Raw genomic sequence first — 110,898 nt, forward strand, 5'->3', positions numbered from 1 at the left:
ATGGCCCATGGCTTTCTTTGTTATGCTCGCCTCATAAAAGGGAAAAATGCCAGCGACACTCGCGTTATGTACACGCAGCAGCAGCAGCAGCAGCAGCAGTCCTTTCACTCCGTTGGGAGTGGCTTATGTACTGCCGTGAGCCACGGCATCGACGCTAGACGATGGTCTGTGGGCCCAGAAGGGAGGGAAAGCCGTTGCTCACTGGTTGACGAACCGAACCGTGCTAGGATTATTCACCTAAACGTGACTACTGCTGGCGCTAGTTACTCTGTGTCAGTGGTCGCCAGTCAATTTAATGTGAAGTGGTTTGTGGTGCAGATATAAGTACAGCCATTGCTCCGTATGCTATGCGAGAGACTTCAACCAGGCTTCCAACCATGCTATTCGTGGGTAGAACCGTTTACAAACGCCACTTCATGCCGTCCTTTATATCTAATCGGTATTGCTCCTTTTTCTCCTGTCGCAGTCCAAAGGTATGTTATCTTTTACTCGTACACCCAGACACAACACATCGTGCGAGATGTTCCGAGTTGCTAGTGACAGCTCCAACGAGACACGCTTCGCTTAGCTAAACCATTCTATCCGGAGGGGCAGCATCTGCCCGTCTGCTGCCCTGAGTCACTCACAAAACGTTCTTTGTGCATTTTTGTTGTTGTTGTTTTAGCTTGTCGGTATGATGAGTAGTAGATGCTTCGGTTCTTACTCATTCTTATCGATGCTGTACACCGAAGCGCTCTATCCGCGGCTCTCCAGCACTGCAGACGCGTTGGTGTGAGTGCCTCAGACACATGGCACATCTTGCCCGCTCGCATTTGTAGCCCCGGACTTTCTCCATCGGTTTGACTGCAGACACATGGTTTTTGGCGTGGGCCGCTCGGGATGGATGTATATAGGAGCTACTACATATACCATTCTGGCAGGTTCGTTTAAAATGAACTTTAACCTCGCGCTTCTTCTACTGGTCGTTCTTGAGAACGTTTAGCTACCGTGCCGCGTTGGCGATAAAGAGTAAAAAGCCTTTTTTATTTCTCAATTTCGTTCGCCCCTTTGCAGGCGCCGAAAGGTTGTTGAAGACGTCTGCGACACACCTCTAACGCCCAGGATGTGGAATTTATACTTGAAAACTAACAGTTTGTTGGTTACTTTTCCCCCAAAATTTTGCTCTTGCACGGTTTTGGCTCAATTAGATGTTAACGCACATGTTTTTTTTGTTGTAATCGTGTACTTTTGCCTATTACGTGCCAAAACATTGCTGCCACCTCATTGCTACCATAGGCATTAAACAAAATCCGCTTTCTTCTTCGAATGGCGAGCGGCCTGCTTCCCTTGCAGCTGATGCTGTCCCATAACTTATCGCACAATGGAGGGCAAACAAGGAACAAACCCTCCACGGGGTCCCTCCTCCTCGTTTATCGTAGGGAGAACCTTCCTATTCTCCTTGCACCTCCCCCGGGAGAGATGCATTCCCAAGTGCAATCTAATAAACAACACGGCGATGCTATTGAGATGTTCGCTTTTTGGGCACATTGTCTACTTTCTTTCAAACAAAGCAAGCAGGCAAAGTACGCAAGGGAACGCAAAGGAAAGGCGGAAAATCCATCTTCATCGGGCCGAACGCAAACCCCCGGAACGGTACCCGGTGACTCTTAAATTATCCGGTAATGGTGCTGCAGCTTGCAAATGCAATGAATGGGGGAAATGAAAAAGGAATTGCAGCAGCAACAACAACAGCAACAACAGCAAAAAGTGTGAACTGAAATTCATTAAAAACTGCTGACTTTATTACATTCCCATTTCGGTGAGCCTAGCCGGCAGATAGCGGCAGCGTGATTGACATTGTCATCGAGTGCTGCCAGAGGGATGTGCGTAACAATGCGCCGACCCGACATGACGGGAAGCTGGGATGTGCTTTTGAGTGGCACATGAATTGTTGGTTAGAACCCAGGCAGGGGGAGAGAAACAAGCGATTGCAGCAGGGGTAGGTGCAAACGGTACGGCACTACGGCAAACAAAAAGATAAATGTCCTGTGTGTTTGCGCGTCAGGGAAGTCGGGCACGGGTAGGAGCAAAATTTAATAAACTTTTTTATGAACCGCAGTAGGGGTTTGTTTGTAGGGAGAAGGATCACTTGTAGAACTCACCGGTAGAACTAGAGTAAAAAAAATTTAGCTATGTATTCATGATGGAATTGTACCAAAGGCTGTAACTCCAGAAATCCTTGTACAAAAAGTGTGTTTGTTTATCAGTAACTCATCTGTCCATCAAATCATGGGTTTCACAAAGGTTGGGTTTCTAGAACATTAGTTAATGAATTACAAACTACAGCATTTTATAACTACATGTTTCTTCGCCTTTCGCCTTAGTCTTATCAGTTTTACTTGTTCTATGAATAAGTTTGTAGAAATGTTAAAGTCGTACAGATCAATCATTTTGTTTAACTCTCTGATCATTGTGCTAAATCACGATTACCAAATGAAGTCCTTTCTTATGCTTTTGGACCTGGCTGGAATAGTAGGAAATCTTATATTTGAAGAGAAGAATTGGTGATTTGTGAACTTTTCATCACTTCTGCTAAAAACAAGTACATGACATTTTCTATTAGAATTCAGCAAGAATTTCCAAACCGAGCAGCATACATCATGCCTGGCCATGACGTCCCATCATATGTTACTTGTATCCTGCCATCGGGGGAATTCTGATAGCGTAGCTGTTTATTTTTCGCTGAATGCCCTTAATACTATCTACCATAGAGCTTGTGTAGGTGACCCAAGCCAATATAGCTGTGATAATCTAATGCAGATCGCACTAAACTACAGTATAAAACCTTTATACAAACAGGAGCAGTAGAATCTGCTGTTGCCGCCAACAAAAAAAATGATTTCCTTTAGTCGGTTCTATATGCTCATGAGACGTCAGGCGCTCATTTGACAATACACTGATATCTTGAACTCAAGATATAGTTGTTGTCTTCTCCAACGCCTGAAGGATATTACCTGAATTTGCTGGAAAAATAGCTGTTGCATACTCTGTTCACAGCAACAAACGTCACCAACAAGATGAATAGCACTTGTTGAAGTTCCGTGAAATCAGCGGATCCTTGAATAGGCATGATTTTTTAATGTCATCTTTGTACCTAAATCAGGTACTATGTATCTGGAGGCACAAACATTAGGTTGTTAATATACAGGAGGAAACGTAGAGGATCCAGATTACTTTTTTGCGGAACTCCTGATAACCTTGTGATGAATTGTGATGATATATTTGTCACAGATACCTAGTACCTTCAATTTGTAAGATAAGATTTAAAGATATTTTTGAAAGATATGGCGTAGTGATACGGCCAAATAGGCCGTACATACGAGAAATAATTAAAAAAAGCGAAGTACGCACTGGTTAGCGATTCAAATCGTTCGAAGTAATGAATAGCTGGCAAATACAGCTGGAAGTGTTTGTCAGCTGTCGTTCTAGAGGACAAAAGGAGACACAATAGAACACAAACTGCCATAACTTCTTTTTTCCGTAATTTAATTTAAAATAGGAAATGGAATATAGTCTACGCTCAAGCAAGAATTAAATCACAAAAGAAAATCTCATCCAGTTGCGTATGCTCAGTCTTGTTGCATTAGGTATTTGTTTGAATGTTGAACGTTTTCCACCCACAGGAGAATCTGAAATTATCAAAATCAGAAAGAAAGAGTTAAAAAATGAGTAAAAAACTGTCTTGCTCATTTCAGCAAGGTAGGAATTTTCCTCATTAAGGTCAGCCGGAAGCAGCACCGCCACGAGCAGCATTATTTAGAAGTAACAAAATAAACGATTTATTTATATCTGCCCTCAAAAGTAGATAAACATTGTATTATTATTTTTTCATCCTTTTGGTAACACCGGTAGCATTGAGTTCAGGGCTGTAATACGCAAAACTACGACGCGCAAACTTCCTGCCAGATAAGACCCTACAAGGCCAATTCCGAGGGCACCGTTTGAATTCGGCCAACTCAAAGCAAACCGCCAAGCAAATTACGCTTCGTGTTGTCCCTTGTCGCCCATTTGTTGCTCAATCTAACCGCCCCACCGTGGTCGATGCACCGTACCGATCGGTTTCGGGTGCGTTCGGACATCTTGCCCGGCTTTTTTATTGCCGCTCCGGCTAGACGAATTCCAAAGCGTGCCGGAAAACGGTCCAAGACGACCCGTCTCGCTTCCCACCCAGGCAGCTAACCCCAGCAGCCCACAGTGATCAATCAACGCACCACGCGCACACACTGCACATGGATCTTTGCTCGGGCTCGGGCCGTTTCTACGCGGGCACGTCCGCGCTGTCAACCCACCAAACCGTGCTGGTCTATTTCGGGCGGCCAAAAATAGTCGCCGACTGCCGGCAGATGTCTTTCGACAGGCGACTGATGATTTGGCGGACCCCGATCGGGCGTGCGTGTGTGGAGGCGAGTGGGGGGGAGCGAACCCCAGAAAGCAGCGACGCAGTTTGCCAATAAACAGGGAAGGGGTCTGGGGGTGGTGTGAAGGAAAGGGATAACAGTAGACAACACACACACACACACAGTGTCGGTGTGTGAAGCGTATGCGTGCGCAACGTCACTCCGTCATCCCGCTCGCACGACGTTTGGGGCCAAAAACCTTTGCATGTCCGGTCGTGCCTTTTTCCGGGATGAGTGTGCGCTGAGTTACCTGACAGGGAAGCCGATTTGATGGACGATTTGAAAGCATCGCGAGCTGTGACGGTGCGTCGTCTTGGAGCACCAATGTTTTTTTTTTTCGTCTAAATAAGGGATTTTGAAGTCGTCTAATATGTACTTAAAATAAAGGTATAACCTGAGGTACTTCTGGTTATCGATGATGAGTGCAGCGCTCTTTTCCCGTACAATGATGAATGTGTGTTTTGTGTTGAAAGCAATCTTTTGAAAACATTCTCTTGGAGGAAGTAGTTCAGGGCTATCCTGGCGGGCTGACAGCTTTACAAAGTTCGCCCTGCAACTCTAATCAACCAATTTGTTCGGTTCGGCTAGGTTGTAAGAACAAAGGGCCCCTGCTAGAAGCGGCCTCACTGCTCGATGAAGTTTCCTGCTTGACAGCTTTGTACAATAACAAAAGCCTGCCCTCGATTGCTGTGGCCGGGTTTAGCGCTCCTGCCGAGCCTGGGGAGAAGTTCCGGGGAATGGAATGGAGGCGGAGATGTAAATACCAAAACACTGTCTTATAGCTTTGTCAGCGATAGCAGGCCGGAGTAGATTCGCACATCAAAGGGTTAATGGATGTGCGTGACAGGGGGAGAAGGATAGTAGAGCAAGTCTAGCCGGCAGCGGGCACGCTCAACCCATCGGAAGAGGGATGAGGGGGGTTCAGTTGCCCCGAGCAATGGCTGCTGTTGATAGATGTTGCTTCCGCTTGTTCGGTTCAATCGGTTTTTGGCTGCGATGACAAGACAATGAACCGAAGATGCCGAATCGCGCCTGCTTTGGCACTTTTACCAAATTTCTGCTCCGTGTCGAGGTGAGTGACAACTCCACATGAGTGACCGGTTGGAAAAAGGGAAGAAAGGGGGGTGGATGCGTAAGAGAAGCAACGCGTATACTGTGGAAGCTGCAGACGGCTGTGTCTACTTGAGGGTTGGGCAAGCGTAAAAGGCGTCCCGAGAGCCGCGAGCGACCTGCGGCGTTGCGCTCCCCATTTCCCACACGATGTCCCTTTCCCTGGGGGCCAATTCGCGTCTTTAACTTTCACACATTGTTCTTCTGGGGGGAGCGGGGCGGGGGGCAGACTGTTCCGGGAAATTGCCGGCGTGAGCTCACACACACACACGCACACACACAGACATATCTTCTCCTGTGATCGGCATTTAGGGCATTTCAGTTTCAGAACCCGGACACTCCCGGGTTCTCTCGCTCGGTCGCGCGCGCTCGCCCGCAGGGTGGTGGAGTCCGGAACGGCTGCGTGTCGTGCGACAGGCGACTAATTTTAGCACCATCGGGCCACAGGGCCGGGTGAAGGAGGAATGCACGAGCTCACCGATACACGTACACACCTACTGCTCACAGATCTCTGCTGACACATTCTTATTCTTCACGCCCGCGTACACCGTCTTTTCTGTTTAGAAATGTCCACGCTTGGGCACACCTACGAGGGGGGAGAAGGGAGGGGGGGGGAGGGTCGACCGGACGACTTTCCATCGCCCGACCAGTCGACCCGACCGTTCACGTGGGTTTGGGATGGGGCGGTGATGGACATTTTGTTGCAGACGGCCAGCGACCTATCCGTTTGGCCCGTGCAAAGCCAAAACAAATAGACAAAAAAAAAAAAAAGGAAAAAGGAAAAGAGGACAAACGCTGTTTGACGAGCGAAAATGACAGTCGTCTGATCGCCGGCGGTGTGGGTTATTGCTCCCAACAGGCGCAACAGACACACCAAAAACAAAAAAAAAAAGGTGAACAGATTAATAGGTTATGTTTGACGGTGCAGGATACGGCTGCAGGGTAAAAAAGCAAAAGCAGAAAGGCAACAGAAAACAAATGCGAAAAGCAAAGCCGCCCTACTCCCCTCTCCCGTATTCAGATTGAAAACCAGTGACTCAATGTTTGTGACAGCTTGCGCTTTACTTAAAGTGATGCTGCGACGCAACGTGATGCTAGATTCGCGTGTGTGTGCGCGCTAAAAGCAGCTGCTATTGCAACGCCCGGGTCTGCTGAAAATGTTGCCCTTTTTGCCATTCTGCTAGGACTCGTTTCGTTTCGGATGAATTAATTAGCTTGAAGCGGCTGGCCTAAGATAGCTGGTCAGCAGCTGGTGTGAAACTTATCAGTTTCAATAGATCAAAAGGACCTTATCTGAAGTATCTGTAGGCTTGAGTAGTGTGTACTTTTACGTAACTTAGCAAGTAAGGACATTGATACTATTCTAGACTATACTATTCACTCTTGTTGCGTGCACAGTACTTTTACGTCCTCGACAATGCTTATTCTTGACAAGCAAGGCAGCATGATCATCGTATGACTAATGATTTTAATGACCGTAGTTATTGAAAACAATAATACTATAGCACTGGACCTTACTTGAATTTAACGTTGCAGCGTGGTCACCTCCAACAGATGCGACTAGACAACTCCCCCTGATTCATCCAATTGAATGATCATTTTGTATGCTCCAGACTAGTTATGTGCGTTCCGGAGCATTAGGTTCGATCCATTTTTTATACAGAATGATCGGAACTAGATTAATACTCTTGTAATCTAGTAGGTTCGTTCGGAGTGGTAGGTCCGATCGGAACGGTAGCTTCAGTTGGAACAGCAGGTTCGGCCGGAACGGTAGGTTCAGCCGGAACGGTAGGTTCGTTCGGAACGGTAGGTTCGATCGGAACAGAATGCTCGATCGGAACAGTAGGTTCGGATCGGAACGATAGTTTCTGACGAAACGGAAAGGTTGGTCAGATCGGTAGGTTCAGTAGGAACGGTTAGGTCGGTACGGTAGTTTTGGTTGGAATTGTAGGTTCAGTTGGAACGGTAGGTTCGGTTGGAATGGAAGATTTCGGTTGGAACGGTAGGTTCAGTTGGAACGATACGTTCGGTCGCAACGGTCAGTTCAGTCAGATCGGTAGATTCGGTCGGAGTGGTAGTTTCGATCGGAACGGTAGCTTCAGTTCGAACAGCAGGTTCGGCCGGAACGGTAGGTTTAGCCGGAACGGTAGGTTCGATCGGAACGGTAGGTTTGATCGGAACAGAAAGCTCGATCAGAATGGTAGGTTCGATCGGAACGGTGAGTTTGGTTGTAGCAAAAGGTTCGGCCGGAACGGTAGGTTTGATCGGAACAGAAAGCTCGATCGGAATGGTAGGTTCGATCGGAACGGTGAGTTTGGTTGTAGCAAAAGGTTCGACCGGAACGGTAGGTTCTGGTGAAACGGAAAGGTCAGTCATATCGGTAGGTTCGGTCGGTACGATAGTTTTGGTTGAAACGGAAGGTGCCGTGGGAATTGCTGGTTCGTTCGGAACGGTAGGTTCGATCGGAACAGAATGCTCAATCGGAACAGTAGGTTCGGATCGGAACGATAGTTTCTGACGAAACGGAAAGGTTAGTCAGATCGGTAGGTTCAGTTGGAACGGTTAGGTCGGTACGGTAGTTTTGGTTGGAATTGTAGGTTCAGTTGGAACGGTAGGTTCGGATGGAATGGAAGATTTCGGTTGGAACGGTAGGTTCAGTTGGAACGATACGTTCGGTCGCAACGGTCAATTCAGTCAGATCGGTAGATTCGGTCGGAGTGGTAGTTTCGATCGGAATAGAAAGCTTGATCGGAACGGTAGGTTCTGTCGGAACGTCAGTCAGATCGGTAGGTTCGGTCGGTACGATAGGTTCGGTTGGAACAGAAAGGTTCGGTTGGAACGACAGGTGTGGTCGGAACGGTAGGTTCAGTTGGAACGGTAGGTTCGATTGAAACGGCTGGTTCTGTCGGAACGAAAGGTTCAGTCAGATCGGTCGGCTCGGTCGGTCCGGATGGTTGGTTGGAACGGTAAGTTCGGATGGAATGGAATGTTTCGGTTGGAACGGTAGGTTCAGTTGGAACGATAAAATCGGTCGCAACGATCGGTTCGGTCGGAACGGATTGGGTCCGAATGGATAGAACCAATATTTCTAATGATAAAATAATTCCCCTGGTTTGGAGCCTTGTCCTTGAGAGTTCCAAATTTTTGTGAAGTTTTCTGCTAATAATTGATCAAGCACGGATTTACAGACGAGCGCATGCATTTTACCAAATGTACTCCGTTTTCAAGAGCTATAATCAAAGTCACTGTTTAAATGTGTATTTGTTTGTTCGAATAAATAGCTGAAAAAGATACATTTTTTCAACCATCTTTTAAAGGTACGATGACGCGACACTATTCATTTGGAGCCACCGAATAGATGCGAAATCTCTTTTGATAATTTGCGCTGCGCGGGTCACTCGTTCACTCAGTCCAAAGATCGGAGCGAATCATGCAACTCCCACCCAGGTCGCTTCCCGTCTACGGCACGTACCAGCGGCGAAGGGATGCTGCCAGATATTACGCCACGGCTATCTGCCTGCACCGTGCCCAGATTAGAGGAACAATTTGCACTTGTATGCTGCGTGTTGCGCTTCATTGCCCCGTATCGCACATCGCACTGGACCCGTGCCGTTATCAAAACGTTGGCCCCCAGGCTGTGCCACCGTGCTGTGGAAGAATGTTGCTGAACGGAATGGGAAAGAAGGAAGCGAATGGCAAAAAAGAGCATTGACGCTCTTTTTTTTTTCTTCTTCAAACCAAGTTCGTTAATCACTTCCGTCGCGGTTTCGCGGTACCGCTCACTCATCATGGTTTAGCGCGTTGCCAAGGGGTGGACCGCTCGCCCGACCACCACGGCAATAATGTTTGACCCAATTTGCCCAGCGTCGCACAACGTCGGAGCGCAAAGCCGGGCAGCCGTCGACAAAAAAAACCCGACAACTCCGCGGAAGAATTGATCCAGGGTGTGTGCGTGTGTGTGTGTGACGTAAACATAGCGATGAGGAAAAGACTCGAAGACGCGCGATAACGTCCTGGGCGCGTTCGGGCGGCAACGGCAAGGAGAGCGGTCCGATGCTAGCAGCTAATCAATTGCTCTTTATTGTCGACGTTGGATCGCTGGTGCACCCCTAATGTCTCATCGCGCCCGGGCCCGAATTCAATCAGGAACAGAGCGTTACGGAACGAACGAGCAACAAAAAAAAAGAAGAGCCAAGATTTTCTCAGCTATTTCCGGGCCCTGCTGCCGATGGTAGCTTTAAAAGCAAGGGAAGAAAAAAATAGCCAATAGTGTAACGAAATCTCGCCGTGCCCGGTGTGGTAGCCGTCGCATCCGCCTTGGAGGCAGTAGCATCGTACGCGCCTACGGGACGCGTAGAATTACGATGGAAGATTTACCTACGAGCAATAAAAATAAAATCATCTTGAAGGTAGACCACGGTGCCTAATTGAATTCAGCTCGACGAGCGCGAAGGGCGCCGCAATGGGAGGGAGGAAAATGTAAAAATAGTCAAAAATATGGCCAAAAGAAGAATGAGAAACGGAACGGAGGCTGCAGCGTTCGGTTGGCCTCGCGCTACCATTTGCTCGGGGCAGCTGATCGCTTGCACTAGAAGGCAGATGGAAAGTGTGAAGCCTAAGCCTGCGCTAGGAATCGATTTCAATAAAGCGGAATGCCTCCGCAGCCGGAGGACAATCGAGCAGGGTATGAACAGATCTAGAGAGGCTGCGGATCTTGGGAATGCCGCCGACAGCTCGGAATCAAAAGACATTGGTGTATTTATAACTATTTTCGGGTAGATAGTAGCGTTTAGTGTGGCGTTGGAAGCTTAGGCTGTAAATCTTAATCGGGCGGTAATGCATTGCCATCAAGACAGTTTTGGTGCCCTTCGTAGCATTTGCATCACGTACAACTTTACGATCGCGGTGCGCTAGAGCATCTTGTCTACAATTATTGGAGCTGGCCTTCGAAAACCAAACGCACACCGTAGATAGGTTTGTTTTAAATGTTCAGGACAAGGCTAAGAAATTCTACTTCAAAGTTGCATCACTTCTCGCCAGCGCACTGCCAAATACATCATCGCGTAGGTTAAATTTTAGCAACAAATAAAGCAACAACAACAAAAGGAATGAAAAAGTGACACAACTCGTTTATTTTCTGCCTCTTCTCAATCTAATCTCGCTCTAAATGTTGCGTTCGCGCGGTGGCGCCACTCGGCCACACTAATCTATCACGCCGGTGCCCCCTGAATGGTTTGGGTTTTTTTCTCTGTATGCTTGCTTGCTTGTGTGTGTGTGTGTGTGTGTGTGTGTGAGTATGTGTGTGTGTGTGCTCCCTTTCTGACGCTCCTTTCTGACCCTTTCCATCGATAGCTCGCTCGCTTATGTGGTGCGCAATTTTTTTGTTCGCCCTGCCAACCCAAAAAATGATGGGAAGCATGGGTAGGTATCGCGAAACCGCAATACACTCCGCTCGGGATGGGGGGTATTTTGGGGGCCAACTTCCGCCTGTGCCGTTTGGTTTGATAAGAGAGAGAGAGAAAAAAAAACCTTCGCTATATATTGGTCGCCAGCTTCTGGTGTGTGCGCTAGGAGCCACACCGCGATGCTCCCTGTGTACGGCTGATAAAATATGAATGGCTTGTCGTGACGCAACGGCACAGCGTTTACGCCTCACGTTCGGTACAATCGTACCTTATCCCTCCCCCTTCCCCTGTACTCAGGCCATGTCAGCTCTATCCGCGGACCGCAGAAACCGCATCCGCAGGGCACTGCGAACCCCCAAGGTCAGCAGTAGTAATGCGCGCCGATGCACTCCTTTACGGGCACGACAAGCTGGAGCAGGCGCCCGGAGCAGCGCCTGGTAAAAGCTGCGCAATTCTAGGCGCCAAGAGCCCGCGTGCACACTTGCTCCAGTGCACAATATATGTCGCAAGACCGCTGGCCTTGCTGGTTGCTGATAAATTTTCGACTACCTGCCGAAGGCCTACATGCGGAAGCCGAGCGGTGATGTAACGACGGCTAGCCATTAGCACGGACCCGCTGCTAACTTTGGCAGATTATCACGCCACTCCCAATTGATCTGTTGTATCGGGAGTTCATTTGCGTGGTTGCAGCTGTGGTTCAGCTACAATTTAGTGATGGGTTATGTTGACAAAAATCTGTACTCGACTCCGATCCGATAACTTCAGAGCCGACTCTGGGAGGTAGGTCCGCCTAGCATTATTCAGAGTCGTTCGGAGTCACCTGGAGTCGTCCGGTGTTGGAGTCGACTCCAGTTGACTCCGACCGACTACGACCGACTCAGAATTATTCTGACTCTGGACGATTCTGGCCGACTCCGGCCAACTCCAGACAACTCCAGACAACTTCAGACGACTTCGGACAACTCCAGACGACTGCGGACAACTCCAGATGACTCCGGACGACTCCGACCAAGACTACGACTCAGAAGACTACTACTCCGAACGACTCCGACTCTGGGGGGAACTAGTGATTCCCATTTTGCCAAAGTCCAGAGAGCACATCACAAGCTATAATCATCTCCAAATAATCGAACGGCCCGAACGAAGATATCGGCTACTACTTCTAGCTACTTACTACGCATTCTAGCCCAATTGCCTGATATCGAATACATCTAGCGCCACTGTGAAGGTCACTGTTCGCTTCATCTCACTGTGAGCCGCTTTGGATAAGCATCTCCCGCTGCTGCTGCTGCTACTGCTGCTGCGACATCCGTGGGAATTTCTGCGATAATGTACGCTAAACGAAGCGTTTCCGACAAACCGACCCTCCCACCCTCCGCCAACACAATCGAGCGATATTTCCGCTCTCCAGCCAAGGTTACACACGCCAGCCGACACTGGCTAAAGGGTGTGCCGAGCGAACGGACGGAGGACGGAGCCGGAGCCACTGAATGAAATTCCCCCGAAAAGTGGGTTGATTGAAGATCGTGGCCAACGCAGCCCGCGTATGTAAAGCAGCGTGTGGGGTAGCGACAGAGAGAAGGAAAGAAGAAGAAGAAGAAAAAAACAAATCATAAAGAACTCACGATTAGCGCGAACGAACTCTCGGCACAAGAGGCTGGCAGTAAAGGGTCGCGCTCGCTAGCTCTCAGCATCTAGCGCGCGGGTGACCTTGGGAAGCGTATACAGCTTCTTCTAGTGGTGGGGGCGTCAACTGCTCCAAAAAACAGCCGATGCTACTCGCATGATAATCACGATTATTTTAATAACGGTTGTGCGTACCGTTTTAGGGGCAGAGTGGCTTTGCTATAGTACCTTACTGACCGGTTTTCTGGCATCTCGCACGATTTTCAAGGTTGCGCTATTTCAATCCTGTCAATCTGGAACTTCCAGCCTCGACGCACCTTCATAATCTACAGCAAAATCCTTGGAGCATCAGCAAGTCATTCAGTGAGCTTTTAACGCGACAAGGCAAGGTTTGCGCAACACACCGAGTGTTACTGATGGAATTAAGTTGTTATCGATGATGTCCCTGGTCCCTTCAGCAGCGATGATCGTTCGTATCTAACACCCAAGATCAGTAACGAATTTCGTAGGAACTCTAGGGTAGAGAATGCAGCCGGCCTCAAGATAATCCACTGCAAGCAATTAATGAAACATTACTAAGGCTAATTTAAGTAGTAGTTTTGATCGTAAAGAACATTTCCCTCGACCGTTAGCATGCTGCGTTTTATGTGATAAATAATCGGCATGTTAGGGCATCCTCTGTCAACACGAGCAACCTGATCATCGTTAGGCTTCGGTTGGGCCGTTTGCTTGGCTCACCTGAGGGACATAATTTTCCGTCCGATACCACTCTATCTCCAGTATCTCCAACCGTAGCTGGCAGGGTGTTAGTTTTCCAGTAGTTTGATGCAGCCTAATACGCCTTTACACGCGGTAGCTAATGTGCATTGTCGGGCAATAAACACTCTTAAATTATACGTGTAATCGTCTAATCGGTTTTTGCTTCCCTCCCTTCATTTCAACGGCAGGGAACGATCCAACGACCAAACCCCGGGCCCGGCTTCCGAGGGTTCTGCCAAAGGACACTTGCACTTGCCAGCAGGGTCGCTGGCGAGCAAGTAGAAAGCACCAAGAAACAATGGCCCAGCGATACCAGAAAAAAACACCCCTACTTTTTCTGGTGCTGGGCAAAGTGATCGTACCATAAATTGTTTGCACCGAGCGATCCGATCCGATGGGGGATCGCCGGTATTATCAAGTGACTTGATTTGGGCAGGAACTAATTGCCGGGCCGGGCGCACAATAGATTTATGTTACATGGGTAGCCGTATCTCCAGTGTCGTTTGATGCCGTGCGAGGCCAGTTGATACAGTACCGACGAGAAGGAACCCGGCAGGGGGGCATCTGGCGCGCTCTATGCTGGTTGGGAAGGATGTAGCCGTTGCCGTCTGTGCCGTCATGCTCTCGCTTCTTAGTTTAGGAGGGTCGCCGCAGCGTTCTAGCCGGTTCGGTTCCGGGCCAGGGTTCACTGGATAGTACAATTGCGGGATGTACGATCTATCGCAACCGACCATATGATTCATAGGCGTGGTTCCGGTTGTCGTTAGAACGCGGCCTATCGTTCCGCATCTCTACCTATCGGCATGAAGTTACTGTCTTCAACATGTTCGGAGTATTTTTGTTTTCTTGGCAGGGGTGGTGCTTAGGCATGGCGTAGAAATTTATTACTATTTAATTTAGCGAACAGCCAATTGCCTTGTTGCTAATAGTACCGACCGCTTTCACAAGGCCCGGCCGCGCGCGGGACAGGTTCTCCAGATGCGAAAAAAAACAGGCACCAAAGGTACACAGCCATAAAGTAAGCGAACAAACGTAAAAGAGTCGTTCAGAGCGCACTGGCCAAATTAAACAGGTATAAATTTACGCATGTAGCAACGACTTGGAAATGAATTAAGCAGTCCATCCTGCTGATTATAGGAAATTAATAAAGCAACAATGATTCTCGACCGAATATTATTTCCCTCGCACCCATCTCTATCAAGCGTTCGATTAGTTCCGCTCCGGCTGCTTTTGGGCCGAAAACGGAAGAAAAGTAAAATGAAAAGCACTGAACCTGCTTAGGAAAGAGAAGGAGGAAAAAAACGAGTCCAAAGGTATAAGTAAATAAATGAATCGATAAATAAAAAGAGAATAACAACAGCACACAAAAAAAGGTAAAGGCTGCACTAGTTGTGGTTGTACAAGTGTGCCGGTAGGTGTCATACTGCGACTCGCAATCCAATGACGAGTGTCTGATGTGTTCGGTCGACAACTGTTCAAACTGTTGCCTTTTTTCCCCTCAGCTCAGTGCCTCCCAGTGCGTGGAGTTGTGTATGGTGCACACTGTTGGTGGTGTGTGGTTGTGTGTGTTTTTTGTAGGGTCTATGCGTGTGCTTCACATTTCTTGTGCCGCCAATACCTTCAACCGGCACTGCAGGGTCATTGGAGGGAAAAATATGACACATGAACGTTCATAACTTAATAGGATGGCCTCTTCCGAGGACCCACATTAAGACAGCTTCTGCCGCAACAGTAGCAAATGCGGGACTAATTAGTCCCAATGCGTGTCCGAACAGCCACGCACCGGTAGCGGGACAGAAGGGCTCGCTCGCTGTTAGGATCTTGAAACGGAAAGTCACTATCCGTGGGTCAATGTCTACGGTGAGGCACTACTGTGCCTGCTGATGTGTTGCGACAGAATCGAAAGTATCTGCGCGCCACACGGGACGGGGGATTGCTGGTTCTTTGCATGGGGAGTTTTGCTACGCTGGCACGTCTGCGTAGTGCCACCGCACCTTGGAGACATCTTGGGACTTGGGCGTCTTGGGATGCGCTCTATTAATAGTTGCCCATACAGGGCATCGTTAATCAAAACCCCAGCGTAGGTTGGGGTTTCTGTGCGGCATTTCCCCCACGAAGTCTTGCAAGGGGGACGGAGGGAGGGGGTTGTTTACCAACGGGATGACAGAAAAGACGCCAAACACCAGGTTTGACCAGTATCAATTTGATACAGTGGGGGGATGGTGCAGGTGCGCCAGCGAATCGATCTCGGGACAGGTGTGTCTGCCACATGCTGCACGCCCCAATACTGACTGATTGATTCTTTCGGCGGAGGGGTGTGAAGGTAAGCGTTACCTAGAGCATAAGAGGCTAAAATTGATTATCATCGCATGGGTGCGTTCGCAAAAAAGATTAGAACGATTTATGATCCAATTGATTTCGCTACGACGCACACACACACCCCTTTCATATGAAATTGTGGGTCTGTGAATGTTTCGTTGTCGTGTTGTTATGCTTGGGGACGCAGTAAGATCAGTAGCACGTGTCAAGCTCGTAAAATGTAGCGGTCAAATATGTCTTCATCAAATCCAACCCTTTGCTTCTTCTTGTGCAGTTGATAATTTGATCTGATCTTTGCCTTCTGCTTCTTCTCGAAGTCTGTACTTCAAACCTTCGCCACAAATGGGCTTGGCTAGCTCGATGACTTAGTTTACCCATAGTTACCCACAGTGAGTCCTGCATTTGAAGAGGGCTTGGTCAATATGAAACAAGAACCGATTACGAGCATGTTGTTAAGTGGTACGAGTTGACGACTGTATCATAACACCGGATCATCGATCTTGTATAGACTAACCTAATTTACTTCACCATGGGCTCAAATGCGCAACTTTTCTAAACTACCAAAATCGGTTCCCTCACAACCGGATCTGAATACGCGGATGCTTTCAAGCGAATTTTAGGTTCCGTCATCTTCGACGGTCGGAAAATCTTCGACCTGTGCCGAGGCGATTTCGCGAAAGAGTGAACGGAACAGCCCTAAGCTGCCAGCCTGAACGGAAAACGCTGGTCCGTCGGGCGTAACCTGCCGGCTGCCAATTTAAACTACGGCGAATCAAACTGCGTCAAGGTTCATAAATTTCCCGGTGTGCCTAAACCGGTGGCCAGCGCGATGCCACACTAATCCGGAACGGCCAGCGAACGTGCAGCGAAACGTGTGTAGCCACCGCTGCTAATTGAAACTAATACTATCTCAGCTTTTACGGCTGTTCTTCTGTGTGTTTTGCTTTATTTTATTCGCGCCCGTGGCGGCCCCTCCTCCCCGCCAGTGCTGCCGAGATCACTAATTTGGAAACCTATTCGGGCAGAGCGATGGTTTACGTTTTCCCCCATCAACGGTGCCGTTGCGCTATAATCTTTATCGGTAGATGGGGCCAAAAATTAACAAATACACATAAAAGTAATTGTTTCCGTCGTCCGTAGTACGCTAATGGTTTGTGGCCATCGTTTGAATTACTTTGAAACCGATCCGTCAAATCTAGATAATGTACTGTCGTTACCGCTGGCCAACCGGAAACCGTCCGCGGTTCTTGGCAACTCGATGCCGACTTCAGCCCGTCAGCTCCAGCGCCAATGGGAAACGGCATGGCAAAAGTTGCCTTAACTCCGTAACAAATCGAAAGAGCAGAACAAGTATATAATATCAGCAAACCACAACAACAACAACAACAAACATTGGTATAGAACGACGAGCGATCATTTGCGGGACAAAACAAGCTTCTTCAGTTTCTGCTTCATCCCGATCTCGTAACGGACCCATGGCAGCGACTCGCCTATGGTCTATGGCAATCATCTGGGCTAAAAAAAAAAGATCTTTCAAAATGTTTGTCATCCGGGAGTTTTTTGATGTCAACGTCTTATTTCTTTCGTTCGCATTTCTGGCGTCTGCTGCCGTTCCTTCGCCCTTGCGCAAACACATGGACTGAGCTAATCATGTACAGCACGTACATTTCCCAGGGGAAGCGGATTATTTCTAGCATACACTGAATCAATTTTTTACAGCCCGCTTATGCACACCCATGTTCTTTTGCACATTATGCGTTTATTTGTCGTTACAAACGGAGTTAATGCTATCGGTGCAGTCGATCGATATGCATACCAAAGAATTGAAGAAATAGATAACAGGCCTTATCATGCAACGGTTCTTTCTTAAGCTATGTTTTACGCACGCATTCGCCTGAACAGACGCCTCTTCTAGCCTAAACCAACATCGAACCCCGATAAACTACCCAAAGCCGTACCCAAAGATTCTCTGTTTCCTATTTTTCTTCTTCTTCTTCCTCTTCTTCTTCTTCTTCTTACCTCTCACTTTCTACCGAGTCTACTTTAACGAAACTGCTTTCGTCTGACGGGAGCGTGTGAGCAAAGGATCTGCATAGGAGGTCGTGGCGCTGACCACCCTTAGGAAACGCGCAGCTATGGGTTAAGGTTTATTTTTAAAATCTAATTTCTCTTCTCCGCTGTGTTCTTCTGTGCCGTTCCCATAACGCATAGCATGGCAGCGAAGCGAAGCAGGAGAGGAAGCAAATGAGTAGCAAAACGAAAAAAAAACGAAGCGTGAGCAAAGCGTTGCAGATAAGATCGAGCGATAGGGCTCGGCCTAGGCACCAGTCCAACGCTGGAGAGAGATCGATCCCGCAAACGTTGTTTAGGCTGGACGAGGAAGAACGGATCGCGTAGGTTCAGCTTGTACGGGTGCCGCCTGTACAAACCGTAATTGTTCCGATCGGTCTCGCCGAGAGCTGTAGCGAATCTTTTTCCGAATGCATTCTGTTTGGGGGGGGGGGGGGGGGGGGGGTTTGGGGTGGTTGGGACAGGTATAGTTAGCTCCGGTCTAATGTTATTGTTGTGTGGCTGTTCCTTAAGCCGATCGTTGTTTTGAAACATAAATGACGATTAGCGGCAAAACGTCTCTAATTGGGCTCGCTGCTGAAAGGTATCACCACACACAGCGAGAGGGCCCAGGATCAGCGTCGGATCCGATCGCGATCCGAGGTGCGATCGTGTTGCGCGACAATGGTAGTAAATGCAGCAGGCTCGTTTACGGTCGGTCAGCGAGCGCGTCAAGCTTGCCCCTGCTAAATGGGCACTTAACCAGCCGCTAAACAGGCGAGCGTTGCGAATTGCTGGGGCGCAGGTAGCGGAAGATGGTGGGTAATTGTAAGCGTAGCGAGGTGAATGAGGTGAAAATGAAAATAATACGTCAAATGCACAGCGGAACGGATGAAGCTAAAAGGAAGTGGAGTGATTTCGTCCTCCACTTCGTCTCCCCCGGGTGGGGCGAATCTCTGACCACACTGACCTACCGGACTGCTGCCGTCATGAGGATATTTCCATTACCTTTCAACTACTGGCGCAGTGTCGCTCACTAATGTACAATAGGTCATAGCTCGCGTAGCACGGAACACGGATTCATAAAGATAATTGCATAATTGTATCTCGTCACTCTGCACGCACTGACCTATTCCGGCCAACGGGCACGAAAAGTGAGCCCTTTCCGTTTGCTGCATGCTTCGGTTGAGCGATGACTTAGCGCCCCCCCGTACTCATTCGTAGGGAGGGCAAACACAAATAAATAAATTCACTTCATCCGATTCAACGCCCCTGCCCGCTATCGGAATGAAGAAATTAAAAACCCATGTTTTGTTAATGTGTTTTCGCAGCGCAGTTAGCGCAGCTTCGGAGGGTCCACGCGTTCGTCCGTTGCGCCGGCTGGGGCGTACCCAGTGGGCCCAATTATCCTGGTATTCTACCGGCATCCATTACCTTATGGCACCTTCCAACCTGTTGAAACGGTCATTTATAATCCGAACTTCCGGGATGGCGCCCCATCCGTCCGGATACGGAAATTAAGCACCGTGCGCATTCGGTTGGCTGGCCGGGATCGTCACCTGTTGCTGTGGACCCTTGTGTGGCGAAACGATCTATTAATGAACAATTTAGAACCATTAGAGGCCAATCGGAGGAGATTTATTGCTGGCTCGCACGGTCATGCGCTGCAGCTGTCGTCACACTGCATTGATCTAGGGCTGGGAAGGAAAAAGTGTATGGCTAGCGGAAGCACTGTTATCAATGCTAAAACATCAGGAAAACTATTCGGGATACCGTGCGCATTCGTCTATAAATCTCAATGCATTGCGTTGCGTTTGATCTATTGCTTCATTTACACTTATCCGGGCAGGCTCCTGTGGCAGGGTCGGACACAGTTGTTAGGTGTTTGCCGGCTTCAACTTCAACCTTCCTGGCCACTACAACTGCATCCTACAATTACCTCAAGCATATAGAATTAAACAAAAAAAAAAGATGATTTACTACCTTCGGATATGATAAAAGCTGTCGTTTAGCCGTTAAATATAAATGAGGCGAAAGCACTTGCCGTAACGTTGACCTGGCGATTCCCGGAGGACCGCTGTGCAAGACCTATTGTAAATCTTCCACCACTAGCCAGCAAAGGGCTTGCCTTCCAGGATTCGTCCCAGGATAAGCACTAAATCTTCGTTATGCACACAGGGCCATATGCATGTGTGTGTGTGTGTGCGATTGCAAGGAGCAGCTGTATTTGGAGCGTTATCTGTCAGCCTGCAATCACCTTTACGGGTGTGCAATGCGGCACCAAGGCATCAAGAAGAAGAGGATGAGAGGCCCTCGGGAGAAAAAGCAATCTTTGCGACCCTGATGAAGAGGTAAAAGGACCCCGAAATTGACAAAAAAAGAAAAAAAAAGGTCGCATGACAGCTGCGTGATGGATGTGTTTGCTGCGTTTCCTTTTTGCTGCTCGTTGTTGCTTGATATGTAGCCTCGCTGCTGATACCATCCTCGAATTTCAACCGGCCCCTGTGCGTACCTGTATTTGTGTGCCCCATAATTACCCGTAAATTATCCTTACACACACCCTACCTGCTGCATCGGTGCGGGGCTTTTTGGCCGATAATCTTTTGGGCGTGTGAGTGCGTGTGTGATCGTATTATTATTTCTTGCTAGCTTATCCCTGTTAGACAACAGAGCAACACGCATAAGCTGGGAGCAAATTCTGAGCAATGAAGATAGCAAATAAAAAAACGCATCTTTTTTGCAACAGCTTACGGTGTCGGCCCGCCCGGAGGCCGGACGAGTGTAATTTATCGATTACTTTACAAAGAGAACGATCCGTACCGCCCATGCTATTGCGCTCGTGTTTTTTTAAACTTCAAACTAACCTGTCTCCAATGTCGCTGCGATATATGTGACGCGGGAACCGATGTGACGCAAAACGGATGCACAGCCTAGCAGAGCGTATACCAAATGCATGCGCGCCAGGGATAGCAAATTTGCCCGCTTATGGTTAGTACGCACCGGCAAGGCGTGGCGTGGCGAATTTCGAGCACTGTGCCGGTGCGCTTTTTGTTCCGACAAAATGTTTCCATCCCAACAACGGCAACTTTGTGCAGCCGAAGCATTACGCTGCACGCATCATTACGCGGTTGCGTGCAGCAGCACCTTGGGATCGTATTTTTGGATCGCCGATGGGTGGCTAAACACGACAGTGAATGGCACGGTTGCGATGAGCCAGAACGCCACCGTCTCTAGGCCCTAAGTCGCTGCGCTGTAAGAAAATCACGAACGGCGGCTGCTTGGGCCAAAGCCACCACCAAAGAAGCTAGAGCGAACACTGAGCCGAGCTAGTTGTTTATGCGTGCCGTGCGTGCAGGATTTAACGCAACGACTATCTCGCAGATCGCGCCGCACTCACTAGCGGCCAAAACTGAGTGGTATTTTGGAAAACGTAATAAAATCCTGCTAGAATTACCTCTCCCAACAGGGATAGTGCGTTGGAGACTAAAATAAAGCCGCTCCATTTGTCTCGCCATTGTCAGTGTTCAAGCAGTAGACACTTTTGTTTTTGGTATGAGCCTGGAGCAACCCTTCGCCTGGGTAGCTCTAGCCTTTTGGAGACATTTCTTTGGTGAAAAACTATCAGCCGATGCAGTGCCGAGAAATTCTATCTACGCCTGCATATCCACCACCGCTGCCCGCTCCATTGCTGGCACTCTTTCGAGCGCGCATTAGGTGAAGTCTTTTGCCATCTTTGCCATCATGGTGCTGTGTTTGCCTTCTCCAACTGCAGCAGGGCCCCTACTGTATTTATAGCGATGGGCTCCCGCAACTGCACTATCGCGCTATTTTCGGAACGTAAAACAACCATTCCAATTCCGGTCAACCGGTGCGCGGTGCTAGTCTAAGCGTTTATTGTTGCAGACGTCTGTACAGCTGTATCTAATTTGGTTTGGCATTTCTTCGAAAGTGGGGGAATAATGCTTTCTGCCTGCATGTTCAGACCTGGCTGTAATGCTTTGATAACAGAGAGCGGGTAAGAAAAAAGGTCCATCACGACTATATTGAAGTCTTCGATGTTGAACATGCATCGGCACAAGTGTATGTATACTCCTGAAAACATCATCAAACTTCAACATATCAACACATACTTACACACCGAACACAGAACAGATTGAAAAATTACCCCCTCCACCTTGCCCCCGCAATATAATTAAGCAATAAAACGATTCGAGCATCGAGATTTAATGATACCTATAAACGTGAGCTATCCCGGCACAGAATATGTGACAGAACCAGTACCGGGGGAATGCACGCTTCCAGCCCGAAAGGGGGAAGACGACCCCGAGTGGGAAATAAACACGATCATCGAACGGACAAACCGAGCGACACAATCCTAGTGTTTGTGGCACCGGAATGCAGTTGTGTTTTGCATAACCGGGCCCACAGCTCCTATTTGCCATACTCAGCCCCAGCACGTGCAAGAGCGCAAGGGGTAGAAGAAGCGGGCCTAGGCTTAGATTACAGCAATAAGATATTTTGAGACGCAATCTCAGTGGGATTTACCAGCTCGAAGCGCGTGCAGTGTGGGGTTTCCGGAACTTGGTGTGGACTACGCGCTCTTCGTCAGAATCATTGGAGATATGTTCGATTGAGTCTTGTTCAAATTCAAACTTGTCCATTGTTACCTTAGAATCTAGTGCTTTGGAGTTCCCAAAAAATAGGAACGATGACATTTATGTGATGAACCGAATTAATGTTGCTGGCCCGAAGCAGTAACAAAGCATGACACAAAAGTAACGTCTAGTAGCAAAAACGTAAACTGATGCTGACTGACCCAACCTGTCGCACCGAATGCGATGCGAATGAATGGAGAAGTGTCATTTCCGCGAAGTAATACTCTGTAACTAAAACAACAACAAAACATCAACCATTCCGTTGCAGCAGATTCAACAACTATAGCACCGAGTACGTTCAAAATTAAATGCCTATTCCACGGATTCTTACACACGCTGGGACATCACTTTTCAAATGAGAACACACGAGCTTGAGGGAAGCCTTCTGCTTGCTAACCTTCGGCACATTCCACATTCTGCCTGAACTGCTGATGCGGCAGCCCGTTCGCCCAGGAACTGGACCTCGAATTCCACGCTACTGCCCGAGATGGATTCGGAGGTGCAAATCAAATTTCACCAATCAAGCACCAAAAACAACAACAACAACAAAAAAAACCCCAACGGTTATGGTTTGTTTTTCACGCTCTGTCCGTGGACAGAGGGGACCTGGCCTATGTACACCAGTGCGGGTATTTATCTATAGTGCAAACCCAAAAAAAAAACACGAAAAACATAAAGCGTACAGAGCAGAAGTTGCAACAGTAGCAGTAAGAGTGGAACGCGTCCCGCCAATATCTGCGAAACGGTGCAGTTAAGATGCATCGAGCTTTCGAGCATGCAAGGTGCATTATTACATTTGCTGCAGTTCGGGAAACTTGCAGTGAGCCGATGGGTGTGCAGAGGGTGCAGAGAGTGGGTTCGCGTAAGCATAATAATGCATGTGCACGCTGTCGGTGCTGAACCGATCGCGAGGTGCTGCTGCTTCGGACACGTGAGAAAAAAAAAAAGAACGGTCGACTCAACTTGTGCCGCTGGTCACACAAAACCCAAGGGCAAGCGTTGGCATGAACTTGAGACTTGCGCCATAAAAGTTTGAACGATGGCACTGGAACAGGGTGTAGCTAAGGAGGGAAGAATAAGTATATTGACCCTTTAGTTATTATATTACATTCTATAGTTTGAAGCAACAACTTCAATCTTTAGCAGATTAGTCCAACTCCGGGTCTACAGCGCAAATTTCGCGTTTGCGGAAATCCCATGCAAAACTTCTCGTTAAACAAAAAATAACAACAATCAGATACAACTTTTGAAGAGGCGTTTTTGCATATTAAAGTCGGTTGAGAAAGGCCAGTTTGGGCATCTGTTGTATTCTGCGTGCTGAACAAAGCATACAGACGAGTGCTTAAATGATCAAGACATTATGATTTCCGATTTTCTGGATTTTATGGAACATAGATTTTAACTCATTGCTGGTACTTGATTAAAACAACAAGAATGATTAATAACACTTCAGATTGCTTGTGGTTCAGGTTGCTGAGAAAACCAATAAATTGAGTAAAAAGTGAGAAAAGTAACAGAAAAATTAACCGGTCTAGTGACATTAGCGGAAGAATTTGGTGGAGTTAAAACCTAGGTTACCGAGGGTGATAGTATTTTCTTCCGTTTAATAAGCATATAGAAATGTTTCCAAAGACAGTCGCAGCTCGTTTAGTGCTGTTGATTTATTTATTGGTGCATAAGTTCTTACTTGTTTCGTTTTGTTAATTTGATAGTGAACTTGCTTTGTTAAAAACCAGTAACTGGCATGTTTCTTTTCTTCAGAATCTGAAGTAATAAAAAGAGATTTGACAAGGAACGTTTACTCTTCTGCGGTAAAACCGGGTTTTTTCTTGTAATTTTTAATATAGAATGTCGCATCCCCTCTTAGTGAGACATTGTAAATGTAACTATAAAGAGTTTTACTTTTGTTTTCAAAATACTTTTGTACTTTGCAGAATAGTTCATAAACTCTTTTTTTATTTTTTTATTCAATGTCATGTAAGAAGGAGAGTATTGTATAATATATTGTAATTGTTAAAAAATGGATTTACACTACTAGTCTAGGAGGTAACCCAAGTAACATATATGAACAATACAAAAAAAGGTGTATGATATGTTTTACACAAGAAATAAAAAAACCCCTTTGCTAACAAAAAAATGGAACCCATTGTATGGCTTTCTGTGAACCTACCGATCGGCTCATAGTTCACGCTCGATCCCGTTCTAGTGCGATTTTGATAAATGGTTTTATTTCACTCAATTATGGCATTTCACACACTGCGGCACCGACACGAGTGCGCGACGTAAAAGTAGGTTAATTTCAACCGCCAAAGTGAAGCGAGAAGCTGAAGGGAAGGGCCCGCGTGTGACAGCAGCGAGACGCATAACGACGCACAACGAAGGCATACGGCGGCGGCAGTGGCGGTGGCGGCGGCGGCTGCACTTGCGTTTCGCTGGCAGGTGTTTCGGTAGGTTGCTGCCGCTCCGTTCCTTATCTCACGCAGTTGGGTCATGCAGGAAGGCCACAGTGTGCACGCACAGATGCTCCAAAAGGCGACCCATAACTCTTTGCTCTTGCAAATAGCATCTCCTTCGGCAGGGACGTACCACCAGCAATGCTTTGCATCAGGCTCGGGCTGGGCAGCTTGCATGTTGCGGTACGTGTATTGCAGGACGTTGCGTGTGTTTGTGAGTGCATCCACAACGGAAGGAAGTAACTGCACACACGCACGCCTTTCCTTCACCTTCATCAATCGTGCGGGGATGATGTGGCGTTGTGCATGACCTGCTCGGCGGCGGATGTACCGCTCATCATGCAATTTCACTCCCTTGACCGATGCCGATTATGCCGTTCCATTTCTCACCGGCACACAGGCCCGACCGCCCAACCGGCGGGCAGGAGGTGTATGCTGAAGTGTTCAGCTTTATATTTGATAATAATTGCATTTAATAGAATTATAAATGCGCACAGGAATAGGAAACAGGTACAGGGTACACGGCCGAAAGAGATAAACTGCATGGGCAGCCAACTAACACAACAACGGAAAGAAGAGAAGGACAGACGTGCCTTTTATTTATATGTAAAAAAAATGAATAACGTTTTCATTTACCTCTGCCTGCCTCATGTCATCATTACATGCCCTAATGCGCGCAGATAAAAAGTAATGGTAGTAATGATAGCATGAACCGAGGATCAAATTGAAGCAACAACTCAAATGTACCGTGCATTGATGCACTGAGCTTGGCGAAAAAAAATAGAAAAAGAGCTTACAAATCTTTACAATGCACAAAGTATCTACAGGCGACCCTCGACACACGACCAACTCGAGTTACGACCATTCGCTGATATGACGATTTTGATGTTGACGGTTACAGTTATCATGCTGGTCTCATTGAAACATGTTTATCGTGCTTCATTTCTAATAAATTTTAAATTCGTTTTAAGTGTATTCTGTTTTATTACTTTTTCGCTTGTTCTTAGGTCGAATTTTATTGACGAATTGATTTTTTTGCAAACTGTTATGTTCTAAAACAGTGATGTCAAACTCGTTTTGGGTCGTGGGCCGGATTAGGGTTAAACATTTCTTCCCGCGGGACGCAATTGAGTTCTGTTGGGTGGAGGTGAGTTCGGTGATGAATAAAACTCTACCTTTTTATACTAAAATAATTCACTAACATATTTTAAGTTTTTTGTCCATGTTTTGCTTTCTCCATCACCCACTACACTTTATAGTGCTTTCGATCGGCGAAAATCATTAAGAAACAGATTCTTTGACCTAGCATCGTATTTACATTTTTTTCGTAGTCTCCCATAAAACTATTTTTGACAAATACTCCACCATCTTTAATTGTCTAGAAATAAGGTATATGGAAGTACAATTACATTACGTAAAGCAGTTTACATTTACTCTTACTTAACTTTAGTGGCGGTTGCCCTAACTCCAATTTTTTATCGTTCTTCTGCAATGCTCCAGCTATATGCTAACTTTGAGGCTACCTGGACAATTCTTTAAACCTCGTATATCGCCTCAACATATCGAACGAAGAACAAATGCTACATTTTGACAACGCTATCGACTAATAACTAATAACTCATGATTTGAGCAGTACATCGGCAAATACTCGCTAGCGATTTCCAAGCCATTTCCCTTAAGAAAACGAAACTACCAACCTCCAGTCGGCCTCGTACAATTCACGCCCGTTTGAAGTGCTTGGTTTTTCAAGATTTTTAAAGATATCGGCCTGAATTTGAAGGTGAAGGTGAAGAAAGTGGTATTCCGATAAATTGTTTCCGAATTTTCTAGAAAGCCTCAAAGTCAGAAAAAAGGCTCAAAGGGTTAAAATACGGAAAAAAATGAGTCCCACTTTGGGGAGCCGCCAACTACCAAGAACTAAAACACATGTCACATGCCATCTTCGCGGACACCATCCCGAAAACAGACGCTATGAGTTACTTACTTAACATTTCGTTTATCGAACTATTGAAACTAAATGTTGAAATCATCTTCCTCAGTGGATAAAAATTAGTACATCAATTTTTCCTGTTTCGTAAGCTAAAATCTACTTCAGTTTCATTCAAATAACTGCCAAAGTTCTGCGCGGGCCGTATGTTTGACATCTCTGTTTTAAATTATTTAAAAAAAGCAGTGCCCAATATGGGCTATTCTTTTTTTTTTGTTGATAAAAAAATTATGTTTTTAACATTCGGAGCATTCAACAAGAAGGATGATTGCTAAAAATATGCTTTAACGCATTTTTTTTAAAGACCAAAACCTCGTTTTATTCGTCTTCCTAGGATATTAAAAAAAAATCCACAGCACAATGCGTAGCGTCGTGCGCATTAAACGATATTTTATTTCCGGCAATATTAACGATATTGCGATATTAAATACGACATACAACTATTTAAATTTGCACTTTAAACCTTTTTATATGTTCCAAATACAGTCGTATGTCTTTCTTCCTGTATTGTGCTCAAATATTAAAACTGTCTAAAATGATATTTACTTAGTTTCTTCTTCTTCTTTTTGGCTCAACAACCGTTGTCGGTCAAGGCCTGCCTGTACCACACTTGTGGGCTTGGCTTTCAGTGACTTACAGATTACCCCCCATAGCAGGATAGTCAGTCCTACGTATGGCGGCACGGTCTAATTGGGGCTTGAACCCATGACGGGCCGTATGACGACTTAATAACATAGTCGTACGAGTTGACGGCTGTACCACAAGACCGGCTTTTTACTTAGTTTACATAGTTCTTATTTTCTTCTCACATTACATTTTCATTTCCTCTGCCGATACTTCCTTTGGACGTTGACCAAAGCGTCTACCGATTGTCGCCTGTGTTTCCAAACATCTACACTTGAGCAGCCTAGTTGTCTAAAGGAAGACGTGCCGCAAGTAATACGATTTCCATTACCTTGCCATTTTCAAAGGTTACGTGGTACAAATAAGCTAAGTAATGGGCAAGACTACAGGCACGGTGTATATCTGAGACTGAATCCGCAAAACAGTAAGAGTTGAATATATGCTCAAGGAAATAACGACAAAACATCTACCTGCCATAAAGGGTCAGGCCACAAAAATGTAAAAAAAAAACTTGGGGAGCATCGCTTCAACTGACGGAAACAACCTGGAGTCCAAGGAGTTGGAACAGATCTTGGAACAATCCTTGGACGCGAGCCTTATACCATCCGAGCAGAGGATGCAAACACTGCTACGGGCAAGCATTAGTGGGATATTGGAGCCGAGCTGATACGCCGGACATCCTGCTCAGTCGCACAATTTGCTCTGTGCGAGAATCTATATAGAGCAGTGGTCGGCAATGTACGGCTCTTTGCTACCTAGATGGCGGCAGATTATCGCTTGTAAAATAAAAAAAAAATGTTACTAGATTTATTTGACTCTTCGCGAAGTTTGCCGACCACTGGAGTGGCGTTAGTGCCTGGCGTATATTCGTTGCAATCGGAAATAATATTTACAGCGGCCTTCGCATGTCAATCTGAATTTCTTACGTCGTCATTTGTGAGTAAAAAAGGATAGGATTTTTAAAAGCTTTCAACAAACTACAGTGAAACCAATAAAAAACATTACTAAATGAACAAGAGCCTTCCATTGTCGTGTGGACACAAATTTACGTAATTAAGGGAGGTGAAGAATGCATGTAATTTCCCACGTTTTTTTTTTACTATCCCAAGGTAAAATAATGTATAAAAATCATACATATATAATTACAAAATTTGTAAATAACTCCCCACTGCTGTTCAAACATTGCTGAGTATTATTTCGAAGCTAATTCCATTTTCGCCACTCTGTGGAGTTGATTTGATTGATCGCTTTCAAACAGCGGTGACACTTCCTAAAGCCTGGTGGCATTCGCATTCCACTACCCGAAAGGGGGCGATAATGGTGCGGTATGATTTATCGGAAGCAAATCTGATCGCTCCATCTTCCGTGGCACCGGCCAGCAGATGCGTAATTTATTGGTAAACGCTGAGGTGTGGACGTGCCCGCGACCATCGTGGGTTATTTATCGTACGGCGGGAACTTCCCAGCGGGAGTCCCATCCCGTACAGTACTCACCACTCGCGATGTCGTAATCGTAGTCGGCACAGCAGGCGTTGCCGGACGCACCCGCAAGGAGGAAGGCGCGATAAAACGGTAAAGCGGGCGCCTGATACAACCAATTCGAATGCATCAACCACTGCGGGAGCACGGGGGCTGGGATGGGGTCGAGCAGGCAACAGTAAAAAAAAGCGAACAAAAACCGTCACGGCTCTCAGCAAATCGATCCTAACGGCCTGACGCCAGTGCCGTTCCCGATCGCACCTACAAGCCCGTGCAGCCGAGGGTCCACTCGCATCGTCCAGGGACACCAACATCCTGCTTTATGATAGCCACTTTCGTGAGTGCTGGCGTTATCAGTGGTTGGATTCTGATTACGTAAGTGAACGGTTGCTGCTGCTGTTGCTGCTGCCGGGCCCAAGTCGCCCAAGTTTGTTGCAGTGACCCCCCGTAACCTGCACGCCCTTACTTGATACCTTGCCGTGGCATTCCCGGCATCGCTGATTGTGAGTTTTTTTCAATGAAATTTTGCACAAAACGCAAAGCGATGACGCGAAACGTACGCAAACGCCCCGGGGACATGTGGCTTATCACACGAGCCGGCTGCCGATTTCTTGGCCTTCACAGCCGTTTGATCACTCACACTTCATCACACACACACATAGAGGCACATACATAGATAGATGAATGTAAACATTCGCGCCCGTTCCCGTCGCTCCCAGTTTCCAAGCCGTTGGAATTGGGCGTTGACAGATTAAACATGACTGACGCTTTCCAAACCCAGGAAGCGCACCGTAAATGGGAATTAAGACGTGGAAGTGCGAGGTACGGAAGCGTTGGCAGATAGGTGCCGAAGATGAAGTATTGCATAAGCCAATTTGGACGTTCCTGGCGGTACTCGTGGTGGCTGCGAGTTCCATGATCGCAGCGATTGCGGACGTTGAAGGTTTACAATTACACCGCTACCGATTGGGCTAAATATAGATTACTCCTTGGGTGGAGGTGAATAGGACGTTTGGAAGTTGTAGATAACCTAACAGATATGAAATATGAATCAACTAAATTCGTTCACAGTCTTCTTCCTGATTTCATTTGGCGTCTTTTGAGGTCTGAGAAGCGATACCCGACGCGCAATATAGAAACGAGGCGCCAGGGGCTTCAAGGATTTGCTACCCCAGCTGTGATGGATACTCGAGATTGAAGGTAGATCGCTGATACTGTTTGGAACCGTCCCCTGGTCGATTGGAGCTTCATGATTAGTAGAATCAGTAGCGATATTTGAAAAATGAGCAAACTTACTAAGCAAAATGATCAAAGCCTACCAAAATTGTAACTGAATCGGGTCAATGAGATTAGTGAACTCCAACCTGTGGTCCGTGGCGTTAACAAAAGTGGTCCACGAAAGAATTGATTTTTTTTAAAGAAAAGCTTATTACATTATACATCGTGAAGTTTTCATTGCCCGCAATCAAGATTAAATTTTTAACAGGCATATCTAGAATAAGATTTCCACATATTTTTGATCAAAAACTTTGAAATAGGTCCACAAAAAATGCCCTCAATATATGTGGGTTGCGGCAAATGTATTTTCAAAGCCAAGTGGTCCGTGATCCCAAAAAGGTTGGAGAGCATCAAATTAGATGACTCAAACGTTGGAGAGCAAGTGTCTAGAATGCTGATTTCCTAGTAACGTTTAAAAGGCATTAAAAAAAAGACTTCATTCGGCTGTGGTCCGTGAAAGTAGAAAGTAGAAAGAAAACCAAGAGAGATAAATTCTTGTGACTTCTACAACCTTGCGAACTACCATTTCGTCAGTTATCCGGAATTTTCGCCATAACGGACAAAAACTTGCGTGTTGGCATGTTTTTAAGATCTACCATGGATTGTTTTGAATATCTTCTTCAGTTTTCGCAACAGCATTTTTAGAGTAGAGCTTTTGCATCATGTTGGTCCAGGAAATGTCGATGGAACGCAACTGGGAGATGTTGGACCGGTTCGCGGACCAGGGTGTCATATCGAAATTCCGCCCAAATTGATTCGCCTAAAATGATCGCATTGAGTGTTGGCGTCATTGCTTGCCGCTGCGAAGCCAGTGGACGCGATTTCTGTTTCCTGCTATTTGTTCTTGTTCCCTAGGTAATTTCATTTCATTTCATTTCATTTGTTAAATTCAATATCCGCCATCAAGGCTAAATAACGCAGACTTAAAACTAATTAATAACTAACAAACAAACAATATAATTATTGAAACACTAAACCGAACTAAACTAAGCCTGACCTAGACAAAAATAAAAGAAAAGAAACACATCTACAGCACAGAGACAATCATACTAAGCAGAAGAATTGAAGAAATTAGAAGAAAGAAAAGGGTTACGGAAAGACTTAAGAGAGCAGCCGAAATCAAAGTAGTAAAAGTAATCAATAGTAAAAGTGTTTAAACAACCTGAAACAGGATAGAAGAGGGTAATTGTAAGTAATATTTCACTGTTGCATCGATCTCCCGGTCAGGCAACCTTCATTGCCTTCATTTTCAGCATCATTTGGAGCTTCTTGTCGCTCAGGGTCATCGGCAATTCGGAACAGGGCTTTCTTTCAATGCCCTGATTGTTGTTGAAATAGTGCCAAGATGTTGAAGATGCCGGAACAGGCTTATACGACATCCACAAACGCTTCTGAATGAAGTTGCTTCACTTTTTTGGCCATCACGGTTAGAGTTCGACTCATAGAGATGTTAAATTGTGTCTGCTGACTCATGGGATACTATTATTGAAAGTGCGTATAGGTTAGGAAAAACCCACGAAAAATCGACAATTGGTGTTCATGTTTTGTTAAATACCAACGTTGTGATGCGTGCTGGACAACTATATTTGTTCCTCGTTTAATATCTTTAACGGAATGAATTTGCATGACGTGACTCAAAAACCCGTTTCACTCAACGTTTCTCTTTTTCATAATAAAATGTATCAAAAATGTAAATGTAGTTGCACTTAATCTGACATTACGCTTGCTAAAAAGGGAACATTTTGTCATATATCAATAAGATGGGCTCATCGTGCGAAAAAGCATCCACAGAGGTACTTGTTATGACCGGCGCCACTTTTCAATACAGTGGTTCGATTGAAAGCATAATAGAATCGTCACCGTTCCCATAATTGGCGTCAAACTTCCCAAGAACTACATCGGAGTGGCCTGATATCTTATCGCGGCTGCCGGGAGGGATTGTGTGCAGATGCAGATGAAACCGGCTCAGGCGTTGAGCAGTTTCTCACCGGATCGTATGCGCGGACCGAGCATAGCACTTATCGTGCGCCCTCGACGTGCGTACCTTCTTCTCTGCCGGCTCTTTTATCGGGCTGTGCTGATCGGTCCCGAACTGCCACCAACCAGCGCACTGGGGCGGCCCGTTTCAACAGGACGCGTAATGCTTGGTCAATAAAGCTAATCTACCCCGGTCAACGTGACAGCAGTAGGGTAGCATAAGACGAGGGGTTACGGGGCGGCTAGTTTTATGAGACTAGTTTATTATTAGAAACAAGGAAGAAGGGGGGGGGGGGGGGTGCACATAACGGCGAGCAAAGGTGGGGAGGCTTCAGGTGACTTCAACTTTAAAAACATTCCAAACACCACTGCGACGCCGCGGTACACGGCCGCGTGTGCACGATATGGACGATCGATGCCTATGATTTATTGGGTCCGGGGGCCGCACGGAACTTTTATCGCTCGCGTAAACTATTCTGTCCAGCATGAATGGGGTGGCTAGAATCAAATATTAATAACTACAAGCACAAAAAAAAACCCGTAATTTAATAGCCCGATAACCCCTCGCCAAGGGGTGCTCGTTCTTCACCTTACGAAAGGGGATCATTGCCTCGTCTCCAATATGTTTGATTAGATACGGGCCTTTTCCCATGTGATTTTCAATTTTTCCAATGTTTGTACAGCGTGATAGTTTCCTGTTTCCTGCAAGAGGGGGAGAGGTCGTAGATCGTCACACGCCGAGAACAAGAAGCAATTAGCTTCGATAAACCACGGTCTCTAATTTTCCCTGACAGCTTTGACAGTTTTGTGCCTGCAAACACTGCTGCGCTGACCGTGCTTAGCGCACCGACCGGGGAAACCGATCGGCCCAGGGCCCCGCTTGCTGGGAAGGAAAGCGGTGCCAACCCGACCCGAGGAGCTGTGTGGCGGTGTCGAAACACTCAAGAAGGTTGGCAACTGGTCAACCCTCCCGGTAGCGCTCCAGCTTACCGGAAGTTAGGTCGCATAATTCATCCTAACGAAGGGTGCGCACCCGGCTCCTATTAAACGGTATTGAATGGGACTGTTACTTCGTCTCCGGACACCTCCTTGCTGCGCTTCCTAGGGCACCGCATTGTCGCTCGCTTTGACGCACGGAGGATCAACACTGCTCGGCAGGGACCGATGCTGATTGTTTCCATTTATTGTTGCTGCTTTCTTCTAGCTCAGCTTCAACCAGGCTGACCTTCGAGAGGGTCTGCTGCTGGGGATAGCTTCCTGTTCGCTGCAGCATACGTGCTTTGTGGTCGTGGCACAATACCGTTGGCAAACATCTGGGTTTTTTTTTGTTTTGTTTCGTTTCTTTCGGGTCTAAGGGTACCCTTGTCTAAGAAACCGCAATCGCAGGATATACAGACCGGGCCGGACGAATGCGTAATTGAAGGTTTGTAAGAATGTTGCCATAATTCCATATAATTCCATGATACTGTATCGTGTTTGATCATTTCATAGCCGGCAGATTTAATCCTGATAGTACGCACTTTTTCCCAGAGATAAAAAGTACTTAGAGCTGCGCTGCATAGCGCTTGCGTGAGCTCGCCTTTTGTTGAACATGTAAACAAGCAATCAAACTCAATCTTTTTGGATCTAACAATCGAGTAACGCAGGTGGTTCAGCTTAACTAACGATTGTTTTATACCTTGTTGTGTGGCATGACCACATCTCATCTCATGAAATTTTGTAAATTTAGATCGTTAATTATAATAATTAATGTTGTTCCAATTACAATAATATCCATTCTTGTATGGGTTACTTCCGCTGGTAATGGCCTTAGCTATATGTGACTAATTAGTTCATCCATTTAGTAATGCTGCTACAGTCAGCCAAGCGTTTGGGACACTACGTTTGTAGGCAAGGTGGGCTTGTTCCAAGGCCATGCATGGAACGGTTGTATGAGAAGTCCGTATATGTATTCTGAGCGTCCATTGCATACGGCTGTAAATGAGTATTTTCAACATAATATATGTATGGCCAGCTACGACAGTGAACCTTTTGCCTCTAGCCTTCGACTACACGCCCTCGAACCGGCATCCACTCTTACTGGAACCATCAATTGGAAAGTTCAACAATTCTTGAAACATCCCATCCTTAGTAAACGCTTAAAATAGATTAAAACGACAGTTTTATTGCCATTAGCACAGAGGCCGGCTTGAAGGCAACACCTAGCCACAATTCCTGAGAGCGTTACAATTCCCACGGGGACGAGTGATCCTGCCGTTGTTGGAGTGAATCCTACCGGAACCGGGGCGGAACAAACATTCCCAATTGCGTGACCAATTCATTCGCGTTTCTGACAGGACAGAAAATCTATCTGAATGTTCATAAATAATCCACGAGCAGGAGAGGACAAACGCTGCCGGGAGTAATAATAATTAAGTGGTTCCGTTTTTTTCACAGTTGTTGTAAGCTCCATCACAACTAGGTTTGGTAGTTAATGAGTGGCATTGAGCTTAATTGATTTAAAATACAGCTGAACTGCGCATCAAGCATTTGTTTCAAAATGTTGTGTGAATGATGATCAGGGAAGGACTCGTACAAGATATTCACCAACAGGTAGCAACGTAGGGCTTTCCGTTCGATTCTTAACATTAAATTTGGTATGATGCCGACCTCTACACAGCGACAAACAGTAAGCAGCTAACAGTAAATAACAAAGAATAATGAGTGAGAAAAACACTTGCTTGCCATGAATTGATACATTTTTAAGGCAGTGCGTGAATGCAGCGTGGAGAAAGAACATATCACAAAGAATGAGATACCATTGATACATACAAAAAAAAAAAACTGTCTCAACTGGAACAGATCATATTACGAAAAGGGAAAAGTGTCGCAAGATCACCACAACGACGGCTTAACGAGGCACGCATGAAGTTACACGCACGGAAACTGAGTGCTGAGATGCAAGAAGGGCACGCACGACATTTTTCTCGAGTATCAACACACAAAAAAGTACAGCTTTTTCCACACAACTGTCCATACGAGCAGTATCGTGGGAGCATAACCACTTCTGCGGTGCGGTTGCCGACAGAGAAAAAAGAAGATAAAAATTGAGAGCCAAAGACAGGGTAAGAAAACTGTAGACGGCGGAGATGGAACGAAGTTATCCAGGAGATCTGAGAATGTCTTGTAATCGAGGGAAGAAAAAGGAACGCAAAGAAGAGACGGAAAGTTGGCAAAGTCTCTTGGAAAGTGACAAAAACAACAGGGAAAAACACACACACACGCACACAAATTGAGCTGAATTTATGCAGCCCAAAGTGTTGAAATCGATCGTGAGAAAACGCATGAAAAAAAAACACTATATCACGCATGAGCAATATGTGGGACAGGAGCAGGATGGATGAAGGCGTAGGACGCAGCCATCTAAGCAGGAGATATGTGGCAACTTTTTGGTTGAGATGCGTTAGACGTTACGCGTTTGAAAAGGACTAACATCCCGATGTATAGCATCCAGCAAGCCAGATGTTTCTCTTAGACACGTTCGAGAATGCTAAAATCTTCATATTTTCACACAACCCTTCGGGACGTGATGTTAAAAAAAACGATTGAATGAATTGGGTACTCGGTCCGATTACGTATATCCTTTAACAAGATTACTTTAATTCTATCTTGTGAACAATGTCAGACGTATCTGTACCCACCTTTGAATTCTATTCGTGTTTGTATCGCTTTAGAATTTGTAAAAATTTCAAGATCTGATAGATTGCGATTGAGAATAAATCTGACAATTACCTGACTTTAGCAGCAATTCGATCTTGAAAGCATCGGTTTAGATCTATGTTCTATTTATCTTTGCTGAATATGGAACTATGCAACTATGTATCAGGATTCAAAACGCATCATGGTGATTCTAGGACAGATCGTACTTCAGTTTTCTAAAGATCCTTGCAGGCTACGGACGCAAAGTACAATCACATCGAACGGTGATAAGGAAGACGCCTTGGGTAGCCACTTGAGTATTGACACGTTTTAAACCTGGTGGAGTTCCTGTGGTTTCTTCATCTAACAGCAATTTAGAGACCGTTGAAGTGCACCACTTGATGTCGATGGGCTTGTGGCGTTTCATGAGGCAAACAATAATTAACAACGGAGTGTAAATATTTGAGCTGAGTAAACGATTCCTTCGCCACATTCTCGCCAGACGCAACCCGTCCCTGCACACGTAGCCCCTGCACCTTGGGTGGCGGATGTGCACGTGTGCGTTGTACACCGGTATTCTCCATTCACTGGCTTCCTTTGCCGAGCATTTCGCTAAACTGTAGCCATGTCGAGAAGGGCGCACAGTATCGTTAGGGCGCTTCCGGAATAATCAGAAGAAGGACTGGCGCGGATGCTGTCGTGAACGCTACCGCACAGCATTTAGGCTCAGTTTATTTCTCTTCTCCTCTTTCCATAATCGTTCACCGTGCGCTAGATCCAGATCGCTACCGTCGCTGCTAGGGAGCCTGTGAGATACATCCCCTAGGGATATGTCTGGGCGTTTTTTTGTCGCTGTTGCTATCTATTGTGTAGTTCACAAAAAGGGCTGTAAATTGCCTTAGGTAAAACCATATTAGATTTTAAACGAAAGAAAGAAACGACATTGATAAAATGCGCTAAAGGCAAGCGCCGCGTGAAATGCAGGAAGCAAATTTTACAATTCTATGGCATTAGGCATACCGATCACGTTAGCTTCTTCATGAATAAGGATATTCCGAATTAAAAAAAAAAACCATGATGTGCATGTATGATTATCGTAGCATTGTACCAATGATGTACACTGGTGAAGGTATTCGCCCAGTTACTGGATCAGTCCCTCGTTTGTGCTGCAAATGGGTCGTAAAATGCATGCTTAGGATTTATTGGTGGCGGTGATTTTAAAAGGATCACGCTGTGCTGACAAAAAAAGTCATTAAGACGCCTGAATTAGAAATCTTCTCGCTTTCTCCTCAATCATACGCGCACACACACATACATGTGCATCGTAGTAGGGATGTTTTTTTGTTCTCGTGCCTAGGGTAATTTTAGAAAATGATGCCTCACAAAACTGATAAAAGAACACATCAATGGGTTATGTTTTTTAGGATTTCTATTACTACTTTTGTTCGGCTATTATGTCCCCTCCTTAGGGCGCAAAGAATTGTCATTAGTTCTCGCGTCGATGAAGTAATAGGGGGTAGTTAGAAAAGTAAGACAAGATCAATTTTTGATGCCTCTTAATTATGGTTCATTAATTCATGGATCTCCAGTAGGGCCGTAATTCAACCTATCGAAACCTATCGAAATCTTTTCGGAGTTAGAATCAGAATCAAGTCCGACCGTGTCACCCCCTTGCACGGAGTTGAAGTCGATACGCAGGTTCAGTAGGTGCTAGAGCGCAGACTTACTGGAGCAAGTGTGTGTGTGAGATTATTTCTCAAGCCGACCCCTGCTCATTATTTGCCGACCCCTGCTCTTTAATGATGATTGTACATTTAAGTTTAGTGTTTAAAAAATCGCAATCGCCGTTCTAGTTCTAGCAATTCATAACTTAAATGTTAAATCAAAGGGGAAGCTTTCAAAGCAATGCTATCCACTGGCAGGCAATCCACCAACAGATAGTGTCACAAGCTTTGTTTTGCTATTGAAAATAGCTCTTTTTTGCTCAGTCATTTATCGTCTGCTAAACGGAAACTTTTAGGATTCATTTTAGGCTGAGAAATTAGCTCAATTGGACCTCGCTTGGGAGCCGTTTAGTGCATTTATGGCGCTTGAGTGGGTTTGCAATGAAAGCCCCGAAATTGCATTTTGTCCAATCGCGAAACATTTGAAATTACTGACATCTGGTGGTCACGCTCGAAAACTGGCAAACATAACGATCAGCCCTCTACGTTAGCGTTACGCATATACATACTTCTTTTTTATCTCGAACCCAAGAAGCATTTTTGCTGAACGAATGTTTAAACCGTCCTAAATACAGGTATTCCCCGATATATGCCATATTCGATATATGCGATTTCACTATACGCTATTTTATAAATTTGACAGTTTTTTTTAAGCAAATAGTGCTAATTTCATCCATCGACTGTCGATATTCCTCGAAATCCCTTTTGTTCGAATTATAAAAACCATTTAAAAGGTATAAAATTGTAATCTTCAGTTGAAATCAGATCAAATAACTAAATTGGTAGCTAAAACCGACCACTTGAAGCAAATCTGTACAATTTGCTCAAAGAACTGTCAAATTTTGAAAACCGTGTATCTCGGAGACTTCTTGTATTGATATTCAAGATCGGGTAGTTTGCAGAATGTTTGTAAATGTGTATGTAATGGATATCAGCAAGAAATGTAAAAAAAAACATCAATTTTTTCTTTATGACATCCTTTAACTGTAAAAATCAAAATCGTCATATCTGCAAATCGTCGTACCTCGAGGGGATCATAACTTGGGGGACGCCTGTAACAGGAATACTAAAGTTTAATTTGTGTTAAATTGCTGTGGTGCACTGCCGAAGCGTAGTACAGTATTTCCCCGAGTTATGCGAATAATGCGTTCTGGAGACATTCGTATAACTCGAATTTTCGCGTAAGTCGAATATCACGATTTACAGCCAAAATATACTTGAGTAATAATGATTTTTGATTGAATTTAACACATTTATGCAATTTATTACTTATTCAATGCGATTCGTGTGAAAAATTCGGTTATTTCTGTCTGTTTAGTGATTTCAATTTTTTAAAAGGATTGAAAATTATTTTTCATTAGACAATTGGCGAAGAAAATGGTACTGATTTGACATCTGAATTGTCAAAAATAAAAATTTGTGTAACTCGAATATTACAATGCGTTAAAATGCGTTACATTTCATCTATCATTTTTCGTTATGATCATCATTTGTTCAATGGCAATATTTCTGGATTTTCCTGTTTATTTCAAAAACTGTGCACATATTCATTCACAAACATTGAAAATTAAGTTGCGATTATTTTGTATCCGTTTTGGTGTGCAAACAAGTACAAAAATTTTCATGCAACAGATAAACATGAAACAAATCGATTTGTTTCTCTTGCTGCAAAAATGTTCCCGCAACATGAGTTTGACAGTTTGTCCAGTACGATTTGGCAACAAATGTTGTGGCAACATTTTCATAGACCCGGGCCTAAGTCGTGATTATCTATCAATTTCATTCAGAGCTCATCCACGACGATTAAATGAGGCGTTGGCCCAAAATGCTGCTTGGGTTTGAGATAAACAAGCGTTACGCGTAACGATAACGTAACGTAACGAGGGCTGAGCCTTCCTAGTCAGACAAATCGGACTTAATTTACCCCTATCTTACCGCTAAATTACCGGTAATTTAAGAGTAATGTAACGGTAAATTAGCAATCGTTAATTTACCCATTCGAGCAGTTTGGCGGCCGCGAATTTCCGGTCCTTGTATTTTCGGCCTAACAGTTTTGAACACATTTAAAACAATACTCTTTTTGTTCTTATTTATATCTTTTCACTGACAACAAACGACAACACTTCGTACCGCTAAATTGCTCTTAAATTACTGTTACGGCCAAGCTACACGTACCGGACGACATCGGACGATGCCATAAATCCGTTAATGCCAACTGTCAAATCCCATACAAAATCGGCCCGCTGTGATCCGACACGGCCCGGCCCGACGCGAATCTCTTGTCTGCGGTCCTACGTTTTATGGCATCGTCCGATGTCGTCCGGTACGTGTAGCTTGGCCGTTATGAGGTTTCTTTACTGACCATTTTAATCACCGGACGAGCTCACAAACTGCTCGAATTGGCTTGTCGTGACGGTTACGCACAGGAGCGAACAGTGTGAATGGGCCCTATGTTGACTTTGTGTGTCAGTTTGTTCCGCATCTAACGTCATCTCTGTTCACATAGGCAACAACACACACCGCTTGCAATATCGCTCAAACAAAGGTATAAATAGTAAGGTTCGAGTTGTACGCTCACGCAGCCTATTAAAGGTGAATTTAAAAACAGTTTCCACAGCCTCAAGCCGTACCCCGTCCGATGGACGAATGAGAAGCAATCAGCCATGCCACACATCGAGCTACGACCGGACCAGAAGCTGCTGAAACCGAACTTCGACGGGTACAAGCTGTCCCTCGAACCGGTGCCGGTGCTCTCGACCGAGTTTTCGCCCACCAGTCACCCGCACCGTGTTAAAACGAACGATTGCTCCTACTACCATGCCCGACTGTTTGGCATGCAGAATCACCTGGTGCGTGATCCATGGGCGCCGGGCCAGTGCTACTACCTCGATTCGATCGGGCTGCTGCAGCGGGTGTGCTATGACAGTGCGCAGGGCCGGATGCTGCCGATCGCGGCCGTCTACAAGCTCCCAACGGTATCATCGAACGGCAGCAATGGGGAGGAGGACGTCGCTGCGCGCTACAACTGTTCGCTGCTGTTCCCATCCGAGCACCACTGCCTGCTGTCGGACGGATGCGGTACCGTGCGCGTGCTGGAAACCGGAGACCGCAACACCGGTCGCGAATGGAAAGCACAAAGCACACTCCGACCGGTGGAGCATAATCTCGCGCAAGGCGTCCTACCCGGCGGTGGCGTCCTGCTCGATGGGCGATACGTCGTACGCGACGGCAAACGCTTGCTGCACTTTCTGACGCTCCAGCTCGACGGGCAGCCGGAGGCAAAATCCAAATGCCTGCTGCACTGGCATACGCTCGAACAGCAGCAGTCGGGCCCGCCCGCCTGGACACTGTGTGCCTCCCGGACGCTGGCGAGCAACGGCTATCCGAGATTTTGCGCGCTCGACTATCACGCGGCCGCCGTGCTGGTCGCTTCCGACCAGCCCTACCGCTTCGTGTACGATTCGGAGCGCCCGGTCGTGGGCCCGGAACCGAAGCCGACGAAAAGCGAATCGGTGGAACCTCCCGCGGCCTGGGAGCAGTTTCCCTTCCGCTGGACGCAAACGCCGGACGAGGTGAACGTGACGTTCGACAAGCACAAGGACGTGCAGTATCGGGTGGTGTGCGAACCGTCTTCCGGCCCGAACGAACCCTCGCTGCTGCAGGTGTTCGCTAACGACACCGTCGTGATCGATGGCGCACAGCTGTTTGCTGCGATCGACCACGACAGCACGACCTGGTCCATGGATCCGAAGCTGTTCGACATCGCAATGCGCAAGCAACAGCCCGGCGTAATGTGGCCGTTCCTGTTCCCGGGCGCCCCGGACGAAGCCGTGCCGGAGGCGGGGGATACTAGCAGGCCACCGCCCGACGTAGATTTACCGCCCGCCCCCAACCTAAGTGCACCGCTGGAACCGTGCGATTTCGAGAGCGGCCAGGACACTTACTACACGCTCGAGCGGCTGTCCGCGGCCGACCACACGGTCACGCATACCGCTTCGCTCGGCCACGGGCCGCCACTGTTCGCGGTGACGTTGCGTGCCGGGCTGCCGGCCACCTTCGCGACCCGCCACGACGTCGATGCCTGCCTGTGGCAGCTGCAGCCGGTACCGCTCGGGGCGGAGGACTGCCGCCTGCAGCACGAGGGCACACTGCACGCGTTCGGCTACGTGCAGGCGTCGAAGCGCCAGCAGAAGTATCTTGGCTGTGCGCCGGATTTGGGGTACGGGGTGGTGTGCGAGTCCCACCGGGGTGTCTATCTGTACAAGGGGAGCTACGGTGCGAGCGGGGCCGGTTTGCGCAACCGCACCGGGGCGCAGGTAACGATCGGGCAGCATCAGTTCGTAAGCCTGAAGGACGTCGGGGAGGTTTTGGGCATTGCCTGCGAAAACGACGTGCTGATACTGCTAGCGGAGAAGGCAATCTTGGCGTTGCAACTGACCGTGGAGTAAAGAGGGCGGGGGGGGGGGGGGAGGTGTATTCCAAAGCCTTGCTTTTATTTAGCCTCAGAACGCTAGGAAACACGCCCATTCGGAAAAGAACAGCATTATTGTATCATCCTTCTGTAGCCTTTCTGCGCGATCTTCCCACTTCGCGATTGTTCTGTACATTTCCAAATCAGCTTACCTAACCCACTATTTCTGCAATGAAAAATTAAAAGATTTTATTAAAAAAAAACCTGTGACTGTAATTTAGTTAAGGTAAATAAACAAACACAATGAAACCTGCATCAGAACGACGCCTTTAAGAATGATAGGGATAAGGTAGAAGATCATCGAATACCCGAACATTCACGTTAATGTGGAATGGTATGTCATCTTCAGGTCGCTTTTAGGCCTTGCGTGAAAGTAATGGGGAAATTTTGTTTTTAACATATTGAAATAATAAATTAAATGCATGTCCTTGTGAATCTGCGCTTTGTTCACGGTGGAAAATAGAATGGTCAGCGGAAAATCACATGGAAAAGCATTTAATTCATTATTTCATAATGTGTTAGTTGTTGGGGAATTGAATGTCCTTACTTTTGGTGTACGATAAGCCATATTCTGTTAATTGTTTACGGAAATATAGCAGAAAATACCAAAATTTCACGTTCAAGTTCTCTGCAACTGTAATCCGGGCTTAAGGTATCATTAAACGACCATGTGAAAGTGGAGGTGAGATATTGGTTTTGCATTATTATCACTTTACAAATTCTACTAGATTTCCTACGCTGCATATGCACTACCAGGTATGGTTTGTCGACTGGAGCTGGAACTGTATCGAGGTACAAGTATCGTACCAAATCGGAATCTGGAACAGTTCCAGGTACTGTTCCAGAAAATTACTGCAATCGGGAGCTATTTCTGGTCCGGTATGAGTTCACGAGCGTTTCCATGACCAATACGGATTTGAGAATCAGCCCCAGGACCGTTATGGGTTCATGATAGGTGCAAGGACCGATATGGATTCAGTATCAGTACCCAGACCGGAATGGGTTCAGTATTTGTTCCAGGACCGGTATGAGTTCATTCTCAGTTTTAGGACTGGTTAGGGTTCATGATCGATCATCTCAGTTCTAGGACCGGTATGAGTTCATGATCGATTCAAGGACCGGTACAGGTTCAGCATCAATTCCTGGATCGGTATCGGTTCATGATAGGTTCAAGGACCGGTATGGGTTCAGAATCAGTTCCAGAACCGTTATGAGTTTATCATCGGTTCCAGGACCGGTATAGGTTCATTGTTAGTCACAGGACCGGTATGGGTTCATTATATAACCCAGAACCAGTGTAGGTTTTGTATGAGCCCCAATACCGGTATGGGTTCATGATCATTTCCTGAAGCAAGTTTGGTAATGGTCTCTCAAGTGGTTGTCATCAGCTACTGATTTTAATTGGGTTTTAAAGCTCATAATCTCGGCGCACACTTCTGAATACAAGAGATCCTTGAAATTTCAATTTAACTAATATCTTAAAAATGACGGATCATATAAAAGGCCTTTAGATGGCAAAAGAAAGGACATTCTTGCTGTTGTTCGATTATTTACACAGATTTTTGTGAAATATTACATTGACCAGATGTCTTCATCACTCTCCGCTGCAATTGTGATTTCGCCGTGAAAACATCATGAACATTTTACACCAGATAAATAAATGTAAATTGCAATAAGGTTTCTGTATAACTTTAGTATAAATAGTTGAGGTATTAAATGTAAAATAGCAAAGAAAAAATAATGCAAAAAAAACTACAATTTTTACCACAAACAGAAGCATGCGAATAGATCCAGTAACAGTGATGGGGACGCTTTGTTTTTAGATTGAAAATATTTATAATTTCAAAAAAAAAATAACGTACAAACTAATGTGCATTAGAGTATGACTGACTTAATTACATACACCCACCGCCTACTTTCATCATGTCGCAGTGGAACTAACCAAGACTGCGTTTAGAGCTGCGTTTGGGCTGCGCGGGCGAGATCGTGCTTGGGCTTAGAACAAGTGTGCCACCTCCTTGCAGGCGGACTGCAGGTCCGGATACCGATACTGGAACCCGTACTCCAGCACACGCTGCGGTACCACCTTCGCGCCGTTCGTCAGCAGCACCGCCCGCTCCGCGGCGAACACGAGATTCAGCGCGAACAGCGGCATGGGAAAGAAGGCGGGCCGGACCAGGGCGGCCGCGAACGCCTTGGTAAAGTCCGCATTGGTGGCCAGCTCCGGGGCGACCCCGTTCAGCACCCCGCTTACCTCAGGCCGCTCGATCGCGAACCGTATCAGCCCGCACAGGTCGTCCGCGTGTATCCAGGGCAGATCGTGCTTGCCGTCGCCGACCGGACCGCCGAGCCCGAACCAGAACGGCAGTATCAGCGACTGGATCATGCCGCCCTCCCGTCCAAGCACGACGCCGCTTCGTACGCGCACCACGCGGCAGATCGAGTTGTCCGACAGCGTGGCGGCCCGCTCCCACTCGATGCACAGCCGGGACATGAAGTCGTAGTCGGACACCTTGGACAGCTCGGTGTGCTTCTGGCTGCCCGGCGCGTAATGGCTGACGCCGGAGATGTTGACGAACACGGCCGGCTTGACCGTGGCGCGCTCGATCGCCCGCGCGCAGGCCGCCGTCGTGTTGATGCGCGAGTTCCACACGTTCTGCTTGAAGCCGGGCGTCCACCGGCGGGTGGGATCGAGCACATTCTGGCCGGCCAGGTTCACGACGGCCGTCGTACCGCTCGGCAGGCCCTCCTTCTCCAGCTCGTGCCAGCTGATGTGCTTCGGGCCCGGCATGCGCGAAATCGTCGTCACCTCGTGACCTTCAGCGAGCAGCGTCTTTACCAGCCGGCGGCCGATGAAGCCGGTGCCGCCACCTAGAAAAAAAAGGGGAGGGGATCGTCGTTGAACTTAGCATTTGAGCGAGTGCGTTTGTGTGTGTGTGTGTGTGTGTGTGTGTGTGTGTGTGTGTGTGTGTGTGTGTGTGTGTGTGTGTGTGTGTGTGTGTGTGTGTGTGTGAGTACGTGTGTGTGAGTGTGATTTACCACAGCAAGTGGTTTCGTATTGTGTTAAAAGTGTAGCAATGTTACGCAACAGGAAATTCGGTATCGACGGCCAAATCTTCCGTCTGCGTCCCGTACTCCAGCAAACTTCGTGCGAACCTTACCAATTACAACGTGTGACATGGTCGTATGTTTACAGGAATATCCTGACTGCTGGTTCAGAAGGAACTTTTCCGAGCGTTGAACTTAATTGCCATAAAAGGTTTTCAGCGCACTGCTGTGGTTGCTCGTGGCCGTTGATTGTGTATTCCAATCTGGGACTCACTGTTTTTTGTATCTTGGCTCTTAGTGTACTTTCGCCCAATTCTTTCTAACAGGTGTCTGTGGAAAGAAAATGCTGTTCGTGTGCCACGGCAAATGTTTTCCCACCGTCACATAACGAGTTTGCAACTGCGAGCGCAAATTGCCGGGAAGAAAAATAAACAAATGTATGCTCATATCTGTCAAATATGTTTATGACAGCTACTTCTGCTTCTTTTGCCATAAACCCCCGTACAACGAAAGAGGCCCCGCGGAACATTTGCGCTGAGCAGCGCAAGCCAGTCGAGCGGTTATAGCAGCAGAAAAGTACTCGATTCGAAGAGTTTGTTACATTCATTGAAATTGCTTTCGTGATGATATTTTTATACTAGATTTTAGATGAAATCGATCCATCCTTTATGTTAATTAACTCATGTTGCACAGTTTTAACTGTTTGTCACACTAATTTTAAGAGCATTTTAGCAGTACGAAGCGTTGTTTGTTGTTCCTTCGAATATTAGAAAACCCAAGTGCCACAAATGCACTAAACGACCACTAAACAGGGTCTAAACGGCTCAAGCTCTCAACCTATAAGGAATATAAAAAGTCTTATAATTCACACACAACATCAGTTAGTATTTAAGCAATCGTATCGTCGTTCTAGTTCTTGCAATACATAACTTCAATGCGAAACTTTACAACAGTACATAGGGAAAAGCTCTCAAAGCTAGCAGCTCTTCTACTGGCTAGCTATCCCACCAACAGATGGCGCCGTCAGATTTTTTTTCCCTTTTTTAAATGCATCAGTCGATTATTGTCTGTTAAACGAAGTCTTTTTAAATTCCTATCGGAATGAGTTTTGCTATTGTTTTTTCCCAATTTGCACCGGTCTGGATGAGATCATTAAAAACAGTAAATGTATGATTTGAGCAAAATGCCATTTTCACATCTTTGTGTTTTTTTTTTAAAAAATAGTTAAGGGTCGTAACATATTTTTAAAGACACTTCGAAAAATAGCTTTTTTGTTTTGTAATAAGTAATGCATTTAAAAATCATCCAAATATTTAAATACAATATTTTGAGAGGGTTTTGCAGAAATTCTTTTTTCAATGATTTTTAAAAGTGCAATTCATATCACAGTTTTAAGAATATTTTTATGAGAGGCTAATCGTAAATGGTTTTAACCCGGTCTCGTGGTACAGTCGGCAACTCGAACGACTTAACAACATGGCCGCAATGCGTTCAAGCCCCGAATGGACCGTGACGCCGTAGGTAGGACTGACTATCCTACTAATGGGAGGTTCCATAAGTCACTGAAAGCTAAGCCCACAAGTAGTGGTACAGGCAGGCGAAGGCAACCGATAACGGTTGTTGTGCCTAAGAAAAAGAATCGTAGATGCTTATGGCGGCAATTTTTTTAAAATAAAACAAACACGTTAATTACTTCTCAGGTATTGCGGGATCCCCATTGTACCGCTATAAAAATCCTTTTGCCTGTGCTTATAAAAAAAAAAAAAACCGATGCGTGTGCAGTGCTAGAATGGCCATTTTTTAATTCCTTTTTTTATTTGCACTATGCGGTTGTTTGCAAGTCGTTTTTATTTTTTTAATTATTTTTAGGAAAATTGCGGATACTGAGACAGAGCGTGGAATTCAATTCATATCGCTTGTTTTCACTATAAGGATAATATTGTATATCTATTTAAAACTAACTTTGTACATAGCACTAGGTCCTAATTGGACCAATCAATAAAATAATTACATGTTTGCTTCAGCATTCTCACGAGATTTGCAAATAATGCGAATGGCAAGCCATTATTTAATTCTTAATTACTGAATTCCTACCTTCTTAATTATTTTCATAATTCAAGTTCTTACTTAATTCAAGTTGATAAAATTTGTTCGTACATATAGGGTTAGTGTTGTATTAACAAAGTTTATTTAATTAAATCAATTATATCAATCAATTTACAGGCAGTGCAAGTTATACGTTATCAGTGTGGCAGCATAAGTACGTATTGAGAAACATCGTACACATATAAAAAAATGAACACAAACGTTTACAAAGTATTGCCAAACAAAAATAATTAAATAAATATAGTTCAACAAGCAGCATGAGGCACTGCTCAAGTGTTAAGCATAAGTCGGTGACTCGAGCATTAATGCCGAATTTGCAAAATCTTCCTTGCGAGCGCGGGGCTGTCGTGAAGTGGGTTACCGTTTCAAAGATCCCTTCGGCACGCGTAGTTCTGCATCCACCAGTTGATCCACCACGTGCCTTTCATGATATTTTACGCCAGCGTGTAGCATTGGAAAGAAATGTGAGTGCGCGGGCAACACAAATTTTGATTCAACAGCAAAAACGTTGTGCGCTTGCTACATCAGGAGATCGTTTTACTGTAAACCAAGCGACATACGATTTCCCTTTCTCTTGAGTGTGGATCGTGTGGGTGCAAGACCGTGGATCCCAGTGTACCTTAAACATTCAATATCTAGATTACGGCGCGCCACGTTGTTCCATGTTTCAGTGTCTAACAAAAAGGAAATTATCATTTTTCAACATGTGGATCATATTTTTGGTTATATTTTTTTGTTCTATAAAAGAGGAGCCGTACATTGTTTCGTTCAACTAGGATCATTGTGTCCAAATGAATGTACCAACTGAATGTGGTAACGAAGGCTACACTGGCAGCGTTTACAGGTGCTCATGGCAGAAAACAATGACCGTAAGTATCTTTGTGTGTTTAATTTTAAGGATAGTTAATCCTCAGTGCTCGTGTGTCAGTGTGTGGTTGGAAGTGGGCACTTGAACTCACCCAGAACCCAGGAAGTCCAAGTGTAGATCTGTAAGAAAGACACATGTGTTTTGTCAGATAAAAATAATTGATTGTTTTAAATCGTTGTGATAAAATTTTGCATTTTTTTATACTAGGACTTCTTATGTCTGGCTTCAAATAAAGTGTCCTGTGCGTTGGATGAGGTTAGTACAGCCATTACTTAAACTGCTACGCATTGATTGGAACTTGTCTCGATTGTCATCCTGAGTAGCTGAATCATGAATGGACTATTCTTATAACTTTTATGTTATTCCTACGAGGTAGCTGAATTGTGAATGGATGATTCTTATAAGTTTTATATTATTCCTAAGAGGTAAGCTAAATGTACAATTTCTAATTGAACACTGTAATTAATAAAGTCTTGTTTCGTTTAGTTTATTTGCTTCTCATTTCAAAAATGGTTGCTGTAAGTGTGTTAAAGCATTTGCTAATAATGCTGAACATCAAGATTGAAGGAACATTGAAGACAAAAGGTAAATATATCCTCGTTTAAAATAAAATTTTAAAAACGCATCTGTACATAATCTTTGATTTTTTTCATTCTAGGATTCTATATTGTGCTTTTGCATTAAAAATGATTAACTGTCGTTTCGTGATTCCGTCAGTATCCTGTATTTGTGGTGAATATGCTTTGGTGCTTGTTATTGTTTTTTCAGACTTCATTTTCCCAGATTACACAAATGAGGTTAACTCTTTGTCCTGGATATCCTGCCATCCATCGGATTTATAGCTAAAAGTTTGCTTTGCAATGACTTAGTATTTAACAGTATAAGCAGACGTCAGCGGGATGAGACTTATTGTTTAGAAAACTGAACAGGCTAGCATCACCGAATAGCACTTTTTCGTTTGCTAGGTCAATCATCACCTAGTTCTCAACGCGAAATCTTTTATTTATTAGATTTACTTGTTTAATGTCCGGCGAGTTAAAGCCGTTTCGCTAAAGTTACGTTTTTTTGTGGCAACCAAAATTGTCATAGGTCATCCCTGTTCCTGTTCGTATGGTGGCAAAATGTGGGAACCATTTGATTAAGTCGCGGACACATACATATCAAAATTAGGCCTGTCTAGACGGTTTGGAACGTTCGTCACACCTCCTTCCTTTGAAAGATTATTGTTTAATTTTGAAAATTTGACTTCAGATATCATTCCTTGTTTTGGAAATGTACACTTATATGCATGCGTATTCAAATGCATTCAGCGTTGAAATCGAATGGAAAAGTTGAAATGACGTATAGTCATGTAGGTTATTTGGTATAGTGTTACAGCAAAAACAGTAAAATGACAGCCACTCATTCCAATCGTTGCTTCGCTCGTTTCCGACATTTCTAAAGCATCAATTTTTTGGGGGTTTACCACCCTGAATCTTCGTCAAAAAAATATTCTGTTCTTTCTTAATTTTGTGCCATACGCATTCTTTTCTGATTTTCTTATACATGTTATACTATCCAATGGATCCTCCTGTCGGTATGTTGTGCTTTGTCTAGTATGTCGTTCATCGTCTTTTCGTTGGTAATCGTTTGTGGTTTAGTATACATTAGATGATTGCTAGCAAATTTGCTTTAAGTCGTTTGGGTGCACCTCTTTAAATATCTCGTCTGTTTCAGAGACTGCTAGCTGGGTAATGGTTTTCATTGCGAGCTTCTTTTCTATGTTTTTGATGAATTGCACAATGGCAGATTTTTCCTTCCTTCGTTGGAAATCCTATACTAATTAAGGCTCCTGTTATCCCATATATGTTTTCAGTTGGACGTCTCTTACTGATATAAGAGCACCTTGCACTTTTTTTGTTTCAGATGTTTGCTATCAACTCAATAGTGTTTTCATTCCTTTTTACCGATGTTTCTAGCTTTACTTCGTCGTATGCTAAGACGAGGAACATCCTGAGTTGATCAGACTCTAACACGTTTCCTAAAACATTATCGGAACTTCATACGTTTCAATTTGGTTTCATCTAAGGTGATCTTGATGCGCGATACAGCGTCTGCTACAACATTCTGTTTCCCTTTTACAAATTCGACTATAAAATAGAACTCTTCCAAATCTAATCTCCTTCTCGTCAGTTTTGATGACGGATTTTTCAAACGGAACAGAAAGACTATTGGTCTATGGTCCCTTTTGACGGTAAACTTTTAACCGTGCTTGAAATGCATTATCGCCCTATGTATTTCGGCTAGTTCCTTTTCTATAGTAGCCTTATTCACTTCCCGTTTTGTGAAGGTTCTACTCGCGAAGCATAGCGGCATATCTATACCGCCGTGTTCCTGTGCTAAAACTGCTCCGCACGCTACAGTTGAAGCATCTGTGGTTAGTATAAATGGTTTACTGAAGTCTGGATATTGTAAAACCTGTGGACTAATCATTGTGTTTTTACACACGAATACTTCTCGACACTCTTGTGTCGATTCAAATTTTGTATTTCTTTAATAGACTGTTACTAGCGGTTTTGCTTTCAAAGCAAAGTTTGGGAAGAACTTTCTGTAATAATTGCAGAATGCTACGTACCTTCTCACGTCGTCTGCGTTTTGAGGTATTGGGTATTAGTTATACTGTCACATTTCGAATCATCCGGAAGGATGCCTTTGTCGGTTATCTTGTGCCCAAGATAAGTAACTTCCTTTTCGAAAAAGCAACTTTTTTCTGGGTTTAGTTTGAGATTGTAGTGTCTCAGTCTGTCAAAAACCTTTTTCTAATTTTTTTAGAAGGTAGTTTTCTGAAGTTCCTACAACTACAATATCGTCGACGAATACAAAAGCGCATACCGGCATAAGGTCTGTCATGGCTATGCTCATCATTCGCTGAAAACTGTTTGGTAAAATGTTCAAAACCTGTATATTTTTTACACGATTCTTCCAGTGGTATTTGGTGAAATCCTGACATAGGATATAATATGCTAAAACATTTAGCTCGTCCTAGCTTATCTAATATGGAGTCTATTATAGACAGCGGAAATTTATCTGGGAGCAGTTTTTTCTTAAGCTGTCTAAAATCGACTACTAATCTCCAAGTTTGATTTCAGCACATGTATTGTGTATGTTGCCCGTATTGGCTTATAGAGGGCTGATCCACCTGCGGGTTCTGGGTCTCCATTTGAGTGTGAAGCGACCCTTTTTGTTTATCAAGACATATGTGGTATATTAAAATTAACTAAAAAAAACTCTCACCCAATGGCAAGGGCAACCTTCTACATGGGTCTTCTGGGGGTCCGCAAAGTGGACCGGGAACCTAGAACAACTCACGCACACGCACTTGCCCACCACATGCACTTTCACAATCACTTTTTTCTTTTTTCTCAGTATCTCTAATTAGCACTATCCCACCGCTGTCACCAATTGTAGCGGGTGACAATTCTTTCGAACACAGGAACTTTTATGTCGAAGAAAAGTGAACACGGAAAGTTAAGCGAAGTATGGTCTCGATCGAACCCTCGATCGCGCTTTTATGCTGTGCTAATTAGTTGTGACACGGACGAGGGGAGTGTGGCAGGTTCTGGTTCGGGTTATGCCATGAGGTGTACATCGTCGTCAGCAGATTTGGTTGGTGAAGGTTCATCAGGATGGTCAGGTTACACTTATGCAACGGACGGGTAGAACAACGGAACTTTACTTTGCGCGACGGGTCGGGTTTCCAGGCGGCGTTTAAACACCGCGGGAGTATTAACCGTTTTAAGGTGCAAACTTGTACTTGAGGTTGAAGAAGGGGTATTGCTGATCGGTCAACCAACTGTACAGCTGATAACCAAGTGGTACGCAGCAGCTCCAGTATTTCCCCTTTCTCCTCCACGACGTCTGCTTCCATTGGGATGTACGGCCCGATGTATTCTCCGTCGTTGTTGAAGTTCTTCAATCCATGCCACGTGTTCATATTGTTCTTTCGGTTGTAGTGATACTGACGGCGATGATGGCGGCTGGAAGTGTCTGCTTTCTTTATCTGTCTTCAGGCTATTGTGGTGGGTAGGTGGTAGGTTCTTGTCTTCCGGGGTTTTCTATCATCTAGGCTCTTCCTGTGGCTTGTAGCTGGCGTCTGGTACACATTCGTTCGGCACTTGATACTTTATACGCGCTTGTCACTTCACTATTCACGTGTTCATCACTTGCACCTTTGTATTGGGTTAGGAGATTGCTACGATCACCATGTAATGTGATGAGCGTACATACGGTACATACCGTACATCGATCAACGTCGCGGTAGGTCAGTGTTGCGCTGACATGTATCGAGGTAGAATAATACTTTGTTCGAAGCGGACTTTTCAACACTTGATCGTCCAGGCGATCATAGAAACCTATAAGAGGTTTCCCTTACTGGAAACGTTGGTGTTTAGAAGCCTTACCTTGGGTAGGGGGACATAACTAAACTCTTGAAATACGTTGGAAGGCAAATGCTTCACCTTACTTCTGAATTCCTTAATATTTGTGCCTTATATTAACATGATTTAATCTATTACTGCTCTAGCTACTGTATTGACTTCTTTGTTAGGAATTGCTATGACTGTTACATGTTTTGCTAAGTTACATTTAAGTGTTACTGCATATCGATTATTGTTGTTTGTTTTTTTTGAACGGTCCTACTACTTCAAATGGAGTGTCAATTGATACTACTTCAAATGGAGTGTAGGGTGTGTCTGTTTTAACAAAAGGCTCTACTGTTTTTGTATGATGTTTGTTAAGCTTGCATGTTGAACATTTGTCCAAAAAGTCTTTGATTGTCTTTTTCAATTATTAGTTCTTCCTCCGTGAGGATTTTTGGTTTCTTTTTGGGTGCCTCCGGCAAGCACATCTCTTAGTTTTTTAGTTTTAGTTTTTTTAATAGTGCTTCTAGTGTGTCAAACACAGAGGCAACTAGGTTGAGGTCGTAATCGATATTCGAGATCAGCTCGAAACCCAACCGAGGGCCGATTACTCCCTCAAGGTGCCGCTGTGTATTCCTTCAGCAGTTCGTAGAGGATCACCACCCCGACGTTCACCAGGTTTCTCAGGGTTTCGTTGGTTCCTCGGATATTCTCACATACGTCCTCGTGAGTGGAAAGGTAAAGCAGCTTTGCTACGAACTCCTTCTCTGGTGTTTGGCTTGTCGATTGCTCGACGGTGTCTCTCCCCTCCCAGGTTGTCCGTCTAGCTTCGATAGCTGCCAGGTCTTCAGCCTCCGCTGGTCCGTCAAAGTCTGTGTTATCCTCGTCGTTGATCCAACCGTCGCTCGGGTACACTTGGATTGTCACAACGTTCGTGCCTTTCTTTAGGTACATCAGACTGGTGGCTTCTGATGGCCTAATGATCGTTAATCTTTATATACACTTGCATTCCCACTGATCTTTTAGTTTGTGTTATCTTGTTGCACACTTGTTTACACTCACTTTTTCGGTAAGATTCAGCGTTCTGATGACCTGTTTTTTTGTATATTATTTTCGAAACCTCGGCTTAGTTGCAAAAAGCACTGTCAAAATAATGAATTGTTTCCGTTTATCGACGTTCTGCGATTGCTCAAGCTTGTTGAATTTTTCTGTTTAATTTCCAACAGTTGGCATATATTTTCCAACACCTAAACTATCAGGAGGTTAGACAGATTAGGAAAACAACATAAAAAAGAACATCAACTAGGGGAAGTACAAACAGAGGTCATGTAGTGTATGTGGAAACGCGTTAGATAAGGATATGTATTTGTAAGAGTATTGGCGTCACTATTTGTTGTTCAATAAAATCAGACTACAATTACAACAAACAAATAAAAAAAACACAGCTATGACATACCCATTTCTGATTTATCTTTATTTATCCGGCGCTACAATCGCTCTTTGAATGTCCGATATCGCTCACAGTCTCGCGCCATCGAAGCACGGTGAGTTTATTACGCTGCTGAACAGTGATATCACAAGACTGCAACAGTTCGTACAGATCTTCGATTTGGGTGGCTTCTTCATTGTCCTTACATCCACATACGGAGCTAAAAAGCATCCTTCCGGGCATCTTCCTCTCGAACACAGCTAAGTTCGTTCGTCAGATTTGGACAGTGTCCATGCCGCAGTGGCGTATGTGAGTACTGATGCTGTGCAGGTACGACGTTTGAAGTGAAAGTACAAGGAGCATACAATACACCGTGTTAAGCCGAAATAAACAATGTTCAGCGGAGTTTGAACATTATTCAACTATAAGTAAACATTAGACGTCTAACTGAAATACTGATGCCTTTCTGAGCATTGTTCAATCGCAACTAAACATTTGGTTTCCTCAATATTAACGTACGTTTATATTACTCGGGTTCGTGTCTTCGATGATCATTTTGTTGCAATAAATTTTTTTCTGAACTTCATTTTATTTGGTTTTCAACTAATTTAAAAATCAATTATTAGTTTTGGATAAATCGGGAGAAATTATTGACCAATAAATTCAAACTATTTTTACAAATGAAGTCACAAACAAAATTCTAAACTCCATACTCCAGAAAACGGATAAAGTTAGGGGTATCACTTGTTTAGTTACGATTGAACGAAGTTCAGAAAAGCATCAGTATTTCAGTTAGACGTCAAATGTTTACTTATAGTTGAACAATGTTCAGCAGCAGCTTATGATTGTTTATTTGGGCAGAAATTGTTGTAAATAAATGATGTAAATGCATGAATTTACTCAATTTCATTTAGTAGTTTGGATTAAACTTACGCAGACATACGAGACACGCCGATGTCTTGGAAAGTATTTAATCGCGTAACTCTGGAAACAGCTTGTGCTTGATAGATAACAAGTGTGCAAGATAACAAGTACCTGTTTGTCAATTATTGTGCAATTGCTTTGGCTTAAAATAAAGCGTAAAATAAAACAACGTGAACACGACTGCTCTTGATGGTTTCAAAACAGTAAATGATGTTTATTTCTACAATATGTTCTTACAAACTAACAATTTTAACAGTTTCTGTACTTGTCCTTCATGTTGACCGTACTTGCACCTAAAGCTAATATTGGCTGGTATTATTGAAACCGTCCGTAGCGGCGGCGTACGTCCCGACACTCATTTACACTCATTGGTGTTCATCTTGTTGTCATAGGTTGCTCATTTTTGAATCTCGGATCCGTGCATTTATATTATTTTTTCGCTCTGTTTTGAAACGTGAATCTATTTTCGTACATCGTAAACCCTGTTTCTCATTGTAGTTTGTTTATTTTCTTTACGCTACCAATTTAAAATATTTTTAAAATATGATTTATAATTCAAAACTGTCCCTCCTGAATAAAAATAACTACTTTAAATTTATTTATAAGTTTAGCTGTTGTTGTTTTTTTGTCTCATTAGTGATTTTTTTTTTCAAAAATGCTATATTGGTTGGCCATTTTAGTTGAGTCAGTTTAAAATTGTTTCAATTTGTGATTGATGTCCTCTTTATTAACGCTCAAAATAGTAATATAGAATTTTCGTTTTGTTAGTCGGGTCTTTACGAGGCCAAGGCCAAGGCCAAGGAAAAAATGTTATCTATCCAAAGGTAGGTATGCATGGACTAAACCAATTAAACTATCTAAGTTCGGCATTTTATGAAGTGTCGTAGGAAAGCAGGCATATGGCATATGAACCGCACGACTCAACAGCATGCACATCATATGGATCATGCCCCGTTTGCAAGGATTGACCATCTTGCTGCGTGAAAGTAAATAAGCCTCCAAAGCCTGTACAGGCCAGCATGCAAGAAGAATAAGAAGAAGAAGAATAAGCAGCAGCAGCAGCAGCAGCAGCAGAAGAAGAAGAAGAAGAAGAAGAAGAAGAAGAAGAAGAAGAAGAAGAAGAAGAAGAAGAAGAAGAAGAAGAAGAAGAAGAAGAAAAGGAAGAAAAAGATGATGATGATAATGATGATAATGATGATTGACCAGTTATTAGTCACATAGGCGGCTCGATGGTCGAATGAGGGCCCGTGGTCGTCTGATTTCCCGAAGACAATTGGGCCCTACGAAAAAAAGCTACTCACCCCCCCCCCTCCCCTCACGTCCTATTCATCATAAAAAATGTTCAATTTTTAACGTCACAATATACGACCTACAAGGCCATTGTAATGATAAAAAGAATAGTGGTACTTAATAAAAAAAATCTACCGCCTACATTCGTTCTTGCTAATAATGAACGATCAGGGTGGGTAGCGAACCACGTACCTTTGCTGCGTCTTCCTTTACACCACCAATTCCCATTTGTTTTAGCGCAGCTTGTTTGTGACGGTATATTGTTAACAGGCTCCTAGATTGTTTCCATGGTTACCCACTGTATTACTGGTTGGTTACCATGGCAACCATATGAAGGACAGATTTCCGTAGCATCAATCACGGATCAGATTTTGCATCTCTTGGCATTTGCTATCAAAACACAGAAGGAAGAAAACGCTTTTCATTGAACAATGTGTGATTTTAATCCTGTCAAAAAATGGCTGTAAGTATTATTGTACAACAAATTATTTGTAAATCAACTAACTATTACACATTGTAAAACCTTCTAGGACAAACGTAAAACAACAACCAAGCAGCAGTTTGAACGACTTGTTGCTTTAATAGAGTGAAATACTGACGTGGTCAAGGATTTGTCAAAGGGGAGCGCAATATTTTGGGAATTAGTGTCAAAGGAATTGAATTCATTAGGATGGAAGAAGGTAATTTATGTATGTTTTGCATGTGACTCGAAAACGAATTAGTCTTAAATTCAATTACAGGTCTGGTCTGATTACAGGTCATCATTAAAAACAGCTTTTAACCATCAAGAATATCGAGCGACAGGAGGGGGGCCTTGCAATCTGCATACTTGTTCTGCCTTAGAGCAGCATGTTATAGATTTTCTAGACATGCCTATGTGCACCACAGGGACGCAAGGTCCTGTGATGGGTGTTTCATCATCATCAACATCATCATCATTGTCAACATCATCATCATCAACAACAACAACAACAACAACAATAACAACAGAGAATGAAGAACGACCTGTTCTATCAAGTGGTAGCTTTTTGCCGCCACTAATTGATGATATGCTATCTGGTGAAAACAGCGTAGCAAATGAAGAGCACCAAGACGATCAAGAGCTAGATTCCTTCCCAAATCCTGCGAGAAAGAAAACACTGCCGCAATTGAAATTGCTAGAGATTGCAAAATATAATCAAATGCAGCAGAAAATTTTTGATCTCAAAATGAAGAAACTAGAGGTTAGAAAAGAAGAACTGGCTCTTCAAAACGAAAAGCTTAGTTTTAAAAGAGAAATCGCGAGTAAGAAGTTAGCTTTTAATCCAACAGCTGTTGGACCAAAAACGCGAAGTAGCAAATAAGAAATTAGAGCTTATGATGAAAATAGCTAATAAGAAATTAAAATTAAAATCTGCAAAAGTGAACAAGCAGATAGAAATAAGTTATGAACGACTGGCCATTTTAAAAAATAAACCCAATTAGGTAAAACCAAAAATATTGCAGTGTTAATGTAAATACATCTTTTTTAATTTACAAAAGGAATGCTGAGAATGAAAATGAAACTCCTTTACTGTTGGAACGTCGCCCCAAAGGTATCCAACTACCTGTCATAAACGGGACATTTACAACAAGCGTAGGCGTGAAACGATCAAGGCACGAAGCGTAACCGAAGAAAAGGGTTTCAAAAGGCCGCAAGACAGGAACGAGCCCCTTTTCTAAACCAACCGCGGAAAACCGACAATTTTTTTGGCGCGTGTAATAAATCGTTTTGGCAAGAAATTTAATCCGCCTTGGTTTTAGTTCCCAACATTTACGATACATGAAACATATGAAAACATTAGAGTATTTATGCTGGGATTAATGTTTTTTTTTTTATTATATCGTTTTTAATTTAATCATTTATAAATAAACACATTTCATCAAGATTCTGCTGCCAACCAATGTTGTTTTCTATACATATGTTGTGTAGTGCACAACATATGTTTATAACATTTGTGCACTTTTTTGGCGAATAATTGAGACGCTCATCTGTTCCAAGCAGGCATCTAAATTTGGATTTCAGTATTCCTATTGTTCTCTCAACGATGTTTCGTCCTCTGGCATGAAATATATTAAAAATAGAAAATAGAATAGAGTGTGCCTGAATCTGGGTTACGATTGGGTGTTATAAGTCATGGTTCGGAAGGATACCCTGCATCTCCTATGATGAAAAATAAACAAATTATCGCCAGTAAAACAAATGTTTGGTGTACATATGTACACACCCAACAACTTGTCAGTTATTCCAGAAGTTATTATGTAGATCTCTAAAATGTTTGCGAATGGGACTAATACTCCAAGTAAAAGCGTCATGATGAGATCCTGCAAATCTAGCGTCCGCAGCTCTGATGCGATATTTGTGATCACAAACCTGTTTAAATAGCAAAAAAATATAATAATTATAATATATACAATGCCCTATATTTGTATGCACACTTACAATCATAGCATTGAGGCTGTAATATTGTTTTCTATTGATATAGCAAAGGGGGCGATATTTGGGTTTTACTATCCTTATGTGGGCCCCATCTACACACATCACCACGTCTGATATTCCCGACCTTTCAAAGAAATATTGTTTTGCCTCCATTCTTTCAGATTCTGTCATATTCAATTGTATCCAATCGCCCAATAGTGTGATATGAGGTGGTATCAAATCTCGCAGTGTTTGAAAACGTTGTTTGTGGCTACGTGGAAGTCTTGTCCAGTTCCGTGCTGATATCTACCCTCTGCAAAGAAAATCAAACAAGCAGCAAATAAACGAAAAAATTGGTTTTGTAACCCTGGAACATTGAAGAAACCTACAAATAAACGAAGAAATTAAAATTTTAATCAAACACAATTTTATTTTACTTACGCTGTTGTCTGATAGTTTAAAAGGATCTGCTTTTTTCCGTAAAACTCTACGTTTGTTACGCAAATCTTTTTTCCTGTATTTCGTCGTCATCGGAAAACATAATGAAACACATTTTAAGTGTAAAGGCGAAATGATTATAACACACGCACGTAATGTTTGAAGTTTCAACTGCATGACAATTTTATTACCGATTCTGAAAACTGATCAACGGTATCTTTGATCGTAGTTATGACGACAAAGCACTGAACTACGCATGCTAACAGGTGTCGTTACGCACTGTCATTTGACTGTTATTTTTTTTATTGACATTATTTCTACATTATAAACTAATTATTCTAACAGTCTATGTACCTGTCCTACCTATCTATGGAAATGCACCTAAAGCGTCGGAACGCATTTGCTGTTGGCTATCGTTCTTTTTTGGCAACTATTTGACATTATGCTCATGTGTATCTGCATTTGCCAACTCTCGATTCTTTCCAATATATGGATATTCATTGGTGTTTAGTTATTTGAACTGATTTCGTACCTAGGGCGTGCGGGTGTAGCCCGCATTATAATTTGACATTCTTGCGCATTTGGTTGCGCTTGCACCACGAACGCTATATGTATTGCACCAGGTTGTGCGCGTATGCAGAATATGTTATGATTATTTCGTTTTTCGCTTCTTAAAGAGGTTATCATTTATTTTGGATAGCGATAATGGTCCTAAACGAGATGGTGTTTCGGCTGTACTGAATTGTTTGATTAATTTTCCTGTTGCAAAATTTGCTCATCTGCACTTTGCTACACATATGAACCTTCAATATGTTACGTATGCTTGCACAGCGTTTCCTTGGTGCTAGGTTTTATTACTTTGAGTACAGATAAAAATGACTATGTTGATTTTTCAAGAGAATCTACGGAAATTGTATTTAATATAATTTATCAAACTAAAGTGTCGCATTCGCCAAATATTGTAAAAAAAAAGAATAGAACCGCTCATAACGAGTTTTTTTTTCTTTTTGCATTACGAGCAATATAATTTGTGTCTATGGCACATATTCGGTGTCGATGTGAAATCAAGATCACGTGCGGTTTGCATTGAGCATTGCTTTAATTTTGATTTTCGCTCAGGCAAATAAAATGTTTCGGTGTAAATGTGTAGGTCTTACTTTGTTGCCTTTGATGATAGAAATGTCGGAACCTGAATCTACAAATAGGTTGCATATTGAATCTGCTAGCCCTAATCTTGTCTTTATAAAATTTGATTTTTGCACATTTATTGTGTATGTTGCCCGTATTGGCTTGTGGAGGGCTGGTCCACCTGTGGGTTCTGGGTCTCCACCTGAGTGCAATGCACTGCTCTTTGTGGCTCGCGTTGCCCTAAAAAATTTGGGCTGGCGGATTGCCTATTTTGAGTATTATACCCTGTTCCCTGTGTAGACTGTCTATTTTGGGCATTCCCTTGTCTCCCGGTTTGTGTCTGTTGTGCCCTCCAATTGTTATTTGAGCGTTGTTCATTGCTTCTTGGATTATTGGGCTGTCGTTGGTTGGAACTATTATATCTGTTGTCCTGACCATTCTGCCATTTATTCGTCTTTCTCTCCTGTGAGTTTTGACTTAGTTTGTCGATGATATCAATTGCTTTGATAGCAGCTTCTAGACTGGGGATTGTACCTGACAAAACTAGCCCTTGATGTAGTTCCTTTTTTAGTCCTTTTCCAAAAGCTGTCATGGCGATTTTTTTGGTTTTTTCAGAAGTTTTGAAAAAACCCTTTAGTTTTGATTCAACAGCTTGCACTATTATGCGATGATGTTGTTCATCAACTGATTCTTTTAGCATTTCTAATGCAGCTAGCATTGCCCTGGCTTCGTCATCTCTACCGCTGAATGTTGGTATGGCATTGGTTGCCGTATTGATGATTTTTTAATAGATCCATGTTGGGTAGGTTATTTGTGTCTACGCTTGTATTTGTTTTTATTGCTCCGTGAGTAATGGGAAGGAATTGCTTTTGTCTTTTGTATGCAGCTAAAAGTGATATGATTATGTGAGTTGTGGTCTTTAATGTTAGTTTCTTATTTGTTTTCAAAGTCTCGTTTAAATCGTCTGAGTTGTTAGTTGTCTCTTTGTTAATTCTTTCGATTATGTTAGTGATTAAATTTTGAATGATATTATTGTAAAATTTAATTTCTGTCTCGTCGTATTTGTCGTAGTTTGTCCCTACTTCTTTCCTAAATACGGAGTATATTTCGTCCACCTGTAGTCTGTATGTGGTTAGAGCACACTGCCTTACTCTTCCCTGATTTTGCTGCAATGTTTTGTTGATTAATTCTAATCTTCTTACAATACCCTTCAGTTTAGTCATGTAAAATGAATTATATATTAATCAGTTAAAAAAAAATATTACTATCATATATATACAGTGAACCCTCTCTTATTTGAGAGGCGATGGGACTGTCGAATAAGAGGGGTTTTCAAATTACAGAGGTGGAAAGTGAATGAAAGGTCCATCCAAACAAGAAAGAGACAGAACATTTAGTATGCAGCCTTAACTGTTGCTATAGGAAACTGCGAACACGATTGCCAATTTGAGCATACATCATTAAATAACCATGGCAACACCATACACAAATAAGAGGGACACAGATTTCAGAGGTTTTCCAAATTAGAGGAACAAAAATGTACTGGAAATCAAGGGACTGTGCAAAATGTTCAAATAAGAGAGGTTTTTCAAATTGGAGAGGTGTCAAATAAGAGAGGGTTCACTGTATATTTTTTTCAAGGTGAAAAAACCTTTGAAGTAAAAAATCTTTTCTTTCTTTCCAAATCACTTTTAGACGTATATGTTATATATATATATATAAAGTTTTTAAAAGCATTATGTTTATATATTAAATATATATAAAGTAATAAAGTTTTTTTTATGAAACGTGAAGCCTTGCACTTATAATTGGCGCAGCCGTCCGGAGTGATTTAAGTGAGTGTAATTGTGTCAAAAGTGGAAAAGTAAGAGACTGGAAAAACTCTAACTAAAGTGATCCCGCAAGTGATAAAAGTTATCCAACGCATCCGGAGCAACACAGGAAGACAACATCGATCGAAGCTGTATTCCGCCGAGGAGTTGAGGATCCCCCACGCAGTTACCCACCTGGAAGGAAAACCAGCATCGTTAAATCACGAACCCGCGACACGACAGCAAGAAAAAAAAAATCGTAAGTAATTCTTTTATTTTCATAAAAAGTGCAACAGTGTTTCAGTGGAAACCAGTGCTTGAAAAACCAGTTTTACTCGCGTCCTTAGGAAATACTACCAGATAGGTTTCTTAGGTAGAAAGTGACTTACTACCAGATAGGAGTAGCTTTTTCTCATCGTGGGAGTACTACCAGATAGGGCCCGTGATACAAAGAAAAGAAAGAGATCAACCCAGTGTCGTACACAACGAAAAATTCGTACATGAAAGCAACTGAAAGGTTCGATTCTCACAGAGATCTTTCAACCTCCGATAATCTTGAAACAGAAGGAGACAAAATGGAAGAGATCGCAACACAATTGGTCGAGATGATGCGAGCCATCACTTCTCTCCAGAACCAAAACACAGCGCTAAGCGCAAGTACCTCATCAAGTAATGCAGGTAATAATAGGGCATTTGACGATTATTTTCGCATTCCTGACCCTATAAAATCATTGCCAACTTTTGAGGGCAATCGGAAACAACTAGCATCATGGTTATCAACCGCCGATAACACACTAGCTTTGTTTAAAGACCTAGTACCTGCAGCAGTGTACCAAATGTACGTTACTGCAGTAACAAACAAAATTTGTGGGAAAGCAAAAGACATCCTATGTCTTTCAGGAAGTCCACAAAATTTCGACGAAATTAAAGAAATTTTCATTTCTTCGTTAGGTGACCGACAAGAATTGTCCACCTATAAATGCCAAATGTGGCAAAATAAAATGACCGATGGGATGAGTATTCACAAATATTACCACCAAACTAAAGAAATTGTGCAAAATATTAAAACCCTTGCAAAACAAAACGAACAATACCGCACAAATTGGGTTGCAATCAATGCATTCATTGATGAAGACGCACTTGCTGCATTCATCGCTGGACTTAGAGGAAATTACTTTGGGCACGCCCAAGCCGCTCGACCTAAAGACATTGAGGATGCGTATGCATTCCTTTGTAAGTTCAAAGCGACAGAACAAAATGCAGGCAGCCTTACCAAAAATGCTCAAACCCCATCCAATAAACCACCTTTTAAGAATAAATTCAACCAAAATGAAAGTACCAGTTATAATAAACCAACTAAAGCCATTTCAGAAAAGAAATTTTCAATCAAAAACTCAGATAAACCTGAACCAATGGATGTAGATGCTTCAATGCGCAGTAAATACGCACAAAATAAAAAGCAATTCCACAACAACGAGGTTGAAACGGAACAAGAGTCCAATGACAGTGACAGTGATGATGAAACTGATCATTTTAACGAAGTAAATTTTCGCCTAGCAGGAAGTCTGAAAAACAATACTTAAATTCCAAAAAGAAATACAACTATCTCCCATATTTACGCACTAAACAAGGTCTCAATCTATTGATCGATTCCGGCGCAAATAAGAATCTTATCCAACCAGGTGTTTTAAAAACAAAAAAGGAAATCAAACAGATCGAAATCACTAACATAGTGGGAAAACAAATTATAGATACCTGCGGAAAAACAAACCTTTTATACAAGGAAATTCCCTCACAAAAATATTACGAATTAAAATTCCACAATTTTTTCGATGGATTGATTGGCTCACAATTTTTAGCAGAAAATGAAGCTATTCTCAATTACCGAAAACAAACACTTGAAATTTCAAAAGTAATTATGCCATTTGAAAAATATTTCCCTAACGAGAAAAACTATAACCATGTAGTAACTCTCCCAACCAATACGGACGGAGAATGGATTGTTTACGAACCGACTAAACTTTGTAAAAAAATTACAGTTCAGCCAGGCGTATACTCAGCCAAAAATAAAAAAAACTACAATTTTACTACAGACAAATAGACCAAAACCCCCTAATATACAACATAAAGCGTTAGAAATTACAGTAAATCATTTCGAAACTGTTACTCCTTTACCCATGAAACCCGAATCAAAAATTACAAGCGAAATGCTGAGCGAGATAATTCGTACATCTCATCTTTCAACTTTGGAAAAAGACCATCTTTTTAGAACAATTATTAAAAATCAGAACGTTCTATTAAAAGCAGGAGAAAAACTTTCAGCTACACCAGATGTTAAACACAAAATAACTACCACTAATGATGCACCAGTTTTTACAAAATCATATCGATATCCACACGCATTTAAAAATGACGTAGAGGAACAGATTAATGAACTACTACGAAATGGTATCATAACCCATTCGACAAGCCCCTATTCCTCGCCAATATGGGTAGTCCCCAAAAAGGTTGATGCCTCGGGAAAGAGAAAAATAAGAGTAGTAATCGACTACCGCAAGTTGAATGAAAAGACCATTGACGAAAAATTCCCCATCCCACAAATTGAAGAAATACTGGACAGTTTGGGTAAATCAGTTTATTTTACAACACTTGACCTCAAATCAGGATTCCACCAAATCGAGATGGATTCTAACGATAAAGGGAAGACAGCGTTTTCTACAGCACAAGGCCACTTTGAGTTCAATCGAATGCCTTTTGGGTTGAAAAACGCCCCAGCTGCTTTTCAACGCGCTATGAACAGTGTGCTAACAGGACTGATAGGAAATATTTGTTTCGTGTACCTCGATGACATTATAATCATCGGTAAAAACTTGGAAAACCACGTAGAAAATCTAAACACAGTTTTAGAAAGGCTTTCAAAATTTAACCTCAAAATTCAACTAGATAAGTGCGAATTCCTTAGAAAAGAAACAGAATTTTTAGGACATGTTATTACTCAGGAAGGTATAAAACCGAATCCAGATAAAATCACCAAAATCCTAGAATGGAAACTGCCATCAACACAGAAAGAAATCAAACAATTCTTAGGTTTATCAGGCTACTATCGCAGATTCATCAAAGACTATTCAAAATTAACAAAACCTCTTTCAAAATGCCTAAAAAAGGATACTAAGATAAACACGCAAGATGAAGAGTATAAAACATCTTTCAATAGTCTAAAACAAATTATCGCTTCGGATCAGATATTAGCATACCCTGATTTCGAAAGATCGTTCATTCTAACAACCGATGCAAGCAACTACGCTCTTGGCGCAGTTTTATCGCAAATCCAAGAAGGAAAAGAGCGACCAATTGCATTCGGAAGTAGAACATTAAACGAAGCCGAATCCAGATACTCCACTACAGAAAAAGAAGCCTTAGCGATTATTTGGTCTGTCCAAAAGTATAAATCTTATTTGTATGGTCATAAATTCACACTCGTTACTGACCATAAACCTCTTACATTCATCAAAACATCCACTAAAAACTCAAAAATTCTTCGCTGGCGCCTAGAACTCGAGAATTTCGATTTCGACATCCAATACAAGGAAGGAAAGGCCAACGTAGTAGCAGACGCGCTAAGCAGGAAAACGGAAATTCTTACAAATACCAATATTAACCAAGATTCTTCCATTTCAGGCACTCCTAAGAACAATGTTTCCAATACAATTGACGTCAACTTCGAAGAATCATCATCTATTTCAGAATCCCTTCAGCATAATAACCCCTCACCGAACAATACTAACTCTGATTCACAAACCATGCATTCAGCTGATACATCCGACGATTATTTTATCCATTTCTCCGAGAGACCAATCAATTACTACAGAAATCAGATAATTTTCCGAAAATCCCATACAACAACTGAAATTACGGAAACACCTTTTAACAACTATAAAAGAGCAATTATTTGCAGAAATGATTTTGACGAATTAACAATACTAGATTCTCTAAAAAATTTCCACAATAACAAACAAACCGCGATTATGGAACCGGATGAATAAACTATTTCACTCATTCAATCCGTTTATCGACAATACTTCAACCAACATGGACATTTTGTTCTTACACACTTACAAGTAGAAGACGTTAGTAACGAACAACGCCAAGACATCATCATAGCGAAAGAACACGAACGCGCCCATAGAGGTATTCACGAAGTTCATAATCAACTAACAAGATGCTATTTCTTTCCACACATGATGACGAAAATTAAAAAACTAATTAATCTTTGCAAGATCTGTAACGTACACAAGTATGAACGCAAACCGTATAACATCAAAATCACACCCCGACCTATTGAAACAACCCCTTTCAGTCGCGTTCACATCGACATCTTTGAAATCGACAAACACAACTACTTAACGTTCGTATGTGCTTTTTCAAAATTTTTACAAACCATAGAAATTCCGTCCAGGAACTTGACAGACATAAGAAAAGCTCTTGCTCATTTTATTACAACGTTTGGCGCACCGAGAAAAATTATTTGCGATCACGAAACCACATTTAGAAGTCTTCAACTTCAATAATTTTTAGCCAATTTAGGAACAGAATTAGAATTTTCTTCATCCTCCGAAACCAATGGACAGGTAGAGCGAACACACAGTACAATTATAGAATTGTTCAACACCAATAAACACAAGTTCAGAGATTTAAGCTCTCCGGAGATCATAAAAGTAGTGACAGCACTATACAACGAAACAGTTCACTCCTCAACAGGATTCACGCCCAACGAAATTATTTTTAACAGAACTAGCAATCGGAATCCAGAACAAATAATTCAAACCACTAGAAACATTTACGAAAAAGTATCCCAAAAGCTCCACAATGCAAGTAGAAACATGCAGAAATATAACGATGAAAAAGAAACACCACCGGAAATAGAGACAGGTAAACAGATATTTGTAAAGAAAGGCGTTAGGAAAAAATTAGACCCGCGATTCAACGAAAAAACTTGTCTTAATGCGAATGATAAAACAGTTACAATGGCAAGAAATATCAAGAGGAACAAAAACAAGTTAAGGAGAATCAAGTCCCAGTAATACGTTCTTTCCGTTTTCTTTATCTTTCCCAGGCTTGGAGATCGAAAATGCAATACTTTCCGATAACATTCATGCTAATCCTGCTTACACAACTCTCGCAAAGTAAAGAATTAGAAATCATAGATTTGAACAGGCAACCGATATTTTTTCTTAAAACCAGAACTTGTAGATTACAAACAGGAAGCATAAAATTCATACATCCTATAAACATGTTAACCCTTGAAAATGCTATTAACACCATTACACACTTTTCGTACGAAAACATTAATAACGAACTTAAAGGAATTGTCAGACTAAAAGTAAAATTATTGTACTCAAACTTCCAACAATTAAAACCTAAACATAGAACAGCTAGAAGTCTAGAAATCTTAGGAACAGCTTGGAAATGGATAGGAGGAAGTCCTGACGCCGACGACCTCAGAATCATCAACACCACAATGAACGAGCTAACCGAGAACAACAACAAACAGTACCGAATCAACAAACAGTTCGATCACAGGCTACGAACCCTCACTGACACCATAAATCAATTGACAAAAGAACGAGAACAAGTAATGCTGAATGAACTAGACACCATTAAAACCATAATGAACATCGATATCATCAACCATGTTTTAGAAGAAATTCAAGAAGCAATCAGTTGGACTAAAGTATCAGTAGTTAGCAACAAGATTCTATCATCACCAGAGATAAACTCCATCAAAACCATACTAGAAGACCAAGGAGTAAAAGTCGAATTACCAGATGAAGCGTTAAAGCTAGTACAACCAATTATCGCGATCAACTCGAATTCGATACTCTACATACTGAAGATCCCTCAGCTAGCTGATGAAGAAGCAACAATGCTTGAAGTATTTCCTCTCAGTATCGATAACAGAATCATAGTAGAGACTCCGACGCACCTTATAAAAACACGGAACAAAGTGTTCAAACCAGCCAAACCTGATGAATACATCCAAAACCAATACAGGGAGTACATCGATAAATGCACATCCAATCTCATCCTAGGGAGAAAAAGCGATTGTTCTACTGCAAGAAAGAACAACACGACGATAAAGCTAATATCCGATGGACTTATCATTGTCGACAACACAAAAGGAGCAGCCCTGAGTTCAAGCTGTGGACCCGATGATAAACTCGTCTCCGGAAATCTGCATACGCTTCAACGATTGCGAGGTAACGATAATGAATCAAACATTTTCTTCTAAGACTATCTCCAGCACAGTAGAGCCATATTGGGGAGCAGTATCCATCACCGAAGTCAGATGGCAACACCAAATCGAGATGGATTCTAACGATAAAGGGAAGACAGCGTTTTCTACAGCACAAGGCCACTTTGAGTTCAATCGAATGCCTTTTGGGTTGAAAAACGCCCCAGCTGCTTTTCAACGCGCTATGAACAGTGTGCTAACAGGACTGATAGGAAATATTTGTTTCGTGTACCTCGATGACATTATAATCATCGGTAAAAACTTGGAAAACCACATAGAAAATCTAAACACAGTTTTAGAAAGGCTTTCAAAATTTAACCTCAAAATTCAACTAGATAAGTGCGAATTCCTTAGAAAAGAAACAGAATTTTTAGGACATGTTATTACTCAGGAAGGTATAAAACCGAATCCAGATAAAATCACCAAAATCCTAGAATGGAAACTGCCATCAACACAGAAAGAAATCAAACAATTCTTAGGTTTATCAGGCTACTATCGCAGATTCATCAAAGACTATTCAAAATTAACAAAACCTCTTTCAAAATGCCTAAAAAAGGATACTAAGATAAACACGCAAGATGAAGAAAACATCTTTCAATAGTCTAAAACAAATTATCGCTTCGGATCAGATATTAGCATACCCTGATTTCGAAAGACCGTTCATTCGAACAACCGATGCAAGCAACTACGCTCTTGGCGCAGTTTTATCGCAAATCCAAGAAGGAAAAGAGCGACCAATTGCATTCGGAAGTAGAACATTAAACGAAGCCGAATCCAGATACTCGACTACAGAAAAAGAAGCCTTAGCGATTATTTGGTCTGTCCAAAAGTATAAATCTTATTTGTATGGTCATAAATTCACACTCGTTACTGACCATAAACCTCTTACATTCATCAAAACATCCATTAAAAACTCAAAAATTCTTCGCTGGCGCCTAGAACTCGAGAATTTCGATTTCGACATCCAATACAAGGAAGGAAAGGCCAACGTAGTAGCAGACGCGCTAAGCAGGAAAACGGAAATTCTTACAAATACCAATATTAACCAAGATTCTTCCATTTCAGGCACTCCTAAGAACAATGTTTCCAATACAATTGACGTCAACTTCGAAGAATCATCATCTATTTCAGAATCCCTTCAGCATAATAACCCCTCACCGAACAATACTAACTCTGATTCACAAACCATGCATTCAGCTGATACATCCGACGATTATTTTATCCATTTCTCCGAGAGACCAATCAATTACTACAGAAATCAGATAGTTTTCCGAAAATCCCATATAACAACTGACATTACGGAAACCCCTTTTAACAACTATAAAAGAGCAATTATTTGCAGAAATGATTTTGACGAATTAACAATACTAGATTCTCTAAAAAATTTCCACAATAACAAACAAACGATTATGGCGCCGGATGAATCAACTATTTCACTCATTCAATCCGTTTATCGACAATACTTCAACCAACATGGACATTTTGTTCTTACACACTTACAAGTAGAAGACGTTAGTAACGAACAACGCCAAGACATCATCATAGCTAAAGAACACGAACGCGCCCATAGAGGTATTCACGAAGTTCATAATCAACTAACAAGATGCTATTTCTTTCCACACATGATGACAAAAATTAAAAAAACTAATTAATCTTTGCAAGATCTGTAACGTACACAAGTATGAACGCAAACCGTATAACATCAAAATCACACCCCGACCTATTGAAACAACCCCGTTCAGTCGCGTTCACATCGACATCTTTGGAATCGACAAACACAACTACTTAACGTTCGTATGTGCTTTTTCAAAATTTTTACAAACCATAGAAATTCCGTCCAGGAACTTGACAGACATAAGAAAAGCTCTTGCTCATTTTATTACAACGTTTGGCGCACCGAGAAAAATTATTTGCGATCACGAAACCACATTTAGAAGTCTTCAACTTCAATCATTTTTAGCCAATTTAGGAACCGAATTAGAATTTTCTTCATCCTCCGAAACCAATGGACAGGTAGAGCGAACACACAGTACAATTATAGAATTGTTCAACACCAATAAACACAAGTTCAGAGATTTAAGCTCTCCGGAGATCATAAAAGTAGTGACAGCACTATACAACGAAACAGTTCACTCCTCAACAGGATTCACGCCCAACGAAATCATTTTTAACAGAACTAGCAATCGGAATCCAGAACAAATAATTCAAAACCACTAGAAACATTTACGAAAAAGTATCCCAAAAGCTCCACAATGCAAGTAGAAACATGCAGAAATATAACGATGAAAAAGAAACACCACCGGAAATAGAGACAGGTAAACAGATATTTGTAAAGAAAGGCGTTAGGAAAAAATTAGACCCGCGATTCAACGAAAAAACTTGTCTTAATGCGAATGATAAAACAGTTACAATGGCAAGAAATATCAAGAGGAACAAAAACAAGTTAAGGAGAATCAAGTCCCAGTAATACGTTCTTTCCGTTTTTTTTTTATCTTTCCCAGGCTTGGAGATCGAAAATGCAATACTTTCCGATAACATTCATGCTAATCCTGCTTACACAACTCTCGCAAAGTAAAGAATTAGAAATCATAGATTTGAACAGGCAACCGATATTTTTTCTTAAAACCAGAACTTGTAGATTACAAACAGGAAGCATAAAATTCATACATCCTATAAACATGTTAACCCTTGAAAATGCTATTAACACCATTACACACTTTTCGTACGAAAACATTAATAACGAACTTAAAGAAATTGTCAGACTAAAAGTAAAATTATTGTACTCAAACTTCCAACAATTAAAACCTAAACATAGAACAGCTAGAAGTCTAGAAATCTTAGGAACAGCTTGGAAATGGATAGGAGGAAGTCCTGACGCCGACGACCTCAGAATCATCAACACCACAATGAACGAGCTAACCGAGAACAACAACAAACAGTACCGAATCAACAAACAGTTCGATCACAGGCTACGAACCCTCACTGACACCATAAATCAATTGACAAAAGAACGAGAACAAGTAATGCTGAATGAACTAGAAACCATTAAAACCATTATGAACATCGATATCATCAACCATGTTTTAGAAGAAATTCAAGAAGCAATCAGTTGGACTAAAGTATCAGTAGTTAGCAACAGGATTCTATCATCACCAGAGATAAACTCCATCAAAACCATACTAGAAGACCAAGGAGTAAAAGTCGAATTACCAGATGAAGCGTTAAAGCTAGTACAACCAATTATCGCGATCAACTCGAATTCGATACTCTACATACTGAAGATCCCTCAGCTAGCTGATGAAGAAGCAACAATGCTTGAAGTATTTCCTCTCAGTATCGATAACAGAATCATAGTAGAGACTCCGACGCACCTTATAAAAACACGGAACAAAGTGTTCAAACCAGCCAAACCTGATGAATACATCCAAAACCAATACAGGGAGTACATCGATAAATGCACATCCAATCTCATCCTAGGGAGAAAAAGCGATTGTTCTACTGCAAGAAAGAACAACACGACGATAAAGCTAATATCCGATGGACTTATCATTGTCGACAACGCAAAAGGAGCAGCCCTGAGTTCAAGCTGTGGACCCGATGATAAACTCGTCTCCGGAAATCTGCATACGCTTCAACGATTGCGAGGTAACGATAATGAATCAAACATTTTCTTCTAAGACTATCTCCAGCACAGTAGAGCCATATTGGGGAGCAGTATCCATCACCGAAGTCAGATGGCAACACCATAAACCGACGATAAGGCAAGACGCATTCGAGAACATTGGAACGATGCAGCATTCTTATCTCCAGCAGTTCAACAGCGCATGGAATTGGAGCCTACTTGGAGGAGTATTGGTCTCAACAATCTTCACGTTATCCCTGGCGATCTTCGTTTTCACGTTCTACAAACGATCAATACGGACCATCGCAGACGTTCTACCGAAAATAGCGGACGCATGAGGACACGCTCTTCTTCACCCTCCCGAGGAGTTACGTAGACCAAATAGCTGAGTCCACGTAATAAGAAGCCAACACGTGGACACGCGCGCCGAGCAACGACCGCATCACCGGAACACGCGCGCATAGCAACATGACGCGCATAGCAACGGGAACCGGCACGTGGACACGCGCATACCGGATATGCAGAGTCAGCAGCTATAGGGTAGAATCGAAGGCTAGGTGCATTGTAGAATTTAAGAAATAAGTTAGTTGTAATTTGGATCAGCTCAGTGTAAGAAGCGCTTGCGCTTAAGCAATAGTTTTTTTTTATGAAACGTGAAGCCTTGCACTTATAATTATATATATATATATATATATTATATATATATATATATTATATATATTATAATATATATATATATATATATTATATGTATATATATATATATATATATATATATATATATATATATATATATATATATATATATATATATATATATATATATATATATTTTTTTTTTTTTTTTTTAAGGTGAAAAATCTTCAAAGTGGAAAAATATTTTCTTTCAAATTTGCTTTCAGAAGAAGAATATTATTTTTTTTTCAACGCATAATGTTATTTTATTTTCCTAATCCTCATAAAGATCCAGAAAATCATTGAGTTGCCTTATCTCTTGGATTAATTCCTCTTCCTTGAGGACTACAGCTTTAGATTTCGGCTTCCGAGGTAAGCACATTCTGCTTTGCGTCTTAGATGCGCTTCCAGTCTATCAAACACCGTTTTTCTCCAGGCGTGCTGGTAAGACTTACCGCAAGCTACTAGGTTGAGATCGTAGTCGACGTCTGAAATGAGTTTATTTATTTATTTATTTATTACGATACAAATATCTGCCTCAGAGGGCTACATATAGGGAAACTTACTGACTAAAACTTAAAATTAAAGATAACAAACAAATACTTAAATCTAACTAGACAAACATATACTAGACAGCAAGCAATTTGTAACACAGCCAACACACGTAAAATGAAAGAATTAGGATGGGGAAACAAAAAGGGAGTCAAAGAACTGAAAGAAGAGGGGGCGAAGGGATTGAGGGGGAATATGAAAATCAAACACACCAGAGGCACTGTTGAAGCGATGGAGGGATCGAAAAAATGGATCATTGGTGCCATACAGCGTTCTTCTCGACGGGATTTGAAGGAAATCGCGGCGTCGAAGAAAGCGAGCAGGCGCGTACAGCGGTATTCTGTTAAGAAGTGAAGGACAATCAATCTCGTTCCGAAGCAAACCACTGATAAGCAAAGCTTGAGAAGCAGAGCGACGATCATGCAGTGTCATCAATCCAAGCATACGGCATCGGACTTCATAAGGGGGAAGAGAAGCACCCGATTGCCCTAAAAGACGCCTAATCGCAATACGGGTAAATCTGCGTTGAACACTTTCAACCCTTTCAATCCATACCGAGCTGACTGGGCAAGACGTCGTAGACGTAGACGGCTTCGTGTGTTGGCCGGTAGGGCTGCTTCGCCTCGAACTCCTCCTCTGGGGTTGGGTTTGTGGTTTGCTCCACGGAGTCGATGGTCGAACTACGGAACTTTACTTGCGCGATGGATCGGATTCCAGGCGGCGTTAAACGCTGCGGGAGTATTTACCGATTAAGGTGCAAACTTGCACTTCTTCCGTAGAAGGGGTATTGCTGATCGGTCAACCGACTGAACAGCTGATAACCAAACGTGGTTACCAATTGGGCAGAGCCTTCGGCGGCTTCTGCTAATGGGGAGAAACACTAAACACGAATGATCTACGTGTCGGAAACTAGTGAACTGTCTCACTGTTTCGAATAAGCTTTATTTATAACGCATTCTTAAACAGTGATGACACAATGTCTTTTTACACTTATTTTATGTTTACGACTAATATTGACCTACTTTCATTATGTGGTTGCTAACCTTCCTGTTTTGAGGTTTGTTCATCAAAATATAAAGTCAGTGTCCGGTTGTTTGTTTGTCGCTTGGTGTTATTGTTGCGCAATCGTTTTGCAGCCGTTCTGAGTTGCGAGGCGCGTTTCATGTTACCGTCGCGTTATGTTTTTATAAGTTGTCGGTTCGCGCTTCCTGTCCTACGGTTTGTGTGTGCTAAGCATTTATTGCATGGTAGGTTTTCTGTCTCACCTGATTTGATTGCTGGTCAATTTGAATGTGTTTTTAGTTGGATGGTTTCGGTTAGCAACGATTATGTTGAGGTGGCTTTTTGAGTTGGTTCAACTCTTAATGTTATGTGATCCGGTTTTTGGTTAGTAACGATTGTATAACTGCTTAGGTGGCTCTATAGGTTGGTTGAACTGTTAGCAGTAAATCTGCTACACAAGTGTTGAAACGCGTAACGGAAAAACGCTACGAAGCTCCACAGCCGTAGCGTGAGTGAAAGAAAGCCATCTGACGACACACTCAAATCGGAGAACAGTCCCACGAAGGGTAAATCGTCAAATAACTATTACCTCGAAAATAGTTAAAAACGACTCCAAAGAAAACAGCTAGTGCAGATATTAGCTGATCTAAGCCGATTTACGATACTAATCGAGCATCGAACACCGCATCAAGAGATAGCGGAAGGACAAAAAGTCCTACAAAAGTGCAATCCGCACGACTCATGACTCACGACGAGAACGCAAATTCATCGCTGCAAGCAAGATTAAGATCATCGCAGATTCATTCGAAATAACTACGAGCCCGCTGCAAATTTCGCCTGGAGTAGGAAGCTCCTATAACAACATCTTACAAGGGAACGCGTCCGCTGAATCACCGAAAGTTATTACAACAAAACAGGTATTCAAGTAAGCAAACTTGAATCCAGGTGAGTCGTTCCAATTATTAATCAATTAAAACTTACGAAATATTGCAACTCGGAAATCATTTGATTTGTCCAAAATGTCGAAATATTTCGTTTCTAATCCAAACGGCCGCTGCCGCCTGTGTACGGAACAGGATGGAGACGTGCGGCATATAATCGCTTGCACTGATTGCGAAAGACAATTCCATCTCGCTTGTGCAAAGTTGGATAAAAAACCTACGGATGTATGGTTCTGTATCCAATGCACTGAGATTAGGAAAGAAAAACTTAATCTGCATTCTATTCGTCAAAAAAGTGCTAGCACCTCGGTTGACGCAAAGGAAGATTTGTTGGAAGTTGCCTTAGGCCAACTAGCCCTGAGTCAGGCAAATTCGAACAAACAAATGCAGGAACTGATGCAGGTTGTAGCGAATCTAATGGCCCAAAAGGAATCGTCTCATACTGAGACAATCTTAAGACGCCAGTCTTTAATGCCGCTACCTAAATTTGGAGGAAGTCCAAAGGAATGGGCATTTTTTAAGAAAACGTTTGACGATACGAGCGAAGAGGGTAAATTCACCAATTTGGAAAATTTAAGCCCTTTGAGACAATCCTTGTACGGCGCCGCGTTGGATAATGTACGGCAACGGATAATGGAATCGGAAAATGTCAAGAAAATCATGAAAAGCTTAGAAACGGCTTATGGTAGACCATCTTTGGTTTACTCAGAATTATTGGCAGAATTGCACAAATTAAAAAAGGACTCGAAAACAATCGTGTCGGACATGGTAAAGGCACTAAACGATCTCGTGCTGGCAGCAAGGCTCATGAATATGCCTAGATACGTAGAGGACCATAGGTTAGTTATCGAGCTAACCGCGAAACTTTCTTACAACATCAAGATGGATCGCATGAAGTATTTAAATCAAGCAAAATCCGAGATAGACGTGCTGACTATAACTGACTTGACTGAATGGTTTAAGCCATATGCTATCGAGCAGGAAACGATGAACACGATGCACGCACAAGAGCATTCCGATAGAGGGAATCTTCACGTTCACAATTCGGGAAAAATGCAAAAAACATTTTCTCCTAGAACGAGCGAAACCCTTGAGCGAAAGGGATCGCCTAATCCCGTACCACAAACGAGTGGACGTAAGGAACAGCCAAACAGGTTTAACAATAAACGTTGCCTAGTTTGCAATAAGGGACACGAGACAATAAAATGTTACGCTTTAGTTAACAAAGAGCCATCTGAAAGAATTAGAATAGCTCAAAACAAACGATTATGCATTGGCTGTTTAAAATCAAACAATCATACAATTGACGTTTGTAGATCCGTACAAGTATGTGGAATAAATGGTTGCACAAACAAGCACCATAAAATGTTTCATGTATCGCAAGAGTCTCAAAATGAGTCTACACCAAATAAAAATAACACAGTTCTGCATGTAAACCAAAAAGGCAAAAAGGGAAAAAAAGAAGATTCAAAACACAACAGTATCTGCTTCGACGCTTTTTCAAGTCCTACCGGTAATTCTAATTAACCAACATAGGAAAATTAAAACATACGCCTTTTTGGACCCAGGTTCGTCAGTAACACTGTTAGAAGAAGACGTTGCACGTCAGTTCGAACTAACAGGTCCTAACAAACCACTTGAAATGACTTAGACGCAAGGAACTTCATCTTTCCAAGAATCCAGTCGAGAAGTGAATTTGAGGATTAAAGGAACAACCAAAAAAGGGTTTAATGTAAAAAATGCAAGAACAATTAAAAATTTGCAATTGCCGCATCATTCATTAAATTATGAAGATTTGTGTGCAAAGCATCCGCATCTTAGAAATCTGCCGATTCAAAGCCATGAAAGGATCCGTCCTACAATAATGATTGTTCTGAATAATAGCCATTTGTTAATGGGGCTTGAAAGCAAAAGTCATAAAATCGACGAACCAATTGCAACGAAAACAAAATTAGGTTGGGTACTCTACGGACAAACAAATAATAAAGAAGACAATCATTGTTCCTTATTAACAGCATTAAAACGTCTTGACGACGATACTTTATACAAAATGATGGAATCGTGTTTTGGTCGATTAGAAAGAAATAATCAAAGTACAAAAACATCCAGCATTAAAAGGAATATACCTTCCGAGGAAAAAACCATAGTGTACGTAGGGCATCACAAAGAGAATATCATACAAAAGGTTAAAGAAAAGTCTGTCCTCAATGTACACGCTAAAGTACATCGTAAGACGAAGGCAAACGAAAACAAACAAACAACCGAACTCCCTATAATTCATGAAAATGAAGTACCAATGACGTCCGTTACCACTGAGCCAATCTCAAAACGAGGGCCGGAGCCTACGAATGTAGAAAATTTTTGTCAAGGAAACACTTTAAAATTTACGAAATCAAATTCCTTTACAATCATGATACTAACGTTTTTGTTTCTTACAGCTCAAGCACTTGGGAATTCAACAAAGGGATTAAAGGCTTATGACTGTGCTAATAACGAAGTAAATAGTTATGTACACATGCGCTACGCGCTATGATACAGGTGCTGAGTAAGAAAACGGTCGCAAGCGAGCCATCGATGTTACTCAACGCGCGGAGTCAGGTTCCAACGGGAACTCCACTGGAAGCAGGTTCCCACGATCAGGTGTGGTGTCGTATGTTCAGACGGACCGAGGCAACATGATCATCATAAACGTGGACGACAACGTGACCGGCAAACCTGGCAGCACCGAAAACACCAGCCTAGCTAAATACCACCGAATCCAGAAGTTAGCTTTAGTCTTAGTTTAGCAGTTCGCAAATAAAGATCCCCAGTAATATTTTTTTAAAACTTACTCCGGGCTATCGTAAACATAATTAAATATTACCAATTACTCCCTTATGGACGTAGCATCTGGTATCATACCAATGAAAGACATAACTACAAAAAATATTATCAATGCATTGTCATTATTAACGAATCAATTAAATATTGTAGCGTATTCTCGCACACACCAGATTACGAAAACGGCTATGCGTACATAGTAAAAGAATTCAAAACTGTAAAATTCTTAATCGATTAATGTAAAAGTTAGGGAATTGCGTCGCAATCACATGACCAGAGGGAAAGCGCTCATCGTTGGCAGCATCAAGGGTTCAGCATGCAGCGGCGAAACTTATCAACTCCGAGCTTCGACTGAGAAGATGAGCTAGTATACTACGAATACGAAATCGGGTTATACGATTACGTAATTACAGCGACCATCATGCGATCAGCTTGCACCACGCAGCGGCTCGTCTGTGCACATACGATGGGTTAGCGCTTGGCGCTTGGCAGACTACGGCTACTTCATTTGGAAATCAGCTTACAACGACAATGTAAGCGAAAATCCTTTGGATCATCTAAACAAAAATCAATTGTATTTCGAACACTCTATGGCGCATAAGAGAAACCTAAATCTCTTCACATAATCTCTTGTCGAGGTTATTTTAACGACACTGCACAATGTGTATGCAACGGTAACCAATTCCGGCTACACGGCAGTACACAAAGTATAATAATTGCCATTCTTGTATATTAATCCATATACGAAAGCACACGATTGCTAAAATTGCCATTGAAATGCTACGCCAGTTCTGTATTCATGGCTTAAAATAACAGAATGCTGCAATTCAAATAAACAAACAAATCACCTACAAAAATAACATCGACATTTGAGCGCCTTATAAACGATAATCGACATTTGAGTCAGAGTTCCGTTCGAAATCCGCTGCAATAAGTGGCACTTGACTTGCTCAAAAATCGAGCCATCGAAGTCACAGAAAACAACTCAACATACAATAAGAGATCCTCCTTTGAAGCGTTGAATAACGAATCAACTAGCATCCAAATGATCCACGTAGTCGTACCATCGAAACACAACTGAGTCGTACAACGAGATGACAACGCGTCCAGTTTCAGCTTCGCACCAGCTTCACTCCAGCGCATTTCCCCTCAACTCCCAAAATGATTGCAATTTAATTAGGCAAATAATTAACACTATTACAATTTCATCTATTTCTTCATTGCCTTTAAATTCAATCTTATAATTTTATTAAAGTCGCTTTCATACGGTAAAACTAGTAGTTTTACGAGGGCCGGAATGTTGCAAACGCGACACCTTTATTTTCTGAATTTCATTTTCACCAGACGATTACATTTTCAAACATAACCGATCGTATTTTCAAATTTAAAATGAGCAAACCGCTCAAAACGCTTTTTAACCTTTTCAAGTGCCCTGGCGACGTGCATCGGCGCGATAAACAGCATAAGTCTAGGAATATGTCACGCATCCAGTAGGGCCATCTGATTTTTGTGATTTGCATTTTTTAGCAGTCAATTATTTCAATTCATTTCGAACCTATAACGGTTAACTTACTATTACAGCATGCACGTGTGTCAAGCTAGACCAATTCCGAGAAGCGTAGAAAAATTCTACATCCATTTTTCTCACGGCCATAAAATTGTTAAACCTAAAGCACGTAAATGCGTTAATAACATTAACCAGATCATGAATTCGAAAGCAATAAGTTCAAGTATTTGTCAATGATGCGATACATTCGGAACATGCACCACCGAATTCAAGTGTTAGGTACAGTTACGCCAAAAAGGGAAAACCACAACGCCTGCAATCAATGCAACAATTTGTTCTCACCAGAGAAAGCAATAAAAAAAGGGATCACATTTCCTTCAGGATAATGCTTGACATAAAACAGAACCAGAAAAGGCTAGCGACACAAACATATGCGTAAAAGGAAGATAAAATAACCTTCCCACAATAGAAGAATAGTATATAAGAATTCATTTTGAGTCTCAATAAACACTTGCTATTTAGATCTAAAAGAGAAAAGATCTGTGTGTCAGTGTCGGAAGTTCTTTTTTTCCTTGTCTTCAAAAGGTGGTACTGCCAGCGCGTTGGCAACGGACTCGATCTATCGTCTGATCGAGCCAAAAAAGGTTTTGTAAACGCCTCGAAGTTTTACAGTCACCGTCATCGAGAACACATAGCAACGTACAAGCGCGGTGACGAAGACACCCATTTGAAACCTTCTTGTGCAATACATTAAAACTGCAGCATAAGCACGCAGCGACAAAAACACCTCACATCCTCCCAGACACACCTCACGGAAACCAGAAGTTCATTAGCACAGAGCAGATTCGTTCGGGCTGCCAAGAGAGGACGTTACACTTCCTAAAAATCTTCGCCTACCCAAATTAGTTCGCGTTTCCAGTAAGAGGACCCCCTTTCTGGGTTTCTATGATCGCCTGGACGATCAACCGCCGGGTTTCGATCAAACGCCGTCGCGTATGTTCGATCACATTACATGGCGACGGTGACAATAATCTGCAATCGACGAGCTATCTGATATTAAGTAAAATGAAGTTAAATGTGAGACGTACAACGGTAAAAGCGCAAGTGACATGCTAAACGCGCCGGAAGTCATCTGAGCAGTGCCCGTAGACACATGAACGAAAAATGTAAAATGTGCATTTATTTTACGGAGAATAAATCAGTGTGTACGATTACGTAGCCACGGCGGACATCGAAAACGACCAGGTAACGCTGCGTAACGGGATCATCTGTAAATACACGACGAGTTGGTGTTTGGATGCGGAATACGGCTACCTTACGTGGAGTGTCGACTTGTCGAGACAATGCGAGCGCAACGACTTTGAAATCATCTACGAAGGTACGGTAAACAAAACCTTTGACAACAGTAATAATTCCAAATCACGGGCTAATGCGGTATACACACTAATATCAAAAGAAAACATGTTTTCGATAAGAGCTCTGGATGCTACACAAATATGCTGTTTCAACAGCTACATAACCGACCACCCGAAGATGTTTATCCTCGAACTGAATGGGTATCAATCACCATTCAAACGCAGGGCTGTCGATGGAAGAAATCTCGACTTGTTTACATATTTCAACTCGAAAATCACGCTAGTAGAAAACTATCTCGGCCAAAAGTTGAACGACGTGTACACTACAGTAATGACCGAAATGTGCAAACTAGATAAAGCGCTTTTAGAGACCAAATTAACACTTGCTCGTTTGAACCCAAGCGAAGCGAAAGCGCAGCAGAAGTACTACGAAAGCATACATATGAAAGCAAGGAAGATTGCTATCAAGAAATTCCAGTAAAGTACAACAATCGCTCTATGTTTATGGCCCCAGTTACACGAATGCTACAACTAAGAGGCACGCAAATAGATTGCACGCCATTGCTACCAGCAAAATTTACCCTAGGTGGAAGATGGTATACAACTGATCATCGCCTGCGAGAAACTACCGCACCACAACAACTTACAATCTTGAACTGAACGTCTCTCCCGAACTCACCGTTCCGCGGCTTCAAAGAAAAAAATAAATCGAATTCTACCAAAACGTAGTTCGCAAAGCGTGTTGCGTATCTCTTTAAAAAATTAGGGACCACTTTTGTGGCGCCCCTAAAGTACTGTTACAACAGTAACGTGAAAATAAATCGTGCGCCCACAATGAAGTGCATTTAAAACAAAAACGTGAACAAACTGGAGTTCATTTTAATTTTTTCTATCGTGCAGCAATCCGAAAAACTAAATACATAAAACACAGTCACAGTCGCTTACGACGCAATGCGGATGCGCGTGCGCTGAACAAGCAGAATGGACACACCGTGTGACGCAGACAAATTAGTTAATAAATAAAACCAGTTCTCAACTAACAGCCAAACCAATCGGTAGACCTTTTTGAAAAACACGCACTCCATCGGAAAACTGTAACTTGCATTCGTGGTAAAATGTGTACTAATTGTGGTATAGACAACAACCAACAACAGTACCCAGAATTGCCGCTTTACGCCGCAATGTATCATTCATGGTTGCAACAAACAAAGACCTAAACATTGTTTGTTGTTAAGATCTGATTTGTTGAATGTGTTATAAATGTGTTGCAATAGTGCGATTTGGCTTTCCAAAGTGTGTTACCATGTGTGTAACCAGCTGATAGTGTGGTTTATAATAAGATCTGTATAGTAGACATGCTACAAAAGGAACAATCTCTATTATCAAATTATACCAGTCGTTTTGAATAATGGCTGCAAAACAGTTAAAAACGTTCGCATTTATTGATCCAGGCTCCTCATCTAGTCTTATTCTAGAAAACGCCAGAAACGAACTTAGAACTCAGAAATAGTAAGAAATAGAACGGTTCTCGTTACAATAGAAGGAACTAACAAGAAGAAGTTTAATATGAAAGGTTGTATATCTTCCGAAGTGTGAAGGAACTCGATCTCACCGTGCGAAGTTTAAACGCCTTACAATTGAAGAAACAATTTAAACATCTGAAAGACATTTACGTCTCTAGTTATATCAATGCAAAACCATCTGAACTCTTAGGACTACCTTCTTTATTTGCCGAACCGAACCGAACCAATTGCTCACGAAACCAGACTTGGTAAGGGTAGTGTTCGGCGGTTCCAACTCCCTGAGAAGCTCAGAAAGCTAATGAATGAGCACGATTCACCATAGCAGGATGTAACCATAACTAGGGAGCACCAGCTTCGCTACTTCGTTAGAACAGGGTAAATCAATGTAATTGTTTTGTAACAAAACAAACAGGTAAAAGGATCGCGGTAAAAAAAACTTCATGCGAAACAAAGAATAAGGCGAGGGAACATTTACATCCTCGGTCCTCGCGGAAAAGAAAGTAGGCAAGCGATCCAGGCAAAGATAGCGAAAAGCGTACCCCGGAAAATCGGGTTTACCTAGAAAGTAAAATAGATTATAAGACATTTTTTCATTGTCAATAAACGACTTACAATCTTGAACTGAACGAGAACAGTCGCGTCCGCGTTTCTTTTCCTTTCACTAGATCAAACACGTCTTTGTTAAAAACACGTCTTGGTGTAGAATTCACTCCTGTGATTTATAGCGACAGACAATAAATTCGAGATCAATCAAAAAAAGCTTACAACTTCAACGTGTTCGGTTTGTTGTTGGATATCACAAATGTATATACGGTTTATTTACCGCATCGAGAATTAGGGCATCGATATGCGGATCATTGCATATGAATATCAATATTGTGGACCAACCCATCACAGCAAGCGTTGACAACAAGAATTGAAAATAAACAGACGGGCACTTGGTTCCCTGCAAACGAGTTTCTAGTCCACCTCTTTCAAGTAAAACGAAGGAAAAATCTTGCGCAAGCAGCTACTCCCAAAGATTTCAAGGCAGCATACGCTTTCGCATGTAAGTTTAGATGTTCTGAAAATGTCGTTAATGTGACGAACCGATGACAATTTCGATTCCCACAACAAAATGCAACTTTGGCAAAACGGCTTCGGGTATCTCACCTGATGTGAAACTAATGAAACTAATAAATAGAACACATCGTGTCCGGAAGTAGGACAGTGATGAATGAAGAAACAAACTAAAAGGTTATGTTCAGTGTTGACTATCCATAATATCACAAAGGTGTTTCTAAGATATTACATGGCGACCGTGACAGTGTGTCCGCGTGAACGTGACTTCGTCAGACATTGAAACCCGAGTGCACCGAGGTTACATGGTTATTACATGGTTATTATTATTACGCAAAGTGAATTAAATGTGCATAATGAGTGACTCTATCGAGGCAGATCTAGTGAAAAGTATCAATTGGGTACTTTATATCGTACAGAATAGAATTGATAATTCCCAGATCGAAGAGTATATTAAAGAAGAGCTCCATGATACGGCGATTTCAATTCTAATAGGCTCAATGGAAAATAACTTGGCACTAGAAGAAGTGCAACACCATTTAGTGCGAGCTCACTTACTGTGGTCAAGTGTTGTTAAATTGATCAAAGGTAACGCAAATAACATGTCAATGGAATAATAATAATAATAATTATATTTAAAAAAAACGAAAACAAAAAACCAAACAGCAATATAGATACCAATCGATCATAAGTGTGTGAACAAAACGACATGTAAAAAGTTAGTTTATGAAAATGGCGCACCCAGAAATGGAGGACCATATTAACGAACTACTGGTAAGAATCAGTGAAATAAGTGACGCGAGTGAAAAAGAGCGGTGGCAACGGTATTTATCAGATTTTAATATAGAAGAAGCTAATATGGACATCATCCAAGAAATAAGTATGGCAATAAACTTTTACATCGATGTAGAAACACTGTGATGAAATCAAAAACAGTGATTGTGTCAGAAAACGATTCCTTGACGTTAAAAATGTGTCGGTCTTACAACAGGCACACCGCCGTAACAGGTGATGCCCAAGATAACGTAATAAACACCCTTGAAAAACACAGCCTTGATCACGAAGAGCATGATTGGAAGCTCTGGTTAATACTTGCACTCGTTGTCGTCAAGCTTATAATAATACTCTGGAAAGAGTACAAGGCAGCAATGAGAAGGCAAGCAATCCGTGCAGTGAATCAAAGAGCAAGCACGCAAAACATTTAAAGATCAAAAACGAAAAAATTGGTTTGATGAAAAGTGACTATCATTACAGTGATAAGTGACAAATATGCTGAAACAATTCCCGACTGCAACGGAAGTTATGGAACCATGCCCGACTGCAATGTAAGTTATAAAACCATTCCCGACTGCAACGGAAGTCTAAGAAGCATTCCTGACTACATCGAAGTATAACAAAAGTACTGTTAGTGCAATATTTTGTTTATAAAATGTATATAAATATAAAAATACCTCAATATATAATTATGTTACAGAATGTTGCACAAGCTGAATATAATCTGATACTCTTGGAATATTAACAGCCAACATAGTACACTGTGGGGAAAGCAGCCAACGGGAGCAACTCTTAGAGGACCACCTCTTGCCTTGCAGTCGTAGGAGTTTGGTTTAGATAAATAAAAGTGTAATATAGTGTAGTAAAAGTGTAAAAGTGTAGTGTAATTAAAATAAAACAATGTGATTGTGTTTTAATTATTAATTTTAAACCAATCCACAATTATATAGTAATATCCACGTGCGGTGTCGTATTGATGGACCGTCCGGTATGCAGACGACACCATACAGACGAGACGAAAATGATCACATCAGGTGGTTGGCAACGTGACCGGCAGCCGTAGAACATCTAACAGCACCGAGACATCAATCTAGCAAATGAGTTTTAGTCCAGCCTTTCAAAAATAAAGATCCCAAGTTTAGTTTACCTTTTTTTAAACTAACTCAAACTTAACTAACTTAAACTTACTCAAGGCAATCACACACATTTAATTTAATTTAATAGAAACAAATTAATAAGTAGTAATACTAAAATGAGTGACAAATGTACTCAGCTCAATTGTCATCAATGCTAGGTGCAGTAGTGTGTGTCGTTATGTCGTTATCAGTGAAGTGGTTGTTTGTGAGTGGAAATTTCCATGGCGTGATGTTTGTTATCAGTTCAAGTGTTTATTGTTTACAGGGTTTCACACTTTATCTCAAGACCGCGGGACCCCTTCCCGAATCTGTCTTAGCCAAAGTCAAGACTGCGGTATGATGCTTGAAAACGTTGATGATACCTGAATTCATCGGATGCAATGCTGAATCTGCGGCACATTTCTCGAAACACACTGGTCCGCGCCGAGGACATGCGGTCGAATATTTTTTTACACGGATAACCTTTGTGTACATCAGTCTATTAGAAACACTCAATTATCCTTTTCGTTTTTTACCAAAAAAAGACAATTTAATAAAATGAGTGAATGCATATTTGTTTAATTAAAATATTTACAAGTGTTAAGAAAATAGTTTGAACTGTTTAAATAATCTTTTTTGGTAAAAACACGAAAAAATAATTAACTGTTTTCAATACACTGATGTACACAAAGGTTATCCGTGTAAAAAAATATTTGACCGCATGTCCTCGGCGCGGACCAGTGTGTTTCGAGAAATGTGCCGCAGATTCAGCATTGCATCCGATGAATTCAGGTATCATCAACGTTTTCAGGTATCATCAACGATTTCAAGCATCATACCGCAATCTTGGCTTTGGCTAAGACAGATTCGGGAAGGGGTCCCGCGGTCTTGAGATAAAGTGTGAAACCCTGTATTGGTACGTGATCGAAGTAATCGCACAGCAAACGGTATATAAAGTAGCACGGGAGCTGTATAAATTAATGCGAATCATGGAAGGGTCTCAGTATCATAACGAAAGTTCTAACGACGACGTCGTGGAGCACAGTGAAGAGATTGTGATTAGTGACAAAGTGTTACGTTTGCTTCTTCAAATATGGATTTGGCTAGGGAAGAATCTGGAGATGATGAGCGGCTGGACAGCCCACGAGGATTCGGAAGCGGAGACTTCGGAACCAGCGACCTTGACGACGATGACATCGAAGTATCCGGCGATTCCGGAGAACCTGAGGGAACATTGGAAGATAGTCAACATGATAGTGTCCGAGATGAGTTTCCGGGAGAGCGTAACCATTTCAAAAGAGGACTTGAACTCCTTGCTAGTAGACCTGATTGCAAATACCGGTATTACCATGCCGGTATTTTCAAGTTTACCGACGTTAATGGACCTAAAGAACTACTTGCACTCCTCAAAAAGGCGAATCGAGACATACGTCTCTTGTATGTCTGGCTCGACAGAAACCACCTGCATGTCGTCCACGACTGCGCATATTCCAACAGTTCGTGCAGGTGTTTCAGCCTTAAACCTACTGAAAGAAAGTCTCGGCGTCGTCAATTCAGAGAGTCAGCTCAAAATGAAAAAGAATTGTCATCATCCGAAATTAGGGAAGAAATAGAATTATGTAAAAAATAAAAATAGAAAGATAGAAGAAAGGAGAAATAAAAAAGATACACTGCCTAACAAACTAGAGCAGTCTAAATCAATTTATAAAAATATAACTGACAAATTGGCAATTTATGAGCATGCGATTTCAAGCGAAGAAATAAGATTTTTCCTTAACTGCTCAAGGAATATTTTTGGAGAAATCTACACACTCATAGCAACAAAATTAGAACTAGCTCATCAACACAAAATTAGTTTGCCAGTTATTGTATATGCATTAAAATTCACACGAAAATTGAAGGAGAAAATTAATACCGCGAAGATGGTCAATGTAGACATTAAATTAGGAACAACCCTCATACCGATGTATGACGGATCCCCAGAAACACTGCATTCTTTCATCGACGCAACAGAACTATTTAATTCTATCACTAACGGTTAGGTACGGGTACGGTTAGGCAAATAGTAAATAATAACCAACACCTCTCCGAAATCATAACAACGCTCAAGCAACATTGCGTATCCACGGTCACGACTGGCCACTTTATTTCAAACCTTAAATCACTACAATCGAAAGGGAACGTATTCGAACTTTGCGACAATCGTGAGAACGGACCGATGCAACCAGCAACCAGCGGTCTAGTTAGAACATTAGCTTGATAGGTTTAGGCAGTCGAAGTTTAGAATCAGTCAGATATAGTTCAGTTTTTAGCATTAGTCAGGAGTAATCCTGTTGGTATAGATAAAAATCTTTTTTTTTATGACCAACCGGTCAAGATAAAGATTAACTGGTGTAATTCAACCCTCAGCAATTCCATACTCTTCACCAATTTGGATTGTACCAAACCAAATTAGACGCTTCTGATAAAAAGAAAATCAGAATCATTATCGATTATCGCAAATTTAACGAAAAAAACTGTAAATTTCCAGTTGATAGCCGATAAGGCGGATTAGAGATGGAATTAGAAACACTGCTGAAGGAGTTGCAAGTGCTTGAACTTCGTCAGAAAATCGCTATGCGGAAGACTTCTAACAGCGCCACCTCGGCACGTGTCAGAATAAAATAACCAGAACCCAACCATCGAGCAAGAGGCCTCAAAAAGGCGAATCGAGACATACGTCTCTTGTATGTCTGGCTCGACAGAAACCACCTGCATGTCGTCCACGACTGCGCATATTCCAACAGTTCGTGCAGGTGTTTCAGCCTTAAACCTACTGGAAGAAAGTCTCGGCGTCGTCAATTCAGAGAGTCAGCTCAAAATGAAAAAGAATTGTCATCATCCGAAATTAGGGAAGAAATAGAATTATGTAAAAAATAAAAATAGAAAGATAGAAGAAAGGAGAAATAAAAAAGATACACTGCCTAACAAACTAGAGCAGTCTAAATCAATTTATAAAAATATAACTGACAAATTGGCAATTTATGAGCATGCGATTTCAAGCGAAGAAATAAGATTTTTCCTTAACTGCTCAAGGAATATTTTTGGAGAAATCTACACACTCATAGCAACAAAATTAGAACTAGCTCATCAACACAAAATTAGTTTGCCAGTTATTGTATATGCATTAAAATTCACACGAAAATTGAAGGAGAAAATTAATACCGCGAAGATGGTCAATGTAGACATTAAATTAGGAACAACCCTCATACCGATGTATGACGGATCCCCAGAAACACTGCATTCTTTCATCGACGCAACAGAACTATTTAATTCTATCACTAACGGTTAGGTACGGGTACGGTTAGGCAAATAGTAAATAATAACCAACACCTCTCCGAAATCATAACAACGCTCAAGCAACATTGCGTATCCACGGTCACGACTGGCCACTTTATTTCAAACCTTAAATCACTACAATCGAAAGGGAACGTATTCGAACTTTGCGACAATCGTGAGAACGGACCGATGCAACCAGCAACCAGCGGTCTAGTTAGAACATTAGCTTGATAGGTTTAGGCAGTCGAAGTTTAGAATCAGTCAGATATAGTTCAGTTTTTAGCATTAGTCAGGAGTAATCCTGTTGGTATAGATAAAAATCTTTTTTTTTATGACCAACCGGTCAAGATAAAGATTAACTGGTGTAATTCAACCCTCAGCAATTCCATACTCTTCACCAATTTGGATTGTACCAAACCAAATTAGACGCTTCTGATAAAAAGAAAATCAGAATCATTATCGATTATCGCAAATTTAACGAAAAAACTGTAAATTTCCAGTTGATAGCCGATAAGGCGGATTAGAGATGGAATTAGAAACACTGCTGAAGGAGTTGCAAGTGCTTGAACTTCGTCAGAAAATCGCTATGCGGAAGACTTCTAACAGCGCCACCTCGGCACGTGTCAGAATAAAATAACCAGAACCCAACCATCGAGCAAGAGGCCTCAAAAAGGCGAATCGAGACATACGTCTCTTGTATGTCTGGCTCGACAGAAACCACCTGCATGTCGTCCACGACTGCGCATATTCCAACAGTTCGTGCAGGTGTTTCAGCCTTAAACCTACTGGAAGAAAGTCTCGGCGTCGTCAATTCAGAGAGTCAGCTCAAAATGAAAAAGAATTGTCATCATCCGAAATTAGGGAAGAAATAGAATTATGTAAAAAATAAAAATAGAAAGATAGAAGAAAGGAGAAATAAAAAAGATACACTGCCTAACAAACTAGAGCAGTCTAAATCAATTTATAAAAATATAACTGACAAATTGGCAATTTATGAGCATGCGATTTCAAGCGAAGAAATAAGATTTTTCCTTAACTGCTCAAGGAATATTTTTGGAGAAATCTACACACTCATAGCAACAAAATTAGAACTAGCTCATCAACACAAAATTAGTTTGCCAGTTATTGTATATGCATTAAAATTCACACGAAAATTGAAGGAGAAAATTAATACCGCGAAGATGGTCAATGTAGACATTAAATTAGGAACAACCCTCATACCGATGTATGACGGATCCCCAGAAACACTGCATTCTTTCATCGACGCAACAGAACTATTTAATTCTATCACTAACGGTTAGGTACGGGTACGGTTAGGCAAATAGTAAATAATAACCAACACCTCTCCGAAATCATAACAACGCTCAAGCAACATTGCGTATCCACGGTCACGACTGGCCACTTTATTTCAAACCTTAAATCACTACAATCGAAAGGGAACGTATTCGAACTTTGCGACAATCGTGAGAACGGACCGATGCAACCAGCAACCAGCGGTCTAGTTAGAACATTAGCTTGATAGGTTTAGGCAGTCGAAGTTTAGAATCAGTCAGATATAGTTCAGTTTTTAGCATTAGTCAGGAGTAATCCTGTTGGTATAGATAAAAATCTTTTTTTTTTATGACCAACCGGTCAAGATAAAGATTAACTGGTGTAATTCAACCCTCAGCAATTCCATACTCTTCACCAATTTGGATTGTACCAAACCAAATTAGACGCTTCTGATAAAAAGAAAATCAGAATCATTATCGATTATCGCAAATTTAACGAAAAAACTGTAAATTTCCAGTTGATAGCCGATAAGGCGGATTAGAGATGGAATTAGAAACACTGCTGAAGGAGTTGCAAGTGCTTGAACTTCGTCAGAAAATCGCTATGCGGAAGACTTCTAACAGCGCCACCTCGGCACGTGTCAGAATAAAATAACCAGAACCCAACCATCGAGCAAGAGCTAAGCACAGCGATGAGCGAGTTCAAGAAAGCTAGAATGCTTCCGCGGTAGGCGTATGCCAATTTTCAGATACTCAGCACTCGTTAATAGTCATATTGCAACAGTAAACCAAGAACAATGTGCAATACCTCACAATAAATTGCGACAGTAAACCAAAAGCAGAAAAAGCATATAAAAACTGGGGTACCCATTATTTTCAACATGCAACAATCCGAAAAAATATGTATGAAATAATAAAAAATAATAATAATCATAATAAACTGATGACATCGCTGAAATTTACATCAAGCACTAAGTATGTACCAAACACCGATAGAACACCAAGTACCGGTATAGATTCAGCGTAGCATCATCATCAGCAGCAACAAAATGCACGCCGCATATCCCATTAAGGTATTGTAGGTATTGACCACGGAGGATAAAGGATGCGCTCCTAAGAGCTATAACATCCCCTCCCCCTAGACCCCTCGCGGAGCACGGGGAAAGGGGCAGGAAGAGGGTTGGGGAATATGTAAATATTGTAAATTTACTGAAATAAACTAACCCGCTTGTTAAAAAAAGCAGGACCCCAGTAGTTAGAAGTAATAAAAAGGAACCCCTGCCGTAGCTGCCCAACTTTCCCCCGCTGAGAAGGTCATCGATGGAAATCAGCTCAACATTACTTTTACTTCTTTCATTATGTTACCTCAACGGACAAAATATATCTATAGACAAGGTAAACCATCCGATAATAGGAATTGATGCGGGGCCTGCAATAATTAAAAATTATAGTTATCATTATGTTCGTCATTTAAATATCACCGCCTACAAAGATTATATTCAGACAATAAGGTACAATTTCGATAAAATATAGCCCCATGTCAGTTTACACCGATAATTAAAAATCAATCAGATCATTTGAATACCCTCCTTAGAAAGCTCTCTCCAGTCAATCGATTTAAACGTTGGGATTCCGTCGGTACTGTTTGGAAGTATATAGCAGGGAAACCAGCTGCTAATGACTTAAGAATAATAAACAGCACTTTAAACGACAGTTTAAAAACAAAATCAAGGAGTTAGCTTTTAGCCAAGGTCATAGAGCAATCATCATCCGTAGAAACCCATTCAATTACTATATAGATAAGTGCACAGGTGCTAAGTAAGCAAACGGTCCCAAGCGAGCCGTTGATGTCGCTCCACGCGCGGAGTCAGGTTCCAACGGGAACTCCACTGGAAGCGGGAGTTAAGAGTTAGTCTTTGTCCAGCAGTTCAGAAATAAAGATTCCCAGTTTTTTTTTAAACTTACTCCGGACTGTCGTATACATAATTATTTATATCGTTAATAGTCATATTGCAACAGTAAACCAAGAACAATGTGCAATATCCCACAATAAATTGCGACAGGAAACCAAAAGCATAAAGAGCATATAAAAACTGGTGTACCCATTATTTTTAACATGCAACAATCCGAAAAAATATGAATTTAATAATATAATATAAAATAATTAAAAAAATAATAATAATAATGATATCGTTGAAATTTACATCAAGCACGTGAACAAATTGCTCAATTACAGCAAAACGTGTTCAACCTGGAACAGCGAGGAGAGCATTTATAACATGGAAGAAGAGGAGTACCACGCTAGGCGTGGATTTGTCCCGGATTTGCCATAAAATGGGTTATTTTATGGTTTGATACAATATAGATGCGGTTCTGAGCTTGGGTGGGTCATTTCAAAGCTGGAATGCAAAAATTGTGGCTTATTTTGCAATAGAAATGAAATGATAGAAGGATGTGAAAGTAGCATCATAACATTCAGTAGCATATGCCAACAACACCTCGGTATCTTATCCCATTGCCACCAAGACAATGTCAACCCATAAATAGACCTCAAATGATGCTAAACCAACAAAACCAATTTGCTCAACCTAGACCTTTCCCTCAACAAAATATGCAAAATTATAACCGCCCAGCAGAACAAATGTTATAGGCTCTGCGCATTAACAACATTAAGGGATAATACTAAGGAAATATACGACGGAATACAAGAACTTTTACGAAAGTACGAATCGTCTATTAAAGATGAAATATTAACAACGCTAGTTAAAAAGAGTAGACACCTTTTGTGCTTTTGTGCTCCCGAATAATCTCTCGCAAAACCAGTTTTCGTTTTATCGCGCACGTTTCTCTGCCTCTTCTTCGATTATGTCGGGGGAGGGGGGGAAACACGCGAAACGTGGAAGAAACAATTATAGTGATAGTGAATCGGACTCGGGCATGTCGAAGCGCTCCGTGCGGCGGGTATGCCCGACTGCCGATAACGATGCATTAGCACAAAGGTTGTCTAATGAAAACGATAGCATCAACGATACCAGCTCCTCCAACACCATGGAACAGGAGGAAATTTCCCAGGAATTTACCACAGTAAATCGAAAGACAGGCTCCGCTCGTCAGTTGTGTACTCGAAAAACATCCGCCGGTCCGCCGGCTAACTCACCCGCAGCACCTGCCACACCGCTGGCAGGTCGAAAAGTAAATCCGACTTCGGAGTTGAATTTCAAGCCGCCACCAATTGTGGTTAAAACAATACCTGTTGCTGAACTTCGACCGGAGTTACAGTCACGAGGATTCACGCCCCAATTCCAACTCAGCGGCATTGGCACTATCCATTGTCACTCGCTCCAGGGCTGAATATGATGGCGTAGTAAAATACATGCATGAGCAAAAAGCGGAATTCTTTAGCCATGATGCGAAACAAGACCGCCCGTTCAAGGCTGTGCTGCGCGGACTCCCAGAAATGGATATCTCCGAAAAAGTGGAGGAACTTCGGGGACGCTACCAACTCGAAGTTTTGAAGGGCTTGAAAATTAAACAGCGCATCGATACAATACACTCCAGATTATATCTAGTACACTTCAAACGTGGGACTTGCTCCCTGAAAAAGCTAGAGGCGGCCCGAACCATACAGCAAGTCATCATACGGTGGGAGGCATATCGTGGTGGTAAGAAGGGTCCAACGCAATGCCATCGATGCCAAGACTTCGGCCATGGTACGCGCCACTGCAACATCCAACCACGTTGCGCTCGTTGTGCGGGTCAACACATTACAGACGCCTGTCCAACCAAGGACCAAAATGAGGCGATGAAATGCTCGAACTGCTCGGGTCCTCATGGCGGTGATGATCCAACCTCCCCTCCGAGCAAAATATTTAGAAGTTAGGCAACAGGCCTCACGTCGACAGGCAAAACAGCAACATCTGCCGAACCCGGTAACATCGTCAGATCCCTCCGAGGCCGTTAACAACAGCTCCACCGTTGATGCGTCCCCCCTTCCCCTCTTTTCACCAGATTCCATAGATTCAGCCATTCAAATCCCACTCGCCAGACTTTTGGAAAATGGCGAAAATTCTAAAAGACAAACCCCGGCCGATTCCTCCATTAAAGAGCAACCTACCAGCGCTAGTAGTCATTACGCCCATCGAAAAGTCCAATGCACTTGCTAATCAATTTGCTGAGGCATATTGCCTTGGTCTTACAATGACTAGCCCTCACGATGTGGAAGTGTCAACGACCAACAGCACGGTTGACAATGCACTTCCAACTCTACCACCCGAAGAACGCTGCACCGTCGCGGAGGTTGAAAGTACCATCAAATATCTTCAAAACATGATGGCCCCAGGCTTTGATGGAATCTTCAATATTTGCATAAAATATCTGCAAAATTGGGCTATGACTCTGCTTGTTGCGATTTTTAATTGCTGTCTCTCACTCAACATCTTCCCGCAAGCCTGGAAGAGCTCTAAGGTGATCCCAATCCTGAAGCCCGGAAAGGATCCCACCCTTCCATCCAGCTATCGATAACCGATAACCGATAACCTTGCTAAGTGCCTTCAGCAAATTATTCGAAAAAAAAAGATATTGTAGACTAAGTGTTGCGGTAGCAACGGGTAGGTTTGAGGCGATTTTTAAATTGCAACGGCTGAGTTGAGGAGATTTAAATTGCAACGCAATATTTCATTTGCAACGGCTAAGCATGGGTAAAAATTCGAAGCTATTGTAACTTATCGTATGAGAACGAGATCGCTGGCCTAAATAAACATACAATTTGGGAACGGCCCGTTTCTTGAGCTCATCGATAAGCATAAGCCACTCGAACAACGTGTAGGGTAATAAAAATATTTTAGAGCTGGTGCATCCGGTAGGCAGACAGAAATTAGGAGAAAAATGCATGAAGGACGAAAAACATGCATATGTGCATGTAACGAATTCTTTCAGTTATCTACCCAAAACGAGGAGGTCATAAAATTTCAAGTTAGTTTAGGATCAATCTAGAATGCGTGGAATTGAAGTATAAACAAAACACCATACGAAAACATAAAGCACACTGGCACCAATACAATTAAACAACGTGTACGGACACGTTTAACACCATCAAAAATGTTAGTATATAACAACCAATTTTGTCAAATAAACGTCAGATCTAATTTAGAAACTGAACGGAAAACGTCTCGATTTTTTTTTGAACGTCTTGACCTTTCCTAGGTTTTTGCTTTAGGTCTCATCCGGGTCCCTCTGCCCCCATCCGAAAAGTTATTGAATGAATTGTGCCACTTTCGAAGCATAGGTTCCCACGAACCGCGAACACTAGCCGAAAGTTTAATGTACAATTTATTATGGTAACTCCTTTCGGGCAGAAACCCATCTTTTATATACATTTGTTTTCGGTAGGAACTTAGGACACTGAAGGCCTTTCCTTCGCGTGGCCTGACCCGAGTTCCGCCGTCAACACTAAGAAATTCGGTTAACGATCTACAAATTATTCCGGCAGAACAGTTTGGATTTCGGCCCGGGCACTCTACAACACACCAACTGATACGACTGCAAAACACCATCCAGCAAAACAAAAGAGTGGAAGCAACCTTGAACCGGCTGCTTTGCTCTATCATTCAAAAAAGCTTACATTTCAACGAGTTCGGTTTGTTGTTGGATATCACAAATGTATATACGGTTTATTTACCACATGGCGTCCGTGACAGTGGGACAAAAAAGTGATAAAGTAAACTGCCAGTGTTGGGAGGATCAATCCCTAGTGACACTTAGTTTTAGTGAGTCACCGCAAAACGCATTGCAGACCCAAGATCGGACCAATATTATCGATGGGTAAAAAGCAGTCGAAAGTGTTACAAAATTCGGGTGATCCGCAGGTGCAAATCCTGAACCAAATGTACCTGCGGGCATACCCCAGGGCAGCGTTCTGGGCCCACTTCTGTATCTGCTGTTCACGGCGGACCTTCCTGCTCTTCCTAGCGGTGCCCAGTTGTTTTTGTTTGCAGACGACACGGCGATCGCTACTAACGGCAGAACACCAGCAGAACTCAGACGCGGCGCTCAGCGCTGCTTAGACATACTACAAGGCTATGCTGCTGATTGGAGAATTGTCGTGATTGTCCCACATCGGCTAAGGCACCAGCTACTAAACCCTATTGGCTACCAGCTGACTACGGGAGGAACAACAATCCCCTGGTTGTCAAGGGTAGTGTCTGGGTCTAATCATGGATAACAAGCTGCTATACCATCACCATACCCGAGAGCTGGCAACTCGGATCAATGTCCTGCTTAAAAAATGGTATCCCCAGGTGAATCGCGGCTCTCGCCTTTGCTACAAGAACAAGATTGCGATCTATAAACAAATAGTTCTTCCCATGGCAACTTACAGTATCTTGGTTTGGAAAAGTAGCGCCCCAACCAACATCCGCAGGGTTCAAATAGGGTTGAACCGATTTTTGCGACTAATTGCGAATGCCCCCTACTGGACCAGGTTAGATAGATAGATCCCATAGATTTTTGGTTCGTTCCCATAATTTATTGGTATCGTCCAATTGGATATCAATAAAATTGGACCAAAAAATTCAGGGAAACGACCAACATCGTGGGAACGCACCAAAAAAAATATGGGAACCCAACAAAAATTGATGGGAACCAACCAATAAATCGTGGGAAACCCTGTATGTCCAATAAAAACGATCGTGCTTTAAAAGTAATGCGCGATACGCTCAAAAAAACGATACGAGATCGGGTTATTATGGAAAACTAATATTCCAACCCTTCCTAACAGTTACGGACAAGCTCTACGACGATTAAAAAGTCAAGAAGCATAAATGAAGAAAAACGATGCACTTAAAGCATGGTATGATAATGAAAAAAAAATCCTACATTCAAAAAAGCTATGCTCGGAAAGCAACTCCGAAAGACCCTCTTGAATTAAACGAAAATATTTATTATATACCACACTTTTCGGTAGTAAACTACAATAAACCTCATCCAAAACCAAGATTGGTTTGCGATGCAGCAACAATGAATGAAGGAATCTCCTTAAATTCACCCCTTGGAATTCGCAGATACAGAACCTGCTTAAAACAATAATTTTTAGCTTCTATTATTCGCTATTATTAACATCATTATGTTGATGACTATTTGGATAGGTTCAAAAATGTAGAAACGGCTTCTAAAACAATAGCAGCGGTTTGCAGGTTTGCGGTTTGGTTACACTGCTATTGTAACTCTGCCATTTTTTTTTTCTACGAAACTTTGTCACCAACTCTCGCACACTCGAACACAGCATATCTCGGAGAATAGACTATCAAATGATGCCTATTTGCAAATTACAGATAAAGAACAATCATACCATAAGAAAGACTATACGGCTACTTCGTAGAAGAAGAAAATATAAACAGTCACTTTGTTGGACAAGATGCACCGCCAGTTAGCACCCAGACTGCCAGCCAGACGAATCCAGCATGCATTGCAGAGCATCGGATGACACTGGAATGCAGTGCGCAGACAACACGGCGTGCGGAGCATCGGATGACACCGGACTGCAGCGTACGGAACGAGACACCAGGGCATGCGTGGTACCAACGTGACCGAGCTGCCGTGAGAACCAAAACGATCGCACGATCGCAGTCGCCTTTCGGCATCTTTAGCAATTCAGCAATTAGATAGAATTAGGCATGCTCAGGCTTAGTTAGACACAAAACAGCCAGGACAAGGAATCCGCGTAACAGACGTGTGTCGAATTTTACGTTTTCAGCTAAAATACATTCGATTGCTCTTTATATTTGGTTTGAAATCAGTACTATTATACACTTTATCATTTAAATATCACGATTCGTGTAAGCGAATTTTAAGCGAATTTAATTTTCTAGCTAAAATGTAATTTTTTGCACTCCATTGGACAATTCTTGAAGCAAATTGTACTGATTTGACAATTGATCAGTCAAATTTGGAAAATCGCGCAACTCAGAAACGTACTGTATCATATACATTTGCTCCAAAATATGCTTTGTTTCGTAATCACCATCGTATAAGCACTGTCTTGATTCAAACACACTCCCTGATCACCGCGATAGATAAGGTCCACTGGTGTATGGGAGAAGCCTTGAAAATGCATTCCCACCCACGGAATAGTATCACACTCACCAACCAACTCCACTAACCGCATGATACTGCCGTCTGCCTCCTCCGGCGTTATCACACCCTGGCGATGCAATATTGTAACGGTGTCTGTTTTTTTCTTGCACTCGTCGAGCCTGTAACTACTAACATATTCGATCGGAGCCGAGTTACAGTCCAGTGCAAGTACACCTATGTACTCTAGCAGTTGGTCTTGCCTGATGTATGCTTGCTCACCGTCCTTAAATGGGTTGCTGGTATCGATCAGGGGAATACATTCCTCGGTTCGTGTTATCTTTTTATAACCATCGGGCACATTTTCAACCTGCAGTCGGCACACTACTCGCAGATATTCGGCAATCGAGCTACCGTGCACTTGAGGATCGGGTACGTTGTTCTCCTTGGTAGTCGTACTTTTCGGAGGAATCCATCGTAGCGTTATATCGAACGCAAGGTTGACATGCCCCAGCTGCTCTCTACATTTTGGTGACTTCAAATCCAACTTGATTACTGTAAAAAAAAAAACATCGAAAGAAATATCATTCTTTTTCAGCTGTTTCGCTTGCATCAATGTGCACCGCTATTTGGGCGGGGCCCAGTAGTTATGAGGAATAATTGTTTTATATACTTTTAAAAGTAATTATGTGATTTCCATAAAAGCGCATCAAGCAGTAGAGCTTTACTCGTGACATCGTCTACTTGTTCTGTTGACAAAATCATTCAAAAAATTGTATTGCCGCAATTATCATCTTCGAGATTTGGTTTGGAGATAGTCGTGTCTGGATGGATTTTATTTACTAATGTTTAAGCACACACACATCGATCCGAATTTCTCGGCTCGAAATTTAAATAAATAAATCTGTATAGTAGCGACTAATTCGCGAAATAGCAATATTACAAGAACACAACAGATTTATGGTAGAATTGTAACTAAAATACCAAACAAAACATACTTACCGACCATATCTCCTCTTTTCGAAATAACACTACCATCAAGATTGCCTTTCACCATCTGATACGTTTCACGACTGAGACTCATTTCCAATTCTCCCTGCGGTGTAATTACAAGGCAGCCGCCAGATTCCAAGTTGATGTTTGTGCTAACCGCATATAAAGTGCCTATAAGAAAAATGATTTTACCATTGGGTCGATTCAACTGTTTTCTAACGAAAATGCTCCTAATTCATCCGTTTCGATCCAATACCTCGTTTAACAAATGCCTCCACGAACTCATTTTTCAGTAACTCTATCAAGGGCAATTGCCGTACTCGAAAGAGTAAGCTGCTGTTCACAGATAGGTTGCTTTCCAATTCACGGAGGCAGTTCGGATTTTTCGCAGGTATCACAACTGAAATCTAAACCAATGAAACAACCTTTATATAGATCCGAACAGGGCTTGGGTGGTTTGATGTTAGCCTCTTACCATACGGATTGGCTGTAGTAAGGCAAGGATTTCCGTTCGCTGCTGGCACGTTTTCTGACACCAGTTCGGCTTCTCTATGTGTGTAATCTTGCACGCTGGGGTAGGAAACTTCCATATTTCTGGGCACAACATTCTGGTCCAAAACTAAGACAATACGAAATAAATTCGAACTGTTCAGCTGCCACGAGCTGCCGTTGTGCTTTTCCGGCTAACCTCAAATGAAAGCATAGCATTTGTTGACAGCAGTTTGGCCAAACTCGCTCAAGGTGTATACAGATAAGGTAAGCTTATACAAATGTACAAGACAAGGGATATATAAGCAAGATATCACGCATAGCGAATTCGAGCAGAATGTGAACCGAAATCGGTATAAAAATTAATTTGAAAGTGCAGTTTTTGCGTTTGGATGTTCTATGTGGAAATCAAGCCAAAAAGCAATGAATTTGTTGTTTGTTTTTTTTAAACCGGAAAATAGTTCCACTCAAACACTTTATAACCTTCAACTCTACGACCCGATACCCGCGGGTATTATTTAATTTTCAAACTTGAATAACTTTTTAGTTAAAAATGGTAGCTACTTAATCTTTTTAACGTATCATTAGCAAAATTAATTTTAATAAAGGGCACATGATAAACTTATTTTTCAAAAAATCCTAAATATGTTTTTAATATTTTCTTTTGGTATCCCTTATCTCTAAAATCGGCATAACCGGGAATCCCATACATTTTGTATAGGAAGTGATAGCTTTTAATTTTAAAACTTTGATAACTTTTGATGTAATTAATATTAAAATTTAAAATTTGGTTTAAAGATAAAGGCTCTTGTAATAAGTTTTATTATGTACACTTTATTACGGATACGTCTGTTGCTCTCTAGTTCCCAAGCACGTCTGCTGGATCATTCCCCAAGCAGCCAGAACTGTCATATGCCAGTGTTGCCAGCAACCTTGCTTATTACACGCTTTCTTTTTCTTTTTTTTTACAAATATTTACAAACTTATTATTAAAGCTAATTATCCTAATGCACTTAGTCTAATCCTATCAATATGAATCTATACTAACTAAACATCAAATATTCTTGGAGCACGAACGACGCGTCCACTTCGAGTTTTGTATAGGTTATCTGTAACTGACCCATCTGATTGAGATTCGTTATTTTCAAGGTCTTCATTTAATGTTGATTCTGAATCACTCGCTGTACAACACGTGTCATAATCAGATTCTGTCCCTGTAACTGTTTCGTTTGATTGATTTTCCAATGCCTCGGTATCTTGTGTTTCTATGCTTTCAGTTGGCTGATATCTATTTTCAACGTGACATGCGGCCATACTTATGGGTAAACCTACATGAATCTCATCTTTTTGATAGAATATGTCATTGCTATTTGGGATCATATTTGCAGTTTTCACCAGAAATCTTCTATTCCGTCGAAAATGATTTCCAAAATTGTCTTGAACTATGTACGATCTACTGTTTACCTGACGAACGATTTTACCATTATTCCATTCTTTTCCTGTCTTTTTGAAATTCACTCTATCTCCTATGTTCAGGACTGGCAATGGTTTTGAAGCTCGATCATAGAATTTCTTTTGATGTTGTCGCTTGGAAAATATTTTCCTTTCGATGAGTTTTTCATCAATGCAATTGCGATGTAACAACGCACTATTTGTGGGTAAGCGAGACTTAAGCTGGCGACCAAAGAATAATTGTGCTGGAGAAAGACCCATTGTCGCTACTGTTGTGGTGTTATACTCTAGAAGCCGATATTGAAAATATTTGATATCGTCAGCTTCATAGCATCGTTTGATTATATTTTTAGCAATAGCTACACCTTTTTCTGCTAATCCGTTACTTTGAGGGTTTCTTGGGCTAGAAAATGATATGTTAATATTTGTATCATTGCTATACGTTACAAATGCAGTAGAATTGAATGGAACATTGTCACACCTGATTTGCGTGGGATACCCATATTCACAAAACACGCGATCTAAGACTTCCAGGACACATCTTATTGATTTTTCATTTAACTGCTTAGAAATAAGATACCCTGAATATGCATCTATAATTACGATATGGTCATTCCCTGCGTATTCATATAAATCTATACCCACTCTCTCAAATGGATAACTAGGAGGTGTGTCTTGTAAAAGGGGTTCTTTTTGTTGGTTACGTGTAAACTTTTCGCAAACCTGGCATGCTTTAACAAGTTCAGTGATGTCATTCGACATACCGGGCCAAAAAAAACTGGGACCTGGCTCTTGCGAGAGTTTTTTCTATGCCTAGATGAGGAGCATGCAACCATTTGGAAATAGTTGGTTGCATGAGAGTAGGAACAACCAATCGATGCTCTTTGAACAACAATCCATTTTCAAAATGAAGCAAGTGTCGATGCTTATAAAACAATTGTCCTAATGAATCTAGTTGATGATATGACGGCCAGCCCTGTTTGACATAATTGACAATTTGTTTGTATCTTTCATCATCATTGAGTTTACCTACATAGTAATTATAATTATCAGTCGATAAGCATGCTTTATTGGATATTGCATGAATTATCCCCGATAGCTCGTTGCTAAAGTCTTTATTGTCTGGCAGTGCTGCTCGTGAGAGACAGTCAGCTATAAGTAATTCCTTACCAGGTGTGTATTTTATGATCATTCCTGGATACTTCAATAGATGGAGGAACATTCGTTGCAAACGGGGAGTAACATCATCAATATCACGTTTAACTAGAGCTTCTAGTGGCTTGTGGTCCGATTGAACAGTGAATTCGTGACCATATAAAAAGTGATGAAATCGTTCACAAGCAAAAACAATAGCCAAGAGTTCTTTTTCTATTTGTGCCCACTTTTGTTCACTTTTGGATAGTGTGCGAGATGCATATGCTATGGCCTTTCCATTCTGCATTAAAACACTCCCTAAGCCATCTTTAGAACTGTCTGTTTGAACTATTATAGGCTTGTCAATATCAAACATTGCTAGCACAGGTTGATTGGTAATCGTCTCTAATATATCGTCAACCTCACGTTCGTGTTGCTCGGTCCAAGACCATTCAACATCATTGCGAGACAGTTGTCGCAGTAAGGCGGTTCGTTTGGATAGATTTGGGATAAATTTACCTAGATATTTTAGCAATCCCAGAAGACGAAGCACCTCTGACTTATTTTTTGGTCGGGGCATATCAACAATTGCATTTATGTAAGATTGATCTGGTCTTATTTTACCATCAGATAATATGTGACCCATGAACTTGATCTCATCAGTTCTGTATTGGGTTTTGCTAGAGTTAAATTTTATGTTATTTTGTCTAGCTCTTTCAAGAACAATTGATAGAGTTTTGTCATGTTCCTCAAAATCCTTTCCAGTAATGGCCAGATCATCAAAATATACTTCAACTCCAGGAATATCCCCAAATATTTTTACCATTCTTTGTTGGAACATTTCTGGTGCACTACTTATTCCAAACGGCACACGATTCCAACGGAATCTACCATACGGTGTCATAAACGTGGTTAGATCCGAACTTTTTCTATCTAGTTTCAACTGCCAAAACCCATTTTTAAGATCTAATACGGTAAATATTTGTTTTCCTGTCATACGACTTAGAAGATCTTCTGACTTTGGGATAAGAAAATGTTCCCTTTTGATACATTCATTCAATGGTTTCGGATCTAGACAAATACGTAAAGCACCATTAGGTTTTTCGACAATTTGCATATTGTTTACCCAATCTGTAGGGTATTCAACCGAACTAATAATCCCTAAAGATTCCATATTTTTAAGCTCATCTTTTAAACGAGAGTGCAGGCTAATTGGTATGCGCTTTTTGTAGTGCAAGGAGGGAGTGGAGTTTTCTTTAAGCGCTATAGTGCATTCCCCTGGAAGGTTTCCCAGGCCTTCAAATAGATCTGCATTTGAATCAATGAACGTTTTCCTGTCTGATGGAAAAGACTGAGATGATTCTATACTATTCAAGCGTTTCAGCAATCCAAATGCTATACATGTTTGTAATCCCAATATTGGTTGAAGATTGTCATCTACAACAAAGAAATTAGCTGATAATGCGTTTTTGGTTTCCTCGTCAACACAAGTAAGACGAATCTGACCGTGTATTTTTATACGATTATTATTATAATCCACAACATTAAATGTACGCTCTTTCGACAACGGTAAGTTCATACGGGTAACCACGCTAACAGGAATGCAATTGACATCTGCACCGGTATCAAGCTTAAATTCCACTGGCCAGTCCTGAATTAGGTATCGTTTAGTCCATTTGTAATTGGAACCCACTGTTGCTACGTTACAGTTTACTCTACAATAATAATTATTTTGAAATTCATAAGAATCCCTATTTTCCATACCCTCACAATAAACATCTCTAACAATGTTACCTGAATCAGCCCACGCGATCATGTTTACATCTTTGTCGTTCCTTTGCTTCACTTCATGCGTTGTTCGTACCGGTTCCCGTGAGATGTCACTGTTGCTGTTGATCTTCGGAGCTTTGCAGAATTTCATGAAATGTCCCCGCTTTCCGCAATTGTTACAGGTCACATTCTTTGCAGGACAATAACGACGATGACTCCCGTTAAAAGGTTGTCCACAGTTATAGCAGCTTGCCTTATGAAGTTTACTACGCTGAATTATGTCTATTTTCCAATTTCCAGCATCTTTTTCTACACTATTGAGGTGATGTACATCGTTGGTCTGAATTAACTGCTTGTGTTTTGATGCAGCCTCATACGTTTTACACATTTCTACGACGTTTTGAAGCGGCTCGTCTTTTGCATCCAACAATTTTAGCTGCAACGTTTTATTCTGGATGCCGACTATAATACGATCACGAAGCATTCGGTCAGCATAGGATGCGTGACAATTTGCACACTCAAATTCGCAAAATGCCATTTGTTTTCGTAGTGCCGTTTCAAACTCTGCAAAGGGTTGATTTTCATTCTGCTCTATGAGGTTGAATTTGAACGCTTCGATGGCCAAATTTTTTCTTGGAAGACAGTAAGAATCAAAAGCAGTAATGACGTCATCCAATGTTCTGCCTATTTCTTCTTTTTCAGCAGCATCTCCTTTATCATCTTTTTTTGCATTGTTTTCGACAATTTCACCGAACATTGCCTTCATGTCTCCGTTGCTGGGAAATAATGTGTTGTATATTTCAACTCCGTGATCACCAACTAGCCATAAAAAGATCGCGATCTTGTTCCGCTCGTCCTCGTTGATTTTGTTATTCGCAATCATAAAGATGTGAAACTGCTGCTTCCATTTTGGCCATTCTTTTGCCAAATCTGAGCAATCCAGCGCTCTTGGTAAGCGGTCTGCTGAATTTGCCGCCATCTTGCTGCTTCTTTTCTTCTCTTGATACACGCAATATGCGACTTTAATATGCGTTTGTTCTGCTGGCAAACGACAATAAATCCACGATTTACCGGATATTGGACGATACTTTCCCGTTTGCTTTTAGGTTCCGAGAGTTCTTACACTTCTGACACCATGTAATAAGTTTTATTATGTACACTTTATTACGGATACGTCTGTTGCTCTCTAGTTCCCAAGCACGTCTGCTGGATCATTCCCCAAGCAGCCAGAACTGTCATATGCCAGTGTTGCCAGCAACCTTGCTTATTACAGCTCTAGTCTTATTTACTTTCCAGAAGAAACGGGAATTGTTAAGTTTCGGTTACTTTTTTAAATGGTAATACATGACAACCAATTTTTTCATGAGCAGCCTTCAATGCTTTACCATATTCAATGCATGAGTAATTATGTACCAAATTGATGATTCTGATTATTTTGATTGAATATAAAGAAAAAGAAGACATTCTTGACAAAAACATTTTTTGGTTTTTGTAGTATAGCAACCTTATAGATACGTTGTATATATAAACCTTGTTATGTTGCTTGACAGATGAAAGATGGATTAACAATAAAGAGCAATCGCATGTGGAACCACGAGGAGTCAAGACGTGTTTTATCACGATACTACATTTGGCGACGAGTAAAAAGAAACAAAGAGAACTAGCAGTGGAACAAAATCAGACGGCAAGATACAATGAATACAATTGGTAAGCTTACTTCGTTTTGTTACTTCGGAAATGTGAAAGAAGGAAAATGTGATTGAAAGTACATTTGTATTGCAATTTGCTTAAATGCAGTGAACCCCGATTCAATTCGGACTGGCGTAAAAGCTGATGAAAAATGAAGCCAATTGAAAATTTGCTTAAATGCAGGACTATCCAAGTGAAAAGTGTGGTTAAAAAAAAAAAAAAATGAATATTGCTCCCTTGTTAATTTGCTTTAATGCAGAATACGGTAAACGTGTTGAAACAAGTTTCGCTTAAACGCCGAATCTATGTGTAACAAAGAATGAGTATTGTTCCTTTGTTTGCTTGAATGCAGAACTCGGAAAACATGTCGGAACAGGTATTGCTTCAATGCGGAATCCATATGTGAGTGTTTGGCACAAAGTCGAGTATTAATACATGCAAGGATGGCTTATGTATGAGTGCGCGTCTTTATCAAAATGGAGGATGAAACGCAGAAAAACGGAAAGACATGTGAATTATAAAAAAAGCAAATCAATCAAATGTGCGTGATGGGATTTTTCCTGAAAATTGCTTAAACGCTGAATAATAAAAATAAAATAATAATAATAATAATAATAAGATGATTGAAAGATCAAGTGTTCTACAATAAGTATTATGTTATTGCACCAGTTTTAGTGTGATGCAGTGTTGTCAAACTTATAATGCATAATGCAGAGCTGCATGTTTGGATGTGTGAATAAACACAATCCTAATGTATTTTGACTATTTACATGAATTTCACAGACGCACACGTCTGATTTCTTCTGAATGACTAAATTCTGTTGTATTATTTTTACAGATCTATTTCGTTTCCCAGGGCTGACGCCTCAACCGTTTAATTATGAGGGTCACCGAGAAAACCTTGGAAATGAGTGGAAAAAATGGATTAAATCTTTCGAAATCATGCTTCGAGCATCTCGAATTGATGATGAGGAGTGGAAGAAAGACCTACTATTGCATTTTGTGGGACCAAAGGTCCAACAAATTTATGAAACTCTGCCAGAACTACCAAGCATTGAGAAACGAGGACCTCTTTCAAATATTGAACAATATACCCCCAATATGAACAGCTACGAAGAGGCCGTAGCAAAATTAAATAATTTCTTCTTGCCGAGACAAAACCCCACCTATGAACGACACCTATTGCGGCAAATTAAACAACAACCAGGAGAGAATTTTGACACTTTTATAGTGAAATTACGCATACAAGCAGAAAGATGCGGCTATGGCGACAAGACAGAAGAAAATATTAGAGATCAGATTATTGAAAACTGTCAGTCAGCTGCATTGCGTAGAGAGTTATTGAGACTAGGCGACGCTAATCTCGATAAAATATTGAGTGTAGCAAAAATTCTTGAAACAGTTGCTCATCAAGAAAAATCGTTCATAGGAAGTCAGCATCAAGTTGACGATGTTAATAAAATTGATGGGTATTCTGTTCATAAAAAGAGAATCTTTGCTGAAACAAATCAAATGCAATGCCATCGTTGTGGGTATATGGGACATCTTGCCAAAGACGAGAAATGCCCAGCCAAAGGAAAAACTTGTAGTAAATGCGGCGGCATGAATCATTTCGCTAAGAGGTGTCGCACTAAAAACCCAGAACAAAGGACTTTCAAGGGTACCAAGAAATATCGACGAGAGGCAACAGAAGCTGGAAATAGAGAGTACAAACATGACACAGTGAAACATATTGATAACAATACCACGGAATACGTCTTCCATCTCACGCCATATGATAACAGCAGCGAAATGTGTTGTAAAATAGGTGGTATCCCTATAAACGCTATGATCGATTCGGGATCAAAATACAACTTAATCAGCCAAATTGTCTGGGAGCAACTAAAGTCCCAACATGTTGTTGTATCAAATCAACACCGTGATGCCACAATTACACTCAAGGCATATGGCGGACAGGTACTGCCGCTCGTAGGTGTGTTTACTGCTACAGTTACTTTAGGCTCAGCAGAAACTACTGCCGATTTCTATGTTGTGAAGGGTGATGGCAAAACTTTAATTGGGCGTGATACGGCTACTCTCATGGGAGCGTTGAAAATTACCGTTCCTGTAAATACGGTTGACAACGAAAACCATAAACTGTCGACCTTGAAGAATGTTGTGGTAGATATACCAATAAAATCAGGTTCAGTAGCTGTCGCTCAGCCATACCGTCGAATACCGGTTGCCCTGGAAAAACTAGTCGATAAAAAACTGGATGAACTACTGATTCAGGGAGTTATCGAGCAAGTAAATGAGCCATCTAAGTGGGTATCACCTGTAGTAGTTGTCCCTAAAGGAAACAACGATGTTCGCATATGTGTAGATATGCGGCGCGCTAACGAGGCGGTTGAGAGAGAAAATCATCCACTACCTACTTTTGAGGACTTCTTACCACATATGGCTAAGGCAAAGGTATTTTCCCGTCTGGACATTAAAAATGCTTTCCACCAGGTTAGTGCAAACGAAGGTTGATTAAGGATTGATTGCGATTTAAATTCTTTTGTTAACCTAATCTATTTGAATTACGTTGCTTATAACTCAATCGAAATATATTATATCAGAAACTAATCCTAATGAGTTTCATTTTAGGTAGAAATTTCAAAACAATCTCGGGGGATTACTACGTTCATCACACGTAGAGGGTTGTTCCGTTACACCAGACTTATGTTTGGGATAAACTGTGCACCAGAGCTGTTCCAGAAAACTATGGAACAAATTCTTACAGGCTGTGAAGGATGCTTGAATTACATCGATGACATTATTGTATACGGATCGCATAGAGATGAACATGACAAAAGACTGACAAAGGTTCTCCAAAGGCTCAAAGAGTGGAACGTGGTGCTAAATGCAGATAAATGCGTTTACGGGGTATCAGAAATGAGAATTTTAGGGCATGTTATATCTGCAGAAGGAGTAAAACCAGACAAAGATAAACTAAATGCGATACGAAACTTCAGGGCACCAAAATCAGCAGAAGAAGTTCGAAGTTTTTTAGGTTTAGTAAATTATGTAGGAAAATTTATCCCTGATATGGCAACCATTACACATCCATTACGACAGCTAACAGTTGAAAAGGAAAAATTTGTATGGAAATCAGAGCATCATTCAGCGTTCGAGAAACTCAAATCGTTTATGATAAGCCCATCAACACTAGGTTTTTTTGATATTGAAGATAGAACACAGTTAATTGCTGACGCAAGTCCTGTTGGGTTAGGAGCGGTATTAATACAGATTAATTCAGAAGGAAATCCGAGAGTAATTGCATACGCAAGCAAAAGTCTATCTAATACAGAAAAACGCTATGCACAAATTGAAAAAGAGGCCCTAGCGCTTGTTTGGGCAGTAGAACGCTTCCATTTTTATCTATATGGTCGTCAATTTGAACTTATAACAGATCATAAACCATTAGAAAAAATATTTAGTACAAAATCGAAACCATGTGCCAGGATCGAGAGATGGGTAATACGGCTGCAATCTTACAAAGCATCTGTTATTTATAGACCAGGGAAATCCAATATTGCTGATCCACTTTCACGCCTCGCGATCACAGAGACCGTAGAAGGTAAACCATTTGATGAGTTTTCTGAACAGTATGTGGCATGGATTGTTTCCAATGCATCACCAGTAGCGCTAAAGCTTACAGAGATAGAAAAAGCTTCAAAAGCCGATGGAACTATTCAAGCGGTTCGTCAGGGAATCGAAAAGAATGAATGGACCGAAGATACTTCGACATTCAAAATATTTTCTACTGAACTATGCTTTGCTAACAATATACTGTTGCGAGGAAACAGAATAGTTATGCCTGCTTCATTAAGAGAAAGGACCTTACATCTAGCCCATGAAGGTCACCCAGGTATGAGCATTATGAAACAGCGATTAAGGGCCAAAGTATGGTGGCCAAAACTTGACTTACAAGTAGAACAATACGTCAGGAATTGCCGGGGATGTATGCTGGTCTCTGCAGCGCCCGCTCCAGAACCAATGAAGCGAAGAGAATTGCCATCAGCACCATGGCAACACGTGGCCATTGATTTTCTAGGACCTCTCCCATCAGGCCATTCGTTGTTAGTAGTAGTCGATTATTTCAGTCGCTACATAGAAGTAGAAATTATGAAAAAGACGGATTCTATACAGACTATAGGACGGTTAAATTCAATTTTTGCACGATTCGGACTACCTCTATCTATTACTGCAGATAATGGGCCGCAGTTCTCAAGCGAAGAGTTCCTACAGTTTTGCACCACCAATAACATTAAATTGATCAGTACCACCCCATACTGGCCGCAACAAAATGGTGAAGTCGAAAGACAAAACCGATCCCTTCTTAAACGACTTGTCATCAGTCAATCAATGAATGCAAATTGGATCGAAGAGCTTAACAAATACCTATTAATGTATCGATCTTCTCCTCATTCAGTCACTAGGAAAACACCGTCGGAGATGCTTTTTAATTATAACATAAGAGATAAATTACCATCTATATTTAATCCAATAGTTGAACATGAAGAAGTGGCAGACAGAGATAAGGAAGCTAAACACAAAGGTAAAATGTATTCAGATAAACGAAGAAACGCAAAAGTTAGCTCAATATGCCCGGGTGACGAAGTTCTGGTCAAACGAATGCGTAAAACCAACAAACTATCATCTAACTTTGGGACAAAAGTTTTTAAGGTGGTTGAAAGGAAAGGAGGAGATGTATTAATAGCATCAAAAGAATCCGGTTTGAAATACCGGAGGCACGTATCTCATTTGCTTAAAGTTTCTACAGAAGAAGGTAACCCCCTTGCACCAGAATCAGTAGACAACGGAATGGTAGATCCAAATAACAAAGAAAAGAATGTTACTTGCAAAGATACCACAAGCAAATTAACTGATAGAAGTCTTAGCTATAAGCCAAGTAATGAGACCACAAGATCTAAAAGAACTATTCAAAAACCAAATTACTTAAATGACTATATTAGCAGTTAGAAATCCATTAGTTAGTAAGCAATACATTATCTATAAAAAAAGGAAAGTGAATGTAGTATAGCAACCTTATAGATACGTTGTATATATAAACCTTGTTATGTTGCTTGACAGATGAAAGATGGATTAACAATAAAGAGCAATCGCATGTGGAACCACGAGGAGTCAAGACGTGTTTTATCACGATACTACAGTTTTTAACTTATTTCATGATAAAAAAACAAACGTTTAAAATGCTTTGCATATTATTAAAATAAACATTATTTTCTACTTTTTCCTCAAATGTGCTCTCTTCTAATCATATTTCATTTATAAAACATATTACCAACAGAGAAAAGTGTTGCAGAATTAGTATTATTTATGTAATTATATATTTATGAAATTGTACTTACCAAGGTTATATTATTTATAGTATTGACTTTAAAAGAAATTAAACTAGTAAAAAATTAATAATTAATAAAAAATCACCGGAAAAATTGCTGGAAAAAGGTACGTTCAATGTAATTTATATAAAACAGCATAAAACACCTCCATTTAAAAGGTGAGTTGCCAACCTTAACAAATATTA

General features: G+C 41.8%; 4 protein-coding genes and 1 long non-coding RNA gene across 9 annotated transcripts; 1 reads left to right on the forward strand and 4 right to left on the reverse strand.

Annotated features, from left to right (window-relative positions):
• Window positions 1-10,655: 10,655 nt before the first annotated feature.
• LOC133392109 (uncharacterized) lies at window positions 10,656-31,160 on the reverse strand. The gene is made up of 2 exons (XR_009765456.1): window positions 28,918-31,160; window positions 10,656-12,437 (listed from the first exon to the last, which is right to left on the reverse strand). It is a non-coding gene; the product is annotated as an uncharacterized LOC133392109 (long non-coding RNA).
• An 8,729-nt stretch (window positions 31,161-39,889) lies between these two features.
• Window positions 39,890-42,291, forward strand: LOC1272452 (nudC domain-containing protein 1). The gene is made up of 2 exons (XM_311171.4): window positions 39,890-40,104; window positions 40,168-42,291. The coding sequence occupies exon 2, from the start codon at window positions 40,223-40,225 to the stop codon at window positions 42,005-42,007; it is 1,785 nt and encodes a 594-aa protein (XP_311171.3). The 5' UTR covers window positions 39,890-40,104; window positions 40,168-40,222; the 3' UTR covers window positions 42,008-42,291.
• Window positions 42,292-43,842: 1,551 nt separating this feature from the next.
• Window positions 43,843-51,464, reverse strand: LOC1272419 (epimerase family protein SDR39U1). 3 transcript variants are annotated; one of them, XM_061650692.1, is made up of 3 exons: window positions 51,326-51,459; window positions 48,144-48,171; window positions 43,843-44,901 (listed from the first exon to the last, which is right to left on the reverse strand). In XM_061650692.1, exon 3 carries the CDS (start codon window positions 44,819-44,821, stop codon window positions 44,027-44,029), a length of 795 nt encoding a protein of 264 aa, XP_061506676.1. In that variant the 5' UTR covers window positions 44,822-44,901; window positions 48,144-48,171; window positions 51,326-51,459; the 3' UTR covers window positions 43,843-44,026. The 3 variants fall into 3 exon arrangements, with proteins under 3 accessions (XP_061506676.1, XP_061506680.1, XP_311172.4); XM_061650696.1 differs by lacking the exon at window positions 48,144-48,171 and having other exon boundaries at window positions 51,326-51,464; XM_311172.5 differs by lacking the exons at window positions 48,144-48,171; window positions 51,326-51,459 and adding an exon at window positions 45,192-45,540.
• A 6,455-nt stretch (window positions 51,465-57,919) lies between these two features.
• Window positions 57,920-99,521, reverse strand: LOC1272435 (ribonuclease P protein subunit p40). Of its 3 annotated transcripts, XR_009765457.1 has the most exons (6): window positions 99,268-99,505; window positions 99,049-99,199; window positions 98,802-98,963; window positions 97,872-98,354; window positions 58,554-62,101; window positions 57,920-58,484 (listed from the first exon to the last, which is right to left on the reverse strand). XR_009765457.1 is itself a non-coding variant. In XM_061650728.1 (5 exons), the coding sequence occupies exons 1-5, from the start codon at window positions 99,397-99,399 to the stop codon at window positions 72,841-72,843; spliced, it is 1,071 nt and encodes a 356-aa protein (XP_061506712.1). In that variant the 5' UTR covers window positions 99,400-99,521; the 3' UTR covers window positions 72,736-72,840. The 3 variants fall into 3 exon arrangements, 2 of the variants coding, with proteins under 2 accessions (XP_061506712.1, XP_311176.5); XM_061650728.1 differs by lacking the exons at window positions 57,920-58,484; window positions 58,554-62,101 and adding an exon at window positions 72,736-72,983 and having other exon boundaries at window positions 99,268-99,521; XM_311176.5 differs by lacking the exons at window positions 57,920-58,484; window positions 58,554-62,101 and having other exon boundaries at window positions 97,469-98,354; window positions 99,268-99,506.
• Window positions 99,522-100,229: 708 nt separating this feature from the next.
• LOC133393699 (uncharacterized) lies at window positions 100,230-104,907 on the reverse strand. Its single transcript, XM_061660012.1, has 2 exons — window positions 103,662-104,907; window positions 100,230-103,582 (listed from the first exon to the last, which is right to left on the reverse strand). Exons 1-2 carry the CDS (start codon window positions 104,614-104,616, stop codon window positions 103,578-103,580), a joined length of 960 nt encoding a protein of 319 aa, XP_061515996.1. The 5' UTR covers window positions 104,617-104,907; the 3' UTR covers window positions 100,230-103,577.
• Window positions 104,908-110,898: the final 5,991 nt, after the last annotated feature.

The sequence above is a fragment of the Anopheles gambiae genome, chromosome X, assembly GCF_943734735.2.
Source record: "Anopheles gambiae chromosome X, idAnoGambNW_F1_1, whole genome shotgun sequence".
In the NCBI taxonomy this organism is placed as follows: domain Eukaryota; kingdom Metazoa; phylum Arthropoda; class Insecta; order Diptera; family Culicidae; genus Anopheles; species Anopheles gambiae.

Coding starts and splice junctions, on each gene's coding strand:
- LOC1272452 (XM_311171.4), top strand. CDS start 40,223: ATGCCACACATCGAGCTACGACCGGACCAGAAGCTGCTGAAACCGAAC.
- LOC1272435 (XM_311176.5), bottom strand. CDS start 99,399: ATGTTGTGCCCAGAAATATGGAAGTTTCCTACCCCAGCGTGCAAGATT. Junction 98,964..99,048: donor GGAGGCATTTGTTAAACGAG/GTATTGGATCGA, acceptor TTTTTCTTATAG/GCACTTTATATGCGGTTAGC. Junction 98,355..98,801: donor GAAAAGAGGAGATATGGTCG/GTAAGTATGTTT, acceptor TTTTTTTTACAG/TAATCAAGTTGGATTTGAAG.
- LOC133393699 (XM_061660012.1), bottom strand. CDS start 104,616: ATGGCGGCAAATTCAGCAGACCGCTTACCAAGAGCGCTGGATTGCTCA.